The following is a 110,559-nucleotide window of genomic DNA, read 5'->3' on the forward strand; positions in this document are numbered from 1 at the left end:
ATCAAGGAAACCTAGTAAAATTGAAGTCATGGGAATCGGGATGAAAACTCTCCACTGGCTGGAGTCATACCAAATCATCTCAGCCCTAGGACATTGCTACAGGAGTTCAAGGGAGTGTCCTAGGCCTAACCATCTTCAGCTGTTTCATCAATGACCTTGCCTACATCATAAGGTCAAAAGTGGGGATGTTTGCTGATGATTGCACAGTGTTTAGTTCCATTTGCAACTCCTCAGATAATGAAGCAGTCTGTGCCCATTTGCAGCAAGACCTGGACAACATTCAGGCATGGGCTGATAAATGGCAAGTAACATTCAAATGCCTGGCAATGACTATCTCCAACAGGAGAGAGTCTAGCCACCTCCCATCACATTCAAAGACATTACCATTGCCAAATCCCCCGCCATCAACAACCTGGGTGAGGCGGGTCATGATCGACTAGGAACTTGACTGGACCAGCCACATAAATACTGTGGCTACAAGTTCAGGTCAGAGGCTGGTGTCCTGCGGCGAGTGACTAGCCTCCTGACTCCCCAAAGCCTTTCCACCATCTACAAAGCACAAGTCAGGAGTGTATTGGAATACTCCACTTGCCTGGATGAGTGCCATTCCAACAACGAATCAAGAAACTCAACACCATTCAGGACAAAGCAAGCCAATTTGATTGGCACCCAATCCCCCACCTTAAACATTCACTCCCTCCACCATCGGTGCACCGTGGCTGCAATGTGTACCATCTACAAGATGTACTACAGCAACTTGCCAACGCTTCTTCGACAGCACCTCCCAAACCTGCAAGCTCTACCACTTAGAAGGACAAGGGCAGTAGGCACATGGGAGCACCACCACCTACAGGTTCCCCTCCAAGTCACATACCATCCTGACTGAAATATATTGTTGCTGGGTCAAAATCCTGGAACTCCCTGAGAGTACCTTCCCTCACATACTGCAACGGTTCAAGAAGGCGGCTCAACACCATCTTCTCGAGGGCGATTGGGCCTTGCCAGCGATACTCACATCCCACGAATGAATTAAAAATGTTGAGGGAGCACTCCCGCTTCTCCTGGCTCCGCACCAATCTGTTTTGAAAGAATCCTGAACACAGCAGATCTTGTGCCTGCTCTACTCATCACAATCCAATTTCTGCAAGGTGGCTTAAAACAGACTTCAGACCTCATTTACATATTTAAACTTATCCGATCCGATGTCCTTCAGGTATCTGAGGTGCAGGATGTTGGTCCCTGAAATTAACCCTTGTTGCACCTATTATGCCGGTAGAGGGAACATTGAGGGCCAATTTCTACCCCAGGATTTGGTGATCAGACAGAATACCACAATCTCATTAGTATTTTAGTGTATTGTGTTTTACACCATGAAAAATTATATTTTAAAATTGGAAACTTTGGCCCAGTAAAGTTAATCTGAATGGCTTTACTTAAATTATTTTGAATTAATTCAACAATGCAGCTGCAGTATTTTAAGTGCACACAATCTTTTTTAAATTGCTAAACAATTCTCAAATCAACTTGGGTATATTGGTTGCCATGCTTAAAACATACAGCCAAGAAACTTGTATTCAGTAAAATGGTGAAGCCTTTTAAATATCTTTACAATTAAAATGATTGTTTCCAAGCTACAAGTACCTTTGGCAGCTTAATAGTTGATGCATGACAATATATTCAGTACACAACACTATCCAAGCACACTTAACCATGTAGTGCCATTGATATGTTTGTATCATTCGTTCACCATTAAGGAGGCGATCTTAGTGCCCTGATGTAATTACAGAACTGGATTTTCTTGAAGATTTCTTGTTGGATTAAATGGTACCTATTTTGGCTTGCTAAACACCCCATAATATAAGCACATAACTGCACAGAATTGATCTGTCCCATGTGTTGCCAATCTGTCTCCTTCCATTTTTCTATAAGTCTGGTTGATCTCTTGTGAGATAGCTTTTGGACAAAAAAACATCTCTTCCTGTGGTACTGATTGTTTCACACTATAATTCAGCTCTCATACTTGTCTGCACTCTTCCCTGTTCCGTAGGCTTTGGTTACATTTTCTTACTCTAGGCTCTTTTTTGTAAATCTCCTACTCTCTGCCTTTCACAGTCGTTTTGCTTCTGTGTGTTTCCCTTTCTGAATGTCCCCATATCCTGTCACTAAAGAACTTGCATTTCCATAGCTCCTTTCACGACCTCATGACGTCCCAAATCGCGTTATACCCAATAAAGTACTTTTCAAATGTAGTCACTGTTATAATGTAGAAAATGTGGCAGCCAGCCAAATTTGCACACAGCCAGCTCTCACTAACAGCAGTATTATAATGACCAGATAATCTGTGTTTGTGATGTTGGTACAAAGCCACAACTCCTCCTTTTGGGCATCAGTAAATTTCTGAAATTACCTTTGGAAGAATTTGACCATCAAAACATTTCAGTCCAGTTGTAGACCAAGAAATCAATCCCATCCTGATCTTTGGCAGTATTTCCCAGTTAACATCTCTGATGCCACCTGGCACTGTGTGTACTTTTCTTCAAACTTTCAAAACATAAAATGATTTAAGTTGGGTACTGGTCCAAGAAAGCTAGCAACACCAGGTTTAAAAATAACCAGTTTCTGTGTGTCTCAACAACTGCATCAACATATAGTTGAGAGAAATTGGCTGGAAGGAAGTGGAACATTGTGCTGTGGGCAAGATGGCAACCAACAAATACTTGATCTCTCCATTCTCATCCTTGTTTACAAATCCCTCCATGGCCTTGCCCCTCCCTATCTCTAATCTTCAGCCTCACAACACCACCCCCCCCAAAATGTCTGCTCTTCAAATTCTGCCCTCTTGATTATACCTGATTATAACTGCTCAACGATCAGTGGCTGTGCCTTCAGCTGCCTGGGTCCTAAGCTCTGAAACTCCCTCCCTAAATCCCTCTTTCCTCCTTTAAGACGCTCCTTAAAATTTACCTCTTTGACCAAGCTTTTGGTCATCTGCTATTTTTTCTTGTGCAGCTTGGTGGTAAATGTATTTGTTTTGTCTTGTAACACTCCTGTGGACATTTTTTGCAATGTTAAAGGTGCTATACAAATACAAGTTGTTGGTCCCTAAGGATGTACTTGGCAGTAACCTATTGGAGCTTCAGTTTAGTGGTTGATTGGTACCAATGGAGCGATTCGACTTTTAAACAAAGCTGCTGAATGGAAATGGGTGAATTTTTAATGTATATATGTTTACAATTCAATTTTCTGTGGTGCTGCTTGTGATTAACTGGATAATATGCTGGAAATTTTGGGGTGTTCGAGGGAGGCATGATAATGCTCATACTTGCACAGAAAAACTGATCTTTTACAAGTAAGCTTCCAATGGCCCTTAACAACCAGATCACAGTATAAATTTGGGAGAGCAGCACATGGGGGTTCCTTGAGCGCTACTTTTTGGGAAAACCGATCAATATCATCATAACACCTTTACAGACATTGGCTTGTTATTTTGGTATGCAAGCAATATAGCTGAACTGGAGAAAGACACTTTGCTCAGTTCTCTCTCAATTGGTAAGTTGCGCCTGCAAAACACCTGTCGACATATGAAGAAATTGTGAGAGATCTAAGGTAGTTGGAAGTGGTCTGAGCACTTGACTTCCAAACCGAAGCTAATTGTTAACCTCAGTTGTATTTTTGTGTCTAGAAATGGTTTAGAAGGTTTAAGCATAACCATTATTGGGCAGTTTACATATAAATAGTGGCATGATCCATAGAAAATTAATGATATATTTTAAATATGCAGTCAAATATACCATGAATACAAATCAGTTTTTTCCCCGCTACTACTTTTTTCTTCAGTGTAAGATTTTTTTTTCATCCCGACTGGCTCATGCAATCATAAGAATATCCGAGACATGAAGTATACAGTGAAATTTCATTAGTATATCAAGAATAAAAGGTTATAGTTGTGAAGACTGGCACTGGATCAGAGATGTTTCAGGAGAGCAGGGGTGAACAGATCCGGAAGAGTTTGCAAAATTGTGAAAGATTTTGAGGGTAAATGGTAAAATATTTTACAAATGGAGCAACAAAACCTGCTGTTTGAAGCATGGGGCTTCATTCTCTGTTCATTCTATAGGTACTGTCTGACCTCTGTTTCTGCCGATTTTTTTTTTGTTTCAAATTTCCATCAACTGCATTTTTTTTGTTGCCTTTTTTTGTTGAGGTGGGCATTGACTCAGGTTTATTAATAGAAGAATGAAGGAGAAAGTAATTTTATTTCCAGAGTGTTATTAGAATGTGGAATGCTTTGTTGCCAGTGGCTATTGAGGAACAGAATACAATATAATTTGAAAGCGAATCGGAAAAGTATTTGAAAATGAAGACTATGAAAGAAGAGAGAAAGGGTACGAAAATGGAAATGGGGAAAATGGGTCCTTTTTTTTTTCCCCTGCCCATTTCCTGACTTTGCACCTTGGGTAAAACGGGCAGGCAGAGACCTATTTCATCAGCTTTCTGGTCCCATTATATTGGCCTGGGATTTTTAGGCCTTTCGAGGATGAGGTGAAAGTAGTGATCCATTACAGATGTAAAGGAGCAGGGGGTGCATTCTCAGCCTCATTATTATGTTCTGATAGTGGGAGAGCCTTTGCTGATGGTGCCTCTGCATCATGTTAATGGGCAGGGCTAGAAAATACTAAGTGGCCATCTGCTTGGACTGCAATTTCCCATTTTGATTATGATATATATCAATTATTTTCTCCAACAACTTTATTATAATTCCCTCCTTTTGCTATGTAGCTGTACGTTTATGTTCCCTTGATCTCTTAAATTATTTGGATAAGAATGTAGGTTTTAACATTCCAAAAGTACAAAATGATCTGGTTTTGAAGTTGTCAACGATTACTTAAACCAAAAGGAAATATATTAATTTGATACTGAATATCTTTACTTTTCCATAAGCTAGCAACAACAACTTGCATTTATAGAGTGCCTTTAATGTAATAAACTTCCCAAGGTGCTTCACAGTGGCGTTGTCAAACAAAATCTGGTACTGAGCCACATGAGATATTAGGATAGTTAAAAGCTTGATCAAAGAGGTAGGTTTTAAGAAGCATCTTAAAGGAGAGAGAGGGATGGAGTTGTTTAGGGAGGGAATTCCATAGTTTACAGGCTAGACAACAGAAAACATGGCCGCCGATGGGGGAGCAATTTTAAAATGGATGCGCAAGAGGCCAGAATTGGAGGAGCAGAGAGATTTGAGGGTTGTAGGGCTGGACGAGGTTAGAGATAAGGAGGGGTAAGGCTGTTTACTCCTCTGAGGCAGTGATGTAGTTCAATGTGCATAGTTGCTAGTCATGAAGTAGCTATGGGTCAGATGCAGACCTTTGTCATGAAGTGGAAATTCTTTTTCCCTTCCACTTGTGTGCCAGGTGACTCACTGGAAGAAAAATTAAGATGTTTGGCATAAGACTTTTAGCAACAGAGATGGAAATTGGTTGGGTTGTAAACAAAAGGTTAGAGTTGATGTATGTCACTTGGATTGGAGAATGGCTTGAAGTTATGCACCTAAGTTGTTAGTGCTAAGTCGACGTTTGTCTCTTTTTTAATCTGTCTGTTTCTCTCTTGTTCATTCCCTATGTTAATTGTTCTCTGAAGAAAAACTCTGATATTAATCTTAAATTAGCTTTTTACCAGTGTGAACCTGTGACCCATTGTCCTATTCTCTCAGCTTAATTTAGAATAATTTTTCAGATTTACCTTTTCCATACCATTTACAATCTTGTATATCTCCAATAAGATCACCTCTCAGACGGCTCTTTTCAAGGCAAAAAAGTTTATCCAGTCTTTCCTCAAAACCCAGACTTGCAGAATGAAAATATAATTGGCAAATGAAGTTCAACATAGCTAAATGTGAAGTATTACATTTTGGTAGGAAGAATAGGGAGGTATAGAGGGTGTGGAATTCTTAAAATGCATTCAAGAGAACTTTTTTAGTCAGTATGTAACTAGCCCAACATGGGAGTGTGCGGTTTTGGATTTCGTTTTGTGGAATGAAGCTGTGCTGGTAGAAGGGGTATTAGTGGGAGAGCACTTGGGTGCCAGTGACTATAATTCAGTCAGATTCAAGGTAGTTATGGATAAGGACAAAGATCGACCAGGAATAAAAGTCCCAAATTGGGGAAAAGCTAACTCTGCTAAGTTGAGAAGTGATTTGACCACTGTGGACTGGAAACAGCTACTTGTAGGTAAATCAGAGTCGGAACAGTGGGAGGCATTCAAGGAGGAAATCTGGAGGGCTCAGGCCAAATATGTGCCCTTAAAGAAAAAGGGTGGAAATAACAATTCTAGAGCCCCCTGGATGTCTAGGGACTGGCAGGAGAGGATAAAGAAAAAAAGGGAAGCTTATGTCATTTATTGACGGCTACATACCATAGGAATATAGAAAGTTCAGAAGTAAAATTGTCACAAAGGAAAGGGAAAGGAGGAGTGTGATATTCTGGACAAAATAAACATAGTGAGAGAGGAGGTATTAAACTGTTTAGCAGCTTTGAAAGTGGATAAGTCCCCAGGCCCGGATGAACTGCATCCCAGGCTGGTGAACGAAGTAAAAGGGGAAAAGCAGAGACTTTGACCATCATTTTCCAGTCCTCTTTGGATTTGGGCATTGTGCCAGAGGATTGCTAATGTGGTTTCCTTGTTTAAGAAGGGAGAAAGGGATAAGCCAAGTAATTACAGGCCTGTCAGCCTAACCTCAGTGGGAAAATTATTGGAAAAAATCCTGAAAGACAGGATAAATCTACATTTAGAAAGGCAAGGATTAATCGGACAGTCAGCAAGGATTTGTTAAGGGAAGATCATGTTTGATTAACCTGATTTAATTTTTCGAGGAGGTAACCAGGAGGGTCGATGAGAGTAGTGCATACGATGTAGTGTATATGGACTTTAGCAGAGCTTTTGATGAGGTCCCACATGGCAGACTGGTCACGAAGATAAAAGCCTATCCGATCCAGGGCAAAGTGGCAAGTTGGATCCAAAATTGGCTTAGAGGTAGGAAGCAAAGGTAATGGTTGATGTATGTTTTTGTGACTGGAAGATGTTTCCAGTGGGGTTCTGCAGGGCTCAGTACTGGGTCCCTTGCTTTTTGTGGTATACATCAATGATCTAGATTTGAATATAAGGAGTATGATTAAGAAGTTTGCAGATGACACTAAAATTGGCTGTGTGGTTGATAATGAAGAGGATATCAAATCTACTGGTTAGGTGGGCAGAACAGTGGCAAATGGAATTTAATTCGGAGAAGTATGAGGTAATGCACTTGAGGAGGGCTATAGGGAAAGGGTATATACATTAAACAGTAGGCCACTTAGAAGTGTAGATGAACAAAGGGATCTTGGAGTGTTTGTCCACAGATCCCTGAAAGTAGCAGGCCAGGTGGTTAAGAAGGCATACGGAATGCTTGCCTTTATTGGCCGAGGCATAGAATACAAGAACAGGGAGGTTATGCTTAAATTGAATAATACACTGGTTAGGCCACAGCTGGAATACTGCGTGCAGTTCTGATCACCGTATTTATAGGAAGGACATGATTGCACTGGAGAGGGTGCAGAGGAGATTTATGAGCATGCTACTTGGAATGGAGAATCTTAGCTTTGAGGACAGATTGGATAGGCTGGGTTTGTTCTCATTGGAACAGAGGAGGCTGAGAGGAGACCTTATTGAGGTGTATAAAATTTTGAGGGGCCTAGATATAGTGGATAGCAAGGGCCTATTTCTCTTGGTGGCAGGGTCAATTACGAGGGGGCATAGTTTTAAGATGGTTGGAAGGTTCAGAGGGGAAGCTTCTTAACATAGAGGGTTGTGGAGTTCTGGAACTCACTGTCTGGAAGGGTGGTAGATGCAGAAACCCTCACCACATTTAAAAGGTGCTTGGATGGGCACTTGAAGTGCTGTAACCTGCAGGGTTACGGACCTAGAACTGGTAAGTGGGATTAGACTGGATAACCTCTTGTTGGCTGGCGCAGATACGATGGTAAGTACAACAGGGAATCTAATACGGTTAGAGTGATCTCCTGGACTAGTTTCGATCGCTGGATGGGTCGGAGAGGAATTTTCCCAGATTTTTTTCTCCAATTGGCCTGGGTTTTTATCTTTGTTTTGCCTCTCCCAGGAGATCGCATGGCTCCAGTTGGGGTGGAGTGTAAAATGTTACAGTGCAAGGGTGTCGTCGTTGTGTGGGGTGGACTGTTTGGGCCAGATGCTTTTTACCTTTCCGTCATTGTTCATAGGTTTACATGTAACCTTCAGGGTTGCTGACCGAAGGCCGTGTGGCTCTTTGTCAGCCGGCGCGGACATGATGGGCCGAAATGGTGGCCTCCTGCACTGTAGATTTCTATGTTTCTACTTATTACTTGGAGGGTGCAAGTCTAGGTGGACCTCTGAGTGCAAATACACAAATCACTTAAAGTTGCGACACAGGTTAGCAAGGCCATAAAAAAAAAACAAGCATTTCTCGAGCTATAGAATTGAAAAGTAGGGAAGTTATGTTAAACCTGTATTGAATCTTGGTTAGACCACACTTAACTGCATACAGTTCTGGTCGCTATATTATAAAAAGTATATAGAGGCACTGGAGAGGGTGCAGAGCAGATTTACAAGGATGACACCATCATTTTCATCATGGGCAGTCCCTCGAAATCGAGGAAGACTTGCTTCCACTCCAAAATTTAGTTCTTGATCCATGAAGATCCTGGTGTTCCAGGTTCCAAACTTCATATTGAAGGGTGGAAGATGCCTGTGCGTGAGTATTTTTAACGTGGGGTGGCTGTTGCACACCGGCTACCGCACGGGCTTAGCTAAGCAAGGTCTTGGTCCAGAAGCAAGGGGGTCCAAGATGACTGGAGACCAGGCACTGCTGTATGAGCCTAGTTGCCTACGGCGAGATGTGGGCCGTAAGCTTCGCGCTGAGTAGCGCCCTTCGGTGAGATGGTAGGTGATCCGAGGCTTGGCTGGGGGCAGGCATTAGGTCCATTTTGTGGGGTGCAGGTCAAGGTGTTCAGAGGGGAGGGAGGAGCGGTCAGAATGGCCACCACCGTTGTGTTCACCGCGTGCTGAAGGAGCGAGCCCAGGACGTCGTCGATGGATGAAGGAAGGCCAGGGACGTCGCTGGAGGAAGGGAGGCCCCGAGGGAAGGCTCGCACTTGCAGTAGGCCCAAACCTGTTCTTGAAGTTGGTTGAAAGCTCAGCATCGCCAGAGGAAACCAGAAATGTGAGGGTATACATATCAGGAAAGGATGACTAGGCTGGGTCTATCAATTGATAAAGGTCTTAAAATTATGAAAGGTATAGAGTGGATACAGAGAGAATGTTTCCACTTGTGGGGAAGAGCATAACTAGAGGCCATCAATATAAGATAGTCACCAAGAAATCCAATAGGAAATTCAGAAGAAACTTCTTTAAATCGAAAAAAAATAGGTGCAGGAGTAGGCCATTCGGCCCTTCGAGCCTGCACCGCCATTCAATGAGTTCATGACTGACCATGCAACTTCAGTACCCCATTCCTGCTTTCTCACCATACCCCTTGATCCCCCTAGTAGTAAGGACTACATCTAACTCCTTTTTGAATATTACCCAAAGAGTGGTGAGCGAATAGTATAGATGCATTTAAGGGGAGGCTAGACAAGCATATGAGGGAGAAGGGAATAGAGGGTAATGGTGATAGATTTAAATGAGCCAGATGAGGAATGAGACTAGAGTGAAGCATAACCCAAGCTTAGACTGGTTGGGCCAAATGGCCTGTTTTTGTGCTGTATACCCTATATAATTCTGTAAGTTGCAACCTCTCATTCCACTGTGCTTCCTACTTTGGTATTGACTGCAATTTTGCATTTGATTTAAGTTTACATTGGGTTTTTTGAGTTCAAGTCATTGATCTAATTTAGAAACCAGTGGTCTCAACACTAATCCCTAAGGACGCAACTGCTGTCAACGAACCGGAAGTAGTTGCACATGCACAGTTCCAGCGTTTTTTTTCGTTTGTTGTCACTGGACTTCCCAAAATGAGTTATAAAGAAGCTGTCAAAAAAAATCTTGGTCAATTGTATTTTAATTTATTAAATGTGTGAATTGTAGAATTTATTCAGGTATGAGCCACTTGTTTGCAACGGGATTGTGATCTGCCTCAGTATTTCTGATCAGACATTTCTCCTAACCACTCCAGTGTTGACAGCCCTGGCAAGTGATAAAATAGGTTAATTGTTTTTAAATTGACAATGCGGGGTTAAGAGCAAAGAACTGTGATAACCATGGTTGAGAAGGAATGAGAAAACTAGGTAATGGTGAGGTGACAGCAAGCTTAGTTTTTAAACACCTGTAGGTTGTTGGAGGAATAGAAGATTAAGGGAGGGAATGAGTTTCAGAATTTTAAGGTTCCAGGAAAGCACAGATTAATGCAGGAGAGATGATGCTAATTACTGAGCGCTTAAAAATGGTTTTCTGGCGAGCTAGGTGGTTGGGGGCTCTCGACTGCAGAGTTACACGAGCCGTTGTGAATGTTACTTTTTTAATTTGTGTAGCTTCCGGTTTGTTGTCAGTCACTCCAAATCCTTAATGCATTCACTCATTACCCTCCCTCAACATAACTTTAAGTACCTGCTTTGTATTATTTCAGCCAATTTCTTAGCCATACCCAAGATCTACCCTAAAACTCCATATCTTTAAGCTTAACTAATTATTTTGTGTAGAACTTTGTCAAGTGCCTTCTGGATGTCTAGGTAATATACTAAGGATTACCACAATCCACTTGAGACGTCACTTCCCCAACAAGTCGAAGATTGGTTAGGTAAGATTTTCCCCTTCTGTTAGTTTAAGTTTTTATTGCACATATAATTTTCACATAGACCTGATAATTAATGGTATTACAATGAAGAAATGTGGTATGTGAGAACAAGAAAGTTATCTTATTGGATGCCAAAATCAACCCAAAATATATTTGGAAAAGCCAAGTGATTTTAAAGTCAAAACTAGTATGACATAACATTGACTGCTTCATGATGGTGTGTTAGAAAAGCCACGAGATTTCCTGTATGTTGCTGAACTTGACCTGATATTTGTAAAAGACCGAAGTAACATACAAGAAATGGAAGTGAAACCCTTGGGGGACAATGACCACAGAATGATTAGCATGATTGGGGATTCAGAAATACCAAAGACTAATAGGCAGGTATTTAACTTTAAATGGGCTAATTTCACAGAAATGAAGGGACAACCTTAAGCAAATTGATTGGGCAAGCTTGTTCACCAACACCTCAGTATACCAAGAATCAGTGGCTAATGTTTAACTTGCAGGATAAATACATAGTTTAAACCCGAAGCTCAGATTAAACAGATGTAACCCTAATGAGATCAATAAACAAATCAAAAATAAAGCAAGGGAAAAAATACCTCTACAAATCACACAGGATCAATTCACTGGATGAATACAAGAACGAAGATACAGAAACATAAAAAGGATGATCAGTGGGGCAAAGAAAAACCTAGAAAAAAACATAGCTGCAGATGCAAAGCATTAAGTTCTTTATGTACTTCAATAGTAAGAGGCTGTTAGATCAGAAGGGAAACCATAAAAGGTGCAGATGAGCTTGAAACAGGAAGAGCACATGATTTCAAACATTCTGAATAATTCCTCCAAATATTCAAAAGGGAGGGCCAAGCTGCTGACTCTGCGGGAGGGAGATGGGGCCATCGCTGGACCACCAGGAGGCGGGCTGCCCGGCAGCAACCTGGCACACAAGTGGAGTGCCGGACTGCAAAAGGCCGGACTGCAAAATCGCAGCACGGACCCCGCGATCTGCAAGCAAGAAGGCTGCCATTTAAAAAATTTTCACTGTTGCAGCTCCCCTTTAATTTTCATCCCTCGAGTGGCCTACAGCCCAGTACGCGCCCACCCGTGGCAACTTCACGGGGCACTGTCGAATTATTGCTCCAGTGCGGAAACTGGTCCCTGCGCACGTTAATGATGTCATTGCCGGCACAGCAGCCTGGGGCACCACCAGTAGGAGTGGGGCGCTACTGGGTAGCGCCACCGCTAAACTGCAGAATTTTGTTGGAATCTGTAGCAGCGCTGTGCCTGGACAAAAAGTTGCAAACGACATGAATTTTTCCTCCTATGCCTCTTATTTATAAAGACGTGGATCCAGTATACTTTTTTAACAGCCATCTCAACTTGTCTTGCCAACTTCAAAGTTTTGTGTATGAGAGTCCCCAGGTCTCTTTCTGTATCACCTTTAGAATTGTACCATTTAGTTTACATTGCCTCTTCTCATTCTTCCTTCCAAATGCATCAAACTTCTCCATTATATTTAATCTACTGTGTCTGCCCATTTCACCAATCTCTCTGTCCTGAAGTTTGCTACTATATGGGTCCTCAAAAGGTTTTTGATAGTGCCATATTTCCAAGATTTGTGAGATCTGCAAACTTTTTGAAATTATCCCCCTAAACCCAATTCCAGGTCATCAAAAAGAACAGAGGTCCTAATACCAACCCTTACATAAGAACATAAGAATTAGGAACAGGAGTAGGCCATCTAGCCCCTCGAGCCTGCTCCGCCATTCAACAAGATCATGGCTGATCTGGCCGTGGACTCGGCTCCACTTGCCCGTCACTCCCCGTAACCCTTAATTCCCTTATTGGTTAAAAATCTATCTATCTGTGATTTTGAATACATTCAATGAGCTAGCCTCAACTGCTTCCTTGGGCAGAGAATTCCACAGATTCACAACCCTCTGGGAGAAGAAATTCCTTCTCAACTCGGTTTTAAATTGGCTTCCCCGTATTTTGAGGCTGTGCCCCCTAGTTCTAGTCTCCCCGACCAGTGGAAACAACCTCTCTGCCTCTATCTTGTCTATCCCTTTCATTATTTTAAATGTTTCTATAAGATCACCCCTCATCCTTCTGAACTCCAACGAGTAAAGACCCAGTCTACTCAATCTATCATCATAAGGTAACCCCCTCATCTCCGGAATCAGCCCAGTGAATCGTCTCTGTACCCCCTCCAAAGCTAGTATATCCTTCCTTAAGAAAGGTGACCAAAACTGCACGCAGTACTCCAGGTGCAGCCTCACCAATACCCTGTACAGTTGCAGCAGGACCTCCCTGCTTTTGTACTCCATCCCTCTCGCAATGAAGGCCAACATTCCATTCGCCTTCCTGATTACCTGCTGCACCTGCAAACTAACTTTTTGGGATTCCTGCGCAAGGACCCCCAGGTCCCTCTGCACCGCAGCATGTTGTAATTTCTCCGCATTCAAATAATATTCCCTTTTACTGTTTTTTTTTCCCAAGGTGGATGACCTCACATTTTCCAGCATTGTATTCCATCTGCCAAACCTTAGCCCATTCGCTTAACCTATCTAAATCTCTTTGCAGCCTTTCTGTGTCCTCTACACAACCCGCTTTCCCACTAATCTTTGTGTCACCTGCAAATTTTGTTACACTACACTCTCCCCTCTTCCAGGTCATCTATGTATATTGTAAACAGTTGTGGTCCCAGCACCGATCCCTGTGGCACACCACTAACCACCAATTTCCAACCCGAAAAGGACCCATTTATCCCGACTCTCTGCTTTCTGTTAGCTAGCCAATTCTCGATCCATGCTAATACATTTCCTCTAACTCCGCGTACCTTTATCTTCTGCAGTAACCTTTTGTGTGGCACCTTATCGAATGCCTTTTGGAAATCTAAATACACCACATCCATCGGTACACCTCTATCCACCATGCTCGTTATATCCTCAAAGAATTCCAGTAAATTAGTTAAACATGATTTCCCCTTCATGAACCCTTGCAGGACACATCTACATACTTCCCTCCAGTCTGAAGAACAACTGTTCATCACTATTCTACTCTCTACTTTCTGTCTCTTAACCAATTTTGTATCCGTGCTGCCACATCTCTTTAATCCCGTGGACTTAAATTTTGCTAACTAGTCCATTCTGTGGCACTTTATCAAAAACCTTTTGAAGACCCATATTAAAATCCACTGCACTACCTTCATCAAACCTCTGTTATTTCATGTTGGCTGCCATTTGTTAACCCATGTTCTTCCAAGTGACAATATTGTCCTGGATTATGAGTTTTTAGAAGTTTCCCCACCACTGACATTACCTGCTTTATCCCGCTCTTTTTTGAACGGGTATAACATTTGTAACCCTCCAGTTCTCTGGCATCACTCCCATATCCAAGAAGGATTAAAAGATCGTGGCCAAAGCCACTGCTGTTTCCACCCTTGCTTCCCTCAGTAACCTAGGATACATCTGTACTGGGACACTTTCCAACTTTAAATTCTGCCAACCTTTTATGTATCATTTTTAGTCTCGCCAATTTTTCTACCCCCTCCTGTGACGTTGGCAGCCTCTTTTATGAAGACCCATGCAAAATACTCTTAAGTATTTAAGTTACGCCCTCGGCCTCCACAAGAAGATTTCCTTTTTGGTCTTTAATTGGCCCCACCCTTCCTTTGACTACCCTTTTATTCTTTATATGTTTATAAAACATCATGCTAATCTTTTTCTCAAACTCTTTGCCCCTCTTATTTCCTTTTTCAGTTCTTTGTATTCTGCTTGATTTTTCCATTATATTATAGCATTTATCATAAGCCGTCTTTTTCTGTTTTAATTTAATCTCAATTTCTTTATTCATCCAGGGAGCCCTGGTTTTAGATGTCCATTTGTCTCTGCAACCCCCCCCCACCCCCCCCCCCCATGGAATGTATTTAGTCTGTACTCAAACTATTTCCTCCTTGAAGGCCTCTGATTGCTCATTTGCTGTTTTTTATGTGCTATTCTTTGCTTCAAATCCACCTGAGCCAGATCTCTTTTCAACTCCCTAAAATTAGCCCTCTTGCAGTTGAATGTCCACACCTTTGATTGTTTCTAGTCCTTTTCTATAACTACTCTAAACCCAATATTATGATCACTGTTTCCCAAATGATCTACCGAAACATGCTCCATTTGCCCCACTTCATTCTCCAGAATTAAATCCAGCACCACTGTCTTACTCCTTGGTCTCAACTTATTGATCAAGAAAGTTCTTCTGAACACATCTCAGGAATTTCTTCCCCTCCTTTCCCTTTACTCTGTTCTTGTCCCCCCTATTATCACTACTCTTGTTTTTATATCTTTCTGAAATTTGCTCCTCCAACTCCTTCCATTATGTTAATGGTCTACAGTATCTATCCGGTGGCATAACAGCTCCTCTTTTGCTCCTTAACTCTTAAGCAGATAGATTCTGCTTTTGAAGCTTGAAGCGCATTAATTTTGTAATATTTAGTCTCTCGTAGCATTTCCACTGATATTTTGACTTGTGCTCCAGTGTGGCCTACTCTGATTGGGCAGACCTCAATGGGACACCACCTGGAAGGCAGCAGGCACAGGTGTCTTGGAGATTGGTTAGTTATTGGTTTTAAAACCTGAGTTAAGTGCTGAGGATCCTCCCACTGACCAGTTTCCAGGTCTGTTGCCTTCCAGATTTATATTTTTTGTTTTGAAGTATGAATTCTCATGTTGCATATTGCTTGATGTGGTACTGAACCAATACAGAACAAGAACGCTTAAGATTCAATCTGTAATCTGTGGAGTTAGTTGATGTCAGCTGGGATAACCAGGATGCTAGAAAGGGGTATAATCACCAAGGTTTTCCATTTGTTGCCACTATCCAAGGAATTCTACTGGAAAGTCTACATGTATAGCTACTTAATGAGTACTGGGTTGGGTTTTACCATGATGCCTTACAGTCAGAATAGCTTGTTGACAGTTGGTGTCTAGATTCACATATGAAATTTAGCCACCTTCTTGAGATACAGGAGGATGAACTGTAGGTCAGCATAAGTCAGTCTTCAGGCAAGGAGGAGGGAACTGGAAAAGTAAAAATGTTAATTCTGCCCTTGACTCCACACTCTGCTTGGTATTGGCTGACATTGATACCAGTTGAATAACCAGAGTCCTGGTCCCTGAATGATGCTCACGTGCATACTGTACGCACAGCCGCAGTACTGTCTTAAATTTGGAACGTGTTGATCTTGGTAAATGCTAACCATTGCTATGGTTTTCTGACACTAATGTATGTAAGTAAAAGAGCAAGGCTTTAAGAAGAATCTCTGAGCGGCTCCCTTAAGGAATCATTTATTACAGTGTCAACTATTAAATCTTTCCCAACACTTGACCAGTTTGCCAAAATGGCTTTTTCCACTGCACTAGGCGTGTTAGGTATTCTGTAGGCCCTAAATTATTTTGCTGTTACAGGTATCAGTTAATGCTGATTGAGGATAAGGGTTTAATACAAAAGCAAAATACTGCGGATGCTGCAATCTGGAATAAAAACAGAAAATGCTGGAAATCTCAGCGGGTCAGGCAGCATCTGTCAGAACAGGAGTGTTCGAAAAGAACACCTTTTTAAGCACTGAAAGGGGGAGGGGAAGAAAGAACAAAAGGGAAGGTCTGTGATAGGTTGGAAGACAGGATAAATTAGAGAGACAAAAGGGATGATGGCCCAAATTCAAATGGTAATGCCAGGAGTTAAAAAAACATTAGTCCAGATGAAGTGTAAATGGTGGGATAATGACCAACTGCCAATGGAGACAAGGAGGAAAAAAAGAAAGAAACAGGCACTGAGGGGAGGGGGCGGGGCAGGAGGTGGGGGGGGTGGCGGGCGGGCGGGGGGGTGGGGGGTGGTGGATGGGGGGCAAAGGACTGTAAAGTGCCTAAATGAAAAATGTACTGTCCCACAAGCTTGCGTTGAGCTTCATTTGAACAGTGTTATCATAGGCAGTCCTTCGGAATCGAGGAAGACTTGCTTCCACTCTAAAGGTGAGTTCTCAGGTGACTGTATAGTCCAATATGAGAATTACAGTCTCTGTCACAGGTGAGACAGACAGTCGTTGAAAGAAAGGGTAGGTGAGGAGTCTGGTTTTCTGCATGCTCCTTCCGCTGCCTGCGCTTGTATTCTGTATGCTCTCGCCGGCAAGACTTGAGGTGCTCAGCGCCCTGCCGGATGCTCTTTCTCCACTTAGGGTGGTCTTGGGCCAGGGATTCCCAAGTGTTGGTGAGGATGTTGCACTTTATCAAGGAGACTTTGAGGGTGTCCTTGAAACGTTTCCTCGGCCAACCTGGGGCTCGCTTGCCGTGCAGGAGTTCTGAATAGAGCGCTTGCTTTGGGAGTCTTGTGTCGGGCATGCCCGACCCATGTGGCCTGCCCAACGGAGCTGGTTGAGTGTGGTCAGTGCTTCGATGCTGGGGATGTTGGCCTGATCGAGGACACTGACGTTGGTGCATCTAACCTCCCAGGCGATTTGCAGGATCTTGCGGAGACATCGTTGGTGGTATTTCTCCAGTGATTTGAGGTGTCTGCTGTATATGATCCACGTCTCTGAGCCATACAGGAGGGCGGGTATCATTACAGCCCTGCAGACCATAAGCTTGGTGCCAGATTTGAGGGCCTGATCCTCGAACACTCTCAGGCGACCGAAGGCTGTGCTGGCACACCGGAGGCGGTGTTGGAGAGAGATCAGAGTGGGAATGCAGTGGAGAATTAGTGATGGCTGACTGGAAGCTCAGGGTCACGCTTGCGGACTGAACGGAGATGCTCCGCAAAGCAGTCACCTAAACTACGCTTGGTCTCCCCAATGTAGAGGAGATCACATCGTGAGCAGCGAAATTGAAAGAAGTACAAGTAAATAGCTGTTTCACCTGAAGGTATATTTGAGGTCCTAGATAGTGGGAAGGGAGGAGGTAATAGGGCAGGTGTTGCATCTCCTGCATTTGCACGGGAAGATGCCGTGGGAAGGGGAGGAGGTGCTAGGGATAACTGCGAAATAGACCAGGGTGTCGCGGAGGGAACGGTCCCTTTGGAATGCTGGGAGGGGAAGATGTGATTGGTGGTGGGATCATGCTGGAGGTGGCGGATATGGCGGAAGATGATCCATTGAACGTGGAGGCTGGTGGGGTGACCTCTCTGTCCTCGGTTTCCTACACTGTTTCAATGCAAGCTTGAGAAACAGCACCTCATCTTTCGTTTAGGCACTTTACAGCCTTCTGGACTCAACATCGAGTTCAAAAATTTCAGAGCATAACCGCTGCCAACCTTTGGCTCCCTTCACCCCCCCCCCCCCCCCCCCCGAGCCTGTTTCTTTCGTTCTTTTTTTGTCCTTGTCTCTAATGGCAGTTGGTCATAATTCCACCAGTCACACCTTATCTTGACTAATGTTTTTCTAACTCCTGGCCTTACCATTTGAATTTGGGCCAATCATCTCTTTTATCTCTCTAATCTCTCCTGTCTTCCAACCTATCACAGACCTTCTCTTTTGTTCTTTCTTCCACTCTCCCTTCAGTGCTTGTTAAGAATCTGTTCTTTTCGAACTCTCTCCAGTTCTGACGACGGGTCATCGACCCGAAACATTAGCTCTTCTTCCTCTCCGCAGATGCTGCCTGATCATCTGAGATTTCCAGCATTTTATGTTTTTATATACGATCTAATAGGTTGGATGGAAGTTAGAATTCTAAATGATAAAAGCAATGGAATAATTAATGGAAGATGAGAAGAAAGTAATAAAATTGCTTAATTATTTTCTATTCAGTGCAGAAGAAAGTATTGATTTGAAATTTGATTATTTCAGTACAAAGGGAATATCAGAAGAATTTGAAAACAATGTGGAGAAGGTACTTGTTAAATGTACTAATGACTTCAAAAAGGACATTTCATATTCTTGGATGGGGATTGACAAAGATAGAGGAAATTTACATGGCAGTGGTAATAGAGATAACAGATTGATCAGTTACAATAACAATAACTTGTATTTATCTAGGGCCTTTAACATAGCAAAACGTCCCAAGGTACTTCTCAGGAGTATTGAGATAAAAAAGTTTGACAGCGAGCTGCATAAGTAGAAATTTGCGCAAGTGACCAAAAGCTTGGTCAAAGAGGTATGTTTTAAGGAGCGTCTTGAAGGAGGAAAGGGAGGCGGAGAGGCTTAGGCAGGGAGTTCCAGGAGTTAGGGCCTAGGCCACCAATGGTTGAGCGATTACAATCAGGGCTGCTCAAGAGGACGGAATTAAAGGAGTGCAGACATCTCGGTGGGTGGGATGGGGGGGGGGGGAGCTGGAGGAGATTAGAAATGGGGAAGGGTGAGGCCATGGAGGTATTTGAAAATAAGGATGAGAATTTTGAAATCGAGGCGTTGCTTAACTGGAAGACCATAGAGGTCAGTGAGCACAGGGGTGATGGGTGAGCGGGATTTGGTGAGAGTTCGGACACGGGCAGCAGAGTTTTGGATCACCTCTAGTTTATAAGAACATGAGAAATAGCAGCAGGTGTAGGCCATTTGGCCCCTCGAGCCTGCTCTGCCATTCAATAAGATCATGGCTGATCTGATCATGGACTCGGCTCCGCTTTCCTGCACGCTCCCCATAACTCTTTGCTCCCCATAACTCTTTACTCCCTTATCGCTCAAAAATCTGTCCATCTCCACCTTAAATATATTCAATGACCCAGCCTCCACAGCTCTCTGGGGCAGAGAATTCCATAGATTTACAACTCTGAGAAGAAATTCCTCCTCATCTCAGTTTTAAATGGGTGGCCCCTAATTCTGAGACTATGCCCCCTAGTTTTAGTTTCCCCTATCAGTGGAAATATCCTCTCTGCATCCACCTTGTTAAGCTCTTTCATTATCTTACATGTTTCAATAAGATCACCCCTCATTCTTCTGAACTCCAATGAGTATGGGTTCAACCTTCTCAACCTATCTTCATAAGTCAATCCCCTCAGCTCCAGAATCAACCCAGTGAACTTTCTCTGAACAGCCTCCAACGCAAGTATATCTTTCCTTAAATACGGAGAATAAAACTGTACGTGGTACTCCGGGTGTGACCTTATCAATACCCTGTACAGTTGTAGCAGGACTTCTCTGCTTTAATATTCTATCCTCCTTGCAATAAAGGCCAACACTCCATTTGCCTTCCTGATTACTTGCTGTGCCTGCATACTAACTTTTTGTGTTTCATGCACGTAGGGTGGAATGTGGGAGGCCAGCCAGGAGTGCGTTGGAATAGTTAAGTCTAGAGGTAACAGGCATGGATGCGGGCTTCAGCAGCAGATGAGCTGAGGCAAGGGTGGATGATACGAAAGTGGAAATAGGCAGTCTTAGTTATGCTGTGGATATGTGGTTGAAAGGTAACTTCAAGGTCAAATATGACACCAAGGTTGCGAACAGTCTGGTTCAGCCTCAGACAGAAGTTGGGGAGATGGAGTCAGTGGCTAGGGAACGGAGTTTGTGGCGGTACAAGAATGTAAGCAAATATTGTACCGATATTTTTTTTTAAAGGGACACAGTCCTATTAACCTAAGGTTAAACGTGGAGCGCAGATAGGCGGATTGGTGCAACTGGTCCATGTTCCCTTTTGAGCATGGCTCCCTTCTAGGAGTATAGGATTATTGAATTCCCTTTATAATGTCTGGATTGCTTCTCATTGTGGGATGCAACAATAACCATATTTTCTGGGGAAATCTGATCCAGGCATTTACAGTAGTTTCCAGACCAGATAGTAGGCGCCCAATAAATGCTATATTCATGCAACCACCGCAGATGAAATGCAAAAGTTCAGATTTCCCCCTGGTTGGATAATCTGAAGTCAATCCTGTTTAACAACTGGTTCCTGGGATAGGAATCTGTACACTTACAACAAACACTCTGGATGTACTTGGTATGTTGGGTGAAGTTGTGTACAGTCCATCCAAATCAATATTGCCAAATCAACAAGTACCAGCAATAAGCAACAACCACGTACGAGCTTCCCAGGTTACTGTCCTTTGCCACGTTTGGTAGCTGAGAATATCAAGGGCTAGACTTTCCACTGATGATCACCGGGCTATCGCCCATCTATCGTCCAACTAGGCAGGCTAGCGGCCATTTTAGCTTAAAAGTGGGAAGTTGGGCCGTAATATCGCCCACTGATCGCCGGCCCAACTTTTGGCACATATGAATCTGCTAGCCAAGGTGATCGCCCACCGCAACTTTCACCACATCGCCCACACATCACTAAGCTGATCGCTTGCCGAGAAGATCGCTGGAGAAAAGCTGCTCCCAGTGGAACGTCTGAGGAACTGAAAGAGGCTGCTTCAACTTGGGGCTTATGAGGAGATTTAATTTGAGAGTGATTTTAAGAGCCTTATTGACTCTTGGTAATCACCTAATCACATTTACGTGTTGAGGACAAATTTAAGGGCATTTAGAGTGATTTATAGTGATGGGGTCTGTAATTTCTCTCCCAGTATTGGTCAATAATCACATGTTGCAGTCTGAAGATGGGCAGAAGGTATATTGAAAAGCATTATGTGCCCAATCAAAGAGATGGCAGACTGCTGCTGCGGAGGAGACCTTACACCTGACGCACTTGCAGGGAAAAGCAATCATACCTGAACGTGTCTGATAACACGTGCATTAGGAGGCTGCGCTTCTGAGAGGAGGTCATCGCTGAAATATGCCAGCTCATCAATGAAGATCTGCAGCCTACCAGCACCATCAGGACTGCAAAGGTTACTGCGGCACTTTCCTTCAATGCATCGGGCTCCTTTCAGCCCTCAGCTGGCGACATTTGTGGTATCTCTTAACATGCCACTCATTGCTCCATTCGATAGGTGACTAAAGCCCTTTACGGTCGCAGGATGGACTTTCTAAACTTCCCTATGACCAGGGAGGCACAGACCGGGAGGGCTTTGGGTTTCTTGCGAATAGAAAACTTCCCCAAGATGCAGGGAGCAATAGACTGAGAGTACCTTTATAGGATGTGGAGGTGTTTCGTAACCGAAAGGGATTCCACTCCCTGAATGTGCAGCTCGTCAACCACAACCAAATAATCATGGCAGTAAATACTAATTTTCCAGGCAGCATCCATGATGCGCACATCTTGTGTGAGAGCACTGTCTCTGACCTGTTTGAGTCAGCCACACGGTTACGGTTGGGTGCTGGGGATAAAGGAATATGGCCTTGCCAGCTGGCTCATGACCCCCCTGTGTTATCCCCAGATGGAAGCCGAGAAGCACTACAATGAAAGCCATATAGCTACACACAATATCGTCAAAGACAATTGGAGTGCTGAAGCAGCGCTTCAGATGCCTGGACCACTCGGGAGGCAATCTACAATACCACCCTTACCAGGTCGCTGAGTTTATTGTGGTGTGCTGCATGTTGCATAACCGAGTTATAAGGAGAGGACAACAATTACCAAATGGGATCGCCGGTCCACCTCAGGAGAGAGGAAGAGGAGGATGTCGAGGAGGACAATCAGCCTGGCGATGAACCCATGCCCCTATGCTTCCCCCCCCCCAAAAGACTGGAAAAGCCCCGTGGGAATTACGCAGCTGCAAAACTCTTGCGTCAGCAGTTCATAAATGAACGCTTTGCGTGAACTTGCATTGGGGACAGTCGCAGTTACAGTTACGGAAAGACAACAGTTGCAGTTGCTTTACGTTTCATCCTTGCCTGGCCTGGTCATTGTTTTCCAATAATTGTATTCCTGTTTTATCTTACCATACGTTATTAGAAGACGCTGCACAACAATTGTAAAATTTAATAAAATATTTTAATTTTTTGACTGTTTAAACCACCCCGCCCCCCCCCCCACCCACCGCCCTCAACAGTCACCCAATAATAAATTTAAAATACAACAATAACACCCCCTTTCTCCCACTACCCCCCCCCCCCCCCCCCCCCACCTGCGGCCACGCTTCCCTCTAGAGCGTAATATTACCCCCCACCCCCACCCCGGTGTCCTAGCCCCGCATTGTAATCGAGTAACAGGACCAGTACTACTTGTAGCAGGGGACCTCCAGGCTTGCTGCTGTGGGGGTGGTGACGGTGGCAGCATCCTTTCAGGGGGTGAAGGAGGAGCAGACGTTTTGGGAGAAACGACTTCCAAGCCAGAAGGAAGTTCTTCCTCCTGACTCTCATCTGTGCTGGCGGTTGGTGGGACGGCACTTTGGAGTGCAGTGCTGTCTTCCGACACTCGCAAGCTGCAAGGCATGGATGGTGGCGGTCTGTTGGCCCATTGCCACAATCATGCGCTCCATACCCTCCGATATGCGAGCGGACATTGTGGCAATGTTCCCGGTCAACCCGCCAAACGCCTGGAGGAGCTCTCAACTGATGTCGACGCTCTTCCTGCACAGCGCAACCATGTCCTCGTTTGGACTTGCCTGTCACAGCGTGTACCGACCTCGCTGACTCAACCTCCGTGGGGTCAGCGTGGACACTGTTGGACACCTTGGGGTCGCCTGGTACAAGCCACTTGGGCCCGCTACTACTTTTGTCGAAGACGACGATCTGGCCGCAGGTAAAACAGATGCTGGGATGCAAGGGTAATCCTCCTCGGTTTCCAGCATTTCCTTCTCTCCCTCTGTGGTCTCTTCCTCGGCACCCGTGGTGATGATCACCTGTAAGGGACAGGTGCAGCCTCCCTTTGCGCCTGTTGAGTTGGGTGAGCTGCAAAACACAACTGAGCTTATTAGAACAGAAGGGTACACATGATTCTTGCGCTGCGCTGGCATATGTAGGAGGAGCAGCACTACTACACTAAATGTGACCGAGCGACGTTGCATATTAATACATCATATGGTAGTACATCTATTTGGAATTCACTGCCCCAGAGAGCTTTGGAGGCTGGATCAGTGACTATATTTGAGGCGGAGATAGACAAACTTCGGATGATAAGGGAGTGAAGGGTTATGGGGAGCATGCATGGAAGTGGAGCTGAGCCCTACATCAGATCAGCCATGATCTTATTAAATGGCGGAGCAGGCTCGATGGCCTGCTCCTGCTCCTATTTCTCATGTTCTTATGTTGTTAACCTGAGAGTAGTACAGAAGCTGCATGTGTAACATGACATCATTTGTATATTATAATGAAATGCCGTTACATTACTTTGAATTAACATTGCTTTATACATTACTCATGTGACGCAAGGGAGGGAGCTGCACCACCACGGGTTGTGGCCGAGCGACAGGGTGCGCACAAGTGCTGCTGCAAGCTCCTCAAGGTTGCTAGGCAGCTACAGTTGATCAGGGCCTCCTTCGGTGCGCCTCTGCTCACAGATCGATTCTTGGATATCTTCCTCTGCAAACGTGACAAGAGCATAGCATAAGCTAATTGAGTAGGTACTATCGTGGAAAGACAACAGGTTCCAACGTTATGTGCTAATACGGTTTGTATCCACAATTGATGCATGGTTATAACATCTACATTCAGATAAAATATTTCATAAGATTGTGTTTAGGATCTAATGCTTGACACCAGCCATCTTGACTATAATCTCCATGAGGGCCCCCGGGGGAGAATCAGGACCGCTGGTGAGCTCGGCAATGACAGGAGCTAATATCCAAAAGTGTCCCAGGGCAGACAGTGAGCCAGGGCAGCTCTTCCCCAATCCAGGCTAGCTCACTGTGTAAATGAGAGACTGACAGTCTGGGTAAAGGTGACCGGACCCCTCATTTCTCAGTCATGCCCCATCCACCAATGTAACCCAAAAGGAGACTTAAAAAGGGTGCCGGTTCCGAGACCTGTCCAGATCTTAGCAGGGAATATATGCAAGAATAACCAGCTTAATTTAAATCTGGCAGATTTGCATATTATGTGGATCATTACAATTTAAAATCTATTTAATACTTACTCTTGCCGAAGCAACCAGGCTGTTCCAGCGCTTGCGGCACTGGTCCGACCCCCTCACCTCGTGGGACGCTGACGAGACCACATCGGCGATCTCCCCCTCCCTCCCTCTCTCCTCTCCCTGCACAGGCCGAGATGAACCCTGACCTCCCGAATCGCGGGTAACCTTTGCACAAAAAAACACGTGCAGAAAGGCCGTTGCTAGGGATGCCTTGCCTTCCACATCGCTGAGGCCTATTTCACATCGCTGAGCTATCGCCCCCCCAAAAAAGCTGAAAGTAGCGATCAGAAAAATGGGTGCTCTTCCAGCGATCCTGAAAGCTGAAACATCGCTAAGGCTGGAACATCGCCCATTTTTTGGGCAATAGCCAGCTAAGTGGAAAGTCTAGCCCCAAGTTTTTTTGCTTGTGTTTTTTTAAAAAGATTGATGAAAGTTACCATTTTGGGGATAGGGCCAAATGTTTAAATCATCAACAGCAAAGTGTGCAGGCTACTTCAGAGACATCTCAAAGGGGACTGGGTAATCAGGATCAATGGTCGATCAGCCCCTTTCTTCTCCCTCCCCAGCCAAGAAACAGCTACCCTTTCAGCAGGGCATCAGAAAGAAGCAACTTGATGCCATGTCAGCTCCACCACCCCTCGGAATATGCTCCTCGGCTGCAATTTGTCGGGTGTTTGTTTTTCACTCTACTCTGATTCTTAGACCTTGGAACTTCTAGTGGGAAAGGACAACACGTGGCACAAAATTTAGACTTAACCCAGTTTTATTACGCATCAAAAAATGACTAAAACTGCAGGACTGGACTCCTGAGAGAAATTGACTTAAGACATACAATCACCAGCCCTGGCTGTAGCTATTGTAGGTTCGTGGTCATTGATTCCCTGATCGGTTGGTGGTTCTTCTATCCGTTCTCTGCAGTGTTGTTCCCGTCCTTGTTCTTCTGTCTCTCTCTTTGTCCTTCTTCGTTGTTCTTCCTCCTGCTTCTGTGTTTCTGTGTTCGTATATTTATATCCACAGTATGACTAAGTTTCCCGCTGGGCCGGGGTCCAATTAATGCATCTTGATCGATATTATGGTTTGTTTAACTGGCTGTGGTGATGAGTTTGGCTATTAATTTGCACATGGAGTCGACAGTGCAAAAGATAACTCCTTATCCTTAATGCCCTGTTATCCAAAAATGTGCATTTTGTAGGATCCTTTGGAGTCCTGGTTTCTTGCAGACTTGTAGTCTTTAGGGTGAACTGTTTTACCCTCTGCAGCCAATCAACTCTGGGACTCTTCTAATAGATAGTGTCAATCTCTTTGTCTGTATGCATAACCAACTTTTAGTCCTTGACCACAGATTGTTTTTAATGGGTCACCACTTGCCTTAGGCTGGCACCATTTTCCCTCCCAGGAGTCCAAAAGTATTTTACTTTAAAACAGTTTGTTTGTGGCCTCTTCCTGTGCCTTGTTCCAAGAAAAATAGGTGTGTACCCTTACAAATTGTGGATTCTGTTTTTGGGAGGGATGGTATGTGGTACATCCAACTATTTCAGAGGTTTCTGGTGGTTTTGTCAGGTGTGTGGATATTGGAGATGATGGGGGAGGCTGTGTGGTTATATATGGAGGTTGAACGAATAAAGAATTTTAAATTATATACCGATGTACAGAATTCTTCATTCCTTGAAAGGTTAGCTTCTATGTACAAAATTCCCTTTTGGCTTTCTGTCATTTCTTTGTAGCCTGGTATTTCTTGAAGCTGTTTTTAACCTACTATGTATCAATGCATTTAATAAATAATGACTGAGCAAAGAACTGCGATAAGGCTCTGAAGACAAAATCTTACTTGCAGTATAGTGGCAAAGATCACTTGATCTCCTAGGGCACAAGTTGTTAAAAGTTGCTAGTGTCCAATGATTGTCCTGTGGGATGATGGCCATTTCAATTTGTGTGTGAAAGTTAAAGTTCCAAGTATGATGGTATTTACAACAGGTAATCTTTTGTTTGAAACTGGAGTCCAAGTAGTACATTTTGTTCCTGGTAACTTGTAAATCGCCACACCAATTTACTGAACTAATTTAGAATAAATAAGGAAATCTACTAGAAAAGTTACTTAGTAGCATGGATGACTCAAATTCTCTAGTAATAAATTAGAACAGTGATGATTGCTGAAGTTGAGGAATTAATTTAATGATTTTAATGTAATTTATCGGTATCGGAAAATGCTATACTTCCAGTATTTTGTAGCTAATTCAAAATTAAATTGTAACATTTAAGTACAAGTGAATTGTAATATACATGAAAACAGTCTTGCTGAGTGACCTTTGTTATTGTGAAGGACTATATAATAAAATAATCACAGTAACTTGCTGGATTCATAAATTAATGGGATGAAATTCATCTTGCTAAGAAGCAAAAGGGCAATATTTAGATGAAAATTAAAATTCTGTGGTCAATATGATTGTGAAAAATCAGGAACTGGAAGTATTTTGAATATATGAATGCTGTGACATCAATCACTGCAAAATTTTTATACCATTCGACATTGCAATCTTGACAAAGGAATTGTGGGATTATTTCTGATTTATAGAAACAAGACAACTGGGGTACCACTTCATGGATGCAAAGAAGACTTAGTAAGCGAGTAGCTATTTACTAAAATCTGGAGGCTATGATAGCAGTGAAGACGTATTCTAGATTTCTTGATTGGTGTTATTGTAACGCCCACATTCATCCACTTATTTTAAGACTTTAAATTAGTGGGATGGGGGAGGGGAGAAGAGAATTGATGTGAATATAATCTAAAGAAGAAATGTGAATAAGGGTCAGAGTACAGGGAGATAATTGGAGCACATACACATAACAGAAAAGGTTATAGGAAGTAATAATAAAGTGTGTGACAAAACTAAAGCTGGATTAATGAAGAATAAGAGCATATTAAATTGCCTGTATAGCAATGTTCAGAGCACCAACAACAAAACACAGAATTGGCAGTTAAATATTGCAAGCTGCAATTTATTTAGAAATGTTAGGGAAGGAAGAAAGGGTGGTGGGTAATTGTGTTGATCAGAAACAACATAATGGCAGTTGCAATAAAGGGCATAACTAACAAAGTTAGAAACAGAATCCATATTGATTGAGATAAAGGATGGAAAGCAATCAATCACACTAAGGGGATATACTGCAGACCACCAAATAATGGAAGGAGAAATATGAAGACAAATACCCTGTACAGTATATGAAATGAGAAATAAAAAAATAAAACCATTTGTAGTCATTGGAGATTTAAACTACCCACAAATAAAATGGCAGGTAGAGGGATTTCAAAGGGCAGAAGGGGATGGAGTTTATACAGTGTGTACAAGACTCCTTTATGACCCAATATGCAAGAAGCCCAACAATGGAGGAAGCACTGCTAGACCTATGATGGGAAATAAACCAGAACATATAAGAGAAATAAACAGAGGGGGACCTCTAGAGGTTAGTGGTCACAATATAATAAGGTTTAAGATAATGATTGAGAGAGGGATAGACAAGATCAAACTAATAGATTGGAAAAAGCCAACTATGAGGAAGGAGCTAAAGAAGATAAATTGGAGAAGAATATTGACAAATAAAGCGGAACAACAGTGGGCAGTATTTAAAGTGAGTTCAGGAGAAATATTGTTATGTCTGTAATGTACTTATGAATGACACCACAGGGCAATGTATTGCACTCAAACTGTAGTGACCTTGGTCCTTTATTTGTAACTCCAGAGTGAGGCACAAGCATGGTGGACAGCCTTTTATACTGGGCCCTGCACACCTATGCAGGTGACCCTCAGGTCTCCCACTGTAGTGCCCTCTGGTGGACAGCCTCTGCCACAGGGGCAGGAAGCCCCAGTCTCCACCAGTTGCACCCTCTAGTGGTGCCAGCATAGTATATACACAGTGTAAATCTTATTGAAAATACATCAGGTAACAAGTCTCCATTTTTTGCAACTAGACAGTGACTACACAGAGTATATCTATCATCTGCATATATAACATCACTCTTCCCCCAAGTCCTTTGTGCCGATTAGCTTTGCACTATGTGCTCTGCCTTAGCACTCCCCAGACTTAAGTGCCAATAGCCCTTGCACCTTAGCTGTGCTTTGGCTTGGCTCTCTCCCTGTTAACCCCCAAGTCCTTTTACCACAACGTTGGGTAGTGGTTACCAGTTTTGATGGTTCGGTGATGCAGTGGAGGTTTCGGTGGGTTCTGGGTGTGATCCATGTGTGTGTCCATGGCTACATACATCCATTTCTTCCCTCTTTCCCCCCCCCCCCCCCCCCGCAAAGCGAGATCATGCAGCTGGCCCGTTACATTAACATACAGGATCAGACACAGTGCCAGTACAAAGAAAGGAAGTTACAGTTTATATCGTGATGCCTTGGTTCAGTGCTTACATTCGTTACGTTTTGCAGTCGTGTGCCAGGATTGGGTAGATTGCATTCATGGTTCAGTCATGGGTAAGTACTAGGGTAGCAGTACAGGTATGCGAGGATGCAGGTTCCAGAGCAACCGGACGGGGTCCTAGTCATCTGATAGTGGCATTGCGCCCCCTGCTAGCGGGGTGGGCTTGTTTCACTCACCTTGCCAGGACTCTGGAGCCTTTGCTGTTACCTAGTGGTGGGCAGAGCCACAGATGTGTGTGGCCTCCCTGTCCTTTAAGGGCTGCAGAATCTTCTGCCTGCTCCCTAACAGTGTTGGGAACCTGGCTGTTCCAGGTCCCGTTTGGGGAACTCGTTGGTTCAGACCTTTTGCCCCCGGACATGGCCGAGGTAGTGACTGGGTCTGGGGGCTGCGCCGTCTCCACGTGGGTGGTTGGGCAACAGCGGTCGACTGCGTGTGTTGGTGCCGTTTACGTTTCCAGGTCCGTGGCCTGCAGCGTGGGATAGACCTGGGGCAGGGTATCTGGATCAGTGCCTTCACCCTCCTGAGGTCACTGGCCTATAACTTGTGGGGACACCTGGGGCAGGGCATCAGGATCAGCGCCTTTACCCTCCTGAATTCGTTCGCTTGTTATTTTTGGGGACACTCTATTCCCGACATCTCACAACAACATTTTGTTCACAATCTTAATCGGTTCGTTACATTGATTGCCATGCATATAATGTCTCTAAGTTCAGTTGGTTGCAGGTCTCCTTTAAGAGAACCTTGCTGGCTTTACCCCAATCAAATCCTTTGTTAGAGACCACGTGTTGGTCCCTCAGCGTTGCACCTCGTGATATGGCCGCGGCCATCTTTTTTTCAAAGCCACGCTGCACGTCGCTGCAGCAGGGACGCCATCTTGCCTTTGTCCTCGAAGTCGACTGCCTTGATCCTTCTCTCCTGCGATTCTGCCACGCTGTCGTGATGGACGGTCTGTGCCTCAGGTGCTGCGCTGGTCTGTTCTCTGGTGCCTAGCCCAAGCGAAGGTGAGGTTTTGCTCTGCCTCTGAGCGCGGGGGACATCGACTGCTGGAGTGAAGAGGTCTTCTCATTTCCACTGGATCTTCCCCATCTATCACCTTCCGAGTATCACAAATTAGTTCAGTCAGCTCATCGTATGTCTTATCCTTGGCCTTCGTGGGTGCCAGCAAGTCCCCGAAGAGGCGGTAGACCTCAGGCCTACAACAGGTCAGCAGTATAGCCTTGCGCTTCTCCGCCAATGTGTCCGTCTCCCCTGCCAGGCCGTTTGCCACAAAATATTGCTCGAGCCTTTCTATGAAAGCATCCCAATCATCACCCTCTGCGAAGTCTTTTAGTGTGCCAAAGGTAACCATAATCGCATGAAAGTCTGTATTCTCGTCGCCAGTTGTTATGCCTGTAATGTACTAATGAATGACTCCACGATGCAATGTGTTGTACTCAAACTGTAGTGACCTTGGTCCTTTGTGCCTCACTCTGGAGTTATGAATAATCATGGTGGGCAGCCTTTTATACTGGGCCCTGCACACCTATGCAGGTGACCCTCTGGTCTTCCACTGCAGTGCCCTCTGGTGGACAACCTCTGCCACAGGGGCAGGAAACCCCGGTCTCCACCAGTTGCACCCTCCAGTGGTGCCAGCATAGTTTATACACAGTGTAAACCTTATTGATAGTACATCAGGTAACAAGTTTCCATCTTATGCAACTATACAGTGACTACACAGAGTATATCTATAGTCTGCAGATATAACAAATATATTACACGAAAAAACAAGAACAAGCTAGCCACAAATGAGCAGCCACATCGTCCACCTGAAGCTGGCGGCTGACATCCTGAAACTGAAGATAGTTCTGGCCTGGATTGAATCTAGTTAGCCAGCTGTAGGCATCAGCTCACTGTTTGCGAGACAGCGGGAAATTGTCTCACTTCCACACTGAGCCAAGTGGCAGATTGAGCCTGAGGGAGGAAGGTTATGTCGCAGGGAGTTGAACACTGTGACAGCAAGCAAGCTTTTTTTGTGGAACAAGGAGGAGCACTCCTACTCCAGTTGTCTCTCACCCCTCCCCCCCCCCGGCCCCCGAAAATTGCAAAGTGATCTTATAGCCGACATAGGAGCTCGATTTGCATATGTAAGCAGCCTCCCACTCGAATCAGGCCACCGTGCTGCTCCCCCATTTACATTTCATCAGGCGGGCCTTGGATGCCAATGGGACAGCTGAGGTGACCCCATTTCCCCCAATTTTCAAATGGGGGCTGTCCATTTTCAGGCAAGAAAAGAGTGACTGGCAGTTGTGAGCCCTACTAGAAACAGTCGTGGAAGCAGTAACCATTGTAGTTTTTAATAATGAAGTGAATAAATAATTGAAGAAAAATAATGTCGAGGGTAAAAAGGGACTAATAGGATAGGTCGTTCAGCGTGCCAGCAGAGACTTGATGGGAAAAATGGCATTTTGCGATTCCAAGTGTAGAGCTTTCTACGTTTTTAAAGAAAATTACACTGGAAAAATAAACGAAAGTATTAATGGATATAGAAGAGGTGGATAATATTGGATGGGGCGGCATTCTTTCCACAATTCTTGCATTTTCCTCCTTCCCCTCCGCCCCCCCAACCCAACCCAACCCAGTTTTGTAGTTTATTTTCTCCCACTTGAATAATTTCTCCCATTTTATAAGAAATAGATGCTCTTCCCTTAAGCCTCTGCCTCACTTGAGCCTGCTGCTAGGTGATGCCAAAGAATACCTCATTTACCTGTACTCTGAATTTTATAGTGGCAGTTGCTCGCCATTAGAGAGACAGTCCACAAGGCCCGTTGAAGGTTATTACAGTTTATTGCTAGTAATAGACCCAGTGAAACAAAGTTAATTCAACATTTTGGAATGTAGAATAAATTCCACTTGCAAGAGCTTAATAAGCCAACCATGGCTTTGTCACTTATAAGTTAGCAGGCCATCTTCATGGAATAGATTCTATTCCGTGTCCCCTATTTATTTTTAAACAAGATGCTGATCCATGAATATTTACTGAAGGTTTCTACATTGTGTCAGATTTCTTATCTGATAAACGTTGGGATAGTGGAGCCTATGACTTACTGTGAATTTTTGACTCGACCTTAATACAGTAGTAGAGCCTGATGGGAAAGTCACCTCCCAACAGATCTTCTCTAAAGCTAAATATTCACATAACTGGTAGGTTTTGTGGTTATTAAGATGAAAGTAATGAACTACTCGTAATTAATAGTTAATATTTTAAAGCCTTAATGAAGAACGTTGTGTTTTACCATTTGGAATGCATTTCAAAGATTGTACTGTTTACTATCCTACGGCAACAAATAAACATCATGTAGAGTATTGTCTGCGTTATGTTACCAATGAGGAAAATGGTGATATTTTTACTTTTTGGCAAAATGTAATATTACAGCATGTTCCAGGTGAATGGTCTCATTTCAAAGGGATAATGTTGAAACTTTTTGAAAATAGTGGCAAACAAGTGTATATACTTGAGCTAATTTTTTTTGTAGAAAATTGCTGGTTGGTTCGTAAAATTATCCGATAATGTCACGAAGTAGAGTACACCATTAATTCTTTGCCCTTGCTTGCTCACGTCATCAAAGATTGTCTCGTCTATTTTGCAGTAACTAAAATGTTACGATAGTGATGCAGTTTGTTAAAGGTCAATGAGGAGACATGTATGCTATTGCAAAAGAGTGAATTGTAGCTAATGTAAAATGCTGTGGGGCATTGAAAATTATTCAGATGCTTCGTGAGAATTTTAAGAAGCTCAAGGTTAGTTTACTGAAATGCCTTTACTAAGAACAAAATTAATTTTAAAATAACCCTGTGTTATTGCGGTTCAGATCAGAAACCTTTATAAACATCTAATTAAGCGATATCTTCCCTGAGCCATGAACTGTGCCTCACTACATTTCCACAACAGATTCACCATGCTGCAAGTTATTACACAAGTCTCCATCCAGTCTGATCTCATTACCTCTCTCACCATTTGACAGATAGCTTCTGTCATCTCTACTTCACCTGCCATATATTCCATCATCATGGGTGCCCTATGTACTCTCTGACCTTGGTCCTCAGAATCCCACCACGATCAGCCCTAACATCAGCAGCATCTGGCACACCAGTAGCACCAACAACAACGCCAACCTTCTCATCAATCACCTGATGCTGCACAGGGCTTCAGCACTCGACCACATTGCTGCCTGGGAGGCCAGGGATGGCGTCATCATAGCCAGATTTGCTTCACTTGACGCTGTACACCCTGGCTGCCACATGATGCACCAGATTGGCACCACCCCACACCAACACCATAAAGCATCTCCACAATGCCCAAGCCATTCCTTTCACACTCATCACCATTGCGGGGGGTGGGGGGTACCGTTATGTCTCACCATTCACTGCAACTCACTAAGCCACTTCCAAAGGTGCACACAAATCCGTCAAAGAACACAAACTGTTGAAAATAAAGGTTTCAATGTTTGACACCACATTAACAAACTTTACATGAACATTGCGCTAAGATGAGGGTGGCTAGTAGGATGGGGATGTGATAATATAGATAGAGGGCTTGGTAGAGGTCCAAGGTAAGTTGGTGTGAGTAAGAATGTCCAGGAGTAGCGTAGGGAAGGCAGAGTGATGGGAATGTGATGAGAGGCACAGCAGGATGAGGTTAATTGTGGCTTTGTACTAACGTTTCATGATCTACTGAGATAATTGAAACGTTTGCGGCACTGCACCCAGATCCTCGTGACCATATCCTTGCTTGTGCCCTCCTCTGCAATGTGCGACCAGGCTGCGTTGATCTCCTCGTGAGGCCTCTTCTGCCTCTGGGAAGGGAAGAGGACCTCCCTGCAAGCTGTGACTCCCTCCATAAGCATATGGAGGAAGTCATGAGAGAGCCTTGGTGCAGCCCTGTGCCTTTGTGCAGTCACTGTTGGTGTTTGTAGCACCTCAATGCTGTAGAACACTGACAGCACAAATGTCAAAATAAATTTGGCCATGGTCCCTTTAAGGAAACTGGCTGGTGATGTAACCAGACCCGCTTCCTCTAATTGGCTAGGAAACCTGCTAGGCGGGCTTAGCAAGCCCAATCAAGGGAAATTCATTTCAGACAGTGGGGTCAGGACTCGCCACCGACGTCATCCGCCACGGACTCGCCGAGGTCAGCAAAGTCGCGGCTTATGTCTCTCTCTCTCTGATGTACCACAGTGATTGGAGTTGGCACTGCTGCTGTTTATAATTTTTATAAATAATTTGGAGACTAGGATCAGTTCAGAAGGTCTCTAACTCTGAACACCTTGACCTCCACCCCACAAAATGGACCCAATGCCTGCCCCCAGCCAAGCATCGGATCACCTAGCATCTCACTGAAGGGCGCTACTCGGCGCCAAGCTTACGGCCCACATCTCGCCGTAGGCAACTAGGCTCATACAGCAGTGCCTGGTCTCCAGTCGTCTTGGACCCCCTTGCCACTGGACCAAGACCTTGCTTAGCTGAGCCCGTGTGGTAGCTGGTGTGCAACAGCCACCCCACATTAAAAGAACTCGCGCACAGGCATCTTCCACCCTTCAATATGAAGTTCAGGATCTGGAATGTCAGGACCCTCATGGATTAAGAACTCATTTTTGGAGTGGAAGCAAGTCTTCCTCAATTTCGAGAGACTGCCTATGATGATGATGAAATTTAAGGATAGCATCAAGTGGGACCAGTGGCAAATGATATAAATTGGTGCGCACAAAGTAAGAAGGTTTGGAGGTGCTGAGTTTGTGGACAGAAAAGTGGCATATACAGGTAAATGCTAAACAATAATGTATTTATATAGTACCATTAACATAGTAAAACATACCATGGCACTTCACAGGTGTGTAATCAGACAGAAATTGACACCAAGCCAAAGAATAAGACATTAGGACAGGTGACCAAACTCTTGATCAAAGAGATGAGTTTTAAGCAGCCTCTTAAACAAGGAGAGGTTGAGAGAAAAAGATGTTTGGGGAGGGAATTCCAGAGCTTGGGGCCTAGGTGGCTGAAGACACAGATGCCAATGGTGGGGTGAAGGAAGTGGGGGTTGCACAAAAGGCCAGAGTTGAAGGAACGCAGAGTTCTCGGAGGGTTGTAGTGTTGGAGGAGTTTACAGACATAGGAAGGGGCGAGGTCATGGAGGGAATTGAACACGAGAATGAGAATTTTTAATATTGAGGCGTTAGACCGCCAGTGTAAGTCATCGAGCACAGGAGTAATGGGTGAACAGAACTTGGTGTGAGTTAGGATATAGGTAATAGAATTTTGCATGAGCGCAAGTTTATGGAGTCTAAGCTGGAAGGCTAGCCAGGAGAGCATTAGAATAGTTGAGTGTGTAGGTAACGGGCATGGATGAAAGTTTCAGTAGCAGATGGGCTTGGGTGGAGACAGGCAATATTATGAAGGTGGCAGTAGGCGGTCTTTGACATGGAAAGAATATGGGTTCGGAAGCTCGGCTCTGGGTTCAATAGGATGCCGAAATATTGAACCGTCTGGTTCAGTCTCAAACAGTGTCCAGTGATGAATTGGTTGCTAAGAAGCGGAGTTTGTAACGGGTGGCTGAAATCTTCGATCTTCCCAGTGTTTAATTGGAGGAACAGGCAGTCTTGACAACAGAAAGGCAGGGAGGAGTCAAGAGAGGTGATGGTGAGCTAGAGCTAGCTATAGTCAGGGTACATGTGGAAACTGACATGTCTTTGGATGATGTCATTGAGGGGCAGCATGTAGATGAGAATTAGGAGGACGTCAAAGATAGATCCTGGGGAACTCCAGAGGTAACTGTGGAGATGGGAAGAAAAGCCATTGCAGGTAATTCTCTGGCTATGACTGGATAAGTAAGTGAGGAACCAGGTGAGGGCAGTCCCAATCAGCTGGACATTTGAGGAGGATGGTGTGGTCAGCTGTGCCAAACACTGCAGACGGGTCAAGAAGGGTGAGGAGGAATAGTGCACCATGGTCACAGTCCTAGAGGATGTCATTTATGACTTTGATTAGGGCTGTTTCAGTGCTGTGACATGGGTGGAAACCTGATTGGAGAGGTTCAAACGTGGAGTTGCGCAAAAGGTGGGCACAGATTTGGAATGCGACCACACGTTTCAATACTTTGGATAGTACAGGGCAGTTAAAATGGGGCAGTCTTTTGCAAAAACAGAGGTCAAAAAAAAAAGTAATGTTCCATATGTTAGAGGTGTAAGAGCAAGAGACAGATCTTGGAATATTGGTGGAAGGTCATTAACATCATCAGTATTTCCAGGAGACAAAACAAACAATTTTAGACTGCATAGCAAAGGGTATAATGAATAAATCAAAGGTGGTGATTTTTAAAATTTACATGGCTTCGGTGAGACCATCAGATGTCATGTGCCCAATTTTGGTACCCCTACTTCAAAAGAGTTTAGCCGAAGGCTACAACATTTATCCCATGATGAGCAATTAATATATTTTGAGAATTCTCTGCCTTAAAAACTAAAGGATGATTTATGATGGAGGTTTTTGTTTTTGCAGTATACACAATTCTAGAGCTGGGAGCATTGGTTCAGGTAAGGATAGCTGAAGTAAAATGGCGTTTCAGGCAAATTGGTATAACATATAGTGGAATTCTTGTTTTCACACTATCTCTGCTCTCCACCTAGCTTGTCTATTCCTTAAAGCAATTTAAATCCGAAGTCCCTTTTAGCATTTGCCCTCCTTTCTGAATTTTCGGCACTATTGAGTTAAATTGATTGTTAGAATTTCTCTCTGGGGACTAAATAGGTGGATTGAATCAATGATATAATAGATTGTAAATGGGGTCTGTGCAAGAAGCAAGCTTTATTGGCTGATGGTCTTTTATTGCTCCATGTTTTCCCATGTCTTCATCTTTCCCTTCTGATGTAATTTTTTGTTATCAAGCAAGGGTTGATCCATTCCTCATTTCAACTCACAGAAGCACATTTGTAGTTTATCATTTTTTTTTCCTATTTAGTTAATTTGATTCCCCCATCTTTAATTTGATTATCCTAACATTTCTACCATTCACAACGTACTTTTATCAACCTCCTTTTGAAAGTAGAGACTGTATAATAGCCACTGGAATAATATTATCTTTAACTTATTCACATCCTCAAAAAATATCTGTATAGTAAGCATTAAGCATTGATTTTGATCTATAGGTTAACACAGAGGTCATTGACTACCTGTTTTTCATTTCACATTTGCTGTCATATTAATCACTCTTCTGTATACTAGTGCAGCAGGTGTGTTAACATGGAAGGATCTAATACCATTGGAAGTGAACAGAAAATAGTACATGATTGCAAAGACCTTGCTGACATGATAGAGCAGTAAAATCCACATACAAGGGTCGAGATGCAAAATGGTTGATGTTCAGTGATACTGAAGATGATGCTGGGAAGGAAGCTGTTTCTACTGAGGGGACAATAGAAGAGGCATCAGTTGAAAACTACAATCAATCGTATGAAGTAGAGAATACAGATTGTTCAGCATTTGCATCAGAATTTCCAGCATTTCAGTATAATGCTTCCTGTGAGAATAAGTATATTTCACAAAACCTCCAAAAGAAGCTTATTGCTGTACGTGAAGGTAGCAAAAATTCAGGTAAAGACACACAGGAAGTTGATTTAAATGTAAATGAAATGGGAGGAAATCATAAATCTCCTAAAACTTCTTGCAGAGTGATGCTGAAGAATCAGAGAAGGCAGGAAGTCAGATGTGTTCAGATATTGAAAGAGATGATCTTTATATTGCCACAGATACCAAAACTTTTGCAAAACAAACTTGTAGTTCATCAATGGAAAAGTGGATTGCTGAAAAAAGTTCACTTGAATCGGTTGACGATGAAACAGGTTACTTTAATTTAGATGTTTTCTCAGAGCAAAATAGAGAAGATAAAGGCCATAATGTTACAACATCTGATGAAGGTTTGAAAAGCCCAGAAAAAGAGAGTACACATGTCTCAGAATTGTCTGTCAATAAAGAAACGTTGTTGGATACACGGTCAGTTGATAACTATAAAGAATCGCTGACAGATGATATAAAATTGACCAACACCGTTATGGTTTATAAGACTTTTGACCACTTAAGTGATGAGGCAGATAAGCAAAAAGAAAATGTTGACCAGGAAATTTTAGGCCTTTATGAACTCAGTGCTCAAGAAACAGCAGTTAATAGAGAAACTGACTACTACAAATGGGAGCAAAGTGAAGACCTGAGCTCATTTATTAGGTATGTTAAACATGTAGCATGTTTTATTTTTATCCTGCATTTTAATAAACAAGACTTTTTAAACCATTTTATTGATTTTTTTAAAATTAAGTTGCTTTATTGTAATGGCCTCCTATGCTATTAACGTCTGAGAACCCCCAAGGAAACAGCACAAATAGCTGAAAACGTTGCTCTGGAGTTCTGCCAGAGTTACGGTGCGAGACCTCCTATGGAACTTCAGAGCCATGATATTATTCTCTGTCATCTCATCTCGCAGATGCTCCTTCTAGTTCTGAGGTTGGATGAATTCATCCTTATGCCAGAATTAGCAGCACTCCATTCTCTTGTTCCCTCCATTACCATCTCTAACTCCTGTGTGGTGAAACAAAATTTCCTGTATTATTTATCATTGAGTCTCATTTACCAATTAACTCTGGTGACAGTATTACCACTATGTTCATTATATATGATTCAAGCCTTATTTTATGTTCATTTACATGTTTAGCCGGGATTGTTGCTGGTTTCAGCTGATTAAGTGCCTTAATTTAGTGTTGGTGGAGCCAAAAATCGGTGCAGTTAGCTCCATGGTAATTACACAACGTTAACACCACAAAAGTATTTTGATACCTACAAACTTGAAAATAGGGCTCAGAATTATTATATCCAGCGCAATATATTTGCAAAGAAACATCAATTACTGATCTTTGTCCTCCACCAGATTTGATTATAATGCTGAAAATATACAAGAATTTGGGATGCATAGTGAGAGCCTCAAATAAATTGCTCCTTCAGACTGAAATCAGTTGCACGGTAGAAAATGTCTACAGTTGGAACTTAACGCAAGACAATCAGGAACTCTTGAGCAATGTTATTCACCTTCAGCCACATAACCATGAACTGAAAGAAGCTGTGGACGTATGCATTCCCTACATGTATGATGTCAAAGGATGTTCCAAAGAAATAATAGCAAAAACAAGTCAGGATGGCATAAAATGGGATGCAATCCTTCCTTTCACAGTTGACCGTACTTTGAAAGACCAAGAGGTACAATTCTACTGTGTCTTAACTGCTGACGTTGAAAGTTGAATGGTTTCTAAATGTAATCTGAACACAGACTGGATTTTAACTTAACACACCCTTTTCTCTGTTGCTTTATACTGTGCATCCTGTTGATGTTTTAAAAAGAAAAAGTAAAAATTTGATTCTCTGCTTACCATTTTCAGCAATTTCAATGTTTAGTGCTGTGATGTGTTTTTCAGAGAAATCCAACAGTGATCTGGATACCAGGCTATAATTTATAGTATATTAACTGGAAAATTCTACTTGTACATTAGATAACTTTTCTGAGTTACTTGTAAAAATTCAATAATATCAATAGGAATGCTTGAAAATAGCTAGATTTGCTCATTTTTGAAAAATCCAACTCTCTTACAGGGATTATTTGCAGAAGTCAGGATTCAAAAGTTGCAGTTTATTGCTATTGTACTAAGATTTATAAAGGAGACAGTTCACATGCACAGCACAAGTACTGTTAAATCATCCACTGATCCAAGAATATGTTTGAATTTTACAAAAAAATATACAAGCCATTGAAAGCTTCACTTTAGAGGTAAGATTTGGAATTTTAAAATCTCCTGTTGATTATGTTGGTTGTTAGTAGTGGATGGAATTGTTTGAAAAGCTCTCAGTATTTCCAACCCATTTACTATATAATCGTACATGTTTATAGCAGAGGGTGGCCATTCTTCCCATAGTGTCTGCTTCAGCACTTTGCTCGAATAGTCCAAAATTATTTGCTCCCCTTAGACCTGTATCTTCCTCTGTTTCAAAAGTTTATCTGTTCTTCCCTTAAAAGATGCCATGACCTCCGCCTCAACTACTACTTGTGAGAAAGCAATATATACTCTAAAGTCTGTGTAAAAACATTTCTCCTAATCTTTCCTCATTCTTAAATGACAATTTTAACTTGATGGCCCCCTCAATAGTATAGTGATATTGTCATTGGTATCATTTTGAATGGGGATGTGGTTTTTCATCATAAATAGTGAAAATGAAGGCAATTCGTGCAAAATTCCAACAACAAGTGAGCAAAAACTGGTTTTATACGAGCTGCATAGTGTAACCAAAGCTTTACAGTGGATTTGTAATTATGCCTTGTGACTGGTTTATGTGGATTTTGTTCTGATACATGTAATATGTACATTGGTACAGGTCTAGCCTTCCCATCTATCAGCAATACTTAGATATTCAGAACCATATCACCTCTAATAACTATTTGTAAGATATAGGGCTCAATTTTGCCCAGGCCCATTTTCTGGCATATTGCCAGAGTTAAGCCCATTTTTCTAGGCCAGAAATGCGCTGGAAATAATTTGCCAAAGTTTCCCCAATCTATAATTCAAATTTGGCGCCGTGCAGCGTGTCCCGTTGCCGCGGGGTGAGGGGGGGGGCGGGCGGTGGTTGGAGCTTGCTGTCTGCGCCAAAAAACGATGCCATACCTTCTGCGCATGCGCGGGGGGGAAAAAGTTACATTTCTGACGTCGTTACAATCGATGTGCATGCGCAGTACAGCTCCGAGTTGGCAATCGCCCATTTTTAAAGAGCCAGTTGTGCGTGTGAGAAGGAGTGCTGTGTGAGAGCATTGGAAAAATCGGAGCTGCAGCAGTACAAGATGCAATGCGGTGTAAGGACCAAGAATTTTTTGCAGGAAGAAGTGGAGGCACTGGTTACTGTGATTGAGAACAGATGGTAGGAGCTGGACACCAGCAGAGGTCACACAAGTTCCATCTAAAGAAATGAAGAAACACTGGAACCAAGTTGCAGAAGATTACTGCGCAGTGGTGACCACCACGAGATCTGGAGGCCTGTGTAAAAAGAAGTGACAGGACTTTGGCCAAGTAGTTAGTGTAAGTAATATTTTCATTTATTCACTGGAATTGCAATTGTAAATGTGACCACCTGTATGTCCCACCCAGCAGAAAGACACCCTCTTTATAAAAAGTTAGGTTTTCATCTTTGCAGAGGAAGGTGGAACATAATAAAAGGGAAAGAACTCGAACAGGAGGAGGCCTGGCAAATATGCACCCATTGACGCCCTTGGAAGAGAGGGTCACTGCTTTGATGGGTCCTGCCTGGAAAAAAGTAGTCACCACTGCACAAGCAGGGCCCACACTCGAGGGAGAAGGCAAGTCCTGCAAATTCCACAGTCTGGCTTTGCTAAATGTTAAATACTGCATTGGCTAGCCATGCTTCGGTTCATAGGGATGTCTCCATCAGCTATTCTTCGGTTGGTGCAATGTGTTATCATTCATCGTGGTCCTTCAAATCAGCTTGCTGCCTGGTCTGCGAAGTGTGAGCCTACTAATGCCACCCACCCTGCCCTTTCCTCTGCTGCTAACTATTTGTCTGTTCTGTTATATTTTACAGAACTTGAGGCCAACCCTCATGATGCAGAAGATTCAGACGTGGACGAGTCTGAAGAAGAGAACATCTTCGAATCCAACCAACCAGACCAAGAACATAAGGGTGAGGGTGAGGGGATGCGGATGGTGCTGGATGAAGCCCCCACTGTTTTATTGATTTTGGAGGAGGTGCCGCTCATTGCGGTGACAGCCCCTTCCGTGACTAGTGGTTTGAGTGCATATGGGACATTCCATGGTTTCCCCACCTTCTGAGGTTGCAGGTCCCAGTGGTGGGGTGCAGCGAGGCACACCCAGGGCCCCACCTTCCGAGGTTCCTGGTCCCAGTGGTGTGGTGCAGCGAGGCACACCCAGGGTCCCAGGTTGCAGGTCCCAGTGGGTGGGGGTGCAAGCCGCACCTGTGGGGAGGAGGGGAAGGAGAGCTCGACCACGCTCGCATTAGGTGCAGGATCTAACAGATGTGGTTCAGATGGTGTCATTGATTGCGGAGAGCATTGACTTTACCCGATCATTCCTGGACGGCGTCAGTGGGGTGAGTGATGAGGTAGCGGGACTGTCGGGTGTCGTAACAGCAATGACACGAGAAATGGAAACGATATCCTGGACCATCAGTGAGGGAATAGTGACCATGAGGGAGGGATGAGAGAGGTAGCTGATGCGCTGTCGGTGACCAGCAGGGAAAGGAATGTTTACAGGTAGTTCAGACAGTTTTGCTCAACATGAGGGAGGGAATGTTGCAGGTCATTGAGACACTGTCGGGGCGCGTGAGGGACGGCCTGTTGGAGTTAGCTGCTGCAATAAGGGAACACTCCCAGACTCCAGCCCATTGACAGAATAAACTGCCACTCCCACTCCAATCCCCACAACAGCCTCTGAAGAGCCCAAAGCCGGGTCCTCCAACTTGCTACCTGGGCCCTCCAACTTGCTGCCTGCTGTCGACGTCTTCCCCCCCCTCCCCACTTAAGAGGTGAGCAGTACCCAAGATGTTAGAAAGAATAAGCTTGGTACCAAGCCCAGAAACACTGTGCCACCGCCTGCGGGCAGGGATGGTGGAGAGTCCAAGACCAAGCGCAGCGGGGGGTCTTAGAATAAGGTGAAGGAGAGATAGGTGTGTGCAGCCTTTCTTCACTCTTGTTGTTATAATTGTTACTGTTGTAACTGTTCTCAAATTAAAAGTTTTTTGTATGTTATGTAAATTTACAAGTTTAAAAGTTTGTAAGTGATAAAGTAAAGTTTGATACAAGAATAATAAAGTTAAGTACAAAAGAACTGTTAAATTTTTGAATAAAATATATTTTACATTAAAACTGAATCATTTCCATTATTCCATTCTTAACATAACTTTAGAACTCACGAAGAATCATTTCCATTATTTGTTCGATTTTAAAACAACTTTTGAAGTAAACAAAAATTTCCATCATTTGTTGCATTAACACAAAACAACATTACGGAACAGCTCCAAACAGTAAACATGGTGCATGTGGACTAGTTGTCACTGAGCCCTCAGGCATCAGTAAAGTGTTCACGGATGAGCTGCTGGCGCAAGGCTTGAAAAATCGTTAAAGGGGCACAATGGCCTGCCCTCCTCTGCCATCGTGCTCCGGCCTCAGGCACTTGCATGGCTTCCTCATCCTCGTTGTCCTCCTCTTGCTCGTCATCTGCATCTTCCACATCATTATCATCAGCCACTCTCACCGCAGGTGGGTCTTCACTACCAGGTGCTGCTGCCACATGATGGCTAAGTTATGCAGCATGCAGCACACAACAGTGAACTGACCGACAATCTCAGGGGAGTACAGCAAGTAGCCTCTGGAATGGTCCAGGCATTGGAAAGGCTGTTTCAAGATGCCAATGGTCCTCTCAATGATGCTGCGCGTCGCAATGTGCGACATGTTTGTCTTGACGGTCAGCTTCCGTCTGGGTTGCGCTTAGGGGCATCATGAGCCAGGTGGCGAGGCCATACCTTTTGTCTTCTAATAGCCAGTTCTGCCCTTCTGGCTGCTGCTGAAACATGGCAGATATAACGCTGTCTTGTAGGATGAACGCATCATGGGTGCTGCCAGGATATCTTGCATCGACTGACATAATACGATGCATGTCGTCACTTACGAGCTGCACTTTAATGGAGTGGCAGTCTTTTCTGTTTGTGTACATCTCTGAATCCTCCAAAGGTGCTCGCAAGGCAATGTAGGTACAATCAATGCAGCCCTGCACCTTTGGGAAGCCAGCAAACCTGGAGAAGCCCACAGCCCTGTCATGAATTGCTCGGTGGTCATGGGGAACTTTATGAAGTGATTCCTCCGCGCATACAGTGCAGCTGTCACATGGCGAATGCAGACATGTGTTGTATGTTGAGATAGCGCACACATCCCCAATTGTAGCTTGAAACGAGCTGGAGGCATAGAATGAAAGTGCAGCTGTAACCTTCACTTAAGCTGACAGAGCAGTCCTCCTGATGCTTCCAAATTGCAGGTCTGCTTTCAACAACTCAGATCTCAGCTACAACTTCTTTGCGAAAAACGCAGCCTTCTGACACAGTCTGCATCACTCGGGTGGAGGTACGAACGCCTGCCTCGATATACCCGAGGTGGGTAAGGCCTCCTGCCCAGCACCCTAATGGCTCTGATGTTCCTGATGCGATGACGTTGAATCAATTATTTCCTATGTAGTACCATGATGCAGAAGATTAGCGCAAGGTATGGCAGTGTCAATATTGCCCCCCAAAATAAATGTTACCTTTTTGAAAGAAGCTCAAAAAGGGCAGGAAAGCACAGGTTCATAATTCTCTCTCGCCAAGCTCTGTATGGATGGATCACACCCAAGGTCTTGTGACTTCACTCTTCCCCCTCCCCCCCCCCCCCCCCCCCCCAATCCCCTTAACTAATTACAGTCTTGTGATTTCTTCTTTCTTCCCCCACCACCCTTAACTATTGGCAGCCTTGTGACTTCTCCGCTTCACTCTTTCCCCCCCCCCCCCCCCGCCAACTCATTGCAGTCTTCAGAAACCTTACGATTGGCCTCTCGCGCTCTCCTCTTTGCCACCCCACCCCCACGGCTTGTTTTCCAGCCAAGTCCCTGTGTCAGGCTCGAAACCAATTCTGCCTGCCACAGCTACGACCCTCCAGCCCTGCTTCAAGATGTTCGTTGGTGGCGTGTGAGTGAGTTTAAAAAAAAAAGAGGAAAATTCTGAAATCCAACAAACTTCCATTTAGCAAGTTGACAGATTTTTTTAAAAAGTTGAACTTTATTACTAGTGTTCTTGACTCCTTCCAAAATCTTAAAGTGGAAATCAAATAATTAACCTTGACACTGTCTGTTAGGAATCATGCACGAATCTGTTTATTTTACTTGCAAGATAGAAACAAGCCTGCAAGTCAGCCCCTGCTGACTCCTCACACTCGTTCTCCCCGAACAAAGAATACACAGGGTTTTTATACGGTTACCTGGCCTATAATGGCCGGACATTCAATACATGAGACATACATCGATTCGAATGGTTAAAACCCTTGTCACTCAAAGTAATGGTACGATACTGACCATGCTTGTCCCCAGTACCTTTCCACAAACCTCAGAGTCCTGGGAGTGATAAAATACATTGGAATGTTATCTTGCCTCTCTTGTGCCTTACTATGAGTTACATAAAAACATAGGAAATAGGTGCAGGAGTAGGCCATTTGGCCCTTCGAGCCTGTACCACCATTCAATAAGATCATGGCTGATCATTCACCTCAGTACCCCTTTCCTGCTTTCTCTCCATACCCCTTGATCCCCTTAGCCGTAAGGGCCATATCTAACTCCCTCTTGAATATATCCAAAGAGCTAGCATCAGGAACTCTCTGCGGTAGGGAATTCCACAGGTTAACAACTCTGAGTGAAGACGTTTCTCCTCATTTCAGTCCTAAATTGCTTATGACTTATCGTTAGACTGTGTCCTCTCGTTCTGGACTTCCCAAACATCGGGAACATTCTTCCTGCATCTAACCTGTCCTGTCCAGTCCCGTCAGAATTTTATATGTTTCTATGAGATCCCCTCTCATTCTTCTGAACTTCAGTGAATACAGGCCCAGTCGATCCAGTCTCTCCTCATATGTCAGTCCTGCCATCCCGGGAATCAGTCTGGTGAACCTTCGCTGCACTCCCTCAATAGCAAGAATGTCCTTCCTCAGCTTAGGAGACCAAAACTGAACACAATATTCCAGGTGAGGCCTCACCGAGGCCCTGTACAACTGCAGTAAGACCTCCCTGCTCTGATACTCTCATCCCCTAGCTATGAAGGCCAACATACCATTTGCCTTCTTCACTGCCTACTGTACATGCATGCCAACTTTCAATGACTGATGTACCATGACACCCGGGTCTCGTTGCACCTCTCCTTTTCCTAATCTGTCGCCATTCAGATAATAATCTGCCTTTGTGTTTTTGCCCCCAAAGTGGATAACATCACGTTTATCCACATTATACTGCATCTGCCATGCATTTGCCCACTCATCTAACCTGTCCAAGTCACCCTGCAGCCTCTTAGTGTCCTCCGCACAGCTCGCACCGCCACCCAGCTTAGTGTCATCTGCAAACTTGGAGATATTACACTCAATTCCTTCATCTAAATCATTAATGTATATTGTAAATACCTGGGGTCCCAGCACTGAGCCCTGCGGCACCCCACTAGTCACTGCCTGCCATTCTGAAAAGGACCCATTTATCCCGACTCTCTCTTTCCTGTCTGCCAACCCGTTCTCTATCCACGTCAGTACATTACACCCAATACCATGTGCTTTAATTTTGCACACCAATCTCTTGTATGGGACCTTGTCAAAAACCTTTTGAAAGTCCAAATACACCACATCCACTGGTTCTCCCTTATCCATTCTACTAATTACATCCTCAAAAAATTCGAGAAGCTTTGTCAAGCATGATTTCCCTTTCATAAATCCATGCTGACTTGGACCGATCCTGTCACTGCTTTCCAAATGCGCTGCTATTTCATCCTTAATAATTGATTCCAACATTTTCCCCACCACTGATGTCAGTCTAACCGATCTATAATTACCCACTTAATCTCTCCCTCCCTTTTTAAAAAGTGGTGTTACATTAGCTGCCCTCCAGTCCATAGGAACTGATCCAGACTCGACAGACTGTTGGAAAATGATCACCAATGCATGCACTATTTCTAGGGCCACTTCCTTCAGTACTCTGGGATGCAGACTATCAGGCCCTGGGGATTTATCGGCCTTCAATCCCATCAATTTCCCAAACACACTTTCCCGCCGAATAAGGATTTCCTTCAGTTCCTTCTCCTCACTAGACCCTCGGTCCCCTAGTATTTCCGGAAGGTTATTTGTATCTTCCTTCGTGAAGGCAGAACTAAGGTATTTGTTCAATTGGTCTGCCATTTCTTTGTTCCCCATTATAAATTCACCTGAATCTGACTGCAAGGGACCTACGTTTCTTCACTAATCTTTTTCTCTTCACATATCTATAGAAGCTTTTGCAGTCAGTTTTTATGTTCCCGGCAAGCTGCCTCTAATACTCTATTTTCCCCCTCCGAATTAAACCCTTTGTCCTCCTCCTGCTGAATTCTAAATTTCTCCCAGTCCTCAAGTTTGCTGCTTTTTCTGGCCAATTTATATGCCTGACCATAACATGGTAGAATTCTTTATTAGGATGGAGAGTGACATAGTTAATTCAGAAACTAGGATCCTGAACTTAAGGAAAGCTAACTTTAATGGTTTGAGGCGTGAATTGGCTAGAGTAGACTGGCAAATGATACTTAAAGGGTTGATGGTGGATAGGCAATGGCAAACATTTCAAGATCACATGGATGAACTTCAGCAATTGTACATCCCTGTCTGGAGTAAAAATAAAATGGGGAAGGTGGCTCAACAGTGGCTAACAAGGGAAATTAAGGACAGTGTTAAATCCAAGGAAGAGGCATATAAATTGGCCAGAAAAAGCAGCAAACCTGAGGACTGGGAGAAATTTAGAATTCAGCAGAGGACAAAGGGTTTAATTAAGAGGGGGAAAATAGAGTACGAGAAGAAGCATGCCGGGAACATAAAAACTGATTGCAAAAACTTCTATAGATATGTGAAGAGAAAAAGCTTAGTGAAGACAAACGTACGTCTCTTGCAGTCGGATTCAGGTGAATTTATAATGGGGAACAAAGAAATGGCAGACCAATCGAACAAATACTATGGTTCTGTCTTCACGAAGGAAGACACAAACAACCTTCCGAACGTACTGGGGATAGTGGGTCGAGTGAGAAGGAGGAACTGAAGGATATCCTTATTAGGCGGGAATTTGTGTTCGGGAAATTGATGGGATTGAAGGCCGATAAATCCCCGGGGCCTGATAGTCTGCATCCCAGAGTACTTAGGGCAGTGGCCCTAGAAATAATGGATGCATTGGTTATCATATTCTAACAGTCTATCGACTCTGGATCAGTTCCTATGGACTGGAGGGTAGCTAAGGTAACACCACTTTTTAAAAAGGGAGGGAGAGAGAAAATGGGGTAATTATAGACCGGTTAGCCTGACATCAGTAGTGGGGAAAATGTTGGAATCAATTATTAAGGATGAAATCGCAGCGCATTTGGAAAGCAGTGACAGGATCGGTCCAAGTCAGCATGGATTTATGAAAGGGAAATCATGCTTGACAAATCTTCTAGAATTTTTTGAGGATGTATCTAGTAGTGGACAAGGGAGAACCAGTGGATGTGGTGTATTTGGACTTTCAAAAGGCTTTTGACAAGGTGCCACACAAGAGATTGGTGTGCAAAATCAAAGCACATGGTATTGGGGGTAATATACTGACGTGGATAGAGAGCTGGTTGGCAGACAGGAAGAACAGAGTCGGGATAAACGGGTCCTTTTCAGAATGGCAGGCAGCGACTAGTGGAGTGCCGCAGGGCTCTCTGCTGGGACCCCAGCTCCTTACAATATACATCAATGATTTGGATGAAGGAATTGAGTGTAATATCTCCAAGTTTGCAGATGACACTAAACTGGGTGGCGGTGTGAGCTGTGAGGGAGATGCTAAGAGGCTGCAGGGTGACTTAGGCAGATTAGGTGAGTGGGCAAATGCATGGCAGATGCAGTATAATGTGGATAAATGTGAGGTTATCCACTTTGGGGGCAAAAACGCAAAGACAGAATATTATTTGAATGGTGGCAGATGAGGAAAAGTGGAGGTGCAACGAGACTTGGGTGTCATGGTACATCAGTCATTGAAAGTTGGCATACAGGTATAGCAGGTGGTAAAGAAGGCAAATGGTATGTTGGCCATAGCTAGGGGATTTGAGTATAGGAGCAGGAAGGTCTTACTGCAGTTGTACAGGGCCTTGGTGAGGCCTCACCTGGAATATTGTGTTCAATTTTGGTCTCCTAATCTGAGGAAGGACGTTCGTTATTGAGGAAGTGCAGCGAAGGTTCACCAGACTGATTCCTGGGATGGCCGAACTGACATATGAGGAGAGACTGGATCAACTGGGCCTTTAGGATGAGAGGGGATCTCATAGAAACATACAAAATTCTGACGGGACGGGACAGGTTAGATGCGGGAAGAATGTTCCCGATGTTGGGGAAGTCCAGAACCAGGGGACACAGTCTTAGGATAAGGGGTAGGCCATTTAGGACTGAGATAGGAGAAACTTCTTCACTCAGAGAGTTGTTAACCTGTGGAATTCCCTGCCGCAGAGAGTTGTTGATGCTAGTTCATTGGATTTTTTCAAGAGGGAGTTGGATATGGCCCTTACGGCTAAGGGGATCAAGGGGTATGGAGAGAAAGCAGGAAAGGTGTACTGAGGGAATGATCAGCCATGATCTTATCGAATGGTGGTGCAGGTTCGAAGGGCTGAATGGCCTACTCCTGCACCTATTTTCTATGTTTCTATGCCTCTTCCTTGGATTTAACACTATCCTTTATTTCCCTTGTTAGCCACGGTTGAGCCACCTTCCCCGTTTTATATTTACTCCAGACAGGGATGTACAATTGTTGGAAGTTCATCCATGTGATCTTGAAATGTTTGCCATTGCCAACCCTTTAAGTATCATTTGCCAGTCTATTCTAGCCAATTCACATCTCATACCATCGAAGTTACCTTTCCTTAAATTCAGAACCTTAGTCTCTGAATTAACTGTGTCACTCTCCATCTTAATAAAGAATTCTACCATATTATGGTCACTCTTCCCCAAGGGGCCTCGCACAACAAGATTGCTAATTAGTCCTTTCTTATTACACATCACCCAGTCTAGGATGGCCAGACCTCTAGTTGGTTCCTCAACATATTGGTCTACAAAACCATCCCTAATACACTCCAGGAATTCCTCCTCCATCGTATTGCTACCAGTTTGGTTAGTCCAATCTATATGTAGACTAAAGTCGCCCATGATAACTGCTGTACCTTTATTGCACGCATCCCTAATTTCTTGTTTGATGCTGTCCCCAACCTCACTACTACTGTTTGGTGGTCTGTACACCACTCCCATTAGCATTTTCTGCCCTTTGGTATTCCGTAGCTCCACCCATACAGATTCCATATTATCCAAGCTAATGTCCTTCCTTACTATTGCGTTAATTTCCTCCTTAACCAGCAACGCTACCCCACCTCCTGTTCCTTTCTGTCTATCCTTCCTGAATGTTGAATACCCCTGGATGTTGAGTTCCCAGCCTTAGTCCCCCTGGAGCCATGTCTCCGTGATGGCAATTATATCATATTCATTAATTGCTGCCTGTGCAGTTAATTTGTCCACCTTATTACGAATACTCCTCGAATTGAGGCACAGAGCCTTCAGGCTTGTCTTTTTAACACACTTTGTCCCTTTAGAATTTTGCTGTAACGTGGCCCTTTTTGATTTTTGCCTTGGGTTTCTCTGCCCTCCACTTTTACTTTTCTTTTTTCTATCTTTTGCTTCTGCCCCCATTTTACTTCCCTCTGTCTCCCTACGTGCAATATTATGCGAATCCAGGAATGTATGTTAACCTTCATTCCCCAATCCCAGGCTGACATATACCACAGGACCTTCCGAAGGTCCCGGTTAACCTTGTCTCCTAACTTCTTTAATTCTTGTTCTAGGAGGTGGTATTGCCGCACATCTTCCCACAGGGGATCTTTAATATCACTTAGATTCTCCGTAAGATGGGGGATTGAGGCCGCCATGTCCTCCTCATATAACTCCAGGTCTGCCTTTAAATCATCTGTTACATTTAGAGTCGCCGCCTTCCTTGTGTGGATATCTATCAATCTTGCCCAGCCAATGCTAACTGGTACCCATGGGGTGAAGCAGAAGTTAGGTTTTAGGATGGGGCAAAACATGTCCACATAGTTGTAAGCCTGTTGGTTAGTCACCACACAGTACTCGCCTCTGCCCCTGTAAGCAGAGTGTTTTGGCTCGGTCCAGGCTGGGCTAGATTCTTGTACATAGCCTATGGTTCGGTTGAACCCACACCCGTTTATGCTATCCCTTCCTACTGGGTGTGGACATATGGTCAGACTCCCTTCCCGGCGACAACTAGAGAGGGAGACTCCTCACATGCTCCCATTCATTTTGGTGGCGTACTGGTCCATGGGGTGATACCGGAGGTATTTGTTTCCCCGGATTAGTCCCAAGTTTTCTGTCTCATACTGCGAGTATGGGCCTTCCGTTCTGGTCATCACCGGGATCTCAAATACCAGCCCCATCAATGTTGAATGGGAATATCCCCCCCCACCATTACCGGGAAGACGCGGGTCATCCCCTTCAATGTAGATGCGTCTAGGTTTCCGTGATGCTGGGCGAAGGAAAGCAGGTATGTGCTGTTTACCCAATCGGGGACCTTTCCTTTATTGACTTGTTCCAGATTATGGCGGACCTATCCCAACACCCAGTCTCCGTATGCATGGCACACCTCTCGTTTCACTCTGTCAACTACATGCTTATATTCCCTATCAATTAGTTTATTGATGGTGGCTGCATGCCCTTCTAGGACCGTTACTCCCTTCAATAGCTGCTCAGCTGTCACCTTCCCCAACTGTCTCCCGCCACCCCCCCCCTCCCCCCGGACGGACTGTTTGTAGAGGTGTAATAATCCCCACATCGTCTCCCGGAGACACTCGGAGTGTGCATGTATTCCTTGTATCATTCACGAAAGATGTTCCCATATTTACCCCTGTCAGCACATCCTTTGCTTACGATGCGGGTTTAATTTCCCCCTGTCCACCCGGGTCTGTTGCCTCTCTTAATACTATATCTAGCAGGTGGGGGTATAGTGCCCTTACTTTGGCGTTACATTCTTCCGGTAAATCCAGGTCAGTGAGGTTCACAATCACTGGGAAGATCTCATGGTTCACATTACCATATAGTTGGACCCCTTCTGAGCGTATCACTATCTCACTTTCTAGTTCCTCCATGTGTACAGGACATGTGAGAGGAGCCCGCGTGGTTGCGGTGGATGTGACCCTCGAGGTTCCTGTTGCTAAAGTGGTTGATGGGGCAATGGTAGTGGGAGTATCGCGGGGACTCATCTTCCAACATTAGGCATCGGAATTGATGCACTTGGAGATTGGGCACATTCCCCACCCATCATCCCCTGGTCAGGGTATTCCGGAGAATTGAGCGTAATGTGTCAAGCATTGTACTTGCGCACTTTCCCCATGCATACACGTCAATTTCTCACCGCAACATACCGTGTTCACATTCATCCATATAACAGTCAGTCCTGTTATATGGCGAGCCAGCCAGCCTTTCCCTAGTGTTGTTTCCTGGAAAACTGAGATATCTATCATTCCGGAGCTACAATTTAAATGCACACTTTTGCCAATTGTCACAGTCAATGTCCCTTCCTCTTGATCACAACTGACATCGCCTGAGTCACTGAAATACAAGCCTTGTCGTCCCTTTTGGGTGGCCTGCACAGCTCTTTGTGTACGCGATCTTCTCCGTTCCTCGCGAGCGGGGTGTAGTAAGCCATCGCGATCGTGATTCCCACTAGGGCCATCCACATCCCCGCGTAGCTTATCTTGGTACCTGTGGGTGATAAAGAACAGATGCCCCGGGGCTGTCCGCTTACTGATTAGTGTGTTTCTTCAACTGTGACCAGTGTTTCTAGTGAGTAATATTTCGTAAGGTCCCTCCCATCTAGGGGAGAGCCCGGACTCTTATTAATCACCTTAACCATCACCCTTTCTCCCACCTGGGGCACCTCTGATGGTGATCCTAAGTCCTGCTGTTTATCCAAGCAATCTTGTTGATCCCTAACCTTTTGCCACATCCTCTTGAGTTGCTCACTGAGCTCCATGACGTATTGCCTGATCCTGTCCCAGAGAGGTCCGAGATTGGCCCCACCAGTCACAATCCCCTCTGGTAACCTCGTGGCTCGCCCTGTCATCAACTCATATGGTGTGAGTCCTGTGGTTCGGTTCAGGATAGCGCGCAGCCGCATCCAAATTGTTGGCAACAGGTCTGCCCGGGATCGACCGGTCTGTTGGATCGCCTTAGCCAGAGCTGTTCTAAGGGTTCTATTCCCCCGCTCCACCATTCCCAAACTCTACGGGTGGTATGGTATGTGGAACTTCTGCTTGATCCCCATTACCTTACACACTTTTATTAATTTTCCCGTGAAGTGTGCACCTTGATCTGAATTGATTTGAACTGGTATTCCCCACCTCGGCCAATATCCTGGCAACAGTTGTTGCTGTACAGTCGCGAGTGGTGAATGCCTCCACCCACTCAGTGAACTGATCCACTATAACTAGACAGTATTTCTTACCATTACGTGTTGTAATGATTGGCCCAGTGAAGTCAAAGGAATGTTATCTTGCCTCCCATGCGCCTTGTTATGAGTTATACCAGAGGGGCCCCCTGTCAGACTGCCGCATCTTAATTGTGCTTCGTTATGTGACGTTTGCTTTTCTAAGACAAGGTCCCTCACCCATCCTATTCTTTCAGGCCAGTGGTGCCTATTTTGTCACTGCAACCCTAGATAACTCACAGCTGTCCTGCTGCTTCAGCAGCGTAGAAGCTGTTGCTACCCTGGCTTTTACACATTCACATTTAATCCTTTATCCATGTCTGATTATATGTTCAGTGTACCTATTGTCCCACTTCACTTCTATTAAAAACAATGGCATCTTTCAGTGCTGATTTCTCAATGTGCGCTGGTTTTCTTAACTGCCCCCCCAAAAGGTTTTTCGGGAGTGGCCAGATACGTCAACCTAGGAAGAAAGAATTTTGGCAAAAGTGCGAAAAATTATAAAAACCGGCGCAGACATGAGGGAACGCCATGACATTAAAAAAAACTGGCCTAGAAGAATCATAACTGGTTAGTTACGCCGGCGCAGGTCACGGGAAAACTTTGAAAAAAATAAATACACCAAAGAAAATGGTGCAAATGACCCGGAAAAATTAAGCTCATAAAATTGTGTTTCCCAAATTGTGATCATCCTTGTGCAGGTTTGCCACTCAAATAGTCATGAGAGCAATTGGTTGCTTTGCTCAAATTATCAGAAAAATTAAACATGAGCTCTTTAAGATCTTTGAGATTTTGGCCTTTCTTCCTAGAGTCCTGTAGGCCTTCCAATTCTGTGGCAAAGTGCTGCAGCAATACTCCTCCCCATTCTCCTCATGTGGCCTCCTTTGTTTCATTAGAAACAGTATGAGCATGCACCCAAAACGTTTACAGAACTCTGACCCTGGAACTTTATACGTTCATAATGGGCGGGTAGAAGTTCTGCTGTGCCCCAGATCTGCCCTCCACCAAGTCCTCCCAAGGAATTTCAGAGCCAAAATGTTTTTGTTTAACTTTGCATGGGAAAAAAAAAAATCACGATTCAACTTGGCAAGCCTTGTTCAATCATTTCTAACCTACTAGTTTACTCATTAAGACTAAGTCAATTATTCAGTGACTAGATCAGAGTACTCTATAGAGACAGTCAGTGGAAAATGTTACAGGGAATCATTTGAATAAGACTGATGTGTAAGATAGTAATTGTTCTTTTGTAGTATATAGGAAAAAATACATCGTTTTCCCTTCAAGTGAGAGGGCATTTTGATAATATCAGGATATAATATAAAACTTCTTTTTCAAGCACTTAGTTTTTTTATGGAGTCCTATTAAGTCTAAAGTGTATAGAATTTCAGGAAGCATCAGTCTCACACACACAATACAAAAGTGCACTCGACATGTTTTAGCTGATTAACAAATTCAATGTTCCTTATGCTGGAATCAAACCTTGTGCCAGCCAATCTAGCCATTGCAACTCAGTTATGGTAGCACAAAACAAGCATATTTTGAAACAAAAACAGAAAATATTAGTCAGCATCTGTAAAAAGAAAATAAAGAAAAAACATAAGAAATAGGAGCAGGAGTAGGCCACCTGGCCCCTCGAGCCTGCTCCACCATTTAATAAGATCATAGCTGATCGGATCATGGACTCGGCTCCACTTCCCTGCCTGCTCCCCATAACCCTTTATTTCCTTATTGCTCAAAAATCTGTCTATCTCCACCTTAAATATATTCAATGGCCCAGCCTCCACAGCTCTCTGGGGCACAGAATTACATAGATTTACAACCCTCTGAGAGAAGAAATTTCTCCTCATCTCAGTTTTAAATGGGCAGCCCCTTATTCTGAGACTATGTCCCCTATTTTTACTTTCCCCTACGAGTGGAAATATCCTCCCTGCATCCACCTTGTCTAGCCTCCTCATTATCTTATATGTTTCGATAAGATCGCCTCTCATTTTTATGAATTCCAATGAGTAGAGGCCCAACCTATCTTCATAAGTCAACCCCCTCATCTCCGGAATCAACCTAGTGAACCTTCTCTGAACGGCCTCCAATGAAAATATATCCTTCCTTAAATACGGAGAATAAAACTGTACGCAGTGCTCCAGGTGTGGCCTCATCAATACCCTGTACAGTTGTAGCAGGACTTCTCTGCTTTTATACTCTATCCCCCTTGCAATAAAGGCCAACATTCCATTTGCCTTCCTGATTACTTGCTGTACCTGCATACTAACTTTTTGTGTTTCATGCACAAGGACCCCCAGGTCCCTCTGTACTGCAGCATTTTGCAATTTTTATCCACTTAAATTATACTTTGCTTTTCTATTTTTTTCTGTCAAAGTGGATAATCTAACTTTTTCCCATATTATACTCCATCTGCCAAATTTTTGCCCACTCACTTAGCCTGTCTATATCCCTTTGCAGATTTTTTGTGTCCTCCTCACAATTTGCTTTCCCATCCATCTTTGTGTCATCAGCAAACTTGGCAACATTACACTCGGTCCCTTCATCCAAGTCATTAATATAGATTGTAAATAGTTGAGGCCCCAGCACCCATCCCTGCGACACCCCACTAGTTACTGTTTTCCAACTGGAAAATGACCCATTTATCCCTACTCTCTGTTTTCTGTTACAGCCAATCCTCTATCCATGCTAATATACCTATGAACTTTTATCTTGTGCGGTAACCTTTTATGTGGCACCTTATCGAATGCCTTCTGGAAATCCAAATACACCACATCCACTGGTTCCCCCTTATCCACCCTGCTCGTTACATCCTCAAAGAACTCCAGCAAATTTGTCAAACATGATTTCCCTTTCATAAAACCATGCTGACTCTGCTTAATTGAATTATGCTTTTCCAAATGACCCGTTACTGCTTCCTTAATAATGGACTCCAGCATTTTCCCAACAGCAGATGTTAGGCTAACTGGTCATTTCCTACTTTTTGTCTGCCTCGTTTTTTAAATAGGGGCGTTACATTTGCAGTTTTCCAATCCACTGGGACCACCCCAGAATCCAAGGAATTTTCACAACCAACTATCTCTGCAGCCACTTCTTTTAAGAACCTAGGATGTAAGCCATCAGGTCCAGGGGACTTGTACGCTTGTAGAACTTGTATTTATATAGCACCTTTCATGACCGCGAGACATCCCAAAGCATTTCACAGCCACTTAAGTACTTTTGAATTGTAGTCACAGTTGCAACATAGGGGAAACACAACAGCCAATTTATTCACAGCTAGGTCCCACAAATAACACTGAAATAAATTATCAGATAATCTGTTTTAGAGGTGTTGGTTGAGGAATAAATGTTGACCAGAAGAACTCCCACCTGCTCTTCTTCGAAAAGTGTTATGGGATCTTTTACATCCACCTGAGGGGGAAGCAGGACCTCAGTTTAATGTCTCATCCAAAAGATGGCATCTTTGATGAAGCAGCACTCCCTCAGTACTGCTCTGAAGTGTCAGCCTAGATAATATAACTTGATTCTCCAGAGAGGCTTGAACCTGCAACATCTGCCTAGAAATGAGAATGCTACCAGGAAGCCAAGCTGACACTGCTACAGGAAAAGACAGGTTATATAGTGGCCGAAATTGGTCGTTGCATCAGGCCCGCCCATATCTCGGTGGTATGCTGGCATTGCGCCGTTTAAAACCGCCGAGACCGAAGAGGACAAAATTGGTCAAAATCTTTTCGCCATTGTGCCAGAGGTCTGCAGCGGGCAGTATGTAACTTAGTAGTTGTTTCAGATTGACTTTCTCTTTGATGGACGGCACTGAACTGCACGTGCACAATTTTTTTTCTTCCATTTTTTTTTACAAAAGAGTTTTACCCGCGATTTCGGGGGTCAGGGGTCACCTGCACATGCGCAGTGAGAGAGAGTGAGAAGGAGTAGCAAGCTAGTCGACGGGCAGTTACTTGAAAAACACGTTGCAGAGTTAAAAAATATTCCTAACAACTAATAATTCTACAGTTTGAAGAATATTGGAAAGATTAGTGGGAAAGCGGGTTGTGTAGAGGACACAGAGAGGCTGCAAAGAGATTTAGATAGGTTAAGCGAATGGGCTAAGATTTGGCAGATGGAATACAATGTCGGAAAGTGTGAGGTCATCCACCTTGGGAAAAAAAACAGTCAAAGGGAATATTATTTGAATGGGGAGAAATTACAACATGCTGTGGTGCAGAGGGACCTGGGGGTCCTTGTGCAGGAATCCAAAAAAGTTAGTTTGCAGGTGCAGCAGATAATCAGGAAGGCGAATGGAATGTTGGCCTTCATTGCGAGAGGGATGGAGTACAAAAGCAGGCAGGTCCTGCTGCAACTGTATAGGGTATTGGTGAGGCCGCACCTGGAGTACTGCGTGCAGTTTTGGTCACCTTACTTAAGGAAGGATATACTAGCTTTGGAGGGGGTACAGAGACGATTCACTAGGCTGATTCCGGAGATGAGGGGGTTACCTTATGCTGATAGATTGAGTAGACTGGGTCTTTACTCGTTGGAGTTCAGAAGGATGAGGGGTGATCTTATAGAAACATTTAAAATAATGAAAGGGACAGACAAGATAGAGGCAGAGAGGTTGTTTCCATGGGTGGGGAAGACTAGAACTAGGGGGCACATCCTCAAAATACGGGAGAGCCAATTTAAAACCGAGTTGAGAGGGAATTTCTTCTCCCAGAGGGTTGTGAATCTGTAGAATTCTCTGCCCAAGGAAGCAGTTGAGGTTAGCTCATTGAATGTATTCAAATCACAGATAGATAGATTTTTAACCCATAAAGGAATTAAAGGTTATGGGGAGCGGGCGGGTAAGTGGAGCTGAGTCCACGGCCAGATCAGCCATGATCTTGTTGAATGGCGGAGCAGGCCCGAGGGGCTAGATGGCCTACTCCTGTTCCTAATTCTTATCTTCTTATGTTCTAATAAGACATATTTTACAAAGCAAAAATCATAACAGGAATGTTATGGAAATGTTAAAAAATCAAAGTACAGGAACATAGAAAAGGACGGGAGATTGAGGGTGCCCGCCTTCGACAAGACGGAGATACCTTCCCTTCTTGAGCATATAACAGAGAGGTATTCCGAGCTAACGAAGGGTAGTCATGGAAACCCCCCCCCCCCCCCAAAGGAGTACAACAGGAAATGGGACGAGATCGGGGAGGCTGTGTCTGTGTGTGTGTGTGTGTGAGAAAGTTGTTATTAGAGTTTTATAGTTACAAGTTTTACAAAGTTTTAAAATTGTTGTACATTTTTGAGATTTTTACATGAACGTTTGAATTTAATTTAAGCACTCTTGTACAGTGTCAAACTTTTGGGTTAACAGTCATCAGGGTAAGGCCTCCTCCTCATCATCAGTCTGCGACCTCCTCCATTACCTTTATAACTCTACTCAATAAACCTCCTCACATCTGGTTCCTCCATTAGACAGGTTGTCAGCAATACAGGCTGAGATCATACAGGCCCCATTCTTTTTAAATCTCCACAATATTTTTTGATGAAAAAAATATAACTAAATTCCTTCTATTTTCATAAGTTACTCAGTAACAATTAAAAAATACCTTTTCCACCCTAAATTGCAGTGTAAAATCACTCTTCACCTCAGAAATACAGTGCTGCTACTTTAGCTGACAGTTCCCGATTTCCAAAATGGCAGATCCGTGCATTCCGCCCATTCCCGCCCACTTAAGATTGCGTAAAACCACCTTTTCGAGGACGATGCAGCTCCGGTAGTATGTCGGCGGTATGCAATGAAAATCGGACTATTTGGGTGGTCTGCGGTCAGTCCTGCATGGCGAACGGTGTGCCTACCGCTTGGCGGTATGTCAGTGTGAATATTCCGCCGAGCGGTATGTAGGTGTTTTTTGACCAAAATCACATTTTTGGGCGATACGCGAGCTATAGGGGGCGGTATGTCAACCAATTTCGGGCCCATAATGTTTTGGGTCTGTAATGTTCATCAGAATTGGGTGCGCACTCAAAATTACCATGGCCTGTCTTTGCTGACTGACTACTCTGTATTTTTAGCATTTTGTTTTTATTAGCAGTTTTTCCTTTTTAATTGTATAATTGAAACAGAATTATCAAATGAGACTTTTGTAGGGTTAGTGCAGTAATTTGCTTACACAACCTTGTGCTAAACAACCTGAAAAATTATTTTATTAAGCATGATTAATGAAAAGAAAATTAGCCCCATTTTAAAATTATCAAATTTAAATGTATTCAAAAGCAATTTATTGTGAACTATCTGCTACTGTAGTGTGCATAGATCAGTTTATAATTTTTCCCCTCCAGTAGCGAGCCATTAAATCTTTATCATGCATTGCATTTTCTGCTCAATGGCATTACTTTGGTAGTCTTTTGCTCTACATTTGATTAGCTTGAAGAATTTTGACTTGTAACTTTAATTTTAAATCCATACTTTATGAATCATACCTTTGGAAAAATTATCATTTACTACAGCTTCAAAATGCAGCCAATGACAATATAATGAACACACTCTGGGAAGAACAAGCATTTATTGACACTATCTTTTCCTTAACTACCCCAGAATATCAGTGATAAAATGCAATGTTACAAGATGACTTTCTGTACAACATTAGAGACAACAATGTTCAGTGCAAGGGAAGATTTACATTTTGGGCATCCAATGTCAGCATCAACCACTATTGCACAACCACTGGGGTTGTGCAATAGTTAGATACAGAATAATGCTTTCTCAACCCTCCCATCCTGACAGTGCTTACTCCTCTTCCATCTCTGGCCTCACAGAGATTGATAATTAGTAGCAAATTGGGGCTCGTGCCCACTATAAACTGTATTGAAACTTACAAAACTCATTCCACATATATCCCACTCAGCCAACAGCAGAATAGATGGTGTATTTAAATCTACAATGCACATGTCAAAGGCCACTGTCTAACCTATTGCACCATCCAGTTCCCCAAACTATTTAAATTTCAATATTATTCTGGTGAGACAAAATTGATGAGTTAAATTCAAAAATGTATAACTCCAACTTTTTTTTTCACTTTGTCTAATTTATTTTGTGGACTATTTACTCAGGTCCAGCCAGTTTCCACAACAACATTATCTAGTTTAAGGAATAAGGATGACAGGTGTACCACACTTCTTACTTCAAGCTCTATAGTAAGCATGACTGGACCACGTTCCTTTCCTTGTCCAGTTGCTATTCAAATTCCATGTCCACCTAGTTCATGCAGCACATACAGATGCGCTGAAAGAGAAGGAGATCGCAGCACGAAAAGATCACATGGTAAGGAATGAGCTGATCTTAACAACGTGATGTGGGGAGTTTGTGCCCTCCTATTTACATAATTTAGCACAGTGTTGCATTTTATTGGAAGAACTAAAAAGGGGAAAGATTTAAGATTTAATAATCAGCTTTGCATAACGTTACACCAATGCACAATTAATTTAGGCTGAATACTTCCAAAACAAGAGTTAAAATATGCCATTCTACTAGTGAATCTTCCAAGGCCATGCTCCCGCTTAGTCGGAGGAAATGGTTACTGTTACAGCGTTGACCATTAATTTAAATGATTGGAGGCATGATACTTGTACCAAATCAAGGATTTTATGTATACTCTTGTGGTGGTCATGATCAGTCAGTATTTACTGTTTATAACAATAACTCTGTTTGTGCCACAATGTATAATATCAGGAGGCCACTGATTTATAGTGAATGAATTTTTACAAGATGTCAGTCCAGGATTATTTACTGGTGCTTTAGGGATGTACGGCCCCAACATTGCCCAAGCCATTTTTTCGGCGTACTGACCTGAAGCGCGCTGGAAAGGGCGCCAGAAAAAAAGTGGCCCCATCCTGGCTGCTCTTCAGAGTCCCCGGAGTTGTGGCGTGGCGTGGAGACTGAAGCGGGTGGAGCAACAGTCTAGCGCAGAAAGCACCGCCGGTACCTGCGGGCATGCTCCTGCCCTCCCAGCACGTCCTGTGGGCTGTGAGCAGGACCCGATGCACGCAGCCCCTATCCCAGGCCGAAGGGACGCTCAATCTCGCCATACCCTATCCCCGGCCGAGTGGACTCCTGCACCGGCCGGCCGGCCCGCTGAGTTCCCGGGCAGGTAGGACTTTGCTTTTATTTTTTATTTAGTGGCTGTGCTTGAGACTTTTGATTGGCGGGGGGGGGATGCGGGGGAGGAGGAGGAGAGTTTTGCGGTGGTGGGGGGTGGGGGAGCGGGAAGTGAATGAGTGTATTGGGGGGGGAGGAGGAGTGTATTGGAGGGGTGGAGGAGAGTTTTACGGGGGGGGGGGGAGAAAGTGTGTTTTGGAGGGAGAGGGGTGGAGAAAGAGTGTCTCTCTGGCTACTACCCCCCACCCCCCCTGTGACATCGCGGCCAGCAGCTCGCATTTCTCCGGTAGAATTTTTTATTAGTATTTTAATTGTTTGAGCTTTTCCTTGCAATGTTTGGTGCTTGTTTGTTGAAGTCCTCTCCAGTTCCCTTCCCTCCCCTATCCCTGCCCTAATGTCTGCCGAATGTGCGCTGCTTTTTCTTCACTGCCCACAAGATTTTTCAAAGCTGGCCACATACGCTGACCTAAGTGGATTTGGAGTAAGTTTTTGCTGGTCAAAGTGGCATAAATGGCCAAAACTGGCATAAGTGTCTGGGAACACCCCCTTTTGGGAAAAAAAACTGACCTAAAAAAAATCGTACCTAACTGACTTACTCTGGAACAAATTTTGGGGGGGAAATGGCACTTTTTAACTTACGCCAGAAAAAACAACTTATTCCAAAAAACTTGATGCAAGTCATGGCCAAAATTGGGCTCATAATTGTACAACAATCTATCTATTATTCTGTAAAAACACTAAAGTGACCTTTATTTTTATATTTTTATCCTATGTATTTACTAATTATTCTTTACCAATTTTAAAGCTGAGATAGATGCTATGCAAAATGTACCAGTTGCAGAAAGATACCTGGTATTTAGCAGTACTGGGAAAGTGGAGGGGGATTTAGCTGCACATGGCACAGTCCTGTGCTTTGGTGACACTGGGTTGCAGGCTCTTGAACTTTGGCAGCACTATGGTGAGGTTGCTTGCTTGGAAACATGGAGGGCACCTTTCGTCTGGAAGGAAGATGAACCGTCACTCGATCTGACCTTAGCAAACGCCAACTCAGAGATGTGCACCACTTGCTGTTTAGAGGATAGGATAGAGATGGGATTTTTATGTGGTGGATCGCCAGGCACAAGTGTACAGGAGCTAGGGCAGGGGTGGGATTAGACACCATAGGTGCCAACTCGCCGGAGGGCAAGATCATACACTAGTTCAACTGCAGATGACTTGGATGCTGAACTCGAGGTTCTCAACAAATGTAGAAGGCTGATGGGCATATGCCAGGAAATTCTAGGAACACTGGGCAGCCTTCCAATGAGCTTGTGCGCAATCGCTCAGCTGGAAGTGAGTCCAGCTTCAACTTGTGTCAGTGGTATTGATTTAATGTTTGTGTTTCTATTTGTAGTGAACACCCTTAAAGCTAAACCGAAGGAAGGTAATGGGATGTGGTAGTGTGGATGATGGTGATAATTATTGCGGGACTTTTGGTGTATTGATGATGGGAGGGTTGGTTCATGTGTAATGATCTTGGGTGAGCTGCTCACTGAGCTCTGGCAGCTAGGGACACATGGTCAATGCTGCTCATGCTCTTCCTCCTCCCTCTTCTTCCTCTTCCTTCCTCACCCTCCTCTGTGACCTCTACCTCCTCTTCCTTCTGTTGCACTTCTTTCTGCCCAGCTGGTGATAAGGGTGGGTCCCTCATGATGGTGAAGGTACGGAGCATGCAGCAGATGATGACAAATCTGGATACCTGCTCAGGGTTGTACAGCAAAACTTCTCCCGAGCTGTCCAGGCAGCAGTAGCGTTTTTTCAGTAAGCCGTCTGCTCGATTGATATTCCTGGTGTCAGCATGGCTCTCATCGTAGGCCTGCTCTGTGCTTGAGTTCTTACCAGGAGTCATGAGCCATGCCTGAAGAGAATCGTCCTGTCACCTATAATCCACCTTGTAACCTAGCGGCCTGGTTAGAATAAAGGAGACACAGAGAATTTACTCGAAGAATTAGTCATGATTGCTGCCCAGAAACCGGGCACAGACCTGTATGATTGCCACCTTTGGCCGCAAACCAACTGGAGGTTCATGAAGTGGGATCCCTTTTTATTGACAGAGATACCAGGCTGGTAATGGGGACCACACAAGGCCATGTATGTGCATTCTATGGCACCTTGGACCATAGGAAAGCGTCCAAAGTGTCCAAAGTCTAGTGCTTTCCCATCCTGCTTTGCTCTATCCATGGGGAAAGATTAGTTATTCCTCGTGGTGTGGAAAGCCTCGGTGTCCTCCCTGCCACAACAGTGGACTGCAAAATGGAAAATATTGTTGATATCACCTGCTGCAGCCTGAGAGGAGCCTATTGGCATAAAAGTTGAGGGCCATGATGATCATGACAGCTACAAACTGTGCTATTCATGCCCTGGACAGTATGAGTATTTATATTTCAAGCATCAACTAAAGTTACAGCAGATGTGTTATCAGCACAGTCTTTCATTTTTTGTCTCTCTCACACTTGCACACACCAAACAGCCTTCTGCTTTTAAAAACACTTTTTAAAGCTTTTGAAATTTGTCCTCTAACTTTTAGCAAAACAACCAAATAATTTTTTATTCAAGACCAACAGAGAACCATTTCATAATGTTCTTTTGTAATCGCTACTGATTGTCCCGGGAAAATTTTCACATTGCACGAACCAGACTGCAGGATGTGGCAAAAATGTAAAATCCAAGACCATGATTTTGTCTGAGGCTGAGGCCCTTCTATAAAAACCCTTAATGAAGATATTAAAAAATAACACAATTCAGTAGATCAATTTGATATTGTTGTGAAACCTTATTCCTCTAACGAGTAATTTCTCTTACTGAGGTCGACATTTTTCCCAAAAGCATTCTGAGTGCTTCGGATCAATAAATTGTCAACTGTTTGCATGGGGAAATGCCTTTAACACATTGGTAATTTCATTATTAAAGGTTGACATAATGGAATTACCATAAATCATAACAACCAGAAGGAAGGTTTGCTTACATGACGTGCGCACATGTGTGTTTTTGTCACTGCCCGTGATCTGTTGATGAATGTAATTTTTTTATATATATATATATAGGTGATGACATAGTGTGGAGAGCGTCTTCGGAAATTTTCCACAGAGCTTCCAATGGCTGGAGCCTGCAAATATGTATTGTGATGGGCGACAGTAAAATAGGATGGAAAATGTTGATAGAGCAATTTACAATGGAAAAGCTGGAACTTCATACTCTACACTATTTTTAATGATGTATAGATTATTCCTCTGAACGTTCCTTTCTTCTTCCTTCAAGAGCTGAGGATTAGTTTTAAGTTTTGTTTTAAATTCTGCTCGTGGAATAATTTACTGAAAAGCTGGGGAAATTATTGAGTCAGGGAGGTGCACCAAATGTCAGTTGTGGTTTCTGCTGGCCTTCTAAGCCAACGGTTCTGTTGGAGTGTGAAATGGTACTCAAAGTTGCAGACCTATAGGCTAGAAAACCGAGCTATTGGAGCAAGTTATAGAATTTACTTCATCAGGAAAGAAGTTCAGAAACCATTAAGCTAAAACTTTCCATTGAATGAAGGGGGAGTGTATAAAATCTTGAGCAAGAACATTATAAGGCATACTAAAGGCCAAAATCACGCTATAAAAATAAAAGTCCCTTAAAGGTGGACCAGGAAAAAAAGTTCTCAATTGGGGTCAAGCAATTTTGCTGAGCTGAGATGGGATTTGGCCAAAGTGGACTGGAAACGACTACTTGATGGTAAATCAGTGTCAGAGCAGTGGGAGGCATTCAAGGAGGAGATCCTGAGGGTACAGAGCAAGTATCTTCTCTTTAAAAAAAAGGGTGGAGCGAACAAATCTAGAGCCGCCTGGATGTCAAGGGACATTCAGGGTAAGATAGAGAATAAAAGGGAAGTTTATGACAAATACCGAGAACTCTATACTGCAGAAACTCTAGAGGAGTATAAGAAGTGCAGGGGTGCAATTAAAAAAAATATATCAGGAAAACAAAGAGAGAGCATGAAAGAATGTTGGCAAGTAAAATCAGGGAAAGCCCAAAGATGTTTTATAAATACATTAAGAGCAAGAGGATAACTAGAGAAAGAGTGGGCCTATTAGAGACCATAAAGAAAACCTGTGTGTGGAGGCAGAAGATGTGGGTATGATTCTTAATGAATACTTTGCATCTGTTTTTTTCACAAATGAGAGGGGCGATGCAGAATTTGCAATGAGGGAGGAGGAGTGTGAAATATTAGATGAGATAAACATAGTGAGAGAGGAAGTATTTAAGGGGTTTAGCAGCTTTGAAAGTGGATAAATCCCCAGGCCCAGATGAAATGTATCCCAGGCTGTTAAGAGAAGCAAAAGAGGAAATAGCAGAGGCTCTGACCATCATTTTCCAGTCCTCTCTGGCTACAGGCATGGTGCCAGAGAACTGGAGGACTGCTAATGTTGTACCTTTGTTTAAAAAGTGAGAAAGGGGTAGACCGAGTAATTACAGGCCAGTCAGCCTAACCTCAGTGGTGCGGAAATTATTGGAAAAGTCCTGAAGGACAGGATAAATTTTCATTTGGAAAGACATGGATTAATTAAGGACAGTCAGCATGAATTTGTTACGGGAAGGTCATGTCTGACTAACTTGATTGAATTTTTCGAGGAGGTAACAAGGAGGGTTGATGAGGGCAGTGCATATGATGTAGTGTATATGGATTTTAGCAAAGTTTTTGATAAGGTTCCATATGGCAGACTGGTCATGAAAGTAAAAGCCCATGGGATCCAGGGCAAAAGTGGCAAGTTGGATCCAAAATTGGCTCAGAGGCAGGAAGCAAAGTGTAATGGTTGATGGGTATTTTTGTGACTGGAAGGCTGTATCCAGTGGGGCTCCGCAGAGCTCAGTGCTGGGTCCCTTGCTTTTTGTGGTATATATCAATGACTTGGACTTGAATGTTGGAGGTATGATTAAGCAGTTTGCAGATGACACTAAAATATGCTGTTTCTTTGATAATGAAGAAGAAAGCTGCGGACTGCTGGAAGATATCACTGTACTGGTCAGGTGGGCAGAACAGTGGCAAATAGAATTCAATCCGGATAAGTGTGAGGTAATGCATTTGGGGAGGTCTAACAAGGCAAGGGAATAAACATTAAATGGTACGACTCTGAAAAGTGTAGAGGAACAAAGGGACCTTGGCATACAGGTCCACAGATCCCTAAAGGTAGCAGGCCAGGTAGGTAAGGTGGTTAAGAAGGCATATGCAATACTTGCCTTTATTAGTTGAGGCATGGAATACAAGAGCAAAGGAGGTTATGCTTAAACTATATACACTAGTTAGGCTGCAGCTGCAGTACTGTGTGCAGTTCTGGTCACCACATTACAGGAAAGATGTGATTGCACTAGAAAGGGTGCAGAGGAGATTTTGCCTGGACTGGAGAATTTTGGTTATGAGGAAAGATTTGAGATGCTGGGTCTGTTTTCTTGGAACAGAGGAGACTGAGGGGAGACCTGATTGAGGTGTATAAAATTGAGGTGCCTGGATAGAGTGGATAGGAAGTACCTGTTTTCCTTGGCAGAGAGATCAGCAACCAGGGGGCATAGATTTAAAGTAATTGGCAGGAGGTTTAGAAGAAATAAGAGGGGAAATGACTTCACCCAGAGTATGGTGGGGGACTGGAACTCACTGCCTGAAAGGGTGGCAGAAGCAGAAAGCCTCACCACATTAAAAAAATACTTGGATCTGCACTTGAAGTGCAGTAACTTACAGGGCTACGGACTAAGAGCTGGATGGTGGGATTAGGCTGGAAAGCTCTTCGTCGGCCGGCGTGGACATAATGGACCGAAATGGCCGCCTTCCGTGCTGTAAATTTCTATGATTCTATGAAAGCCACGGCGATTCCAGGGTACTCCTCGGCAGGAGTTCACCAGAATGGCCAGAGACCAGGCTGGGATCCTGCATATTTAGCCTTATGGTGAAATATAGTGGCGTGTTGGGAGCGTAGCCTTCTCATAAACATATCGCCATTGTTGTCGTCATCTTCCTACCCCCTGAGGCGGGGAGGAACTTAACACAATCACAATCACTAAGGAGATGGTACTCAGTAAGATAATGGGATTAAAGGCGGATAATTCCCCTGAACCTGATGGCTTGCATCCTAGGGTCTTAAGAGAAGTAGCGGTAGGGATTGTGGATGCATTGGTTGTAATTTACCAAAATTCCCTGGTTTCTGGGGCGGTCCCAGCAGATTGGAAAATGCAAATGTAACGTCCCTATTTAAAAAAGGAGGCAGACAAAAAGCAGGAAACTATAGACCAGTTAGCCTACCATCTGTGGTTGGGAAGATGTTGGAGTCCATTATTAAAGAAGCAGTAGCAGGACATTTGGAAAAGCAAAATTCGGTCAGGCAGAGTCGGCATGGATTTATGAAGGGGAAGTCATGTTTGACAACTTTGCTGGAATTCTTTGAAGATGTAATGAACAGGGTGGATAAAGGGGAACCAGTGGATGTGGTGTTTTTGGACTTCCAGAAAGCATTTGAAAAGGTGCCACATAAAAGGTTACTGCACAAGATAAAAGTTCACGGGGTTGGGGGCAATATATTGGCCCAGAAATCCCGATCGAGGTCTTCCCGTGGGCAAACTACTGAAAAAAGGGGGGGAAAAGCGCACTTATCTGAAGGTTCTGCGCCCGCTCAAACTTCCGATCCTGAGGCCATCACTCCCTACACATCGGAGCGCGTGCACGTTGGGACGACCATATGCTGGAGCAGGAGGCACATGGCTCTGGGTAGCCAATTAAGGTATAATATTTTCTCATTCATAATAATGGGAACTCCGTAAGTTGAAGTTCCCATTATTATGAATGAGAAACCCCCCCCCAACAAACAAAACACTAATAAAAAATAGAAAAATACACTACATATTTAAGATTCATTTAAATTAAAGTTCTTATATAAAAAAATTTATCCCGACTTTTTAAAAAAGTTTTAAAATTATGCCTTAAAATAAACTTACCATAGTGGGGAGGGTTTTTTAACAGTAAAATATGATTTCATATGTGTTTATTTAATTTAATTTTAATGTTTATGTATGTTTTTAAACACTTGCGTCTGTAAAAGTAGGCTATACGCCTGCTTTTTCAGGCGCAAGATTTTTGAGGACATTTGCTAGGCAAGATATTCGTAAATATCGCAAATCTTGCCCTGCAAGTGTCCTCGCTCCTGATATGCACGAGATCTGTTAAGCCAGAAACTTGACAGATCGGAAAAACAGTACGGACCCGGGACATCAGAATTTCAGGCTAATTAGCATGGATAGAGGATTGGCTAACGGAACAGAAAACAGAGAGTAGGGATAAATGGCTCATTCTCGGGTTAGCAATCAGTAACTAGTGGGGTGCCGCAGGGATCAGTGCTGGGACCCCAACTATTTACAATCTATATTAACGACTTGGAGGAAGGGACCGAGTGTAACGTAGTCAAATTTGCCGACGATACAAAGATGGGAGAAAAAGCAATGTGTGAGGAGGACACAAAAAATCTGCAAAAGGACATAGACAGGCTAAGTGAGTGGGCAAAAATTTGGCAGATGGAGTATAATGCTGGAAAGTGTGAGGTCATGCACTTTGGCAGAAAAAAAATCAAAGAGCAAGTTATTACTTAAATGGAGAAGGATTGCAAAGTGCTGCAGTACAGCGGGACCTGGGGGTACTGGTGCATGAATCACAAAAGGTTAGTATGCAGGTATAGCAAGTGATCAGGAAGGCCAATGCAAAGGGGATGGAATATAAAAGCAGGGAAGTCTTGCTACAGTTGTACAGGGTATTGGTGAGGCCACACCTGGAATACTGCGTGCAGTTTTGGTTTCCATATTTTCGAAAGGATATACTTGCTTTAGAGGCAGTTCAGAGAAGGTTCACAAAGTTGATTCTAGAGATGAGGGGGTTGACTTATGAGGAAAGGTTGAGTAGGTTGGGCCTCTACTCATTGGAATTCAAAAGAATGAGAGGTGATCGTATCGAAATGGAGCTTGATAAGGTGGATACAGAGAGGATGTTTCCACTGATAGGGGAGGCTAGAAGTAGAGAGCATAATCTTAGAATAAGGGGCCGCCCATTTAGAACTGAAATGAGGAGAAATTTCTTCTCTCAGAGGGTTGTGGATCTGTGTAATTCGCTGCCTCAGAGAGCTGTGGAAGCTGGGACATTGAATAAATTTAAGACAGAAATCGACAGTTTCTTAAACGATAAGGGAATAAGGGGTTATGGAGAGCAGGCAGGGAAGTGGACCCGAGTCCATGATCGGATCAGCCATGATCATATTAAATGGTGGAGCAGGCTCGAGGGGCCGTATGGTCTACTCCTGCTCCTATTTCTTATGTTCTTATGTTCCAAGGCAGTCCCCCAGAGTCTAGGATGACTTGCTTCCTCACTAAAACGGGTTCTAAGGTGACTGATGATACCAATGTGGGATCAACAGGCTCTGTCACAGGTGGGGCAGACGGTGGTTGGAGGGACGGGTGAATGGGGTGCTTGATTTGTCGTACACTCCCGGCAAAGAGACTCGAAGTATTCGGTTCCTTCTCGGATGCTCCTGCTCCACCTTGAGCTGTCTTGGGTCAGGGATTCCTAAGAGTCAGTGATGATGTTGCATTTTTTCAAGGAGGCTTTGTGGGTGTCCTTGAAGCATTTTCTCTGCCCTCCTGGGACTCGCCTGCCGTGACGTAGCTCGGAGTAGAGTGCTTGTTTTGGGAGTCTAGTGTAGGGTGTTCATTTTCCGCTCTACTTTGATTCCTAGACCTCGGGAATTACAGGAAGGGCGCCACGTAACGTTTATTACACAATAAAGAACTAAAATTTACAGAACAAGACTTCTTGGAGATTGATCGAAGACATACAATCACCCATCCAGCCAGTTGCTGCTGTTGTTGATTGTCGGCTCGCGGAGCTCAGGAAAATGTTGGGTCCCAGCTGCTTGCTTTGTGGTCGTTGTTCCTTTTTCGTGCTGTTTCTTCGACCGGTTCCCGAGCTGTTGTTTCTTCTTTCTGTTGTTCCAAGCTCTTGTTCTCAGCTCTTACATATATATCAATTTGATTATACACATCACCGACTGGGCTGCTTTCAGTTAATGGGTCTGGATAAGTGTCGATGGCTGTGATGATGGGTCTGGATCTATTTGGATGGCCACGATTCACACTTACTTCAGTGCACGGAATCGACAGGGCAAAAGATAACTCCTTATCTTTTGTGCCCCGTTATCCAAAAATGCATGCCTTGTGGGATCCTTTGTTGTTTTGGGTTTTCGCAGACTTGTAGTCTCCATAGGGAACTGTTTTTTCCCCTCTGGCCAATTAATCCATGGGCTCCTCTGCTTGATTGTATCAAAACCCTTTATCCCGGTATTAATCGGGTCTCGCTCCTGACCGCAGAAATTGCATTAATCAGTTATGAGTCACCACCTGCCCCAGGCTGGCGTTCTTTCTCCTGCCCAACAGTCCCACAGGTTTTCTTTAAACCATTTTAGCCTGTGGCCTCTTGCTGTGCCTTGATTATGAAATGTATAAACCTTACACTTCCCCTTTTAATGTCTCTTGTTATAAATTCAAAGACATTACTCTAGGTGGCTTTGTCTTATTTCCCCCTGAGCCTTTTTGGGTGTATTTGCAGTCTTCAGTCAAATCTCCAAGATTCCCTTCCCTCCCCTCGTCTTTTGCTTTAATTTACAGGACAAGACGAATAGATACAACACTATTACCAACTCTACAATTACTAACAAGTGTGATACGATTCGAACCCAGGGTGGGATCTCAATATTGAGTCCCACATCCTACTGTGGAGGTACAATAATTTCCTCGATTTCCTCCCTTTTTCGTTCTTTTGATGTAACGTGTAATAATGTTTGTGGGACAGTTAGATGTTCTTTAATAGTTCAGTCAAATGTTCAGGTAACGGCGGGATATGTAGCCCTGGAGGTTTGGTAAAGTATCGTTGACTGTAATACTGATATGTTTGCGGTCTGAGATAGGAATTATTCTCTCTTGTGCTACTTGTGTCTCTACCTGGGGTTTGAAGCAAAAGGTAGAATCTTTCACTGGGCACCAAGTGTCATGGTGTACTCTATACCGACTTTTGCTGGTGGTGAAACAGTATGTCCTGTTCCCTTTGTATGCAACCTGGGGTGGGACATGGTTGTGAGCCGTCACTTCCATGATACAGCTTATAGGCTGCCCGTCCCCGTATTGAACCCACATACCGGCCAGTCGAAAGGATTCAGATGATAGGGGCACAATACCACGTGTGTATCTCCTCTCTGACATCCCTCCAGATTAGCGCCGGTTATTGAGTCTCCCAATTTCACCACATACTGAGGGGTTTTATGATGTTTCACATATACCCCATTCCAAATTACCCCAATGTTTTCTACCCGGTATGGGTCATTGCGACTGATCTATCACCGGTATTCTAAGCACTATCCCCATTATAAACTGTTTACTCTGACCACAGTTGACCAGGACTGGGTACGCTTCGGAGGCTGACCGCAGCTGGCACGAATTCAGGAGGTTACTGTAGACACTCAAAGCTTTTATGTGCCTGTTACTGACCCACGATGGTTCGTGGCCTTGTTTGAATTCCTCTAAATTACTGTGTCCTTCATTTAACAACCAAGTCCCGTACATTGCACATACGTCATTCTGAGCAGCTTGATCTGACGCATTTCTATCCTCCTTTATTAAAGCATTGATGGTCTGAGCATGTGTCTCCACCTCAGCTATCATTTCCTTCAAATGGATTGTCATTACCTGATCTTCCTGTAGTTCGTGACCCTCTACGTCACTACCCTCCACCAGTATTTTCTTTAACTGGTCCCTTAAGGTACTTACCTGGACTTGCAATTGCGCGTTGTCTATTGACCAGTGATGTCCCTGTATTAAACGCCGTAGCCACATCATTCATCAGTCCCCTTTTTCATCGCCCCTAGCCCGTCTGGCTGTTGCTTATCGGTTTGTACGCTTCCCCCTGACTTTCATCCCCATAATTCTTCTGATAGAATTGCTTAAACATTTCTCTTAACAAATCGCTCATTTAACTTTTCCATTTCTGGCAGGCACCACCAGGGTAGTTGTAACTCTGTTAAATTCAGAATAACCGACGCTACTTCGTAATACACAGTATGATGCAATATTTTCCCTGTTGGGATTAACACCAGCCCATTCTTAGGCCTGGGTGTTAGAACAGGACATGGAACTTCTTGGTTTGGAATCTCCAGCATTTTAGGGAGAGGTTTTAATCTGCTCGCGATCAGCTCGGTTGCATTGACTGCCTTTGGAGGGTTTAAGGTCACACAAGAATCAAAACCCTGCGTCCAATTCACACCCAACCCGGAATCCTGCCATTGTCATTTAAAAACAATAGCCACACCGCCCCAGCACTAGTGGATAGATCCAACCACACAGACGTAAATCCCTTGTACCTCCTTCCACCATTTCTCCCAACACACTTTTGCCCCTTCTTTTGTTCCTGTGGTCCGCTTGTTTGAACTATTACCCAATTTCTCCCATTCTGTGGATGCACTAATTTTCCTCCTGTCTGTTTTCCGTAACCACCACCACCCTCCCATGGGGGTACTTCCTTTACATTCCAGACAAACTCGTCTACCCTCTTTCACCCGTACCTTCCTGGTCGTGATGTTTACCCTTGGGCAGGACACTGATACCTCCCCAAGTTTATCCTCGGTTTGTCTGGAGTACTTGGTCGAATTTGACCCTAACCACCCTGGCCAACTCCCAATGTGAGTATAGGCATTTGTGCCCTTGTTGCTCCGTATTGCTCCCCCTTGAGTTACAGTGGGGCCGGTTCCTCCCATACACCCGTATGCCAGGAATGTCTCGGTGTCTCCCCGATCTCCCCATCCTGCTATAATCCACATGCTCATCCACAACATCCACCTCATCTCATATCCTTGGCTCGATTCGCTTCTATAAAGACAGAATTAAAAAAAATAACCCTGCTGTGTGAGGGGTCTCCCTCTCACAGGTTCTCCTTCAGTTATACACATATGTACATTTACATGATTTAGATCACTGCTTTCCTCTTCCTTTATCCTGATGCTTGGGCTTTCGGAGACTCGGGGCTGGAGATGGAGGAGACGTCCAGGACACCCTAGGTCGCGGCACCCGACCACTCTGTCTTAATGCGCCGTCCCTTATGTCTCTATCATCATCATCCCACAGCATGGGTGGAAGGCTTACATTAATCAAACTCATCACAGTTCTTTGGGCCTTACCCGCTTTTTACTTTCCTCTCCGGGATTGTACAGCTTACATTGATTTATGTGAAACCACTTTATTCGTTTTGGCAGCTGGATCGCATAGACTATTGGGCTTTCCTTATCTACTATGTTATATGGTCCTTTGTACAACGATTCAAATGCCCCTACTCTGGCATAATTCCTGACCATCACCTGATCCCCTACCCTCCATTCCTGAGTAACCGAAGGTTCCAACAGCAGTTTATTCTGCTGGTGCTGCCTGCCCATATTGTTAGCTGCTTCCCAATGCAGCCCCTTCAGAGTATCATACAGATCTCTGACAAACCTGTCCAATGTGACCTCTTTAACCTGCGTTTCGGTCAGGAGTGGTGCTAATATGAGTCGGAGTCCTCATTAGTCTCCCTGTCATCAGCGCACGCGGGGAGTGTCTCGTACTTTTAGAGACTGTCTCGGTGATTCATCAGTACTAGGGATAGGATTTCATCCCATTTCTTCGGGATATCTCCTATCTCTTTCCTAAGCCTCTCTTTTAAGGTCCGATTTGTCCTCTCTACTGACCTGACGATTGGGGGTTATACGCCACATACCATTTTGCCTATATTCCTAACAGCTTTAGGGTAGCTTGCATTACCACTCCCTTGATCTGATTCCATTATCAGGGGCAGTCCCCATCGAGAAAATACTTCTCGCACTAGAATCTTTGCTGTGACTACTGCGGGGGCCGCCCTACAAGGAAAAGCTTCTACCCATTTTGTGAAAAGATCTACTAACACCAGGCAGTATTTATTGTCTCTGCCTGAGGTGGGCAGTGGTCCAATGAAGTCTATTTGTACAGACTGCCCCTCTACCCTCCTTGTGAGTCCCAACAGAGCCTTCCTCCGGTGGGGGTCTGGATTGTTTGCGGCACATACTAGACAATTCTGACAATAATCCTTTACATTGTTTCTAAGCCCGGGCCACCATCCCACGGCCTCCACTTTATTCCACGTCGTTTCTGGCCCTGGATGTCCAGCCCCTGGACCCCCATGAGCTAGCTGCAAGAATTCTTCCCTGCACTGCCCTGGCACGATCCAACTGTCTCCTTTAAATAGCATTCCCTGTCTTACTGCTACGTCTGCAGCTCCCAAAGGTCCTGCTACAGGCTTCCCGTCTACCTTGTCTCTAATCACTACTCTAACGTCTACATCTTGTAGCTGAGCCTGTTTTAAGTCAGGTGGCAATGGTACTTCTTTGGGCTTCTGTCTGTTACAGCCATGATCTGTCCACAGTGATATGGGTCCCAAGGTGTCCCTTCTCCTGCCCCTGTTTTGGCCAGTGTGTCAGCTTTCTCATTCCCTTCCCACTTCGGCTCTGTCTTAGAGTATGCTTTGACTTTTTGGATGTAGTAATCCTTCTGGTCCCTACCTGTGATAACAAAAGAGCCATCACCAACGGCTTCCCGTCTGAGGACTTAAACCCTCGCCTAGCCCATATTGCTAAATACTCTGTACAGGAGTTACAAGTGAACATGGAGTCCAAACATATCGTATAGGGAGTTGGGAATTCACTAGGGTGTGTGACCGACCACATACGCTACGGCTGCCAGTTCAGTCTGCTGTGCACTTAGTGTTGGGGAGCTTTATAGCCTTTTCTATCCCTGCCTCTGGATTGTATATCCTACAGCCTGTTTTTCTCTCTCCATTCGTCGCTGAACTAGACCCATCTACATAAATGCCTGTCAGATGTTCCCCTGCTCAGAATCCCACATCTACATGCCACACTCCTTCCACTGAACACACGTGAGCTGCTCACGGATAAACCAGGTTTGGGGCTGGCTTTGGTTCTTCTAGCCTTTCTACCTTCAGGTCTAACTGAGTAAGCAACAATGTCCAGCGGGCAATCCTGTTACTGCTCACTGTCCCATCTTTCATCCTACCGTCCAGTAACATTTGTGTCGGGGTATGACAGGTCAGTAGAGTCACTGTAGCTTATCCTGTGAGCGACCGAAAATGTTTTACTGCCCAAAAGGTTGCTAACAAATGTCGCTCGCAATTCGAAAAGCTCTTTTCTACTTCTGTGAGAACTCGGAAGGCATAGGCCACCGGTCTCAGCTTACCGAGTTGCTCCTGGAGTAACACTGCACTCAAGCTGTCCCTAGTAGCTGCTACCTCCAGACTAAAGTCCTGGTCCCCATATATTGCTCCCAACACTGGTGCCGTCTGTAACAAATCCTTTAAACGAATGAAAGTTTCCTGACAACGCTCACTCCATTCCTACTCTATTCCTTTCCTAAGAAGCCTCAACAAAGTAGCTGCCATGGCTGCATATCCTTCAATAAATTCTCTGCAGTAACCTGTTATTCCCAAGAAAAGACCTTACCCTAGACACGTCCTTAGGAATGGGTAGCTCCTGAACTGTCTTTCTCTTAGCTCCATCTATTGCTCTCCTGTTCTAATGGTCAAACCTAGAAACTGCACCTCCTCTTGGCCGACTTGAGCTTTCTTTGGATTCACCTTAAAACCTACTTCTTTTAACAAATGCAACAATTCACTCAATAATGGCCCATGGTCCTCCGCACTTTTGGAGAATAACAACAGGTCGCCCACATATTGGATCAACCGATTCGGCTGACTAAAACCTTTTAGTGCCTCGGCCATACTCTGGTGAAAGATTTAGGGACTGTTGTGAAACCCTTGTGGATGACATGTCCACATGTACTGCTGACCTTTTAAGGTAAAGGTAAATTACTACTGGTCCTGCTGTCTCTTGGAAATGGAAAAAAACCCGTTTGAAATGTCCAGCACGGTAAAAGTTGTTGCGGCCGCAGGACCTCCCTATCACATCTGCTACCACTGCTACCGTGGGTGCACAGGCTGGAATATTTTTATTCAGGACTCAGTAATCTACCGTGGCCCTCCATGAGTTATCGGGCTTCTTTAATGGCCATAGGAGTGAGTTTGCATGTGTGGCTATAGTTCTTAACATACCTTGCTCTACCAGGGAATTTATAGCAGTTTCCAAACCTCCTTTTCTGCTTCCCAGGGAAAATTATACTGTTTCTGGGGCTGTGTCATCGGGTCCCCATCTATCTTCACCTCTACCCCAGTTACTCTCCCGCAATCATGCTTGTGCGTTGCAAATGCATCTATATTCTCCCGTACATGCCCTTGATACCTGGCTGGAATGTTATCGACTAATCTTTCTGTATCATATCTCCCTTTCGGCTTCATCGTGCAGGTGCTTTCTTTGCCTGTACTGTACCTGGGAATCACTACAATCTCCCCTATCCTATCTGCGTCAACTGCCCCCCATAGACAATTGTTCTTCATATCCACCATGGCATGGTGTGCCAACATGTAGTCGGCCCCGAGAACTCCCGAACTGAGCTGTTCCCACTTCATTAAAATACATTCCCACTTTGTTGTGTTAGGTCCTAATTCTATGGTTAAGGGCTTTGACACTACCCCAGCCTATTAGTTACCCGTAAAGCCTGCCAGTGTAAATAGGACTCCGCTCGACCACGGGGATATGGTCGGATTTGGTGAGTGGACAACCGTGCTACAGGCTCCTGTATCTATCAGATACCTTCCCTTAACAGCTTCCACCTTTACATCTACACATGGCCTGCCTACTCATCATATATGGCTGTGCACAACGTCAAAGTGGGGGTGCCGACATATTGGGTCCCTTTTCATCCACTGCAGCGTCCAGCTTTCCTCCACCCTTGCCCATAACCTGCTGTAATGCGGCAACTAAAACCTGTTCTGGGTCGTCAGCTACCTTCTTTTGGCCCTTTTCTGCCTTAGCACCCTCGTAACCTGGCTTCCCTCCTCTCGAGAGTCTACAATCCTTGCTCCAGTGTCCCAACTTCCCACAGTTAAAACACCCTCTGGATCGACCCGCATTACCTCCCTCTTGTCTCCATTCTCTCTTTGCCCGAACATCTCTTACTTCGTGCACTTTCCCTTTTTGTTTCTCCTCTTCCCCTTGTCTGGACTTAAATGCTAGAATCAATCTTCTCAACACCCCTGCCTCTATTTTGGAGATCATCTGGGTCAAACCATGCTTCGACCTTTGCTCTGAGCCGTGGCAAACTGTTACCCATTACGGTTCTCAGCCAATGGTTTCTGGGTTCCCCTATTAAGTCTGCCCGTACCAGATTTCCTCCAGTGGCCCTTAAATAAATAGGCCACAGTCTATCTGCAAATGAATCGGGTGAGTCGCTTACTTGCTGCCTAGTCTGTTTCTAACGCTGCCAAAATTTCCTCCTTTAAGCCCTATGGGGTTCCTCCACCTAACATGGAGAGTAGTGTTAACTTCACTATCCCCTCCTCACTGCAATAATTGATACCCCCTATCTGCTCTATGTTGGTAAAATGAACAGAGGCATCCCCTCCTTGCTTTAATTTTGCCATACCCGTCAGCATCTCCTGCAGCTGAAGCGGCGTGTATGGGATCACATAGCCACTATAATGGTGCCGGACTACCATTTGGTGTGGGTGGGCCAAATTTCTGCTGTCTCAGGGGACACATCGGTCTCCGGGATCCCGGTGCTCACTATACTGGGGCCCATTGTCTGACTCCTTCCCCTCTAGGTCCCAAACTTCCTCGCCTTCCCCTGGTGCCATGAGACAAACCATCCCTTTGGTCCCGTCTAGCTCTGCCGTTAACTGGCGGATGTTTTATTTACAAGGTCCGTGATCTGCTCTCTCGTAACCCTGTTTCTGCGCTACCTGATATGCTATTTTTATCTTTCTTAGCTGTTCTTCTGCTTCGTTGGCTCTCTCTGTGAGCCTCTCACTCTGTTCGATGTAAGCCTGCTGCTGCCTTTTGCACTCGGTCACCTGGCACTGCAAATATTCTAGGTGATTACGCGCCATGTCTTCTTTAATACTTAGATCCTGCCTTTCTCTATTCAAATGGCTTATCTCACCTTTTAATTCCCTACTCTCATCCTCCAGCTGTCCTACCTTTTCCCTTAACAGTTGCGTTTTCTTCTGCAGGCAAATGAGCCAAATCGCCTTCTCTTTAGACCCTTTGTGGTTACTACTAACTGTCCACTCTGCCGCTTTTTCCTGCAGATCCCCAGAGTGTAGTATTTCTCATACCCATGGCTGCGAAATGTCCAATTTGTTGCATATTTATACAGCTACCTTAGCCTCCTCCAAGGACTTCCTACGACTACTCTTAGCCGCTGGCTCTACCGCGTTTCGCTGTAGTGAGTTCATTTCCAGTGTCTCTGGCTGAGAAATTATCTCTGACTTACCTTGGTCTCCCCTGAGACCACCTCGCAGTGACCTGCGGTTACTGTTAGTCTGGCTTCTCTCTGTGGCTATTCCAGTCAATCCGAGATTACTCCAACCTATCCGACACTGTTTCTCTCCTCCGGTTGCTCTGGCCGTCCGTGAGATTACTTCTGGCCTCCCTGAGACCCCTTCACAGACTACCTGTGATGACTTTTCTCGGTGGCTACCCAAGTCAGCCTGCGCTCTTCGGCTACCCTAGTCGCCCTTGAGATTACCCTGGTCTCCCTGAGACCCCTTCGCAGACTACCTGCGTTTGCTTTGATACCTGAGACTTGACCAAGCCTCCCCAGGGTTTCTTGCCCTTGATTTGTGTCCATGATCCTATTCGAAACTCTGAGATCCTGCCGCGGTCGCCATTTTATGTAGGGTGTTCGTTTTCCACTCTACTTTGATTCATAGACCTCGGGAATTACAGGAAGGACTCCACGTAATGCAAAGTTTAGGCTTAAACCCAACTGTTAGTTTATTACACAAAAACCAACTAAAAATTACAGAACAAGACTTCTTCGAGATTGATCGAAGACATACAATCACCCATCCAGCCAGTTGCTGCTGTTGTCGATTGTAGGTTCGTGGAGCTAGGGAAGATGTTGGGTCTCAGCTGTTTGTTTCGTGGTCGTTGTTCCTTTTTCCTACTGTTCTGAGATGTTTCTTCGACCGGTTCCCCTGAGCTGTTGTTTCTTCCTTCTTCCTGTTGTTCCGAGCTCGTGTTCTCAGCTCTTACATATATATCCATTTGATTATACACATCTCCTACTGGGCTGTTTTCAGTTAATGCATCTGGATAAGTCTCGATGGCTGTGATGATGGGTCTGGATCTGTTTGGATGGCTACGTTTCACACTTCGGTGCGTGGAATCGACATGGCAAAAGATAATTCCTTATCTTTTGTGGCCTGCCCACCAGAGCTGATCGAACGTGGTCAATGCCTCGATGCTGGGGATGTTGGCCTGAGAGAGAACACTGAAGTTAGTGCGCCTATCTTGCCAATTTGCAAGATTTTGCGTAAGCAGCGTTAATGGTATTTCTCCAATGCTTTGAGGTGCCTACTGTACATAGTCCATATCTCTGAAGCGTATAGGAGGGCGGGTATCACTACTGTTCTGTAGACCATGAGCTTGGTGCCGGGTTTGAGATTCTGGTCTTCGAACACACTTTTCCTCAGGCAGCCAAAGGCGGTATTGGACTTTGTCATCGATGTCTGCCTTTCCTGATAGTAGTCTCCCAAGGTATGGGAAGTGGTCCACATTGTCCAGGCCTCATCGTGGATCTTGATAACTGGGGAGCAGTACTGTGTGGTTGGGGGCTGGTTGGTAGAGGACCTTTTTCTTACTGATGTTTAATGTAAGGCCCAGACTCTCGTACGCTTCAGTGAAGGTGTCAACGATGGTTTGGAGTTTGGACTCCGAGAGTGCACAAACGCAAGTGTCATCTGCATATTGTAATTCAGTGACAGAGGTTGGAGCAACCTTGGATCTGAACTGGAGGCGTCGGAAGTTGAACAATTTCCCACTTTCCTGTAGCTTAACTCCACTCCAGCGGGAAGATTGCTAAGGGTGAGATGAAGCATTGCAGCGAGGAAGATTGAGAAGAGCGTTGGTGTGATCACTCAGCCTTGCTTGACCCCAGTCTGCACTTGTATTGGGTCCGTGGTGGATCCGTTGGTAAGAATCACGGCTTGCATGTCATCTTGAAGCAGGCGGAGGACGGTGACGAATTTTTGAGGACAGACGAATTTGAGTAGGACACTCCATAATCCCTTGCGGTTTACAGTATTGAAGGCCTTTGTGAGGTCAAAGAAAGCCATTGTTGTAAGGGGCCCTCAATGTGATCTGGCATAGTGTCAGTGCCAGTTAGCCCAGTTTAACCAGGCATTTCTCCCTGACAAATTATGGAAATGGGGGCCCAGAATTGTAACCTTGCATGGCCTTCTGGCTGGGCCCTGTGCTTTAAAGTCATGGAGATCAGCAGCCAGAAGTCATAGGTGCCTCAAAACATCCTGGAAGTTTCCTTAAAAAAGTTAATTTTGTCTTGCCTTTTTTGATTCCAGACTGCCCGGCAGCTCCTGCTGATGTTACATCATCGGGTTTTCAGGTGCAGACCATCGTGCTAGTATCAGCGTGCTGACCAAGTGGATTCACCACAAAATGAAGCAGGAGGTCGGATACCCTTTCTCCACCTCCCTCCATCTTATATTAGCGTTGTTGGGTCTGTGACTAGTACAGGTACAAACCCAGGATCACCTCATGTGGAAGCCCCGGAAAATCCCGAGGCAGCACACCGGTCTCATCTAATGGATCTCTGCCCCTTTCATTATGGTCTGAGATTGAATGCTGAGCACCTTGCCAAGAGCAGAGGAAAATCTACCCTTGTGTTTTGCTATTTTGATTATGCTAATAAAATAACATACTTATACAAGACTCTTGGCTACAATGTGCTTTATGACTATGGATTTGCAATCAGCCAGTCACTAATTCAAAAGAACCTTTTGCAAGAACAACATTGAAAGTTACGGAGGGCTGGGAACCTCACATTAAATGGATGATCTGATGTGGGTTAGGAGAGAGAGGTTACATGCTGTATCTCCAGTTATACATAACATGTTCTTTTAAAGGATTAAAACCCTTTGTAGGACATCATAGCTGTGTGAAACATGGCATGAAAGTTGTAAATAAACCAAGTGCTATTTCTGTCTAATTGCTTTTTGAATATAGAGATGTACTATTAATTTAATCAGGTGGTGTCTATGCATCATTGTCACACAGTTTGTTACCAGAATACCATTGAAATAGAAAGAGTTGTTATAAACTGCATTCCAAGGTATCAGTTACCACAAGGTATCATACCATTATTTTGGAGTCATTTGTATTCAGAGAATTTAGATTGGTTATTTGATTTTTACACTTTAATAAGGTTTTGTATTGTCTACTTAAGCAGCCAAGCCTAAGAGAGTTCTGGGAAAGGTGTGTACAGATTTGGGAAATGACAAAGTGCTACTGTAATGATTTGGCAGGATATTGCATAAGCTGCCATAGACCTGCCTAGATTCAACTAAATGATGGAACGAAACTGACATGTAGTATCTGATATTTTGGTGGAGCCTCATGATTGTAACAGTGCTCAGTTTGTACAAAACAGAATGAAACATTGTGATGAGCCATGTAAAGGCAAATTACAACTAGTCATGAAAAAGTTATATATTTTTTGCTGTAGTACAATTTTCACTATCATGTGTGAAATGATTCAAGTTAGTTGAAATATGGTATGCCTGTAATGTCACAATAGTCACATCCTATTTGCCAGTTCCTGACTCCTAGCCCTCTCAAAACAATATTTTTCTTTATTTCTGTTCTTTCTGTATTATGTTTCATTTGTTTCTTCCTTTCATTTTTTTGAAGTTATTCTGCTGACTATGATGAATTCAAAAAAGAAGAGGATGTACAATAATGAGCATCTCCATCTACTTTGTCAAAATACTCCATTAGAGCCTTGGACTTGCATTACAAACATTAAATTGGAAGAAAAGATAGGATCAGTGGTCTTTGAACTGCGGAAGCCACAAGGAAGGTAATACATCTGTTATACATTCAGTAAAATGTATGAATTATTTTTATTGATGCTCATTAATCGGACTTGAAGTTTGTTAAAGTTCTCTCTGAATTGTCTTGGAATGTAGAAACTTGGTTTGGAGCAATCTGCCCCATAACATTTTCCTTTTATAACAGTTTATAATTGCTTTATCAAATCACTAAATTTTTTAGTATATCCTCTCAAGTGGAACACTAAGCAATTAAACAATGGAAAATGATGTTATATTCTATTTGTGAGAAATACCTTTATAACTTATCTATGACCATAACATTCATTGGCCCAGAAATTCAGGTCCTGCCTCGCGGATGTTACCGACCCCAAATGGGGCACCACGGAATTTTCCCCCCATTTTTCTTTTTAAGTTTTTCCATTTTTAGAATTAAAGGGGTCGTCCATATGTTTAACAGTTGATAAATTCTACCAAAGTGCAATTGGGTTTAACAACTGCGCTTTACAACTTAACGGGCCCAAGTTTCTGCCCTCTGGAAAAATGGCGCATCTCGATAAGGTGTGCCGACTTTCTGGAAGAAAAAGGGCGCCAAAAACTTACCTTGTGATTCTCCGGTCTCCTCAGGACGTCTTCGTGCTCGGCGTGGTGTAGCACAAGGGGTCAGGGGCGGAGCCCAACCCTAGCCCTGGCCGAATAGGCTCACCGGGCGAAGATCGGATTGGACCTCCCTCCCGTTCAGCTTCCTCCCCCCTCCCTCCCTCCCGTTCAGCCTCCCCCCCACTTCTCTCCTCTCCCCCCCCCCCCCGTCGTTGGCGGGGCCCACCCGAAGTGTCGGCGGTGGCAGCCTGGTCCGTTCAGCCTCTCCCCCACCACCCCCCCCCCCCGTTCAGCCTTCGCCCCCCCCTCCTTCTTCCCCCCTCCCTCCATGTCGTTGGCGGGGCCCGCCGGCATCTCGCTGGGGGCGGGCCCCGCCCAAAGTATCGGCGGCGGCCCAGCCCATTCAGACTCTCCCCCCTCCCCCATTCTCTCCCTCCCCATCCTCTCCCCCTTCCCTCTCCCCCCTCCCTGACACTGACAGAAAGAGAGACACTGACACAGAGAGAGACACTGACAGAGACAGAGGAGAGTCACTGGGGCCATCCCAACCTGCTGTTGGAGGGCTCCCGGTGCTGCAGTAGGTGAGTAGAAGTAAGTTTTTATTTATTGATTGATTTTTTATTATTTTTTTTATATTTTATTTTAAAAAATTTTTTGATTGATTTATTGGTTGTTTATTGATTTATTTATCATTGATGATGGCTCTTTATTTGTAAAAGTGAAGTGTTTAATGTTTGTAAACTCACTCCCCCCCCCCCCCTTTTTTTTTGTTCCCTGCACCTGATTTATAGGCAAGGTTTTTCTAAGCATACAAAAATCTACATTTACTCCATTCTAAGTTAGTTTGGAGTAAGTTTTCGCTGCCTAAACTTGCAAAACAGGCGTAAGTGGCTGGACACGCCCCCCTTTTGAAAAAAAAATCTGTTCTAAAATGAAACTATTCTAACTCACTAGAACTGGAGCAAACTAAATGCCGAGAATTGCAATTTCTAAGACGCTCCATTCTAAACTAGTTGCTCCAAAAAAATAGGAGCAACTCAGGCCGAAACTTGAGCCCAACAGTTGCACTGTACAATGTATACTTCTGTACTGTTTATAATATATGAATGTTGATAAAGGTATCATACAAGTTTGTTCTGTGTGCGCATACTTGATCACTTTTGGAACCTCAGAATTCTATGTATGTGACCTTGTTTGACTTTAAATATAATTGTAAATGATGACTATCAGTGTGCACTAAGGGGGAAGTATGCTGCTGCTAAAGTGCAAGTAATGAGGCAGAAGTATAAAAATGTTGATAGTTAAATAAGCATAAAAGTAAATGGTCTTGCATTACTAAACAGTTTTATTGTACTAATGTTTAGCAACAGAGAAGAGTAATAAAAGTTACTTAAAACAGGTACTAGCATGCTACCTTTGCCACACCAGTGCCGTGTTCTGCATGTTGAATATTGATGTAAAGTGTGTTGTATCCCTTTCCTTGACTATTTATGGGCTTCATTGAAAACTAGACCAACTTAAAAGAGAATAAGCACTTGTTGAATCTGAATATTTCATTTTCCTAATCTACTTGCCATGATTCTGTGTCAAGCAATTATCTAAGCACACAAAGAATGTCAACTAAGAAGTGGTAAATGAAAGGAATGAATCTGTTCATTTGAAAGCCTCTCAGAATGTATGATTGAAACATTAAAGTATGAGTTTAGTTTGATGTGCATGTGATTGTTGCTGAGCAACAACTGAAATAAATGTACATATTATGCATTTGTTTATAGGCCCAATAATAGCAGCAATAAAATTAAATGCATTTGCAAGCTCAGTAAATCACATTTTATTTTCTTCCAGGTTAATTATACTGCGCACAATGTCAGAAAATAAAACTAGATTACAAAACGCAGCATCAATCCTTGAAAATGCATTGAGGATGAAACAATTTTGTATTGTTGTTGGGAAAGGGGCAGATCAGCCAAATGTATTCTGCATTCAGCTTTGCCCATTGGAGGTAGCAGATGATATGATGAGACGCATGCAGCAAAATGGGTATGGTGGTCCACCAGATCCCATTTCAAGTAAACTGCTTTTACTGGGAGAAGGACAGGAGGTTTACATAAAATTCTCCAAAAATGGCAATATCACCACAAGTGAGGAGATTCAACAAAAGCAAATAATAACTTTTCATTATCATCATCCAAACAAACTGCAAATACACGTGAAGGAGAAGGACCAATATGCAAATTACAGCTATGACTGCTACAAGGGTCTAGTGGAGTTTTACACACACAACCCAACTAGTAATAATGAAGAGGTCCTGTTGTGTAAGCTACCCATCGCAATCCCCAAGGTAGATGTGTTTTATGTTCATAGTTTGAAATTGTTGAAAATAGATTATTTTAAAGGTCTTTCCAAATCTCTCTTAATACAATGTTTCTTTGATATCCGTAGACCCAGTGCAAAATCAAAGGATCAATGGGTTGCTACAGGAGTTTAATTAAAGAAGAAGGCAAGTTTAAGTTTTCTTTATTTTAATCAGTGGATCCTCAAGTGTAAAAGCGATAAAGGGGAAAATGTAAAGTGCTGAATTTTCCTACGCTAGTGTCATAAATGGTTGGGACCACCACTGGATGCCCCTGCATGTAAATGCTAGTAGAGGACGGAGCCTGGCCTCCTATCCCATTCTATATTATTTTCTCTCTCATAGGTCCAGCATGGAGAGTAATCTGGAGACTATCCTAGAAGTCCTTTTCTTCCATTTTTCTCCTTAGCTCCGAAACATCACTTTTATGCAACTTCTATTTTACACCTACTTGCATCATTGATTCTCACATGAATCATGATCATTGGCCTCCCCTCTTTCTATTGTGGAATCTTATCCACCTGTTCAGTCATGTACCAAATCCTGGCACCTTCAAAACAACACATCATTTAGCAGAACTCAGTCATGCCTGCAGAAGAATCTTATCAATCCCTCTTGCAATGGAGCCCCTAAACCTACAGTTTGATGGAATTACTATGCGCAGAATTTGAAAATCAACATTGTAATAAAGGAGTACACTAACAATTTGTGTTTATATAGCACCTTTAACGTAGAAAAAAAGTCAAGGTGCTTCATAGAGCTGTAAGGAGAACCCTCTATTCTATTTTTAGCTATCCTAAATCTAACTGAATTATGATCACTAGCACCAAAATGCTCTCCCAATGATATCCCTTCCACCTGCCCAGCTTCATTCCCTAAAACTAAGTCCAGAACCACCCCTCCCTTGTTGGGCTTGCTACATACTGGCTAAAAATGTTCTCCTGAATGCATTCTAGGAATTCTGCTTCCTCTATACCTTTCACACTAATTCTAGCCTAGTTAATATTAGGGTAGTTGAAATCCCCTACTATTACTGCCCTATAGCTTTTGCACCTCAGAAATTTGCCTACATATTTGCTCTTCTATCTCCCTCTGACTGCGGGGGGGGGGGATCTATAGTACATTCCCAGCAGTGTGATCACCCCTTTTTTGTTCTTCAATTCAACCCATATGGCCTAATTTGCTGATTCTTCTAACATATCATCCCTCCTCACAGCTGTAATTGTTTCTTTAATCAATACTGCGATTCCCCTCTCCTGTTTTATCCTCCTCTCTATCCCGTCTGAAAACCCTGTGACCAGGAATGTTGAGCTGCCATACCTGTCCTTCTTTTAACCATGTCCCAGTAATAGCGATAATATCATGCTCCCAAATGTCTATCTGTGCTCTCAGCTCATCTGCCTTATTCCCTAGATTCCTTGGGGCCGAAATTCATCACTCACTGCCCACTGCCGCTGACGTTGCTCTTCTTCATCCACCCAGTGCCACTTTCAGTGGCCTGGAGCGGGCGGGAGGGGAGAGCCGCCGGGAACCGCCCACTAAAGTCAGTGGACGGCCGAGTGGCACAACTGAGCTCCCACCCGCCGAGCTCCCAGATTCCTGTGGGCGGGACTCGGCAGCAGAGCAGGGATGGACCGCTGCGAGGAGGCTGGTCTGTCCCCAACGGTAAGTATGAAGAACCTGAAAAAAAGGTAAGTAAACATTTTTTTAAAATTTCAACAGCGACTTACCTGCATGGGGTCCAATAGTTTTTAAATTTTTTATTGCTGATTTTTTTTTTTTTCCAGCTCTTCGACCTTCCGTGGGCCCGACTCCATCCTCGGCGGCACTTGGGCAGCAAGTGCCTCTGCCACCGAGAATGAGACCTCCCATCCGCTGCCGCCCAGATTAGCGGCGTACGTCGTCCATTTACCGACCTTCGAGGGACCTCAGCCATGAGTACCTCGGCGGCACTTTGGGCAGCACGTTGAAGTATATATCATTTAGCACTGCCAAACTCCCTTGTTGTCTATATTCTAGCCTTTGTTTCCTCTGCCTTCCAAATTCACTTTCTAATTTTCTGCTTTCCAATTCCAGCTTTGCTTCCTCGCCACCCCTCCTTCTGAATCATCCCCCTGCCAAGCTAGCTTAAACCCTCCCCAAAAGCACTAGCAAACCCCCCGCGAGGATATTGGTCCCGGCTCTGTTGAGGTGGAACCCGTCCGGCTTGTACAGGTCCCACCTCCCCCAGAAACGGTCCCTATGCCTCAGGAATCTAAAGCCCTCCCTCCTACACCATCTCTCCAGCCACATATTCATCTGCTCTATGCTCCTATTTCTGTATTCACTAGCACGTGGCACCAGGAGTAATTCGGAGTAAACTACCTTTGAGGTCCTGCTTTTTAATCTCTCTCCTAGCTCCCTAAAATCTGCCTGCAGGACTTCATCCCTCTTTCTGCCTATGTCGTTGGTTCCGATATGGAATTCTGCCTGTCAACCTGCACCGTCTCCAGGACAGATCCAAGACCACCCCAACCTCTTGTCGTTGAGCTACAATACGCGCACGACGCCTGCACCTGCGCACATACGGAGGCTGAACTCCAGGACATAGTCGACGTATTTACTGAAGAGTACGAAAGCATGAGCCTTACGCTAAACATCCGTAAGACAAAGGTCCTCCACCAGCCTGCCCTCACCGCACAGCACTGCCCCCCAGTCATCAAGATCCACTGTGCGGCCCTGGACACCGTGGACCACTTCCCACATCTCGGAAGCCTCCTATCAACAAGAGCAGGCATCGACGACGAGATCCAACACCGCGCCAGTGCAGCCTTCGGCCGCCTGAGGAAAAGAGTGTTTGAAGACCAGGCCCTCAAAACTGCCACCAAGCTTATGGTCTACAGGGCTGTAGTAATACCTGCCCTCCTGTATGGCCCCAGAGACATGGACCATGTACAGTACACACCTCAAGTTGCTGGAGAAATATCACCAACGATGTCTCCACAAGATCCTACAAATCCCCTGGGAGGACAGGCACACCAACATCAGCGTCCTCATTCAGGCTAACATCCCCAGCATTGAAGCACTGACCACAATCGATCAGCTCCGCTGGGCAAGCCACATAGTCCACATGCCAAACACGAGACTCCCAAAGCAAGTGCTCTACTCAGAGCTCCTTCACGGCAAACAAGCCAAAGGTGGGCAGCGGAAACGCTACAAGTACACCCTCAAAGCCTCCCTGATAAAGTGCGACATCCCCACTGGCATCTGGGAGTCCCTGGCCCAAGACTGCCCTAAGTGGAGGAAGTGCATCCGAGAGGGTGCTGAGCACCTCGAGTCTCAACGCTGAGAGCATGCAGAAATCAAGCGCAGGCAGCGGAAAGAGCATGCGGCAAACCAGTCTCACCCACCCCTTCCCTCAACGACTATCTGTCCCACCTGTGACAGAGTCTGTGGCTCTCGTATTGGACTGTACAGCCACCTAAGAACTCACTTTAGGAGTGGAAGCACGTCTTCCTCGATCCCGAGGAACTGTCCATGATGATGATAGACCTCTGGCTGTTCACCCTCCCCCTTCAGAATGTCTTGCAGCCGCTCAATTACTTCCTTGACCCTGGCTCCAGGGAGGCAACCTACCATCCTGGAGTCACGTCTGGGTCGCAGAAATGCCTGTCTGCTCTCCTGACTATCGAATCTCCTACCACTATTGCTCTTCCACTCTTCTTCCTCCCCCCTCAGGGGTCTCCTACAATACCTGCACCAGAGCAGAGGGTTCAGAGCAAGTATGTTCCCTTAAAGATAAATGATGGGGCTAACAAATCTAGAGCCCCCTGGATGACGAGGGGCATACAGGATAGGATAAAGAAAAAAAGGGAGGCTTATGACAGATTCCGAAGGCTCAATTCTGCAGAAAGCCTAGAGGAGTATAGAAAGTGCAGGGGTGTAATTAGGAAAGCAAAAAGAAAGCATGAAAACATTTTGGCAAGTAAAATCAAGGAAAATCCAAAGATGTTTTATAATACATTTTGAGCAAGAGGATAACTAAAAAAAGAGTAGGGCTTATTAGAGACCCTTAAGGTAATCTGTGTGTGGGGACAGAAGAAGTGGATATGGTTCATAATGAATAAAAAAGATGGGTGATGCAGACACTGCAATCAGGGAGGAGGAGTATGAAATATTAGATGAAATAAACATAGTGATAGAGGATGTATTAAGGGGTTTAGCAACTTTGAAAGTGGATAAATCCCCAGGCCCGGTGAAATGTATTCCAGGCTGTTAAGAGAAGCAAAAGAGGAAATAGCAGAGGCTCTGACCATTTTCCAATCCTCTCTGGCTACAGGTGTGGTGCCAGAGGACTGGAGGACTGCTAATGTTGTATTTTTGTTTAAAAAGGGAAAAAGGGATAGACCGAGTCAGCCTAACGTCGGTGGTGGGAACATTTTTGGGAAAAATTCTGAGGAACAGGATAAATCTTCATTTAGAAAGACACGATTAATCAAGGACAGTCAGCATGGATTTGTTAAGTGAAAGTCATGTCTGATTAACAATTGAATTTTTTGAGGAGGTAACAAGGAGGGTCGATGATGGTCGTGCGTAGGGAAAATGCTGGAGTCTATTATAAAGGATGTGATAACGGCTCACTTAGATAATATCAACAGGATTAAACAAAGTCAACATGGATTTATGAAAGGAAAATCATGTTTGACAAATCTACTGGAGTTTTTTGAGGATATAACTGTTAGAATAGATAAGGGAGAACCAGCGAATGTAGTGTATTTGGATTTTCAGAAGGCCTTTGATAAAGTCCCACATAAGAGGTTAGTGTGCAAAATTAAAGTAAACAAAGGGACCTTGGAGTGCATGTCCACACATCCCTGAAGGTAGCAGGCCAGGTAGATAAACATAGAAACATAGAAACATAGAAAATAGGTGCAGGAGCAGGCCATTCAGCCCTTCTAGCCTGCACCGCCATTCAATGAGTTCATGGCTGAACATGAAACTTCAGTACCCCCTTCCTGCTTTCTCGCCATAACCCTTGATCCCCCGAGTAGTAAGGACTTCATCTAACTCCCTTTTGAATATATTTAGTGAATTGGCCTCAACTACTTTCTGTGGTAGAGAATTCCACAGGTTCACCACTCTCTGGGTGAAGAAGTTTCTCCTCATCTCGGTCCTAAATGGCTTACCCCTTATCCTCAGACTGTGACCCCTGGTTCTGGACTTCCCCAACATTGGGAACATTCTTTCTGCATCTAACCTGTCTAAACCCGTCAGAATTTTAAACGTCTCTATGAGGTCCCCTCTCATTCTTCTGAACTCCAGTGAATACAAGCCCAATTGATCCAATCTTTCTTGATAGGTCAGTCCCGCCATCCCGGGTGGTTAAGAAGGCATACGGAATACTTGCCGAGGCATAGAATACAAGAACGGAGGTTATGCTTGAACTGTATAAAACATTAGTTATGCCACAGCTCGAGTACTGCGTACAGTTTTGGTCACCACATTACTATCAGAAGGACAAATATAAAGCTTCATGGCAACACCCTCGCTCCAAACACTGGCATTTGCTAGACTACGTCATCGTCCGAGCAAGGGACCGCAAAGACGTACGCATCACGCGCGCCATGACAGGAGCTGACGCCTGCTGGATGACCACTGCCTAATGCGCTCTGTCATCACCATCAATATTTCCCCAAAACAGCGATGGCAACAGAAACAATGCCGCAGGAAAATCAACGCCGGTGCACTCGAAGAAAGCCCGATTCAGCCAGCGCCTCACTACCAGCCTGACGACTCCCAGTGATCCAGAGACGCAGAGTGTCCACAGCGTCTGGTCAACCCTCAACATATGTCGCAAGCCCAAGGCATTCTTGGACTGGAAGCAGCAACACAACTCGAGGGCAAGAAAGCAGCTCTACAGACGTCTGAAGACCACGGTCTAACAGAAAACCCGTGACCTAAAGAAACATAGAAAATAGGTGCAGGATTAGGCCATTCGGCCCTTCGAGCCTGCACAGCCATTCAATAAGATCATGGCTGATCATTCCTTCAGTACCCCTTTCCTGCTTTCTCTCCATACTCCTTGATCCCCTTAACCGTAAGGGCCATATCTAACTCCCTCTTGAATATATCCAGTGAACTGGCATCAACAACTCTCTACGGCAGGGAATTCCACAGGTTAACAACTCTCTGAGTGAAGAAGTTTCTCCTCATCTCAGTCCTAAACAGCCTGTCCCCTATCCTAAGACTGTGTCCCCTCATTCTGGACTTCCCCAACATTGGGAACATTCTTCCCGCATCTAGCCTGTCTAGTCCAGTCAGAATCTTATATGTTTCTATGAGATCCCCTCTCATCTTTCTAAACTCCAGTGAATAAAGGCCCGGTTGATCCAGTCTCTTCTCATATGTCATTCCAGCCATCCCTGGAATCAGTCTGGTAAACCTTCGCTGCACTTCCTCAATAACCAGAACGTCCTTCCTCAGATTAGGAGACCAAAACTGAACACAATATTCCAGGTGGGGCCTCACCAAGGCCCTGTACAACTGCAGCAAGACTTCCCTGCTCCTATACTCAAATCCCCTTGCTATGAAGGCCAACATACCATTTGCCTTCTTCACCGCCTGCTGTACCTGCATGCCAACTTTCAATAACTGATGAACCATGACACCCAGGTCTTGCTGCACCTCCCCTTTTCCTAATCTTCCGCCATATTCTGCCTTCGTGTTTTTGCCCCCAAAGTGGATAACCTCACATTTATCCACATTATACTGCATCTGCCATGTATTTGCCCACTCGCCTAACCCTGCAGCCTCTTAGTGTCCTCCTCACAGATCACACCGCCACCCAGTTTAGTGTCATCTGTAAACTTGGAGATATTACACTCAATTCCATCATCTAAATCATTGATGTATATTGTAAAGAGCTGGGGTCCCAGCACTGAGCCCTGCAGCACTCCACTAGTCACTGCCTGCCATTCTGAAAAGGACTCGTTAATCCCGACTCTCTGCTTCCTGTCTGCCTACCAGTTCTCTATCCACGTCAGTCCATTACCCCCAATACTATGTGCTTTGATTTTGCACACCAATCTCTTGTGTGGGACCTTGTCAAAAACCTTTTGAAAGTCCAAATACACCACATCCACTGGTTCTCCCTTGTCCATCCTACTAGTTACATCCTCAAAAAATTCCAGAAGATTTGTCAAGCATGATTTCCCTTTCATAAATCCATGCTGACTTGGACCAATCCTATCACTGCTCTTGTAGAATTTACCAATATCTCGCAAAGATTCCAGGTACCTTTCCCCTGCAGAGGAGAAGAATCCCTTTCTGGACTTTTAAAATGGAAGGAAAACTTTGGGACACAAATGAATTTTAAAGGGGCAGACGAGGCCTGCAGGGGATAAAAGGGGGTGCATTCATGGAGACCCCCCCCCAGTGTTTGGACTCATAGGAAAGGGAATTTAATTTGGAACTATCTACCAGAAAGTTTAAAATCCTAAAGTGCACATGGAAGAAACTACGAACTTTAATCGAATTTGTGATTTTTAAAAGGTGTATGTTGGGTCTGCAAGAAAAGGGGTGGGGTCAATATCTAAAGGGCCAGTTTGGACATTGGAACTAATCAAATTGTCTGGGAACTGTATACCCTCGAAACTTGCCCCTTGAAAACATTAGCATTTAAACAATGCCACATACATATTCCAACACCTTTACAACAGGCATAGAAATATCTGGCTCAGGCCAGACTAGCACAATGGAGAGCTCATCAACTTCGAAAAGCCTATTAACGCCAGATTAAAACCACTTAATCAAGTTTCAGTTAGCTGGGCTAGATTTGGTGGGAGGTAAGGAAGCCTTTGGTGGGTATATCTATTCCCAGTTTTACCAAGGAACAGAACACAGAAAGCAGGACACAGACTCGAACAGCAGAACACATACTCAAACACAGACAGACACAAGCAGCCGGAGGTGGGGAGTGAAGAAATGGAGTAGTGAAGGAAACTACAAGAAATCATCAAGGACCGACCGAGCACGAGGCCCACGAAACGGAAGGTTGTCAGCAACCAAATTGACAACCCGGGCCACCACAACCAGCGAAACGACCAACCAAAACCAACTCAGCAAAAACTGAAGAATCGACACTTATTTCCACTCTACAATCTACTTCGGAACGACCAACGGGTGAGAAATTATCAAAAGGGACTAACTAAAACTATTCCTAACCAAAGAAAGTGGGTACTTACCCCATACATCCAAAACTCAACTTACTGCATCAATGGACGCATCCCAACCGAAGACTACGCAGTCCGAAGTCCTCTCCTCCGACCGGGGTACGGCTCGCCTAGAAGGCCAAGTGCAGCGAACCCCGAAACCGCGATTCATCGGCAACTGTCAAAAAGGGGATTGGTGAGCATGGCCCCTGAACCCACAGAGCTATAACTTAGTTAGGGGAATTGGGGGAGGGAGGCTGGGATAACAACTATAAATGTATCTGCATTCTCCTCTTTACCCCATTTAGAGTTTAAGCTGTATTCTTTTCCCCACAGGCTGCAATTTGACATTTTATTCAATGTGTTGTACCCCTCAGTGTGTATTGGTCTGTGTGTGTTATTAAACACAATAAAGCTATACCTGCTTCCTACCTTGAAACCGATTGTCTGTTCAAGTCTGTCACCGTCCTTCCTAATTGCTGAATACCCCTGGATGTTGAGTTTCCAGCCTTGGTCACCCTGGAGCCATGTCTCCGTTATGCCAATCACATCATACCCATTAACTGCTATCTGCGCAGTTAATTCGTCCACCTTATTCTGAATACACCTCGCATTGAGGCACAGAGCCTTTAGGCTCGACTTTTTAACACACTTTGACCCTTTAGAATTCTGCTGTAAAGTGGCTCTTTTGTTTTTTGCCTTGGGTTTCTCTGCCCTCCACTTTTACTATTCTCCTTTCTATCTTTTGCTTCTGCCTCTATATTCCCCTCTGTCTCCCTGCATAGGTTCCCATCCCCCTGCCATATTAGTTTAACTCCTCCCCAACAGCACTAGCAAACACTCCCCCTAGGACATTGGTTCCGGTCCTGCCCAGGTGCAGATCGTCCGGTTTGTACTGGTCCCACCTCCCCCAGAACCGGTTCCAATGTCCCAGGAATTTGGATCCTTCCCCTCTGCACCACTGCTCAAGCTACGTATTCATCTGAGCTATCCTGCGATTCCTACTCTGACTAGCACGTGGCACTGGTAGCAATCCTGAGATTGCTACTTTTGAGGTCCTACTTTTTAATTTAACTCCTAGCTCCCTAAATTCGTCTCGTAGGACCTCATCCCGTTTTTTGCCTATATCGTTGGTACCTATATTCACCACGACAACTGGCTGTTCACCCTCCCTTTTCAGAATGTCCTGCACCCGCTCCGAGACATCTTTGGCCCTTGCACCAGGGAGGCAACATACCATCCTGGAGTCTTGGTTGCGGCCACAGAAACGCCTATCTATTCCCCTTACAATCGAATCCCCTATCACTATTGCTCTCCCAATCTTTTTCCTGCCCTCCTGTGCAGCAGAGCCCGCCACGGTGCCATGAACCTGGCTGCTGGTGCTCTCCCCTGATGAGTCATCCCCCTCAACAGTACCCAAAGCGGTGTATCTGTTTTGCAGCGGGATGACCGCAGGGAACCCCTGCACTACCTTCCTTGCACTGCTCTTCCTGCTGGTCTTCCATTCCCTATCTTGCTGTGTACCCTTTACCTGCGGTAAGACCAACTCGCTAAACGTGCTATTCACGTCATTCTCAGCATCGTGGATGCTCCAGAGTGAATCCACCCGCAGCTCCAGTTCCGCAACGCGGTCCGTCAGGATCTGCAGGTGGATACACTTCCCGCACACGTAGTCGTCAGGAACACCGGAGGCGTCTCTGATTTCCCACATGGTACAGGAGGAGCATAACACGTGTCCAAGCTCTCCTGCCATGACTTAACCCCTAGATTAACTTAATTTGGCAACAACAATGCTAAAGCTTCCTTACTGAAATAGAAAAGAAAAAGAAAAACTACTTGCCAATCGCCAGCCAATCACTTACCCCCTTGGCTGTGACGTCACCTTTCGATTTCGTTTTACTTTTTTGCCTTCTGTCCCCGCTGCAGCTGCATCGGCTGGGCTCTCGCCGACCCCGGACTCGCGCTGCTCCAAGCTCCCGCCTCCTCGACCGACTGCTCGAACTGCTCGACTCCCGCTGGCCTTTATAGGCCTCTCGCCGACCCCGGACTCGCGCTGCTCCGAGCTCCCGCCTCCTCGACTGACTGCAGATGGGTGGAGAAAGCTCAAGAAATCCAGCAGCTAGCCGTCGGAGGTGCGTGAAGAGGCTGTCAGGACTTCGGCGAGAGGCCTATAAAAGGCACAGCAGGCAGTCCTGGGCCCAGCGTCAGGTGCGTGGAGAGGCAGTCGGGATTTCGGCGAGAGGCCTATAAAAGGCACAGCAGGGAGTCTGGGGCCCAGCGTCGGAGGTGCGTGGAAAGGCGTGCTTAAGGCAAAAAAGAAATAGAAAGGTGACGTCACAGCCAAGGGGGTAAGTGATTGACTGATGATTGGTAAGTAGTTTTTCTTTTTTCTCTTCTATAACAGTGAGTAAACTTTAGCATTGTTGTTGCCAATTTAAGTGTATCTAAGGGTTAAGTCATCACAGGAGAGCTCGGACATGTGTTATGCTCCTCCTGTACTATGTGGGAAATCAGGGACGCCTCCGATGTCCCTGACGACTACGTGTGCGGGAAGTGTATCCGTCTCCAGCTCCTGCGGAATTGGAGCTGAAGGTGGATTCACTCTGGAGCATCCACGATGCTGAGAATGACGTGAATAGCATGTTTAGTGAGTTGGTCTTACCGCAGGTAAAGGGTTCCACAGCCAGATAGAGAATGGAAGACCAACAGGAAGAGCAGTGCAAGGAAGGTAGTGCAGGGATCCCCTGCGGTCATCCCCCTGAAAAACAGATACACCGCTTTGAGTACTGTTGAGGGGGATGACTCATCAGGGGGAGCAGCAGCAGCCAAGTTCATGGCACCGTAGCTGGCCCTGCAGCACAGGAGGGCAGGAAAAAGAGTGGGAGAGCGATAGTGATCGGGAATTCAATTGTAAGGGGAATAGATAGGCGTTTCTGTGGTTGCAACCGAGACTCTAGGATGGTATGTTGTCTCCCTGGTGCAAGGGTTAAGGATGTCTTGAAGCAGGTGCAAAACATTCGAAAAGGGAGGGTGAACAGCCAGTTGTTGTGGTGCACATTGGTACCAACGATATAGGTAAAAAACGGGATGCGGTCCTATGAGACGAATTTCAGGCGCTAGGAGCTAAATTAAAAAGTAGGACCTCAAAAGTAGTAATCTCGGGATTGCTACCAGTGCCACGTGCTAGTCAGAGTAGGAATCGCAGGATAGCTCAGATGAATACGTGGCTTGAGCAGTGGTGCAGCAGGGAGGGATTCAAATTCCTGGGGCATTGGAACAGGTTCTGGGGAAGTGGGACCAGTACAAACCGGATGGTCTTCACCTGGGCAGGACTGGAACCAATGTCCGAGGAGGAGTGTTTGCGAGTGCTGTTGGGGAGAGTTAAACTAATATGGCAGGGGGATGGGAACTAATGCAGGGAGACAGAGGGAAACAAAATGGAGACAGAAACAAAAGACAGAAAGGAGATGAGTAAAAGTGGAGGGCAGAGAAACCCAAGGCAAAAAAACAAAAAGAGCCACTTTGCAGCAAAATTCTAAAGGGTCAAAGTTTGTTAAAAAGGCATGCCTGAAGGCTCTGTGCCTCAATGCGAGGAGTATTCGGAATAAGGTGGACAAATTAACAGTGCAGATAGCAGTTAATGGATACAATGTGGTTGGCATCATGGAGACATGGCTCCAGGGTGACCAAGGCTGGGAATTCAACATCCAAGGGTATTCAACATATAGGAAGGATAGACAGAAAGGAAAAGGAGGCTGGGTGGTGTTGCTGGTTAAAGAGGAAATTAATGCAATTGTAAGGAAAGACATTAGCTTGGATGATGTGGAATCGGTATGGGTGGAGCTGCAGAACACCAAAGGGCAGAAAACGCTAGTGGGAGTGGTACAGACCTCCAAACAGTAGTAGTGATGTTGGAGAGGGCATCAAACAGGAAATTAGGGGTTCATGCAATAAAGGTGCAGCAGTTATCATGGGTGACTTTAATATGCATATAGATTGGGCTAACCAAACTGGAAACAATACGGTGGAGGAGGATTTCCTGGAGTGCATAAGGGATAGTTTTCTAGACCAATATGTCGAGGAACCAACTAGGGGGGAGGCCATCTTAGACTGGGTGTTGTGTGATGAGAGAGGATTAATTAGCAATCTCGTTGTGCGAGGCCCCTTGGGGAAGAGTGACTATAATATGGTGGAATTCTACATTAGGATGGAGAATGAAACAGTTAAGTCAGAGACCATGGTCCAAAACTTAAAGAAGGGTAACTTTGAAGGTATGAGGCGTGAATTGGCTAGGATAGATTGGCGAATGATACTGAAGGGGTTGACAGTGGATGGGCAATGGCAGACATTTAGAGACCGCTTGGATGAACTACAACAATTGTACATCCCTGTCTGGTGTAAAAATAAAAAAGGGAAGGTGGCTCCACCGTGGCTATCAAGGGAAATCAGGAATAGTATTAAAGCCAAGGAAGTGGCATACAAATTGGCCAGAAATAGCAGCGAACCCGGGGACTGGGAGAAATTTAGAACTCAGCAGAGGAGGACAAAGGGTTTGATTAGGTTAGGGAAAATAGAGTATGAGAGGAAGCTTGCAGGGAACATTAAAATGGACTGCAAAAGCTTCTATAGATATGTAAAGAGAAAAAGGTTAGTAAAAACAAACGTAGGTCCCCTGCAGTCAGAATCAGGAGAAGTCATAACTGGGAACAAAGAAATGGCAGACCAATTGAACAAGTATTTTGGTTCGGTATTCACTAAGGAGGACACAAACAACCTTCCGGATATAAAAGGGGTCAGAGGGTCTAGTAAGAAGGAGGAACTGAGGGAAATCCTTATTAGTCGGGAAATTATGTTGGGGAAATTGATGGGATTGAATGCCGATAAATTCCCAGGGCCTGATGGTCTGCATCCCAGAGTACTTAAGGAGGTGGCCTTGGAAATAGAGGATGCATTGACAGTCATTTTCCAACATTCCATAGACTCTGGATCAGTTCCTATGGAGTGGAGGGTAGCCAATGTAACCCCATTTTTTTTTAAAAGGAGGGAGAGAGAAAACAGGGAATTATAGACCGGTCAGCCTGACATCGGTAGTGGGTAAAATGATGGAATCAATAATTAAGGATGTCATAGCAGCGCATTTGGAAAGAGGTGGCATGATAGGTCCAAGTCAGCATGGATTTGTGAAAGGGAAATCATGCTTGACAAATCTTCTGGAATTTTTTGAGGATGTTTCCAGTAGAGTGGACAAGGGAGAACCAGTTGATGTGGTGTATTTGGACTTTCAGAAGGCTTTCGACAAGGTCCCACACAAGAGATTAATGTGCAAAATTAAAGCACATGGGATTGGGGGTAGTGTGCTGATGTGGATTGAGAACTGGTTGGCAGACAGGAAGCAAAGAGTAAGAGTAAATGGGTACTTTTCAGAATGGCAGGCAGTGACTAGTTGGGTACCACAAGGTTCTGTGCTGGGGCCCCAGCTGTTTACATTGTACATTAATGATTTAGACGAGGGGATTAAATGTAGTATCTCCAAATTTGCGGATGACACTAAGTTGGCTGGCAGTGTGAGCTGCGAGGAGGATACTATGAGGCTGCAGAGTGACTTGGATAGGTTAGGTGAGTGGGCAAATGCATGACAGATGAAGTATAATGTGGATAAATGTGAGGTTATCCACTTTGGTGGTAAAAACAGAGAGACAGACTATTATCTGAATGGTGACAGATTAGGAAAAGGGGAGGTACAACGAGACCTGGGTGTCATGGTACATTAGTCATTGAAGGTTGGCATGCAGGTACAGCAGGCGGTTAAGAAAGCAAATGGCATGTTGGCCTTCATAGCGAGGGGATTTGAGTACAGGGGCAGGGAGGTGTTGCTACAGTTGTACAGGGCCTTGGTGAGGCCACACCTGGAGTATTGTGTACAGTTTTGGTCTCCTAACTTGAGGAAGGACATTCTTGCTATTGAGGGAGTGCAGCGAAGGTTCACCAGACTGATTCTTGGGGTGGCGGGACTGACATATCAAGAAAGACTGGACCAACTGGGCTTGTATTCACTGGAGTTCAGAAGAATGAGAAGGGATCTCATAGAAACGTTTAAAATTCTGACGGTTTTTGACAGGTTAGATGCGGGAAGAATGTTGCCAATGTTGGGGAAGTCCAGAACCAGGGGTCACAGTCTAAGGATAAGGGGAAAGCCATTTAGGACCGAGATGAGGAGAAACTTCTTCACCCAGAGAGTGGTGAACCTGTGGAATTCTCTACCACAGAAAGTTGTTGAGGCCAATTCACTAAATATATTCAAAAAGGAGTTAGATGTAGTCCTTACTACTAGGGGGAATCAAGGGGTATGGCGAGAAAGCAGGAATGGGGTACTGAAGTTGCATGTTCAGCCATGAACTCATTGAATGGCGGTGCAGGCGCGAAGGGCCGAATGGCCTACTCCTGCACCTATTTTCTATGTTTCTATGACAACCACAACATGCAAGGATTCTTCAGCACAATCAAGATGACCTATGGCCCAAGCCACTATCCCACTACTGGCCAAGAACGGAGAGGTGCTTATCAATGCCCGCTGGAAGGAGCACTTCGAGGATCTCCTCATCCGAGATTCTGTCTTCGACGTGAGTGTCCTCGACTCCATCCCACAGCATGCCGCCCACCACCATCTCAGCACTACCCCAGTCCGGCACGAGGTTGAAAAGGCCATCCGACAACTGAAGAACAAGAAGTCATCAGGAGCAGATGGAATTCCCGCCGAAGCACTAAAACATGGCGGAGAAGCACTACTGGCGCGGATCCATGACCCCATCTCTCTTATCTGGAAGGAGGAAATCATGTCAGGAGATCGGAGACGCCGTCATCGTGACCGTCTTCAAGAAAGGTGACAAGTCCAACTGCGGTAACTACAGAGGAATCTCCCTGCTGTCGATCACCAGGAAAGTCATCGTAAGAATCCTCCTGAATCGCCACCTTCCTGTGGCTGAAGAATTCCTGCCAGAGTTGCAATGCGGATTCTGCCCACTAAGGGGCACAATGGACATGATCCTCACCGCGCGGCAGATACAAGAGAAGTTCAGGGAACTGTTCCAACCCCTGTACATCGCCGCCTTCGATCTCACAAAAGCCTTCCGCACTGTCAACTGTGAGGAATTATGGAGCGTCCTCAAATTCAGCTGCCCTCAAAAGTATGTCACCATTCTCTGCCTGGTCCATGATGATGTGCAAGCTGTGATCCTGACCAACGGATCCACCACCGACCCATTCCACGTTCGGACCGGGGTCAAGCAAGGCTGTATCATCGCACCAACGATCTTCTCGACATTGGTGAGGCCACACTTGGAATACTGCGTGCAGTTTTGGTTTTGTTATGTATGCAATAAAGGTACAAACTGAGTACTGTTTAACTGAACAAGGTACACCCTTGGCTCTGCTTTATTATGGTCCAAAGTGCCTGACTCACTAAATGGCTGGCCTTTTATACCAGAGCAGCAACCATGGGCATGCTGCTCAGTAGCCTCCAACAATGACACTATCTGGTGGCTACAAACAGCATGTACATACATGACATGATTCCATATTTACGAAAGGATATACTTGTTTTGGAGGCAATTCAGAGAAGGTTCACTAGGTTGATTCCAGAGATGAGGGGATTGACTTATGAGGAAAAGTTGAGTAGGTTGGGCTCTAGTCATTGGAATCCAGAAGAATGAGAGTTGATCTTATCGAAAGGTATAAGCTTATGAGGGGGCTTGACAAGGAGGATGCAGAGAGGATGTTTCCACTGATGGAGGTGACTAGAACTAGAGGGCATGATCTTAGAATAAGGGGCTGCCTATTTAAAACAGAGATGAGGAGAAATTTCTTCTCTCAAAGGGTTGTAAATCTGTGGAATTCGCTGCCTCAGAGAGTTGTGGAAACTGGGACATTGAATAAATTTAAGACAGAAATAGACAATTTCTTAAACAATAAGGGGTTATGGGGAGCGGGCGGTGAAGTGGACCTGAGTCCATGATCAGATCAGCCATGGTTTTATTGAATGGCGGAGCAGGCTCGAGGGGCCGTATGGCCTACTCCTGTTCCTATTTCTTATGTTCCTTGCTGCAATGCTCCATCTCACCCTCAACAAGCTGGAGTGGAGCTAAATTACAGGGCAAACAGGAATCTGTTCAACTTCCGCCGCCTGCAGCACTCCTGAGCGATCCAGGCAGTGGAACTTATGTTTAAGGATTCCGACAGTTTGCTCAATGATGTACCTGGTGGGTGAATGAGACTCATTGTACGATTGCTGCATAGCAGTCGTGGGGTTGCGAAGGGGAGTCAGCAGCCAATTGTTTCAAGTCAGATTCAAGTTGGTTATGGATAAGGACAGGAACAGGCCTGGAATAAAAGTTCCAAATTGGGGAAAAGCTAATTTTGCTAATATAAGGAGTGATTAGGCCTTAGTGGACTGGAAACAGCTATTTGTCGGTAAATCAGTGTCGGAGTAGTGGGAGGCATTCGAGGAGGAGATCCGGAAGGCTCAGGCCAAACATGTGCCCTTAAAGAAAAAGGCTGGGAAAAATCATTCTAAAGCCCCCTGGATGTATAGGGACTTACAAAAGAGGATTAAGAAAAAAAGGGACGCTTATGTCATATATCAACGGCTAACTACTTTAGAATCTTTAGAGGAATATAGAAAGTTAAGAGGCAAAATTAAAAAGGATATTAGGAATGCTAAGAGAGAGCATGAGAAATTCTTGGCCAGTAAAATTAAGGAAAACCCTAAGATGTTCTATAAATATATTAAGAGTAAAAGGATAACTAAAGAAAGGGTAGGGCCTATTAGAGACCATGAGGGTAATCTTTGTGTGGAGGCGGAAGATGTTGGTAGGGTTCTTAACGAATACTTTGCATCTGTTTTCACAAAGGAAAGGGGCAATGCCGATACTGCTATCGAGGAGGAGTGTGATATTCTGGATGAAATAAATATAGCGAGAGAGGAAGTATTAAAGGGTTTAGCAGCTTTGAAAGTAGAAAAGTCCCCAGGCCCGGATGAAATGCATCCCAGGCTGTTGAGCAAAGTAAAAGAGGGAATAGTAGAGGCGTTGACCATCATTTTCAAGTCCTCTTTGGATATGGGCATGTTGCCGGAAGATTGGAGGACTGCTAATGTTTAAGAAGGGAGAAAGGGATAGGCCGAGTAATTACAGGCCCGTCAGCCTGACCTCAGTGATGGGAAAACTATTGGAAAAAATCCTGAAAGACAGGATAAATCTGCATTTGGATAGGCAAGAATTAATTAGGGACAGTCAGCATGGATTTGTTAAGGGAAGATCGTGTTTGACTAACCTGATTGAATTTTTTGAGGAGGTAACTGTTATATCTTGGATAAAGAGTCAGACTAGATACTGCAAGCTCAAAGTAAGTGTGACCGTAGTCCTTTATTACAGATCTCAGAGTGCCTCTCCAGCCTATGAGGCCTCTTTATATATAGGTGCTCCCAAGCGATTGTGGGATCTCTTGGGACTCCAGGGGATATGCCCTCTGGTGGTTAGACATGGTAATTACAGGTTTACATACATAACACTACTCCCCCGCCCCTCCCAAAGTCAATAGTGTAACTATTTACAATGTGAGACGATCTGGGGCCTTCCTTTCCCTGGTTGATCGTCTCGGTGAAAATGCTGGTGTTGGTGAGTAATTTGTTGGGCCTTCGCTGAGCTGCTGCGCAGCTGGCCTTGCTGAACTGCTGGGGGTGGTGAGTCTTGCTGAGCTGCTGCGGGTGATGGGTTCTGCTTCGTGGTCAACCGCTGGGTCGGTTGCCACTTGTGTGTGTGTGTGTTGGAGGGTCGAAAAAGGTGGAGTCTATTGTGGGTTGTTCTGGATAGTCCGTAAATCTGAGTTTGGTTTGGTCCAAGTGTTTTCTGCAGGTGAGTCCATTTGCGAGTTTAACTACAAACACCCTACTCCCTTCTTTGGCCAGAATCTGGACTCCGGACTGATTAGTGGCAGGGTCGTCTGGAATCCGTAAAATGTTCCGGAATCCAGACTCTGCCGACCTCGAGGTGCTGCCGCTGCCTGATCTCGGGCCTCACCTCGCCACACCACCCCTCGCCGCTGCCCGAACTCGGGCCTCACTTCGCCGCCGCCTGACCTCGCCTCACCGCCCCACCTCAGGGCCTCCTCGCCGGCCCGCCTGAACACCACCTCCGCAATGCGGCCCCGCCTGACCAGCTCCTCTTCAGCGGGGCCCCGGCCGAACAACTCCACGGCGGAAGGGCCCCGTCCAAACACTTCCACGGCGGCAGGGCCCTGCCTGACGACCTCATCGCCCGGCGAGCCCCACTCCCGATGACCTCATCGCCCGGCGAGCGCACCGCCCCCCCCCCCCCCCCCCTTCTGACATTCCGAAATCCGGAAATACCCGAACCTGTGCTCGGGTGTTTCTGGATTTGTGATGTCAGAAAGACATTCCAAAGTCCAGCAAAACGCAAAATCCGGAATGGCCTCAGTCCCGAGGGTTCTAGATTCGGGGCGCTGCACCTGTACATACAATTATGAGGGACCTAGATAGAGTGGATAGGACAGACCTATTTCCTGTTGGAGCGGATTTTTGGACATATACTTGACTAGTATACGGGACCAAACGTTTGTTTTATTTTCCCCTTTAATGAATTTTGTAAGGGACAATACTGATGCATTATGCTTTATATAAAAAAAACAGTTAGACTTCAAGGTATGCTGGCCTTGAGTTATGGAGATAGGAAAGTGAGATAATGAACGACTGGAGAGATAATTAAGTGGGATGTTTGTCTATACCGGTGCCAAAAGACCTGCACTTGTTTATAATGCCCTGTCACAATGAAGGCTGGTTTATATCAAGAACTCAGCCTTGGATGAAAAGCTTTGCAAACCTTGTAAGGACTAGTGCTAAAACATGTGATGTAAAGTGATGTAATTTGTAAGATAAAAGAACCTCACTGGAGATACCAAATTGAGAATTGGTTCAGAGACAGGGGTCTCTAACACTTCTCCCAAAGCTTTGTCTCCGATTTAATAAACCTCTCTTTATATATTATACAGTCTCGGAAATATTTTTCCACAACATTCCCTTAGCAGAGGGGTCAATATCCAGGGGGCATAGATTTAAAGTAATTGGTAGGAGGTTTAGAGGGGATTTGAGGAAAAATATTTTCACCCAGAGGGTGGTGGGGTTTCTGGAACTCACTGCCCGAAAGGGTGATAGAGGCAGAAACCCTCACCACATTTTAAAAGTGCTTAGATATGCATTTGAAGTGTCGTAACCTACAAGGCTACGGACCAAGAGCTGGAAAGTGGGATTAGGCTGGATAGCACATTGTCGGCCGGCACGGACACAATGGGCCGAAATGGCCTACTTCCGTGCTGTAAATTTCTATGATACCACTTCCTCCCTTTTAACCTTGTATTACTCACAATTTCAGAAGTTTTGCCTGAATATCACAAATACAATATTTCAATATTAAGTGGCCTTACCCCTCTGCAAGGCACAGTACTTGTAGACCTTTTTTTTGCCAGCAGTAAACTCATACTGCCTACTTTCAGTGAAAACCCATCCAATACATTTGGTTTCGTTCTCCCTCCCATTAAGTAGTAGTCATTTTTATTCATACCAATCTTAAGTAACAGAGAGGGTTGATGAGCGTAGTGTAATTGATGTTGTGTGGCAGTGTGGATACAAAATTGGCTGAGACAGAAAGCAGAGAATAGTGGTGAACGGTTGATTTTTAGACTGGAGGGAAGTTGTGGTGTCCCCCAGGGGTCGATATTAGGACCACTGCACTTTGATATATATTAATGGCCTAGACTTGGGTATAAAGGGCATAATTTCAAAGTTTGCTTATGACACAAAACTTGGAAATGTAGTAAAGTGAGGAAGACAGTAACAGACTCCAGGAGGACATACAGACTGGTGAAATGGGTAGACATATGGCAGATTAAATTTAATGCAGAGAAATGTGAAGGGATGCATTTTGCATGGAAGAATGAGGAGGGACAATATGAACTAAATGGTACAATTATAAAGAGGATGCAGGTACGGAGAAACCTGAGGGTTGAAGTTGGCAAGACAAGTTGATGAGGATGTTTGGGGCTGCAGTTGCCCCATTTATTTGCGCTTTGTTAGCGCTGCCGGTAGGCGCAAATGGAACACCATTGCCTTTTCATCAGGGCGGGTGGTGCCTGGGGCGAAATTGCCCCCACGAGCTGCGGCCTAAGCCGACACACACCCAGCGATTATGTCATCGGTGTGCGTGCTGACCCCTTTGTGCCCCACGGGATGCGAGGCTTGCGCTGACTCCTTGGGAGCACCTCTCCAATGAGGTGGAGCGCCTGAGACAGTGCTCTGCCTCATTTTGAGGGGCGCAAAGGACAATTCCACACCGCAGGTGGGACTTTCACCTCAGGCGTTAACTGATCTGCGCCCATTAGGTTACTGCCTCCGGATGGGCCACGGGGCAATTCTGGCCCCTTTTTTTTTTTAAAGCATACAGGTGCCTTGACTTACTTTATAAGTAGATGCATAAAATACAAAAGTAAGGAAATTATGCTAAACTTTATAAATTATTGGTTAGGTCCCAGCTACAGTATTGTGTACAATTCTGGGCACCAAACTTTAGGAAGGATGTCAATGCCTTGGAGAGGAGATTTACTAGAATGTTCAGGGATGAGAGACTACAGAAGCTGAGATTGTTCGCCTTAAAGCAGAGAAGGTTATGGGGAGATTTAATGGAGGTGTTCAAAATTATGAGGATGTTGACAGTGTCATGTATGTAGACCATGTATACTAACTGTATAGTTACATAAGGTGTGCCACCAGAGGGCACTGCAGTGGGAGACCTGAGGGTCACCTGCATAGGTGTGCAGGGCCCAGTATAAAAGGCTGCCCACCATGCTTGCGCCTCATTCTGGAGTTACAATAAATGGAACGAAGGTCACAACAGCTCAAGTACAATACTAGACCTCGTGGAGTCATTCATAAAAGTATTAAAGACATAACAGAGTAAATAAAGAAACTGTTTCCATTGGCAGGGGAGGGTCGGTAACCAGAGGATACAGATTTACAGTAATTGGCAAAAGAACTAGAGGGAAAATGAAAAATATTTTTGCACCGTGAGTTATGATCTGGGTGCACTGCCTAAAATGGTGGTGGAAGCAGTTTCAACAGCAACTTTCAAAAGGGAATTGGATGTATACTTGAATGAAAAGAAATGCAGGACTATGGGTAAAGAGCAGGTGAGTGGGACTAATTGGATATCTATTTCATAGAGCCGATACAGATACGATGAGCCAAATGGTCGCCTCCTGTGCTGTATGATTCTGTGATTCTGTTCCATGAACATATAAAATGTGTCCTTTTAAAAGCGTAAAGTATGTACTGAACAATTTTTCATAGTTTGTGTTAATTGCATTAATATTATTGAAAAGTTTTATGTTACGCTATCTGTTACTGCACCTGGCTGTGACATGCTCTCTGCTTTTAGGGCTGTTGGGAATGAAGACACTGAGATGGCTGGCTAGTGAGCTGAAAAATGCCGATGAGGAACTTTCCAAGAGGCTGAATATTAAGCAGAGCAGAATGCAGGCTATCAAACTGAAATACCCACAGAATGTGAATGAACAAATCATAGACATAATTGTTTGCTGGAGGAATGGCCAGCCCAGGTTTACTGACAAAGTTGCAATCTTGGCAGCTGAGCTAACTAAGTGCAAACGTCAAGACCTGGCTGAAGTGTTACAACAGATGAAAACAGAATACAGTGTAAAAGATAACTAATTGTAAAGCACTGACAATCTAGTCCCTTTGATTTTGTTCAAATATTCACAGCTAACTTTGATATTCATTCTGTCGCAATGGTGCATCAATATTTATATTTTAATCATACTATCTATATAATTTAGATTATTTCAAAGATGGTATCAATAAAACCTACATTTATGAATACTCCCTTGCAAGAATACATAAGCTCTTTATCTCTTGTTATATACTTATATCCCCAGAACATTTAAACAGAGAATAACTGGAATTTGTGTACATGAAGGAAATTGAATTTTGTGTGGAAAATACAAAGTTTGTGCTAAAGATGCATTTCATGTAGAATAGTCAAACTAAAGCTAATCTGCAGTCTCCTTGATGGCCAATTTCTCTTTTGAATTACAACTCTAAAATTTTAATGACAATCTTTGCTATTCATCTGAACAGTCTGCTTCCTAAATTGATTCTTGCTGATTAAATAGGTTTTATTTGTTGAAGGGATTATAATGTCTGGTAACCTGTCAACATTTAATTAATCTAACCATTCTCTCTTTAGATAATAAGAAAGTCTATGATAGTGTGTAATGGGCCTTCTCATGAGAAGTCCAATTTTTTTCTTTGGCTGTTGAATCTCTGGCTGCCAGATTCTGTGTCACTCTAGATTTCAGGAGGATTTCAATGTTGGTCAAAGAACATAAATTATCCCTATTTGTGGATAATGTTCTCTATATTTCTAGCCCCAGTATTTCCCTCCTGTGTGCTGGCATTACTCTTTACTGTTAAACTACAAGATCTGTAATGGCAGATTGAAGGCCATGCCCTGGCTAAGGTTTTATCCTCTTTGGTTCAGGAATCTTTCTTCTTTGTTGGACTGGTTCAGGATTTTGGTCTTTGGAAGTGCGGGCTACTCTTAAACTATACCACTTATACCTTAATAACTAACTCTCCATACTTGGCATAATTCTTGAGAACATCAATAGATTGGCTAATCTAATCTCCTCATTCCCTTTGGTCTGAATCAGTGTTTCAAAAATGAATATTCTTCCGTGATTACTCTATTTCAAATGTTCCCTGACCACCTTTCTGAAATTGAATTGGAAGATCCTTCCATTCACATGGATTGGTAAATATCTGCAAATTAGACTTGATTGTTGCAATGTTCACTTGGGGTTGCCCTCTCCAATTGCCTGTACAAGGTGGAGATGGAACAGGAAATTTTGTATCTTTCCCCCCCTCCCCTCCCATATTTTCTGTTTATGACAGGGAAGGGTTATTGATTCTTTCTGTAGTTTTGGCTCATCTGATTTTGAATGCAGAGTTATGGGGCTGGTGAGACCGATGCTGCCACTCTTGTACAATGGAGGAGGTGAAATGTTGTGATTGACCATGTCAAAGGCTGTTGAGAAGGGATAATGCACCATGGTCAAGTCACAGAGAATATTATTTATTACTTTGGCAGCAGAGGGCACAGATCTGGGAGGCAACAGCACAGTCAAGGCCCTTGGGGAGAAAAAGGGAGGTTGCAAAAGGGAGGGTGGTTAACAAGAATAGAGGGGTCAAAAGTGAGTTTTTGAGGGATTGGTGTTAGCTTTGAAAGGGGACCACTTATAGTGTCAACTAACAACTTTGTTCACCAGTAGGAATTAATAATCATCAAATGTGTTTTTGTTTACAAACTGCATGCAGTGATATAAATAATCAGTTTTGCTACTCAAGTTACATTTTACTATGTTAAAGGCACTATATAAATACAAGTTATTGTTGACATGGGTCCAAAAGGTAGGGAATAAATATTTTTGAAATGAGTTCAAACAAGTTGAAATATTGTGGTTACAGTACTAATTATCTACACTATTTTGATTCACAATTACTTTATAGTCTTAACTTTTTGTTAAGTATTTTTAATCAAACCATGTGTATAATATCCTAAATTACAGTATCAATCACTCATATGCTCATAAAACTTTAGTAATTGTACAAAAGTATTTTGTTAATTCTCATTTTACAGTTGACTGGAGTTTCTCTTTGGTTTCTTTCATCCAAACATTTTGCATCAATACACAGGAAGCAAATGGCAACTAGGTATGTGTTTGCAAAGATGTGATTCTTAATTTATTCTCCTTCATATATCATGTGTAATGATTGACGATTACAAAATCTCATAGAAACATAAAAAATAGGTGCAGGAGTAGGCCATTCGGCCCTTCGAGCCTGCACCACCATTCAATAAGTTCATGGCTGATCATTCACCTCAGTACCCCTTTCCTGCTTTCTCCCCATACCCCTTGATCCCTTCAGCCGTAAGCGCTATATCTAACTCCCTCTTGAATATATCCAATGAACTGGCATCAATAACTCTCTGCGGTAGGGAATTCCACAGGTTAACAACTCTCTGGGTGAAGAGGTTTCTCCTCATCTCAGTACTAAATGGCCTACACCTTATCCTTAGACTGTGTCCCCTGGTTCTGGACTTCCCCAACATCGGGAACATTCTTCTTGCATCTAACCTGTCCAGTCCCGTCAGAATTTTATGTTTCTATGAGATCCCCTCTCATCCTTCTAAACTCCAGCGAACACAGGCCCAGTCGATCCAATCTCTCCTCATATGTCAGTCCTGCCATCCAGGGAATCAGTCTGGTGAACTTTCGCTACACTCTCTCAATAGCAAGAACGTCCTTCCTCAGATTAGAAGACCAAAACTGAACACAATATTCCAGGTGAGGCCTCACCAAGGCCCTGTACAACTGCAGTAAGACCTCCCTGCTCCTATACTCAAATCCTCTAGCTATGAAGGCCAACATACCATTTGCAGCCTTCATCGCCTGCTGTACCTGCATGCCAACTTTCAATGACTGATGTACCATGACACCCAGGTCTCGTTGCACCTCCCCTTTTCCTAATCTGCCGCCATTCAGATAATACCCTGCCGCCTTGTTTTTGCCATCGAAGTGGATCACCTCACATT

General features: G+C 44.4%; 1 protein-coding gene across 3 annotated transcripts; it reads left to right on the forward strand.

Annotated features, from left to right (window-relative positions):
- The first annotated feature begins 35,597 nt into the window (after nt 1-35,597).
- On the forward strand, nt 35,598-109,375 carry LOC139259871 (death domain-containing protein 1-like). Of its 3 annotated transcripts, none has more exons than XM_070875773.1 (9): nt 35,598-36,671; nt 37,360-38,355; nt 39,053-39,378; nt 39,769-39,943; nt 60,567-60,777; nt 82,542-82,710; nt 85,127-85,622; nt 85,724-85,781; nt 107,323-109,375. In XM_070875773.1, exons 5-9 carry the CDS (start codon nt 60,657-60,659, stop codon nt 107,613-107,615), a joined length of 1,137 nt encoding a protein of 378 aa, XP_070731874.1. In that variant the 5' UTR covers nt 35,598-36,671; nt 37,360-38,355; nt 39,053-39,378; nt 39,769-39,943; nt 60,567-60,656; the 3' UTR covers nt 107,616-109,375. The 3 variants fall into 3 exon arrangements, with proteins under 3 accessions (XP_070731874.1, XP_070731875.1, XP_070731876.1); XM_070875774.1 differs by having other exon boundaries at nt 37,365-38,355; XM_070875775.1 differs by lacking the exon at nt 60,567-60,777 and having other exon boundaries at nt 35,601-36,671.
- Nucleotides 109,376-110,559: the final 1,184 nt, after the last annotated feature.

The sequence above is a fragment of the Pristiophorus japonicus genome, chromosome 3, assembly GCF_044704955.1.
Source record: "Pristiophorus japonicus isolate sPriJap1 chromosome 3, sPriJap1.hap1, whole genome shotgun sequence".
Taxonomy (NCBI): Eukaryota; Metazoa; Chordata; class Chondrichthyes; family Pristiophoridae; genus Pristiophorus; species Pristiophorus japonicus.

Bases quoted from the DNA above. Each gene is read 5' to 3' on its own strand.
- LOC139259871 (XM_070875773.1), top strand. From the start codon at position 60,657: ATGACTGGACCACGTTCCTTTCCTTGTCCAGTTGCTATTCAAATTCCA. The intron at 60,778-82,541 runs GTAAGGAATGAG...ATTTTTTTGAAG, and splicing joins CAGCACGAAAAGATCACATG to TTATTCTGCTGACTATGATG. The intron at 85,782-107,322 runs GCAAGTTTAAGT...CTCTGCTTTTAG, and splicing joins GAGTTTAATTAAAGAAGAAG to GGCTGTTGGGAATGAAGACA.